At 47.4% G+C, this 144,179-nt stretch overlaps 2 protein-coding genes across 2 annotated transcripts in view; both read left to right on the top strand.

The window, feature by feature from the left end:
- The first annotated feature begins 40,924 nt into the window (after window positions 1–40,924).
- On the top strand, window positions 40,925–107,267 carry LOC122931919 (diacylglycerol O-acyltransferase 2-like). The gene is made up of 8 exons (XM_044286001.1): window positions 40,925–40,980; window positions 73,431–73,559; window positions 73,695–73,802; window positions 83,623–83,693; window positions 84,086–84,290; window positions 84,924–85,098; window positions 106,250–106,452; window positions 106,969–107,267. Exons 1-8 carry the CDS (start codon window positions 40,941–40,943, stop codon window positions 107,121–107,123), a joined length of 1,086 nt encoding a protein of 361 aa, XP_044141936.1. The 5' UTR covers window positions 40,925–40,940; the 3' UTR covers window positions 107,124–107,267.
- Window positions 107,268–133,729: 26,462 nt separating this feature from the next.
- Window positions 133,730–144,179, top strand: part of UVRAG (UV radiation resistance associated) — a 52,004-nt gene continuing 41,554 nt past the window's right edge. Inside the window, exons 1-2 of the mRNA XM_044285888.1 lie at window positions 133,730–133,973; window positions 143,608–143,725. Of these exons, the coding sequence (XP_044141823.1) occupies window positions 133,854–133,973; window positions 143,608–143,725 (238 nt within the window). The 5' untranslated portion in view covers window positions 133,730–133,853. The remainder of the gene's footprint in view (window positions 133,974–143,607; window positions 143,726–144,179) is intronic.

The raw sequence follows: 144,179 nt of genomic DNA, 5'->3' as shown, positions 1-144,179 counted from the left end.
ACCCCCACTGATGTACCCGCTGGGCCCGGACCAACACATTCACCCCCAGTCTTGCCAAAATCTCACCCTTTACTTTTTGGTAGTCGGCAGCTTGATCGTACGGCAAGTCGAAATATACTCGCTGTGAATCGGATGCCTGGAATGGAGCGACGACCTCAGCCCACTGGTCTCGGGGTAGCTTCTCCCTGATGGCCACTTTCTCATACATCGCCAAGTAGGTTTTCGATGTCGTCTGCGGGGCTCATTTTAGGAATTGCGGCACGGACTGCTTTCTGGGCATCGTGGATGCTCGGGGTTGCTCCTGCTGTCTGCAAAGCCATCACATGTAGCAGCAACTGGTTAGTCTCCTGCTGCTGCTTATTAGCCTCCCGTTGCTGCAGGTTTGTCTCTCGCTGCTGCAGATTAGCCTCCATGAAGGCCTTCACAACAGCCTCCATTTTGTCGTGGGGCACTGGTTGTAATATAGCTGGTTTAATATACGACATACAACCGTGCCTGGAAAAATGCAGAACCCAAAAATATTGGCGTACAAGCCAGCCTCACTGCTCTTCACGGCATCCTACACCAATTGTGGGGATTCGCTCTGGTAGACAGGGTGTGCGGACGCAGTACAGAGGCAAATTACTAGTTCTTAAATCAAACTTCTGTGTTTATTCACACACAAAGCAAAAAGAAAAATTAAATTTGCAGTCTTGGTGTTAGTTCACACACAATAGAAAGTCCACATAGCAAATTTCACCTTGTTGGCAATTCTGCCTCCAGCAGTCCATAGCAGGATTTTAGGGGGCTCGTTTCCCTTACAGACAGGTCTCAGCCCTCCAGCACGGCACAAGTCTCAGATCCCAGCACACACACCTCCTGAGCTCCACTGTCAGACTGTGGTAATCCTCCTCACCTGGCAGTGTTGGCTGTTTTTTAGGCCTGGCAAAACACTGCCTGGAACATGGGGAGTAGTCACCCAACCAGCACTTTGACTACCCCCAGGAAGAGCCGCCCCGAATCATCTATACAGCCATACTAAGTATTAAGGTGTCAAACAGCAACTGCTGCTGACACATAAAAACCGGCTCTTACTCCACCAAGGCCAGGAACCTCGTGACACGTACCTATCATCCACAATGATTCCTTGTACCTTCTTACAAACACATATTAGGTATCTCTGTGTCCGTAATGACCGGCTCTATAAATATATCACATAATAAACCCCGTTAGATAAACACGGTAAAATTAAAAAATAAAAACTGTGCCAAAAAAAGCAATTTTTGTCACCTTACATCACAAAAAGTGCAACACCAAGCTATCAAAAATACGTATTCCCCCCAAAATATACCAATCAAACTGCCACCTCATTCCGCAAAAACTGAGACACTACATAAGACAATTGGCCAAAAAAAATAATAATATATGGCTTTCAGAATATGGAGACACTAAAATATAATTTTTTTTGTTTCAAAAATATTTTTATTGTGTAAAACTTAAATAAGAAAAAGTATACATATTAGGTATTGTCACGTCTGTAACGGTCTGCTCTATAAAAATATCACATGACCTAACCCCCACAGGTGAACGCTGTAAAAAAATAAAAAAATAAAAACTGTGCCTAAACAACCAATTTTTTGGTCACCTTGCCCCATAAAGTGTAACAACGAATAATCAAAAAATCATATGTACCCAAAAATTATACCAATAAAAACATCAACTCTTTCTGCAAAAAAAGAGCTCCTGCACAAGACAATTGGCAGAAAAAAAAATGGCGTTCTGAAAATCGAGACACAAAAACATAATTTTTTTTTCTAAAATGCTTTATTATGTAAAACTTAAACAAGCAAACAAAGAAAGTAGACATACTTGATATCATCAATGCTTTATTCTGTAAAACAGAAACAAACAAACAAACAAAGTAGACATACTTGATATCATCAATGTTTTATTCTGTAAAACTGAAACAAACAAACAAAGAAAGTAGACATACCGTACTTGATATCGTCGCATCCGGAACAACCTGCTCTATTAAAATAGCACATGATCTAATCTGTCAGATGAACATAGTAAAAAAACAAATCATGCAAAATGTGCCAGAACATCCATTTTTTTTGTTACCTTGCCTCATAAAAAAGGTAATATAGAGCGATCAAAAATCATATGCACCCCAAAATAGTACCAATAAAACTGTCACCTTATCCCATAGTTTCCAAAATGGGGTCACCTTTTGGGAGTTTCTACTGTAGGGGTGCATCAGGGGGGCTTCAAATGGGACATAGTGTCTAAAAACCAGTCCAGCAAAATCTGCCTTCCAAAAACCATGCGGAGCTCCTTTTCTTCTGCGCTGCCCTGCCGTGTGTCCATACAGATGTTTACGACCACATATGTGGTATTTCTGTAAACCGCAGAATCAGGGTAATATATATTGAGCTTTGTTTGGTTGCTAACCCTTCATGTGTTACAGAAAAAATTGAATAAAATGGAAAATCTGCCAAAAAAAGTGAAATTTTTAAATTTCATCTCCATTTTCTTTAATTCTTGTGGAACACCTAAAAGGTTAACAAAGTTTGTAAAATCAGTTTTGAATAACTTGAGGGGTGTAGTTTCTAAAATGCGGTCATTTATGGGGGGATTTCTACTATGTAAGCCCCACAAAGTGACTTCAGAGCTGAACTGGTCCTTAAAAAGTGGGTTTTGGACATTTTTTGGAATTGCTTCTAAAATTCTAAGCCTTTTATAGTCCTAAAAAAATAAAATGACATTTACAAAATGATGGCAACATAAAGTAGACATATGGGGAATGTTAAGTAATACATATTTTAGGAGGTATCAATTTCTGTTTTAAAAGCAGAGAAATAGAAATTATGAAAATTGCTAATTTCTCTAAATTTTTGTTACATTTTTGATTTTTTTCATAAATAAAGGTTAAATATATTGACTTAAATGTATGACTGTCATGAAGTACAATGTGTCATAAGAAAACAATCTCAGAATGGCTTGGATAAGTAAAAGTGTTCCAAAGTTATTACTACATAAAGTGACACTTGTCGGATTTGCAAAAAATGGCACGGGGTAGAACGGGTTAAGCAAAAAAATTCCATAAGGGCTTGTTCACACGACCGTATGTATTTTGCGGTCCACAAAAAAATACGGATACGCAAAAAATACGGATGACATCCGGGTGCATTCCGTATTTTGCGGAACGGAACAGTTGGCCCCTTCATAGAACGGCACTATCCTTGTCCGTAATGCGGACAATAATAGAACAAGACTCAAAATGTTGCGGAACGGAAATACGGACATACGGAATGCTCACAGAGTACATTCTGTTTTTTTTGCGGACCCATTGAAAAGAATGGTTCAGCATATGGTCCGCAAAAAAAAAACGGAACGGAAACTGAAAAAATATACGCTCGTGAATAAGCCCTAAATATACAAAATAAACAGAAGAGAATTTCATGATTTTCCTATTCCATGACGTAAAGTCATGATTTTATAAAGGACACGGAGGCGAGTATTGCATTTCTCTCTCTTTACTGTTTTCATAGCAGCAAAGACAAAACACTTAAAATTATGGTAACAAGCCAACCCTCTCCCTCCCAGTGTCCATATAAGCCACGGTCACACTGGGACAGTCCTCTTTCTTTGTGGTCAGTAAACTTCAACCCGGAACTCCTCCCCAACAATGAAGGAAGATCAACGACTGAAAAGGTCTTCAGAATCCAAGAACCGAGAACAGGAACATAGGTCCGGATCCAACTTGACAGCAAACATTGCATATTCCGCACATCTGGTCAGGAAAATCAGCCTAGGGAAAAACAAACAAATAAAGGCGGTAGCATTCAAACAAGAATTGAAGGCACATCATATTCGATACATCAAGGAAAAATAAATTAAATAACAAGAGTCATATCTAAAATAATTACACAACGAGAGGGAAAAGAAACCAAAATCTGGGTGGGCAATACTCGCCTGCGTGTCCTTTAGAAAATCATGACTTTACGTCATGGAATAGGAAAATCATGAAATTTTATTCCAGGACACGGAGGCTCATATTGCAAGTTTAAAGCTGGTCCACCACAGCAGAGAAAGCGTGAGATGATGGCCTAAAGTAAAACTCACGGAAGGTAGAAACCCTGGACCAGTCCGCCAATTTCATAACGTCCTCTAAATGGGCTCCAGAAACCGTCATAGAAGTGGCCGAAGCGCTCCTAACCGAATGAGCTGAGAAAATTGAGGTATCAACACCGCGAGGGACAAAATCCATTTAACCCAACGCGAAAGGGTAACACTGGTTACTGGACGAAAGGGTCTGTGAAAGGAAATGAAGAGATGAGGAAAATCAGGGGAACGCAAACCATTGGTGCGCCTTTCGTATTCCTGCAGGCATAGACCGGGACAAAGCTGTGGAGACGTCGGAAAATACGGATATGACACCGAGCGGATGTTCATCTTCGTGCGCCGGGAAATATTGAATGTCACTCCGACTGGCAAAAAGGAGCGGGCGTCATGATCCAACGCCCGGACGTCAGAAACTCTCTTGCAGGAGATCAGGCATAAAAGGGGGACCAACTTAGCCGAGAGTTGCCGTAATGACAAAGTGTCATTAGAAGGCCAATTCTGAAGGAAAACCAACACGATAGAAACATCCCAGTTAGCGGAGAAACGCGGCCTCGGGGGACGGGATAGGTGAGAGCCACGCAACAATCTGCAGACCAGAGGGTGTTGCCCAGCGGGGCAGCCGTCAAAGCCCGAATGCCTAGAAGAGATAGCAGATCTATAAAGGTTAATTGTACGATATGCCTTGCCCTCCTCGAACAACGCAGACAAAAAGGACAAGACTGCCGTTACAGGTGCATCAGTGGGATCCAGGTTCCCTGCGAGACACCAACGAGCCCAGGAATCCCAAGCTGAGGAATAAGCCTTTCTGGTTCCGGGTGCCCAAGCGCTCTCCAGCAAAAATCGAGTAGTCTCCGAAAATCCTGAGATCTCCCAGGGGCTCCCGAGACTCTGCACGCGAGAAGTTGTAACGTTCCTGCGACGAGCAACGGATGAAGTTGACCCGCCGCCCCCCTGAGAAGGTGGGATAGAGTAGGGAGCAAGACTGGCTCGGCAATGAGTAGGTCCAGAAGGTGGGGGAACCACGACTGGGATCTCCAAAGGGGCAAGATGAGGACCAGTTCCGCCGCCTGGAGGCGAACCTGGAGAAGCACTCTCGGGATTAGAGCGAAAGGGGGGAACGCGTACATGACTGGAGTCGACCATTCCTGGAGAAAAGCGTCTACCGCTTCCGCCTCCGGGTCCGGACGCCAGCTGAAAAACCTGGGTAATTAAGTGTTGAGCCGTGAAGCGAAAAGATCGATAGAGAAAGGACCCCATCGAGATGACACGGTATCGAAGACTCTGGAATCTAATTTCCAGTCGCTGGCATCCGACAGATCCGCCCGCACATTGTGGAGACCCGGAAGGTATTCCGCTACCACCATGATTCCCCTGGAAAAACATTGGTCCCAAAAATCTTTTGCCAAGTGGGTGAGCACAGAGGAGCGCGTGCCGCCCATATGATTGATGTATCTGACCGCGGACACATTGTCCATGCGGAGTCTGATACAGGTCCTGACCGTGTTGTTGACAAAGCTGCGGATCGCTGCGGAGAGTTGATGTTGACAAAGCTGCGGAGAGTTGATGTGGAGTAGGGACTCGTTCTGGGACCAAGGACCCCCGGCGGAGACGCAATTGCAATGAGCGCCCCACCCATGGAGGCTGGCATCCGACTCGATGATAAGATCGGGCTGAGGACCAAAAATGGCTCTGCCGTTCCACGACGAGAGGTTGTGGATCCACCAACTCAACTCATGCCTGGTCTCCGTATCCAGAGTGATGGAATCGGCGTAAGATGCTCCCTCCCGAAGGTGAGCGATCTTGAGGCGCTGAAGTGCCCTGTAATGAAGCGGCGCCGGAAAAATCGCCTGTATGGAGGAAGCAAGTAGTCCTATTATCCGGTCTAGATGTCTGAGGGATAAATGAGGTAACGGAAGAGCGTGCCTCAGCTCTTTCCGAATACTCCGAACCTTCAATTGCGGTAAACTGAGAGATTGTGAAACCCAAAAACTCCATCGTGGTGGAAGGAGTCAAGCAGGATTTTTCCTGATTGATGACAAACCCCAGATCGGAAATGAGGGAGGTGGCCAACTGAAGATGGGACTGAAGAGAATCCGGACTGGACGCCATGAAGAGAATGTTGTCCAGATATATCACCAAATGCACCCCCCGACTGCGCAACCAGGCCACCACCGGGCACATAAGTTTGGTGAAACACCACGGGGCGGACGAGAGGCCGAATGGAAGGCACGTAAAGCGCCACACCTGACCTCTCCAGACAAAACGTAACAGGTCCCTTGAGACGGGAGCCACTGGAACAGTGAGGTAAGCGTCCCTCAAATCTATTTTCGCCATCCAATCTCCTGGAAGGAGCATGTCTTTCAGAAGGTGGATCCCCTCCATTTTGAAATGGCGGTACCTGATGAAATTGTTCAATGCCTTTAAATTGATAACTGGGCGCATCTGACCCCCTTTTTTCTGAACCAGAAAGATGCTGCTCAAGACCCCGTAAGAGTCTGTGGGAGCCATCTCTATCGCCCCCTTGCCCCACAGGTCTGTGAGCTCTGAGTCGATGAGAGCGCGAGCGGGACCGGTTGGAAACTGGGATTTTGGTGCTGGAAGCCCCACGGGGTTGGACACCAGTTCTATGACGAAACCCCTGATCGTGGACAGAACCCAAGGATCGGAAGACACATTTTCCACGCATGGCAAAAGAATTGGAGTCTTCTCCCCACCGGAAAGTCGGACAGAGGAAGAGCAAATGGATGACTCACCGTAAGGTTTCCTGGAGTTAGGATGTCCATGGAATCCTCTGCCGCGGTTGAAACCACCACGGGTGGGGAAGAAGGTGGGCTGATGTTGCTGATCCTGCAACGAGGGTCTGTGGATGAAGGAGCCTCTGCCCGAACCATGGGCATAAGAGGAGGAACGGCCGGGCAGACGGCCCCTGAGACTGCCTGCCCTGGCAGAAAAACGGTTGGGGAAAACCTTGCGCATTGACGGCTGTGCCTTATCAAGGGCGGTGAAAGCCCCAACATATCTTCCCAGCTCCTTTATAAAGGGCTCACCGAAGAGGAGCCCCTGGGCATCCTTACCTGCTTCGGAAATAGCTAAATTCGCCAATTTTGGCTCAATCTTCATCAGTAGCGCCTTGCGCCGTTCTATGGCCAATGATGTATTAGCTTTGCCAGTCAGGCAGATAGCTCTCTGAGCCCAGCCACTCAACTCCTCTGGGTCGACCTGATTACCGGCCGCCCTGGCCGATTCGGCCATATCCAAAATCTTAGCCAGTGGACCCATGACGTCTAAGACCTTATCCTGGCATGCCCGAAGGGCAGAGTCCAGGCCTTTGCGGGGATTGATGGAGATACAAAGGATAACAGGATTCCGGATCGGGTTTTCATGATGTCCCAATTAGATCAGTCCCACCCATGGCTGGTCTCTTGGGAAGGTATAAAATGTTGTGAAGTGCTCACTGTCTTTACCACTGAGGAAGGGGTGTATACCCTGAAACGCGTCTGGGTCAGCTGGGACAGTGAGCTGTTCCCCAACAAACCAGGAGTCACCTATAAGAAAAGACTATGGTCGGGGTGATTTTCGCATTTGGACTATTACCTTTGTCTGGAATCAGAGGCTGTATTGTCAAGAAGGATCGACAATTCCACTACTGCCTTAGCCGAGGAGTCACGTGAGACGTCACGTTTGAGACTCCATACCACGTGGGACGCCGCGTTTGGGTAAGATCGGCTGTATCTTCGATTCAGTACATCGAGCTGGTGACGGAACAGGGTAAGAGATCTCCTTCACGATCATTGATATATCAGATCATCCGAATAAACCGGAGCATTTAATTCGGACAATACGCAGTACGATATTATCTGACAGAGTTAGATTGTGCATACGAATGTTTTGGAGCCTGATACAGGCCGGAGATAGGAACGAACTCTCCAAGTGTATTAATATCTCCTGCGATTACTCACATAGAGAAATATTGTGGGGACTGCCGATTATTCGCGAATACGAACATTGATAATCCTTGAATTATTACGATTGTCTGGTGAATTTTCAGGGCCCCTATCCATTGGGTATTTATTTTATTTATTTTATTGTATTGTATTGTATGGATGTTTTTACTGTTTGATGTGGCTTTTTATGATATATCCGATTAAATAATATTTAGCCATTATCGTTTGCTGTCTCCATTCCCATACACGGAGTGCCCCTCACTTGTCTAAATTTCTCCTTGGTCTATTCGTGCGGTCTGGGTGGACCGAGAGGTGAGCACCCTTATCCATTCGGTTTATAGCTTGAGTCGCTGTTTTCCATGATTTTAATTAAAGTAAGTATAAAGATGTAGCCTGCTCTCATTGTATTTATTGGAAGCCATTTGCCACCAGAAGTATAGAGTGGGCTTAGCATCCACATTAGTACTTGCATCCCTGGATTTAATGGAGGCCGTTATGGCACCAAAAATGGTACAAGGCAGAGTGGACCCAGCATGCATGTGGAACCTGCACTCCCTGAATTTTATGGTGGCTATTATGGCACATAACAGGTAGTATTTAGTTTTAGGCTCCCGTCTTATAGAGATCGCCTTGATGCCGGCAGACGGGTCCAAATAAATTTGTACAAAATGTATTTGCCAAGAATCTCAAATTTGCTAAATAAGCATAGCATTATCACCAGAATGTTTTCTATAATTATGGCATTATTGAACTTTATTTGTGTTTGCAGAGTGCTGTTGCATTGTCTTTTTTTCTTTATGTTTCTAGCCATGCACCTGTGCATTGGGATGTGCTGACTGACCCCCTTTTTGCGGTTGTAGGCAGGCCAAATTTGCAGTAAGCTCCTGATCTTCCTCTAGTGTTGGCTTTAGGCAGGCAGAATTTGAAATGAGCAGCTAAGCTTCATCAAGGATTGTGTCTAAACTCCATGCGCTGTGAGAACTTTGTGATGTCACAAGCTCACGCGACATGCTAAAGTCATGTGGGATGTTGTCACCACCAGACATCTGAGAAGCTCTGACAGACGTCTAGAACCTCCTCCTTGAGGTTCCTTTGTTTTGCTTTCATTTTTTCATCTCGTTAGCCTCTCTCAGCTGTCATGTAGTTGCACTGATTGCATCCCTTTAAATCCTTTTCCCATAGTGCATCACTTTGCAGTTTATACAACTTCCTGGAGTGTGTGCATGTTGTTCCTACTTCTGAGTCTTCTACAAGATAAGTTTTGTTCATTTATTTGCGTCTTTCTGTTTGCTGGATCCCAGGTGACCCTGACTCCCTCCGTATCTAGAGTAGGGAGCCGGTGGTCGTGTCCCCTCACTATTATAGGGTGTTCAGGTGTTATACAGTTGAGGTACGAGGATATGCGATCATCTACCATTGGGATTTTCGCATAGGCTGAGCAGTCAGAGACAGAGCCAGGTCTGATGCAGGGCTCTCCCTTTTTGTTCCTTAGTTTTGGATCCAGTCAGTCGTATATTCATTTTGTGTTTTCTAGTTTCCTGCACACCTTCCGTGACATTATAAACCGCCAAAACCGTCTCAAGCATGGATCCGGTTTCACTTTTGACTGAACGCATGCAGGGTCTTTCATTGGAGGTAGCAGATCTCCGTAAGACTCTTTCTCAGTTTCAAGTGACCGGTTCAGCTTGCGTTCATGGAGCTTGTTCTGAGCCTAAGATCTCGCTCCCGGATACGTTCTCCGGGGGTAGTGAGAATTTTGTGCGTTTTAGAGAGGCTTGCAAACTCCATTTTCGCCTACTTCCCCATTCCTCTAGTGATGAGGAACGGAGGGTGGGGATCATCATATCGCTGCTCAGGGATAACGCTCAGTTCTGGGCCTTTTCGTTGCCGGTGGGGGCACGGCCCCTCTGTTCAGTGGATGAATTCTTTTTAGCCCTGGGTCAGATATATGATGATCCGGATCGTGTTGCTCTGGCTGAGTCTAGACTACGTCTTTTATGTCAGGGTAAACAGTCCGCAGAGATATACTGTTCAGAATTTCGGAGATGGGCAGCTGATACTGGTTGGAATGATGCTGCACTCCAAAGTCAATTTTGCCATGGTCTTTCAGAGGGATTGAAAGATGCATTTGCCTTTCATGAGAGGCCTACCTCCTTGGACTCTGCCATGTCTCGGGCCGTTCGCATTGACAGGCGTCTTAGAGAGAGAGGAGAGATCACTCCTTCCTGTCAAACTCAATCCCAGGACAGTGCAGCGGTCTCATTCTGTGCACAGGGGTCTCAGTCGCTGTCAACCCCTTCTGAGTAGGAGCCCATGCAGCTGGATTCGATTGCCTCTAACAATAGAAGATTCAGCCCTCATGGGAAGGTTTGTTTCTGTTGTGGAGGTATAAATCATTTGGCAAATGTTTGTCCCTCTAGGAGATTCAGGCAGTTTTTTGAGAGTAATAAAGAAACAAAAAGGAAAAAATCCTTTAAAAATGTTCCATCTGTTACCATTGGCAAGGTTGATGCGGAAATTGAAGATTTTACGTTTGCTTGTAGTTCCCGTTTTGTCCTACCTGCCAGGGTGGTGCTAGAGAGCAAGAACATTTTTTGTGAGATTTTTGTAGATAGTGGAGCAGCTGTCAATCTCATTGATAATAAATTTGCTATAACTCATGGTTTCCAGGTATGCACTTTGGGAAAGGATATACCTGTTTTTGCTATTGATTCCGCTCCACTTTCTCAGAAATCGTTAAAGGGCATAGTTCACAATATCCGTTTGATTGTGAGTGATGCTCATGTTGAGGATGTGTCATGTTTCGTCCTAAGCGGGTTGCCTACTCCTCTAGTGTTGGGGCTACCCTGGCTCACTAAACATAACCCCACCATTGATTGGCAAGCGAGGCAAATAAATGGTTGGAGTGACTTTTGCAGAGAGAATTGCCTCACGACATCTGTTAATGAGGTTTCTACTAAGACTGTACCATCTTTTCTCTCAGAATTTTCGGATGTCTTCTCTGAGAGTGGTGTTCAGGACTTGCCCCCGCACAGGGAGTACGATTGCCCTATTAATCTCATCCCAGGCGCCAAGCTGCCTAAATCTCGTTTATACAATCTCTCCCAACCTGAAAGGGTCGCTATGCGTGCTTATATCTCTGAGAGTCTGAGAAAGGGACACATACGACCCTCGAAGTCACCTGTTGCCGCTGGTTTTTTCTTTGTTAAGAAAAAAGATGGTTCTTTAAGACCTTGTCTGGATTTCAGGGAGCTGAACAGTATCACAATTCGTGACCCTTATCCGCTTCCTTTGATCCCGGACCTGTTTAACCAGATTGTTGGGGCTAAAGTTTTTTCCAAGTTGGATCTAAGAGGGGCATACAACCTGGTCAGGGTCAGAGAAGGAGACGAATGGAAAACGGCCTTCAATACCCCTGAGGGCCGTTTTGAGAATTTGGTTATGCCTTTTGGTTTGATGAATGCTCCAGCCGTCTTTCAGCATTTTGTGAACAACATTTTTTATCATTTAATGGGGAAATTTGTATTAGTGTATCTGGATGACATTTTGATTTTTTATCCTGATTTCAAAACTCATAGGGAACACTTACGTCAGGTCTTGCTCATCCTGCGGGAGAATAAATTGTACACTAAACTGGAGAAATGTGTGTTTACGGTTCCAGAAATTCAATTTCTGGGGTTTCTTCTCTCCGCTTCTGGTTTTCGCATGGACCCCGAGAAGGTCTGCGCTGTACTTGAGTGGGAGCTTCCTGAGAATCAGAAGGCGCTGATGCGTTTTTTGGGCTTTGCCAATTATTACAGGAAGTTTATTTTGAATTATTCCTCTGTTGTTAAACCACTCACTGATATGACTAGAAAGGGGGTAGATTTTTCCTCCTGGTCGGTAGAGGCGCGTAAGGCCTTTTCTAATATCAAGGAGAGTTTTGCTTCCGCTCCCATCTTGGTACAACCTGATATTTCTCTACCCTTCATAGTTGAGGTTGATGCTTCTGAGGTGGGTGTGGGTGCGGTCTTGTCTCAGGGTCCCTCTCCTGACAAATGGCGACCGTGTGCCTTTTTCTCGAAGAAACTCTCCTCCGCAGAGAGAAATTACAATGTGGGAGATAGGGAGTTGTTGGCCATCAAATTGGCTTTTGAGGAATGGCGCCATTGGCTAGAGGGAGCCAGACACCCTATTACCGTGTTTACTGACCATAAGAATCTGGCCTACTTGGAGTCAGCCAAGCGTCTGAACCCGAGACAGGCCAGATGGTCTTTGTTCTTTTCCAGGTTTAATTTTGTTGTCACGTTCCGCCCTGGGGTTAAGAATGTGAAGGCGTATGCCCTGTCACGTTGTTTTCCGGGAGGTGGGAATTTTGAAGACCCGGGTCCCATTTTGGCTGAAGGTGTGGTGGTCTCTGCTCTTTATCCTGAATTGGAGGCAGAGGTGCAGGCAGCCCAGTCAGAGGCTCCTGATCTTTGTCCTCCTGGGAGGTTGTTTGTGCCTCTCGCTTTAAGACACAAGATTTTTAAGGAACACCACGATACTGTCCTTGCTGGGCACCCGGGGGCAAGAGCCACAGTAGATCTCATCGCTCGGAGATTCTGGTGGCTGGCGCTTTGTAAGTCGGTTGAGGGTTTTGTGGCAGCCTGCGAGACCTGCGCTCGTGCCAAAGTCCCTCATTCACGGCCATCAGGTCCTCTCCTTCCCTTACCCATTCCTTCCCGTCCTTGGACACATCTGTCCATGGACTTCATTACAGACCTGCCTTGTTCCTCGGGGAAGACTGTGATTCTGGTGGTGGTGGACCGTTTTAGCAAAATGGTGCATTTCATCCCTTTTCCATGGCCAGACGGAGCGCGTCAATCAGAATCTGGAGACATATCTGCGCTGTTTTGTGGCGGAGAATCAGGAGGATTGGTGTTCTTTTTTGTCTCTTGCTGAGTTTGCTTTAAATAACCGTCGTCAGGAGTCCTCTGATAAGTCACCATTTATGGGTTTCATCCGCAGTTTGGGACATTCTCGGGAGAGGGGTCTTCTGGTTTACCTGATGAGGACAGATTCTCCTCGTCATTGTCATCTATTTGGCAAAAGATTCAGGATAATCTAAAGAGCATGAGTGAGAGATATAAGCGTGTGGCGGATAAGAGACGTGTGCCTGGTCCGGACCTGAATGTTGGTTATCTGGTGTGGTTGTCTACTAAGAATTTTAAAATTGAAGGTTCCCTCCTGGAAGTTGGGTCCTAAGTTTATTGGGCCTTACAAAATCTTGTCCGTCATCAATCCTGTTGCCTACCGTCTTGATCTTCCTCAGACTTGGAAGATCCATAATATTTTTAATAAGTCCTTATTAAAACCTTATGTCCAACCCATTGTACCCTCGTCTTTGCCTCCTCCTCCGATTGTGGTTGATGGTAATCTTGAATTTCAGGTCTCTAGGATTGTGGATTCTCGTGTTGTCCGCGGTTCTCTCCAGTACCTCGTTCATTGGGAGGGTTATGGTCCTGAGGAGAGGATGTGGGTCCCAGTGACGGACATTAAGGCCACTCGTCTCATCAGGGCTTTCCATAGGTCCCATCCTGAGAAGGTGGGCTCTGAGTGTCCGGAGTCCACTCGTAGAAGGAGGGGTACTGTCACCACCAGACATCTGAGAAGCTCTGACAGACGTCTAGAACCTCCTCCTTGAGGTTCCTTTGTTTTGCTTTCATTTTCTCATCTCGTTAGCCTCTCTCAGCTGTCATGTAGTTGCACTGATTGCATCCCTTTAAATCCTTTTCCCATAGTGCATCACTTTGCGGTTTATACAACTTCCTGGAGTGTGTGCATGTTGTTCCTACTTCTGAGTCTTCTACAAGATAAGTTTTGTTCATTTATTTGTGTCTTTCTGTTTGCTGGATCCCAGGTGACCCTGACTCCCTCCATATCTAGAGTAGGGAGCCGGTGGTCGTGTCCCCTCACTATTATAGGGTGTTTAGGTGTTATACAGTCGAGGTACGAGGATATGCGATCATCTACCATTGGGATTTTCGCATAGGCTGAGCAGTCAGGGAGAGAGCCAGGTCTGATGCAGGGCTCTCCCTTTTTGTTCCTTAGTTTTGGATCCAGTCAGTCGTATATTTTATTTTGTGTTTTCTAGTTTCCTGCACACCTTCCGTGACAGATGTACCCACAGGAAAATATCTACATCCCTTGTGCTCTGGTAATAAAAGTTAGCATTATACTAATAACTAACCCTAATGATGACGTTAACAGTGAGGCACATGGTCATTTTGGGATTGCGGCTTCCAATGTCACATGACCCAATGACGTGAAAATAAAAAGGGGGGGCGGGGACAGTTCTATAAACTAATGGGGGTCTTGTGTTTCTACAGACTAGTTCTCCACCATGTAGGATTTGCCCTCCATCCCCCGGCCATCCAGGTCTCGAGTGGAAAGACCTCTTCAGATCATCTCCGCGTTACATTGGGTCATCACCGTCCTTGTAGTAGGTAAGATGTTACATGTTGTAACCTGCGGCACAAGTGACTCCATTTATGGCAGATGCTGCAAAGGGGAAGCGTGGGATAAAAATCTCCAGAATAGTCTGAGCACTGCCCCCTTATAACGTTATTTCTTTATAACAGGGGTGGCCTGCACCGTGATCCTCCTCTACCTCTTCTGCACGGACTGGTGGCTCACCGCTGCGTTATATCTGGCCTGGCTCGTGTTTGACTGGAATACACCCAGTAAAGGTGAGATTTATGTCTCATTACAAACAGCAGCAAAATGGTGCATAAAGATATTCACTGTCTATATATGTGGAAGATGAGATCATAGAATACTGGCAGGCACCACCAGGGGAGCTCAATGCAGATGGCTTTATACAGCTGACATTGAACTCAATCGGAGCTAGATAGTGGTGTGGTGGGCAGTGGTAGTCACTGTGATAGTATCATAGAAAATTAGGAAGGACTTTAAGGTGTTGTCCCATCTTGCCATTACTAAAGAAATATAGGACTAAGTGTCAACCATTGGGGGGGGGGGGGGGGGGGGGCTTAGCCCTAATCTTGCCTTAGTAATGGCAAGATGGGACAACACCTTAAAATCCTTCCTAATTTTCTGTGACACTATCACAGTGACTACCACTGCCCACCATACTGTCACAGTTCATTTCCAGGCTTCCTTTCACCAAGGGCCCAATAGTAGTCCTGAACTCACTGATAGGTACAACATTCAGATCATGTATGATACCCCAGAGCTGCACTCACTATTCTGCTGGTGCATTCACTGCGTACATACATTACATTACTTATCCTGTACTGATCCTGAGTTACATCCTGTATTATAATCCAGAGCTGCACTCACTATTCTGCTGGTGCAGTCACTGTGTACATACATTACATTACTTATCCTGTACTGATCCTGACTTACATCCTGTATTATACTCCAGAGCTGCACTCACTATTCTGCTGGTGCAGTCACTGTGTACATACATTACATTACTTATCCTGTACTGATCCTGAGTTACATCCTGTATTATACTCCAGAGCTGCACTCACTATTCTGCTGGTGCAGTCAATGTGTACATACATTACATTACTTATCCTGTACTGATCCTGAGTTACATCCTGTATTATACTCCAGAGCTGCACTCACTATTCTGCTGGTGGAGTCACTGTGTACATACATTACTTATCCTGTACTGATCCTGAGTTACATTCTGTATTATACTCCAGAGCTGTACTCACTATTCTGCTGGTGCAGTCACTGTGTACATACATTACATTACTTATCCTGTACTGATCCTGAGTTACATCCTGTATTATACTCCAGAGCTGCACTCACTATTCTGCTGGTGCAGTCACTGTGTACATACATTACATTACTTATCCTGTACTGATCCTGAGTTACATCCTGTATTATACTCCAGAGCTGCACTCACTATTCTGCTGGTGCAGTCACTGTGTACATATATTACATTACTTATCCTGTACTGATCCTGAGTTACATCCTGTATTATACTCCAGAGCTGCACTCACTATTCTGCTGGTGGAGTCACTGTGTACATACATTATATTACTTATCCTGTACTGATCCTGATTTACATCCTGTATTATACTCCAGAGCTGCACTTCATGGTCTCAACTGAGCGGGTAAAAATCATGTCAAACTGCCACAGGGGTTAATTTCATTATGAAATATCTGCTACATTGTTCTCAGTGGACACAATGTATGTTTCCAATCACTGACCACAAGCGGGGATGTTGAAAATGTTGAGGACATGCATTCCCTTATGGGTTTTTTGCACCATACACTCCTTTTAGGTTTGGCAGTTGAGTCTGGCCTGCAGCCAGTGTCCATCTTATTTAATTTGTATTAACCCTTTCAGGTGGCAGGCGATCCACGTGGTTTAGGAACCGGGTCGCGTGGCGCTACTTCAAGGATTACTTTCTGATACGGATGAGTTCCTGTATATAGGCACAGATGTGACACCATTAATTGTCCTGTGTCTGTGACTCTCTGTGGACTTTGTATGTTGTTGTCACTGCAGCGTCTCTCTTGAGCTGAACCCTCCTGTCGTAAAGCTACTTGTTGTGCAGATGTAGCAGAGCTGAGATGGGGTAAGGTGGGTCATGGGGTTATCCCATTACACCGTGCAACAATGGTTTTGCTACTGAGAGAAAAACATGTTTTATACTAAAATGAGCGCGCTGATTCCAAATATGAACTCGGAATTTGCCTGACACTTCTAGATTTTAAGTTATACATGCAAAGCCTGTTCAGTTATAATATGAATGCATTATATTGGAGATATTCCAATGGACATGTCCAGACCTGTCCGGACGCACTCAGGCTGATGTCAACAGTAAGGGTACTTTCACACTAGTGGCAGGAGACTCCGGCAGGCTGTTCTGCCGGGTGAACAGCCTGTCGGATCCGTCCTGCCGCTAGTTCACATGTGCCCCCGGACTGCCACTCCGTCCCCATTGACTATAATGGGGGCGGGGGCGGAGTTCCTGTGGCAGCACGGCAGCGCACACTGAGAGGCAACCGGATTAAAAGTACTGCATGCAGGACTTTGTTTCCGTCTAAAAAAACGGATCTCAGATGGAAATGGCTCAAATGAATGACAACTGATGTAACAGGATCCGTTTTTTTTCTCTCTTTCCTCTGACGGAAGTGCATTCACATCACCGTTTAGGCTTCATTCACATCACCGTTCAGCCTTTCCGTTCACCTGCCCCGTTTAGGGGCAGGAAAACGGAAAAGACGGATTCGGCATATAACTGAGCCGAACGGAGCCCACGGGCCCCATAGACTATAATGGGGTCCGTTAGGTTTCTGCTCAGAAGATTTTTGAAGCGGATACAAAAGTCCTGCATGCACAACTTTTGTCTCCGCTTCAAAATCTTCTTCTGAGCGAAAACCTAATGGAAAGGCTGAACGGTGACGTGAATGAAGCCTTACCTTTCCGTTCTTCTGATCCGTCAGAAGAAGAGAAAGAAAACCAGGATCCAGTAATCCCCCACAGCATTATCATGGCATGGATAGAGAAATTAACCAATTAGATATATAGGAAATTCTATCACCCTCTGGTATTCTATATTCCCACGCGATTATATGGGTGAATTCTATACAACACCACCTGTATCTAATGTAAAAAAAAAGGCCATCTTTTGGACTTATAGAGTCCTCCATTATAAAGCATATATGACCATGGAAAATAAACCTTGATGAAATATACAGAAGATGGACACCAATAATAAAACGCAACGTTACCGCACCTGACCGCATTGCCATAAATAAAGCAAAATCTGGTTAATTTATAGAGAGACCCATTAGACTTATGTCTATATCAAACCCACTTTGAGAAGAAGCCAAATAAGATAATATTACACATCCAGAGAATGCACTAAAGCAAATGGATCAACATCCACCCCAGACTTTCAGTCCAACCCTATTGTGGCAGGCGCAGCACTATGAAATGCCTTTTGCGCTGTGGCATTAGAAGAATTTTGGTATCTCTGACTTTTTAGTCTAACCAGACTGTCTATTACTCTGTAATTCCTCTAGTGCCGTTCTATGGAAACAGTAGGTTTAAAGAACACACCAAAGGCTTGAAATAACTTCTTTATTAACTTCAACTTTTCTTCATATATAACACTGCCGCCTCCGCAGCAGATAGTCCATGTACAAAACACATGTTGAAAAGATATCACAAAATGGCGGTTTGCATAAGATGGTGGTTCAACTGTTTAATCTTGTCATTCAACATAAAATGGTGGATATATTTCTCTCTTGAGTATCTGTACTCTCACTTTAAGTTATTTAAGCACTTTATGATCTCTCTGAGAGGTATATCTGAGGTCTAATAGTTCACTTGCAGTATGCAGTTAGCAGTGACTATTTGCAGATTGGTTGCAATTGATTTGTGACCTTTGTGGTTTGCAATTGATGGAACTGTAAGTAAACAAATATATCTAGTTCAGTATACAGTTCTAAACACAATACTAACAATATAAACATTATATAACGGTTTTAACTACCTATTTTGCCTCTTGTTCCCATAAAACTCAGATCTCAGTGAAGCGAATGTCTCTTCAGCTCCTCTCTCTGGTGAATAATAATTCTAGCAACTCCTGCTAGGGGAATTCCCAGACAGACTGTGTGTGAGGCTGACTGTGATTGGTGAAAACTCTTGCTGTTTGAGAAGCTGGCTGTGATTGGTCTAGACTTCTTCCCAGTAACAACAGATTAACACTATGCTTTCTGTTGTTTATGCTGTGTCATATTATCTTTTTCTGCTTCTGTGAACACAATATATAACAGTTATATGACATCCAAAACATGATTGCACAGTAAATAGCTCTGCTTTTGTCTTTAACACATAAACATAGGAACTGTATTAAGGCTATTGGCAGGTCTAGCTGTATACTCATAAAAGCTATACTAGCAATCTAGGACAGATCCTAGCTGGCCAGCTACACTCCCACCAAAATTACCTATAATTCTATGTTCTTAGTGGTAGGACTTGAACATGAATTTGAGGAATGTTCCATCAGATTCTCAACTTCCAAGTGTCTTTTATCACTCTCAAGTAGAACAACTAACTTCTGTATAGGATGTTCCAATTTGAGTGGAGTAGTGAGACGTTTTCCTTTTTTGTCAAGTTTTGAGTCTCCTATTTGTAACAACACTCTTCTTACTAGTTTGTCTTCATCCTTTTGAACTTCTAGAACTTTGGCCAATGTCCATTGACTTCTAGGTAAATCTTCTTCTTTTACTAACACTATGTCACCAACTTGGACATTTCTTCTGGGTGTTTGCCATTTACTTCTTAGCATAAGATTGGCTAAGTACTCTTTCCTCCATCTATTCCAAAACTGTTCTGATAGATATTGAACTCTTCGCCATCTCCTTTTAGCATATAAATCCTCTTTGGTGAACTTGCCAGGCGGCGGCTGTATGTAATCAGACTTAAGGTGAAGTAGATGGTTGGGAGTTAAAAGGTTCAAACTTGTTGGATCGTTGATGTTATTAACTGTAAGTGGACGACTGTTAACAATAGACATTACTTCATAGAATAGGGTCCTAAGTGAAGCATCATCTATTCTTCCGGCGTTCTTTTTCAACACTGAACTTAACACATTTCTCACAGTTCTGATTTGTCTTTCCCAAATTCCTCCTGTATGGCTTGCATGTGGAGCATTCATATGAAAATCACACTGTTTCTCTAACAAATAGTTACTTTTTCTTTATCAATCTTTTTTAGAGCTTTCTTCAATTCATTCTTTGCTCCGACAAAATTAGATCCTTGGTCACATCTAAGCTCTCTGACGTTAACAATACGTACTGATCCCGTGGGACAGAGGGATAAAACTTAGCATTTATTTTCGGTCAATCTAAAATTATGGACAACAGAGGAGGAGCCTCTATACACAACAAATATAACAAGACAGCCCAGCGGGCAAAGTAATACATACAAAAACAGTGTGACCAGAGGTTTGAATAAAAGCAGGAACGTTCTCACCCGGTTGTTGATCAGGATGTCTCATGGAGAAGACTGGGGGTGAAGAACGGTCCTTGGATGCTTCTCGTTCACACACAAAAAGATAGATGAACCCCTTCAAGATGGTTGGAGGCGAGGTGGTTAGCCCTAGGCAACCCTAAGAAGGGGGGGCAGGGGCTAGTAAGCCCTACCTATCTACACGGGGACTTACCCCGCAAGGAGCGTCCCCGTCCGGATACCTGTCCCTGTGGGGACAGAAACCCTAGTAGTCCCTAAGAGATGCTCCCTACGTGTCACGTTTCAGTTCGTTCACAGAATATCATCAGGGGAGATAGATGGTACACACAGGGCTATGGATTGGGCCTGTGCGACCAAAGAGACAAAATAATACTAAAAAGGGTATTTTTAGGACATGGGTCAGAGGCCTAAAAAAGTGTGGGGCCAGTCAGGGCTAAGACACACGGGGCATGACCGCATTGGACGTGTTAATCGATATAGATGCACCAATGGGTGCCAGCTATGCAGTAACACTTGGGCCACAGGGACGATCAATCCAGGGGCAGGCTGTCGCCTGCCCCTGGATTGATCGTCCCTGTGGCCCAAGTGTTACTGCATAGCTGGCACCCACTGGTGCATCTATATCGATTAACACGTCCAATGCGGTCATGCCCCGTGTGTCTTAGCCTGACTGGCCCCACACTTTTTTAGGCCTCTGACCCATGTCCTAAAAATACCCTTTTTAGTATTATTTTGTCTCTTTGGTCGCACAGGCCCAATCCATAGCCCTGTGTGTACCATCTATCTCCCCTGATGATATTCTGTGAACGAACTGAAACGTGACACGTAGGGAGCATCTCTTAGGGACTACTAGGGTTTCTGTCCCCACAGGGACAGGTATCCGGACGGGGACGCTCCTTGCGGGGTAAGTCCCCGTGTAGATAGGTAGGGCATTACTAGCCCCTGCCCCCCTTCTTAGGGTTGCCTAGGGCTAACCATCTCGCCTCCAACCATCTTGAAGGGGCTCATCTATCTTTCTGTGTGTGAACGAGAAGCATCCAAGGACCGTTCTTCACCCCCAGTCTTCTCCATGAGACATCCTGATCAACAACCGGGTGAGAACGTTCCTGCTTTTATTCAAACCTCTGGTCACACTGTTTTTGTATGTATTACTTTGCCCGCTGGGCTGTCTTGTTATATTTGTTGTGTATAGAGGCTCCTCCTCTGTTGTCCATAATTTTAGATTGACCGAAAATAAATGCTAAGTTTTATCCCTCTGTCCCACGGGATCAGTACGTATTGCTACCTAATTTTGGGATTTAGTGGGCCTGTTTGACACACCTGGCCCTTTAGTTGATTCTCTCTGACGTTACCTCTAATGGCTATGAAACATCTCAAGGCGTTGATGAATGCGTCAGTTGACATATCTTCTAACATTTCCAGGTAAATTCCTCTAGAGCTCAGACATGTAAATATTAGTCCATATCTCTGTACTACTTGCGGTTCTGATTGATGATAAATGGGCCAAAACAATCCATTCCGCTATAAAGAAATGGTGGTGATGGGTTTACACGATCTGCCGATAAATCTGCCATTATTTGTTCTTCTGTAGGTCTACGTGCCTTTCTGCAGACTATACATTTATTTACTGTATATACTTTGCTATAACTTTACTTCCTTTAACAATTTAGTAACCACCTTCTCTCAAACAGCTTTGGGTAAAGCTTTTTCCTTGATGCAAGGATATGTTGTGGTAGTGATCAATAATCAATCTTGTGAAGGTAGAGTTTTTGGGTAGAATTGCTGGATACTTCACTCTGCTAGGTAACAATGCATTTTCCAGTCTCCCTCCCACCTTCAGTATACCATCCTGCAGAACAAGATTAAGCTTGTATAATGGGTTCTTTTAGGTTCTTGTCCAAGTCTCTTCAACTCTTCCCTGTGGAATCTCTGTTGAATGAGTCTTATGACTGTTTATTCAGCTTTCATTCTTTCTTCTACATTCAACAATTCTTTCTTTCTGATTCCCTTTGCCAAACGTTGAATTCGAGCTACTACGTTTATGACTGTATTCCATTTTGAACATCTAGCTAGTCTTTCAAGTATGTCATCTTGACACTTGGCAGCAGTGCTCAATGTTTGTACAACTTTTACTTCTGGATCACCCATAGACAATTCCGTGTAACCTTTACTGGGCGTGATTTCCTTTTCCCAAAGAAACTCTGGGCCTATGAACCAATTAGAATTTTTCAATTCTGTTACATTCAGACTTCTTGAAGCATGATCTGCTAGGTTATGCTTTGTGTCAATGTGATGCCAATGTTCTGCATTTATTTCCTGAATTTTCTCAACTCTGTTGGTGACAAAGATATGGAATCTGCTTTGTTGTTTATGTATCCTAGGACAACTTGTGAGTCTGTCCAAAAATATTCTTCATCTATTTTCAATTCCAACCCTTCTCTCAGAAACTTGCTTACTGATGCTGAAACAACAGCTGCTGTCAGTTTAAGTCTTGGTATTGTCTGAATACTGGTAGGTGCAACTCTGGCCTTCCCCATAACCAGGGCACAGTGTATCTTTTCTTCTCCTATTACTCTGATGTAGGAGCACTGACCATAACCATAACTACTGGCATCTGAAAAGTGATGAAGTTCTATTTTCTTGTACTTTCCGAAATCATGAGGTACAAAACATCTAGGTATCCGAACTTATTTCAAGTTTTGCAAATCTCTTATCCAACTCTCCCACCTTGGCCTCAAATTTTTCAGGTATGGGCTCATCCCATCCCAACTTTTGTCTGCATAATTCTTGCAGTATTTCTTTTGCTCTGAGGATTACTGGGGCCAAGAATCCCAATGGATCAAATATAGAAGCCACTGCGGAAAGAATGGTTCGTCCAGTTGCAACTTCCTCTTCAATAGATGCTTCAAAGAAGAACTTGTCGTTCTCTACATTCCATCCCAATCCAACTACGTTCTGAACTGGAAGATTATCATAATTTAGATCTACATTCTTCATTGTTGCTGCACATTCAGAGTCACTGATGGATTCCAGTACCTCTCTGTTGTTTCAGATGAATTTGTGAAGGCACAGGTTTCCGCTTGCGCATAACTCTTGGCTTTCTTTCACTAGTTTGATTGCAGATTCTGTAGACTCTAGACTTATGAGACCATCATCTACATAAAAGTTTTTCTTCAGAAAATTTGCTGCTGATGGGCAATCCTTTTAATTATGATTGGCCAGGTACTTCATACCATAATTTGCGCAACTTGGAGATGATACTGCTCCAAACAAGTGTACTTTCATTCTGTGTTCTGCTAGCTCTGTATCTGTATCTCCATCCTCCCACGATAGAAACCTCAGGAAGTCTCTATATTCATTCTTCACATGAAACTGGTGGAACATCTTTTCAATGTCACGTATGCTACGGGATACTTTCTGAATCTACAGAGTACTCCAGGCAGAGTGTTTGTAAGATCTGGTCCTTTTAGTAGATCGTTCAATCCAACATCATTGTACTTTGAGCAATCAAATACTACTCTAATCTTATCTGTTTTCTTTGAGTGGTAAACACCTTGATGTTGGATGTAGCACACTTCTCCTTCTTTAGGTTTATTAACTTTCTCTGCATGTCCTTCTTGGAGGATGCCTTCCATGAATTTCAAATAATTATTCTTCAGTTTGAGATCTCTTCCCATCTTTTTCTTCAAACATTTCAATTTTGCTAGGGCAAGATTTCTGTTATTTGGCAGACGAGGTCGTTCTCTAAAAGGTAAGGGCATTTCAAGATGACCTTGTTGATTCTGCTGAATATTTTCTTCTAGAGTGTGTACAAACTTTATGTCTTCTTGGGATACACTCTTTTCTTTAGAACTTATGTCTGCAAAGTCGGATTCAATGATCTTGATTACTTTCACTGGACTTACAGTTGGTAACTCTTGGACAGATATTCGATGACACAATCCTGTCACCTGTCTTGAGTTTGCGATCTGCTGTTTTCCTCCAACAACACCCCATCTTAAATCAGCTTGAACAGCATAAGGTTCACCCTTTCCTCCTGTGATTACCTTTCGTGGTACCAAGGCTTTGGGACAATCGTAGCCTATCAACAGTCCAACACCAAACTCCTTCAGCGGGGACATTTCATGAGATATGACAGAGAGGTGCTCCCATTCATTGGTAGGTATGCGATCTCGATCTAGAGGTATATCGTCTTTTGTATAAGCTGGAGGTAGATCTAAAGTGCAGTTTGAATGAAGTCCTCTAACGCTCAGTCCTTTGACCCTTTGACTGTTCACTAATGTATCTCTCCCTGTCATTCTGGTAAGTTTGAGCTTCACTGGTTCTGTAGCCACTTGTAATTTCTTGCAGATTTCTTGATCAATAAAGGTGACGTCACTCTGGGCATCCAGTAGCGCATAGGCGTATACCTTCTTGTTCCTCCTTTTAGGATTTGAAATGCACACTGGTACAACCATTGATTTGCCATTGCTTTCTCCTTCCCTTACTCTGCAAGAGAATACTGATACTTTCTTTCCTTCCTCAGTATCTTTAGGTATTGAGGATTTATCTTTCTTTCGGACGTTCTTCGTGTAGTGGTGTAGGATGGCATCCTTTGCAAACGCTGCATGTTGCCTTTTTCTTACACTCCTTAGTAACATGGCCTTTTCTTAGGTATCCGAAACATAGTTGGTTTATCCAGCACAAGTTTTTTCTTTTCTTCTGGGGACTTTGCCTTCAATTGTTGGCACTTATGTATGGAGTGGTTCTCTCCACAGAACATACACTTGAAGGTAGTCTGAAGATTTGTCGGTTCTGTCTCTCTACTGATCCCAGTAGTGACTTTGGACTTGCTCTCGTAGGTATCTGGACCTTTAGCTGCTGCGTTGGTTGAAAAGCTAGTTGCTCTTGCACGTCTTATCTCTCTTGCAGGCCTTTCTTCTAAGGATTTTAAGACGCAAAATGATGTTACTGGGTTACATGCTATCCGTGTTTCCTTATTGACGAACTCAGAGAACTCTAAAACTTGGGAAGTTCTTACCTAGATCTAACTGTTTAGTCACATAGCGATTCCATCTAGAAGCCACATGTTCAGGTCGCTTAGTTAGCATCCTGTGGTTTTCTAGATGATTGTTTAATACTTCCAGTCCTTGAACATGTGGGATGGCATTGCTGCATGCTTGCAGGAAGTCACCATACTTTTGGAGTCTAAAGTGTTCTTTAGGACCTATTTTAGGCCAGTTATTCAGTTTCTCTCTAAAGGTTCTTTGTACTAAGAAAGGATGACCATATCTTGCATTCAATTTTTACCAAGCTTGTTTGTAGGCTTCTTCGTCTTTTCTATAGAAGTTACCTTCAAGAACTTCCTTGGCTTCCCCACCAACATATCTCTGAAGGTAGAATAACTTATCAACTGGACTGAAGCAATGATTCTCAATGATCATTTCAAAACTTGCCTTCCATTCTATGAACTTCAGTACGTCCCCTGAAAATACAGTAGGTTCCGGAACGGTAAGGCTAGCTAGGACTGTTCTCTGTGGTCTTGCTGGGACAATGGTTGTAACATTCTTCTGAGCATTGCCATGACATCTAGGAATAGAATCACCCGGTTCTATTTTCTCACTTAGTTCTGAATTAGGTGAGTCCTTTTCTTCATCTTTTCCGGTAGAGATAGAGGGTAAATTCACACACCTTTTTCCTAACACTGGACTAGGCCGCTCTTTGTTTTTATGAGCAGGGATGGAAGGATAATTACTTATTTCTTCACTACATGCTGGAGATTTCCTTCCATTCTCCTGGGCATATTTGTCCACTTAGCACAGATTTGAACCTATGACTACTCTGACTCATATCCTCCTCATGAGTCTGGCTTCTATGATCTTAACTTCTTTCTGCCTTTCCAGACTTTTCAATTCAGCTTCCATTTGTTGGCGCTGTGCCTCCATTTCAGCTTTCATTTGATGGCTCTGTTGCTCCATTTCAGCTTCCATCTCATGGTGTTGTGCATCCATTTTAGCTTCGATCTGATGGCGTTGTGCATCCTTTTCAGCTTGCTTTTCAGCCATCAGTTGACGCCGCGCCTCGATGGCAGCTTCCATCTCAATTTCAGCTTTCTTGACAGCAAGTTGTTCAGCTAATTCCTTTCTTTTGGCTTAAGTATTTGAGGACTCTGATATGTGGGTGGCACATCTGCTAGCGAAGGAAGTGGAAGTCACACTTGAGATTGTGGTTCCCCCTAAGGACCTAGCATAGTCTCTCATAAAAAGCTCATTAATTCTACTTCTTGCTTTAACTTCATCATAGTTTGCTCCAGATGATAGTTCTCTCACAAGCTTTACTAAATCTTTAGTGACCACAGTACATGTGTCCATGTTACTTACAATATCCTGGGAAGGTGTTGTAAGTGACCGCAGGTTGACATATGCTGCCATAAGTTCTGATTCAGATTCCTCTACCGTCTCTACCATATCACTCAAGTTCCTTTTTATACTTTCTTTCTTTAGCTTTCTACGAATGTCTTTAATGTATGATTTCCATTTCTCATACATTCTGGCAAACTTTTTTCCTTTTAATGCTGCTTCTTGCTCCACATTTTTGGGGTCTGTTTTCTGGCACGTGATGAACATCTTAGTTTATCTGCTTGGGCTATATTTGTTTGAGGCAAGACTAATGCTGCAAAAGAATCTTCTACCTCAGACAGGTTCTCTTGCTCTTCAACTTCTACTCTATCTATCTTTGTATCCTCTAACAGTGGCATGGTAATACTAGGCTCAGACATTTTACTTTAAATGCTATAACAATCAATGCAAATATTAAGTCCTTTCACTTTAAATGCAATATAGACAAATGCAGAAATAAATGACTTTCCCTTAAAATGTAACAACGATATGTGCAAGCAATAAATGACTTTCACTTTAAATGCAATAGAGTCCGTGTAATACAAACTGTCCTTTGTTTTACTTTAAAGTCTTTATCTGATCACAATAATGTCTCCTTATGCCAAAGCCTATCAGCAATGATAAGTAATAAAGGAAAGCTCTGACCTTATTCTGAAGAGCAGGATACTGCGATCTAAAGGTTGCTGGAACAAATGTCTGTCTTAAAGGAGACTTGTCTTTTCTTGATGTGATGCAGTGTTCTGCGCTGACTTGCGATGCTCTGTGTAGACTTGCAATGCTCTGCGCTGAGTTGCGATGCTCTGTGCAGACTTGCGATGTTTTGTGATGACTTGTGATGATCTGTGATGATTTCCGATGCACTGGCTGGGATACGATGCTGCAGGCTTTGTGGCTAGTGGCGGGAAACTAGCTGACTGCAGTATGTGGTCTCTCCATGGATAGCGGTGCAGACCCTCTAGCTCTGGACTTTGGTGTCACAGTCGTTACCTCTGGCTGTGATCTTTTTTCTATGCTCTCGCTGCAGCTCCGTTCCTGTGTTGTTTGTGGTTCTTTATGGGTTAACTCCCCTGTGTGCCTATTAGGAGTTAATCCTCTCTGTCTGCTCCATGGGTGTGGCCTCTCTGCTACACTCACGGAATCTGTATATTTGGCTGAGTTTCCCTTAGATCTGGGTCAGCTCTTCTAGTATGTGTTTGTCCTGTCCTTCTCTTAGTTTGTATTTTGTCTCCCATGCTGCCGACCCATGGCATCCGTGTTTGTCTGTGTTCTGTGAGTTTGCCTTCTTGTTCATTGTCGTCCTTTCTCCTGTGTTTCTGTTTTCGGGGTCGCCAGTTATGTTTGAGTTTCCCTGTGTTTATTATTATGTCTTTATGCCCCTGCCCTTATTTGTCTTGCCTATCTTGTATTGTGCCTGTCTTCCCCTATTTCATATTCGTTCCTCCGTATGGAGGGTTCTGTCTCTGCTTTAGGGGATATTCTGTTCAGCAAGCCCTTACTGCACCTTTCTTTGCAGCAGAGTGCCATGGGCAAGGCCATGCAGTTTACTACTCGTGGAGCTAGTCCTTCTCTGCTCATTGTCACTCCTGTTTCCTTGCTATGTACTTCTGCTTGTGTTATTAGTTGCCCTGTTTGTATTTGCCTGTCTATGTTATGTTTGCCTATGTACCGCCGGTACCTTCTGGTACCTGTTGTCCGTTCGTTCTTGCTGTCACTGTCTAGTTCACGCTCTGGAGTGGACCCTGGCAACTTCCTGCTGCAAAGTCTAATCCTACCATCTGGGGCTCTAGAGAATACCAGCAGTTGCTTAGTCATGCCCCTCTGGAGTATTACTAGACAGTGGCGCAGTGAGGGTTTTCTCCCACTGTGCTGACGGTACATAGAGCTCATGTTATGTCTGTGCTGCCTTTTGTTTGTGCAATAAACTCTTGTGTTGTCTGTACCTGATTTCCGTTTGTTTATTGCCTGACGACGCAGAGGTCTGTCGCTGGATCTCTAACTCGTGACATTTGGCCTCCCACCATGCGTCTCTTTCTCTCTCTAGGGATCGCAGGAGGGTTGGTGCTCTTTCTCTGACTATTTTGCCTTTGCCATTCTGCCACTTTAAGTGTCGGCTGCAGTTTGATTAATGCATGCGTTCTATGGCCTTTTTGGTAGCTCCACTGAGATGTCTTTGCTTGCTCACTCAGGGAACAGTTGCTGCGCAGTGGTATATGCTGACACTCCGATGCTCTAATGCGTTCTTTACTGTGCAAGTTGAGGAGCGCTATTACTTTGCCCTCTGATGGTAATAGTTCCACTGTGGCAGGCGCAGCACTATGAGGTGCCTTTTGCGCTGTGGCATTAGAAGAATTTTGATATCTCTGACTTTTAGTCTAACCAGACTGTCTGTTACTCTGTAATTCCTCTAGCGCCGTTCTATGGAAACAGTAGGTTTAAAGAGCACACCAAATGCTTCAAATAACTTCTTTATTAACTTCAACATTTCTTCATATATAACACTGCCGCCTCTGCAGCAGATAGTCCATGTACAAAACACGTGCTGAATAAAGTATCATAAAATGGCGGTATGCATAAGATGGTGGTTCAACTGTTCAATTTTGTCATTCAACATAAAATGGTGGATATATTTCTCTCTTCAGTATCTGTACTCTCACTTTAAGCACTTTATGATCTGTCTGAGAGGTATAGCTGATGTCTAACTAATAGTTCACTTGCAGTATGCAGTTAGCAGTGAATATTTGCAGATTGGTTGAGTATGATCTGGTATGGTTGTAATTGGTGGAACTGTAAGTAAACACATATACAGTGGCGGAAATAATTATTTGACCCCTCACTGATTTTGTAAGTTTGTCCAATGACAAAGAAATGAAAAGTCTCAGAACAGTATCATTTCAATGGTAGGTTTATTGTAACAGTGGCAGATAGCACATCAAAAGGAAAATCGAAAAAATAACTTTAAATAAAAGATAGCAACTGATTTGCATTTCATTGAGTGAAATAAGTATTTGAACCCCTACCAACCATTAAGAGTTCTGGCTCCCACAGAGTGGTTAGACACTTCTACTCAATTAGTCACCCTCATTAAGGACACCTGTCTTAACTAGTCACCTGTATAAAAGACACCTGTCCACAGAATCAATCAATCAAGCAGACTCCAAACTCTCCAACATGGGAAAGACCAAAGAGCTGTCCAAGGATGTCAGAGACAAAATTGTAGACCTGCACAAGGCTGGAATGGGCTACAAAACCATTAGCAAGAAGCTGGGAGAGAAGGTGACAACTGTTGGTGCGATTGTTCGAAAATGGAAGGAGCACAAAATGACCATCAATCGACCTCGCTCTGGGGCTCCACGCAAGATCTCACCTCGTGGGGTGTCAATGGTTCTGAGAAAGGTGAAAAAGCATCCTAGAACTACACGGGAGGAGTTAGTTAATGACCTCAAATTAGCAGGGACCACAGTCACCAAGAAAACCATTGGAAACACATTACACCGCAATGGATTAAAATCCTGCAGGGCTCGCAAGGTCCCCCTGCTCAGGAAGGCACATGTGCAGGCCCGTCTGAAGTTTGCCAATGAACACCTGAATGATTCAGAGAGTGACTGGGAGAAGGTGCTGTGGTCTGATGAGACCAAAATAGAGCTCTTTGGCATTAACTCAACTCGCTGTGTTTGGAGGAAGAAAAATGCTGCCTTTGACCCCCAAAACACCGTCCCCACCGTCAAGCATGGGGGTGGAAACATTTTGCTTTGGGGGTGTTTTTCTGCTAAGGGCACAGGACAACTTATTCGCATAAACGGGAAAATGGACGGAGCCATGTATCGTGAAATCCTGAGCGACAACCTCCTTCCCTCTGCCAGGAAACTGAAAATGGGTCGTGGATGGGTGTTCCAGCACGACAATGACCCAAAACATACAGCAAAGGCAACAAAGGAGTGGCTCAAGAAGAAGCACATTAAGGTCATGGAGTGGCCTAGTCAGTCTCCGGACCTTAATCCAATCGAAAACCTATGGAGGGAGCTCAAGCTCAGAGTTGCACAGAGACAGCCTCGAAACCTTAGGGATTTAGAGATGATCTGCAAAGAGGAGTGGACCAACATTCCTCCTAAAATGTGTGCAAACTTGGTCATCAATTACAAGAAACGTTTGACCTCTGTGCTTGCAAACAAGGGTTTTTCCACCAAGTATTAAGTCTTTTTTTGTTAGAGGGTTCAAATACTTATTTCACTCAATGAAATGCAAATCAGTTGCTATCTTTTATTTAAAGTTATTTTTTCGATTTTCCTTTTGATGTGCTATCTGCCACTGTTACAATAAACCTACCATTGAAATGATACTGTTCTGAGACTTTTCATTTCTTTGTCATTGGACAAACTTACAAAATCAGTGAGGGGTCAAATAATTATTTCCTCCACTGTATATCTAGTTCAGTATACAGTTCTAAACACAAAACTAACAATATGAACATTATATAACTGTTTTAAATACCTATATTGGCCTCTTGTTCCCATAAAACTCAGCTCTCAGTGGAGTGAATGTCTCTTTAGCTCCTGTCTCTGGTAAATAATGATTCTAGCAGCAGGAGCTGGGGGAATTCCCAGACAGGCCTTCTGTGAGTCTGGCTGTAATTGGTGAAAACTCTTGCTGTGTGAGAAGCTGGCTGTGATTGGTCTAGACTTCTGCCCAGTAACAACAGATTAACACTATGCTTTCTATTGTTTTTGCGGTGTCACTGAGCTTACCTTACACTATAAAATTAATCCTCAAGGAAAACCTGGCAGGTTGCAGCAGTTGCAAAATGGCAGAAGTGGCATGATGTAGGCAGCAGCAGCCTTACAGAACATGATGGTTGGCAGGTTGCAGCAGTTGCATAATGGCAGAAGTGGCATGATGTAGGCAGCAGAAGCCTTACAGAAAATGATGGTTGGCAGGCTGCAGCAGTGGCATCATAGAGGGAGGCAGGCAGACAGCAACAGTGGCAAGATGGGGCACCACAGCAAGACCAGATCTATTCATTGGCCTCATTCAGAGGATTGTGAAAATCCTCCTGAATCCAGGCTCAGTTCATTTTGTTCATGGTGATGGATCATGTGACGGACCATGTGATGAGCATAGTGACGTCCTCAAAGGTCCTATTCCTCACAGATAAAGACAGAAGAGATGCGGGCTGCGCGAACAAGTGGATTAAGAATGCTATTATTTTCCCTTATAACCATGTTATAAGGGAAAATAATACAATCTACACAACCTTGAACCCAAACCTGAACTTCTGTGAAGAAGTTCGGGTCTGGGTGCCACATTCAGTTTTTTATCACGCACGTGCAAAACCCATTGCACCCGCGCGATAAAAACTGAACAACGGAACGCAATCGCAGTCAAAACTGATTGCAATTGGGTACCTACTCGCGCGGGTTTGCCGCAACGCATCCGGACCTTATACAAACACGCTCCTGTGAAAGAGGCCTTAATCCTTAATTGTGTAATTGTGGTGAAATTACGGCTAATACTACAGATTTTGGGGTGTTCGCATTCTTTTATACATACCTGTAAGTAAATCCATTCATCCTTGCTTTTGGGGTGAATTTGCGGTCTGATACAACCAATTTTGGGTTGTTTATTTTATATATAAATTACTTCCAGTCATCCTTGCTTCTGGGGAAATTGCAGTATCTTTTAATGTACAGTATGTCGGACAGACAAGTGACAGACCCTTCTAAGGGAACGGGCAGTGGCCAACTGTTTCTGGAGCTGGCAGAAGTAGCAGCAGAAGAAGGATGGGGGGTGGCAGCAGCAGTCGCAGTGACAAGCGAGAGCTGCCAGTGTCATCTAGCGGTTGTGTTTTGACAAGCAATGCAGTGGGCCTTGAATGGTTGACTCAGTCTTCAACATCATCTCAAGTGACATCAGACACCCCCAGCCAGGAGTCGGTGGGTTCTTCTGACACGATGCTTAGTTGCCATGGCCCAGGAACAAGCTCTGTGCCCCCACCTGCCCTAAACCTGTCTCTTTCATTTTCTGTTCCTTCTGCTCGAGAAGTATTGTATGCCGAAGGCTCAGCTCCGCTTTTCAGCGAGGACGAGTCTATTGACAGTCAGGAGCTACTGCCCAGCCAAGATCTGGAGGAGAGATCCGCTGCTTCCTCCAGTAGGCTGGCAAGTAGTGATGAGTCGTGTGGAGCAGGCATGTGGCCCTGTGACTGGTAAGGGGGACATCAGTGATATGCAGACAATAGTGGATTATGATATAGCCAATCGCATGTGGAAGCCAGGTAAAGATGGGGCTTCATCATCATCAGGGGATGAAGGTGCCTACTTGCTCGTGAGGCAATGTATATTGACCAGAAGTTGGGCCAGTCTTTGAGCCTGTTGATGTCTGGTACAGTTGACAGAGCGCCAACATGTGAAGCTGTAACTATGGTAAAGGACAATATCTGTCCTTTATGGCCCACTGGGTAAATTGTGGTTCCTGCCCAGCCACCACAGCAACTTGGTTAGGTGACGGCACTGCCGCCTCCGCCTTCTCAAGCTGTGAGTCCAGTGCCAATGTCCTTCTCTGCCTCCTCATCCTCCACCTTGTCCTCAGTCTCCACTGCAGGCGCAATTTAGAGTGCTCCTCCAACATACCACACTGTTCTGCACGGGGTTTGCCTGGGCGAACTGAGTCACACCAGGGAGGAACTGCTCCATGTCCTTCAAGAGGAAATTGAATTCTGGCTGTCTTTTCGCTAACTGAAGATCGGAACCATGATCACCAACAACGAGTGTCGGCACTGCGTCAAGGAGGGCCAACCCATGCGCCCTGCATGGCGCACATCTTTAATCTGGTTTTAAAATAGTTCCTGAAGTCTTCCACCCAACGGCAAGACATCCTGAAAATGGCCAGGAAACTGTGCATGCACTTCAGCCACTCTTACCCTGCAAAACATGACCTCCTTGAGCTGCGAGGGCAGAATGGCGTTCCCCAACACCGCTTCATATGCGATGTATCCACATGTTGGAACTCCAGCCTCCATATGTTGGACTGACTATATGAGCAGAGGAAGGACATAAACGATTTCTTGATGATGCAGGCGGACAGGAGCACTCTATGTAACTTTGACGCTAGCCAGTGACAGCTCATGCATGACACCTGCCATTTGCTCAGGATCGTTGAGGAGGCCACTTTATTTGTCAGTCGCCAGGACTACGGGATAAACTACGTCATTCCACTCCATCATGTCCTGGAGTAGATGCTGCTAAATATGGCTGGCCAGGGGACAGGAAACATGGCGCCTACATCTCACGGCCGCCTGAGACCTGTGGGGGCTTAACTAGAGGAGGAGAAGATGAGGAAGAGGACATTCACGCACAAGCAATGTATAGAGAAATGGGTGGTTTTTATGCACAAATGACAGGAGAGGAGCAGGAGGAGCTGAAGGACGATGAGGAAGACCAGGCAGATGACCCCGACACACTGTGGCAGTATGCAGTGGAGTAGTGTTCCGCACGAATATTCGAATCGCGAATATTATTCAAGAATATCGTCACTTCGAGAATTCGCGAATATTTAGAACATAGTGTTATATTCGTAATTTCGAATATTGCATTTTTTTTTTATAAGTAACCTCCCTTCTTGCTTGTGGGCCACTGTTATGGGGGATCTGTGAATGACACTGTTATAGGGGATCTGTGGAGGAAACACTAATATAGGGATCTGTGGATGACACACTGTTATAGGGGATATGTAGTAGACACACTGTTATGGGGGATCTGTGGATGACACATTGTTATGGTGGATGTGTGAATGACACACTATTATGGGGGATCTGTGGATGAAACACTGTTATGGGGGATCTGTGGAGGACACACTATTATGGGGGATCTGTGGACGACACACTATTATGGGGGATCTGTGGAGGACACACTGTTATGGGGGATCTGTGGAGGACACAATGTTATGGGGGATCTGTGAAGGACACACTGTTATGGGGGATCTATGGATGACACACTGTTATGAGGGACCTGTGGAGGACACTGTTATGGGGATCTGTGAATGACACACTGTTATGAGGGACCTGTGGATGACACACTGTTATGGGGGATCTGTGGATGACACACTGTTATGGGGGATCTGTGGGTGACACTGTTAAGGGGGATCTGTGGATGACACACTGTTATGGGGGATCTGTGGATGACACTGTTATGGGGGATCTGTGGATGACACTGTTATGGGGGATCTGTGGATGACACACTGTTATGAGGGACCTGTGGATGACACACTGTTATGGGGGATCTGTGGGTGACACTGTTATGGGTGATCTGTGGATGACACACTGTTATGGGGGATATGTGGGTGACACTGTTATGGGGGATCTGTGAATGACACTGTTATGGGGGATCTGTGGAGGACACTGTTATGGGGATCTGTGGATGACACAATGTTATGGGGGATCTGTGAAGGACACACTGTTATGGGGGATCTGTGGATGACACACTGTTATGAGGGACCTGTGGAGGACACTGTTATGGGGATCTGTGAATGACACACTGTTATGAGGGACCTGTGGATGACACACTGTTATGGGGGATCTGTGGATGACACACTGTTATGGGGGATCTGTGGGTGACACTGTTATGGGGGATCTGTGGGTGACACTGTTATGGGGGATCTGTGGATGACACACTGTTATGGGGGATCTGTGGATGACACTGTTATGGGGGATCTGTGGATGACACTGTTATGGGGATCTGTGAATGACACACTGTTATGAGGGACCTGTGGATGACACACTGTTATGGGGGATCTGTGGATGACACACTGTTATGGGGGATCTGTGGGTGACACTGTTATGGGGGATCTGTGGGTGACACACTGTTATGGGGGATATGTGGGTGACACTGTTATGGGGGATCTGTGAATGACACTGTTATGGGGGATCTGTGGAGGACACTGGTATGGGGATCTGTGGAGGACACTGTTATAGAAGATCTGTGGATGACACACTGTTATAGGGGATCTGTGGAGGAAACTGGAATGGGGATTTGTGGATGACAATGTTATGGGGTACCTGTGGATGACACACTGTTAAGGGGATCTGTGGATGACACACAGTTATGGAGGATCTGTGGAGGACACACTGTTATGGGGTATCTGTGGATGACACTGTTATGGGGGATTTGTGGAAGACACACTGTTATTGGAGATCTGTAGATGACACACTGTTATGGAGGATCTGTGGATGACACACTGTTATGGGGGATCTGTGGAGGACACTGTTATGGAAGATCTGTGGATGACACTGTTATGGGGGATCTGTGGATGACACACTGTTATGGAGGATCTTGGATGACACACTGTTATGGGGGATCTGTGGATGACACACTGTTATGAAGGATCTGTGGATGACACACTGTTGTGGGGGATCTGTGGATGACACTGTTATGGGGGAATCTGTGGATGAAACACTGTTATGGGGGATCTGGGGATGACACTGTTATGGGGATCTGTGGAGGACACTATTATGGGGATCTGTGGGTGACACTGTTATGGGGGATCTGTGAATGACACTGTTATGGGGAATCTGTGGAGGACACTGTTATGGGGATCTGTGGAGGACACTGTTATAGAAGATCTGTGGATGACACACTGTCATAGGGGATCTGTGGAGGAAACTGGTATGGGGATTTGTGGATGACAATGTTATTGGGAACCTGTGGATGACACACTGTTAAGGGGATCTGTGGATGACACACAGTTATAGAGGATCTGTGGAGGACACGCTGTTATGGGGGATTTGTGGATGACACACTGTTATTGGGGATCTGTGGATGACACACTGTTATGGGGGATCTGTGGATGACACTGTTATGGGGGATCTGTGGATGACACTATTATAGGGATCTGCAGATGACACTGTTATGGGGGATCTGTGGATGACACACTGTTACGGGGGATCTGTGGATGACACACTGTTATGGAGGATATGTGGAGGACACACTGTTATGGGGGATCTGTGGATGACACTGTTATGGGGGATCTGTGGATGAAACACTGTTATGGGGATCTGTGGATGACACTGCAATGGGGGATCTGGGGATGACACTGTTATGGGGGATCTGTGGATGACACTGTTATGGGGATCTGTGGAGGACACACTTATGGAGGATCTGTAGATGACACACTGTTATGGGGGATCTGTGGATGACACACTAGTATGGGGGATCTGTGGAGACACAATGTTATGCAGGATCTGTGGATGACACACTGTTATGGGGGATCTGTGGATGACACGCTGGTATGGGGGATCTGTGGATGATACTGTTATGGAGGATCTGTGGATGACACTGTTATGGGGGATCTGTGGAGAACACACTGTTATGGGGATCTGTGGATGACACAGTGTTATGGGGATCTGTGGATGACACACTGTTGTGGCGATCTGTGGCAGACACACTGTTATGGGGGATCTGTGGATGACACTGTTATGGGGGATCTGTGGATGACACTGTTATGGGGATCTGTGAATGACACACTATTATGGGGGATCTGTGGATGACACACTGTTATGGGGAATCTGTGGATGACACACTATTATCGAAGATCTGTGGATGACACTGTTATGGGGATCTGTGGAGGACACACTGATATGGAGGATCTGTGGATGACACACTATTATGGGGATCTGTGGATGACACACTGTTATCGAGGATCTGTGGATGACACTGTTGTGGGGATCTGTGTATGACACATTGTTATGGGGGACCTGTGGATGACACACTGTTATGGGGGATCTGTGGATGACACACTGTTATGGGGGATCTGTGGATGACACTGTTATGGAGTGATCTGTGTATGACACATTGTTATGGGGGTCCTGTGGATGACACACTGTTATGGGGGATCTGTGGATGACACACTGTTATGAAAGATATGTGGAGGACACACTGTTATGGGGGATCTGTGTATGACACTGTTATGGGGTGATTTGTGGGTGACACACTGTTATGGGGGTTTTGTGGATGACACTGTCATGTGGGATCTGTGGCTGACACACTGTTATGGGGGATCTGTGGAGGACAATGTTATAGGGATATGTGGAGGACATTGTTATGGGGAACCTGTGGATGACACACTGTTATAGGGGATCTGTGGATGACACACTGTTATGGAGGATATGTGGATGACACAATGTTATGGGGATCTGTGGATGACACAGTGTTATGGAGGATCTATGGTTGACACACAGTTATGGGGATCTGTGGATGACACTGTTATGGAGGACCTGTGGGTGATACTGTTATGGGGATCTGTGGAGGACACACTGTTATGGGGGATCTGTGGATGACACACTGTTATGGGGGATCTGTGGATGACACACTGTTATGGGGGATCTGTGGATGACACACTGTTATGGGGTATCTGTTGATGACACACTGTTGTGGGGGATCTGTGGATGACACACTGTTGTGGGGGATCTGTGGATTACACTGTTATGGGGTGATCTGTGGATGACACATTGTTATGGGGGATCTGTGGATGACACACTGTTATGGCGGATTTGTGGATGAAACACTGTTAGGGGGGATCTGTGGATGACACACTGTTATGGAGGGATCTGTAGAAGACACTGTTATGGGGATCTGCGGAGGACACACTGTTATGGGGGATCTGTGGATGACACAATGTTATGTGGGATCTGTGGATGACACACTGTTATGGGGGATCTGTGGATAACACACTGTTATGGGGATCTGTGGATGACACTGTTATGGGGTGATTTGTGGATGACACACAGTTATGGGGGATCTGTGGATGACACACTGTTATGGGGGATCTGTGGATAACACACTGTTATCGGGGATCTGTGGATGACACTGTTATAGGGTAATTTGTGGATGACACATTGTTATGGGGGATGTGTGGATGACACACTGTTATGGGGGATCTATGGATGACACTGTTATAGGGGATCTGTGGATGATACTGTTATGGGGATCTGTGGAGGACACACTTATGGAGCATCTGTGGATGACACTGTTATGGGGTGATTTGTGGATGACACACTGTTATGGGGGTTTTGTGGATGACACTGTTATGTGGGATCTGTGGATGACGCACTGTTATGGAGGATCTGTGGATGAAGCACTGTTAGGCCTCATGCACACGACCGTTGTGTGCACCCGTGGCCGTTGTTCTGTTTTCCGTGATTTTCTGCGGATCCATTGACACCCCCAGTGTGCACCCCCGCCGGCCACCCCTCCCTCCCTCTATTGTATTTATAACATTGGTGGCCAGTGTGCGGCCCCCCCGGCCCCCCCTCCCTCTATTGTATTTATAACATTGGTGGCCAGTGTGCAGCCCCCCCGGCACCCCCTCCCTCCATTGTATTTATAACATTGGTGGCCAGTGTGCGCCCCCCCCCGGCCCCCCCTCCCTCTATTGTATTTATAACATTGGTGGCCAGTGTGCGGCCTCCCCCGGCCCCCCCCTCCCTCTATTGTATTTATAACATTGGTGGCCAGTGTGCGTCCTCCCCTCTCCCACCCCCACCCCCCCCCCGATCACTGGTGGCAGCGGAGTTCCGATCGGAGTCCCAGTTTAATTGCTGGTGTTCTGATCGGTAACCATGGCAACCAGGACGCTACTGCAGTCCTGGTTGCCATGGTTACTTAGCAATATTAGAAGCATCATACTTACCTGCTGGCTGCTGCGCTGTCTGTGACCGGCCGGGAGCTCCTCCTACTGGTAAGTGACAGGTCTGTGCGGCGCATTGCTTAATGATCTGTCACTTACCAGTAGGAGCTCCCGGCCGGTCACAGACAGCGCAGCAGCCAGCAGGTAAGTATGATGCTTCTAATATTGCTAATTAACCATGGCAACCAGGACTGCAGTAGCGTCCTGGTTGCCATGGTTACCGATCGGAGCCCCAGCAATTAAACTGGGACTCCGATCGGAACTCCGCTGCCACCAATGATCGGGGGGGGGGGGGGGAGAGGGGAGGCCGCACACTGGCCACCAATGTTATAAATACAATAGAGGGAGGGAGGGGGGGCGGACACTGGCCAACAATGTTATAAATACAATAGAGGGAGGGAGGGGGCCGCACACTGGCCAACAATGTTATAAATACAATAGAGGGAGGGAGGGGGGCTGCACACTGGCCACCAATGTTATAAATACAATAGAGGGAAGGAGGGGGGGCCGCACACTGGCCACCAATGTTATAAATACAATAGAGGGAGGGAGGGGGGTCGCACACTGGCCAACAATGTTATAAATACAATAGAGGGAGGCAGGGGGGGCCGCACACTGGCCACCAATGGTATAAATACAATAGAGGGAGGGAGGGGGGGCCGCACACTGGCCACCAATGTTATAAATACAATAGAGGGAAGGAGGGGGGCCGCACACTGGCCACCAATGTTATAAATACAATAGAGGGAGGGAGGGGGGGCCGCACACTGGCCACCAATGATATTCAAACTGGGGAAGGAGGGGTCTGCCCCCTGCTGCCTGGCAGCCCCTGATCTCTTACAGGGGGATATGATACACACAATTAACCCCTTTAGGTGCGGCACCTGAGGGGTTAATTGTGCTGATCACAGCCCCCTGTAAGAGATCGGGTGCTGCCAGGCAGCAGGGGGCAGCCATGTACACAGTTTGTAGTATATTCTAACTAGAAGCATCCCCACCACCATGGGAACGCCTCTGTGTTAGAATATACTGTCGGATATGAGTTTTCACGATGTAACTCAAATCCGATGGTATATTCTCAAATAGAGGCGTTCCCATGGTGATGGGGACGCTTCAAGTTAAAATATACCATCGGATTGGAGAAAACTCTGATCCGATGGTATAAAAGGGACTCCTGACATTTACATTGAAAGTCAATGGGGGACGGATCCGTTTGCAATTGCACCATATTGTGTCAACGTCAAACGGATCCGTCCCCATTGACTTGCATTGTAATTCAGGACGGATCCGTTTGGCTCCGCACGGCCAGACGGACACCCAAAACGAAATTTTTTTCATGTCCGTGGATCCTCCAAAAATCAAGGAAGACCCACGGACGAAAAAACGGTCACGGATCACGGACCAACGGAACCCCGTTTTGCGGACCGTGAAAAAATACTGTCGTGTGCATGAGGCCTTATGGGGGACCTGTGGATAACACTGTTATGGAGGATCAGTGTATGACACACTGTTATGGGGGATCTGTGGATGACACACTGTTATGGGGGATCTGTGGATCACACTGTTATGGGGGATCTGTGGATTACATACTGTTATGGGGGATCTGTGGATGACACACTTATGGGGGATCTGTGGATCACACTGTTATGGGGGATCTCTGGAGGACACACTGTTATGGGGGATCTCTCTGTGCATATGAATGCAGCTGGCACCTTTGCAGGAGGTGGAATACCATCTGTCAATCCTCCCCCTTGCGCTGTCACTTGATTGTGTCCGCCTCCCTCTTTATATATAAGGCTCAGCGATGAGCCGCCCGTACCATTCAGTGTGTGGGGGTGTGGTACTGCATGCTGCAACATGAAGACACTCAACACTCCGAACTCCGGGCTGCTGCAGGGTGAGCTCGGGCTGTGGGCACCTGGCACTGCTATGCTGATTGCGTCCTCTATTATCTGGCAGATTTTGATTCTATGGGGCACATTTACTATGATGTTTTTGCCTGTTTTGGGTGGAAATAATACTGTTCAAAACTTTTTGTTAGGTGCATTTAGTACTGAAAGTTTGCCTGTTTTGGAGGCTTTTGCACCTCGTTTGAGAATTTTGAAGATTTAGACTAATTTTGCAATTGCCTAATTTTTACTCCACTCCGAGGTGGCTTTTTTTTGCCGGTTTTGAGTAGTGACAACTGATAATTTTTTGCATTAAAACAGTTTCCGTTAGATGTTTGACTTTTCACGGGTCATTTGTTCCTTTTTTCATGCGCATAGTAATTAAACCTGGCTAATTGGAATGTTATCACCTGACTAATACAAAGACGCCTCATTCATCTGCTGCTGTGCGACTTTTCATAAATAGTCGGCAAAATACTGACAACAAATCCACTGCTCCCGTCTAATTGAGGTCTAAAAAACAGACGAGCTTGACGAGTGTGCCGCTATACGTTTATTTGCCTTTAGTACTGAGCTGGTAATTACTCATTGGGACAGGTACTGCTGATCTGTAATGCTGAAACCTGCAGTCCTGTGTAAAAGTACTTATTAGGCCCATAACTGATTCAGCTCTGCTACATTTGTGTAGCCTGCAACCTCTGACTGTTCAGTTGGGATGAAACTACAACTCTCAACATGTCCTGAAATGGTTATCAGTGCAGTTTCAATTTACAAATTTAGGTCACTAGTCTGTATAATAGTCAGAGATGTAGCAGAGCTGGTTTTGTTCTGTGGGAAATGCATTGCTGGTCCAGCCTGATAAGGCTTAGTGGCCAGTGACGTGGACTCCGGCAGTAAAGATGACGTGGACTCCGGCAGTTCTGTTTAAAATTACATGCAAGTCATGATTTTAGGCCATACATTATGGGCTCATGCACACGAACGCATTTTTTTTCCGAGTTTTTTTTTTTTCTTTTACAGGTTCGTATACGGAATAATTTATTTCAATGGGGCTTGAAAAACACGAAAATGAATCCGTGGGCATTCCATGTCCGCATGTCCTTTCTGCAAAAAAAAAATAGAACATTTCCTATTCTTGCCCGTTTTAGGGACAAGGACGGGCATTGCTACAATGGATCTGCAAAAAAAATAGGCGCCACACGGATGTCATCCTTTTTTTCTTTTTGCGGATCTGTGTTTTGTGGACCGCAAAAAATACATACGGTCGTGTGCATGAGCCCTAACTCAGCTCTTCCCTTTGGATCCAGAGGGGAAAAATATTTTTTTTCTATATTTTTTTTTTGGGGGGGGGGGGTGCCTTCAAAGTAGTTATTAACCCCTTTCAGCAGTCCCCCTTTAGTGAATGGGGGACTGCTGAAAGGGGTTAATAACTACAGTGAAGGGCCTAGTCGTCTGGGCAACCCCATAGATCATCCTAACCCATGGTCAGCCTAATTTAAAATTAAGCAAACCCCCAACTATAAACTAATCACAGAAGTTGTAACCCATCAACCCCCCTTGTACTTGTTCCACTACTTGCAGGCTGCGTGGACATGAGTTCAGAACTTCAGTCACTTTGGTCCACAATTCTGTTCTGTGACGTGTGATCCTGCGAGACCCGTGATCCCCCGCGGCGGGTCTTGTGGAATCACGCGCCGCAGAACAGAATTGCGGACCGAAGTGACTGAAGTTCTGAACTCATGCTTGCACAGCCTGCAAGTAGCAGAACAAGTACAAGGGGGGGGGTTGGAGGATGATCTGTGGGATTGCCCAGATGGCTAGGAATAGCCAAATAAAAAAAATAAAAAAAAAATATATATATATATACCAACAGCATAAATATTCGGGGCACTGGACAAAACATCCGTGGCTCCAGCCCCCAATGTTTTGTCCTAACTACGCCCCTAGAGAGCAGGGCAGATGGGTGCTGGTAGTGGGAGACTCAATTATTAGGGGTACAGATAGGACGATCTGTCACAAAGACCGGAATCGTTGAACAGTGTGCTGTCTTCCTGGCGCTAGAGTTCGACACATCGCGGATCGGGTTGACAGATTACTGGGAGGGGTTGGAGAAGATCCATATCGGAACCAATGACAAAGTTAGAGGCAGGTGGAGAGTCCTTAAAAATGATTTTAGAGATTTAGGTCACAAGCTTAGGGCAAGGACATCAAAGGTAGTGTTTTCCGAAATACTACCGGTACCACGAGCCACACAAGAAAGGCAGCGGGAGATTAGGGGGTTAACAAGTGGCTCAAGAACTGGTGTAGGAAGGAGGGGTTTGGGTTCCTGGAGAACTCGGCCAACTTCTCTATTGGTTACAGGCTCTATCGTAGGGACGGCCTGCAAAGTTTGATGCGAGCAGATTACAACTATTAATATTTCTACAACAATACTAATGGCAGAAGCCTAATAAAACTGGTGATGTGTGAGGAGGACTATGACAGTGGGAATAACTGAGACACGGCTGGATGATGGCTATGACAGTGGGAATAACTGAGACATGGCTGGAGGATAGCTATGACAGTGGGAATAACTGAGACATGGCTGGAGGATAGCTATGACAGTGGGAATAACTGAGACACGGCTGGATGATGGCTATGACAGTGGGAATAACTGAGACATGGCTGGATGATAGCTATGACTGGGCGCTTAATGTACAAGGTTACAGTCTGTTTAGAAAGGATCGCAAAACCGGAGAGGGGGAGGGGTCTGCCTTTATGTAAAGTCCTGTCTAAAGTCCACATTCCGGGAAGATATAAGTGAGGGATATGAACATGTGGAGTCACTGTGGGTAGAGATACATGGAGGAAAAAACTATAATAAATTACTAATAGGAGTTTACTATAAACCACCTAATATACCGGAGTCCACAGAAAATCTACTACTAAACGAGATAGACGAGGCGGAAAATCATAATGAGGTGGTTATTATGGGGGACTTCAACTACCCAGATATAGACTGGGAAACTGAGACCTGTACATCTCATAAAGGAAACAGGTTCTTGGCAATAACCAAAGACAATCACCTCTCCCAACTGCTTCAGGACCCGACTAGAGGGACGGCCATACTGGACTTAGTATTAGTACTAGTGTTGAGCACGAATATTCGAACCGCAAATTTTAATCGCGAATATCGCCACTTCGAGAATTCGCTAATATTTAGAATATAGTGCTATATATTTGTATTCGCGAATAGTGTTGATTGCGAATATTACAATCGCAAATTTATCACGAATATCTGCACTTAGCAACATCCCTAGCAACCAATGGGAAAGTTGCCTACCCCTTAGTCTCGATCGTGAATATTCTAATCTAATTTTTATCGCGAATATATTACATTACCGATTTTCGCAATCAAGTAAACAATGACTGGAGGTCACGAATTCTCTAATTTGCTAATTTATGGCGAATACTCTGCCAAACATTTGCGAAAAATCGCGAATTTGAATATTGCCTATGCTGCTCATCACTAGTATTAACCAATAGACCTGACACAACAACAGATGTGCAGGTCGGGGGACACCTAGGAAATAGTGACAATAAAGTAATAACCTTCCAATTGTTATTCAAAAGAGCGTTTCCACAGGGAGGAACAAAAATACCAAACTTCAAAAAAGCTAATGTCACGGCTGTAAGTGAGCAACAAGAGCCTACACAGTGAATAGCAACTGACTGGACCCAAACTAGGGAGGATAAAGGGTGACCCCTGTTAGATCCTAAAATCTCTCCCTAAGCTGCTAAGCACATGTCCGGATCCGAATGGTGGATCGAGACATGCCCGCGTACCTGAGGCTGATGACCACTGAAACCCCTACAATAGTGGAAGGGGCAAGGCCACCGGTGCCCTGCTCAGTATATGGACGGAACCGGGGTCGCCTCGGATCCAGTCAGCAAAGAAACAGAAACACACAATGTTTGAACACTTAACTGAAGGAGCTGCAGCTGCAGTGAAAACAGATCCAAAGTCAGAAGACAATATCCGAGGTACTTGCTTCAGCAGACGACAGATCCAGTGAAACGATAACACACAGGTGAAGATACTCAAGCGAGAGATACAGCTCAAATGAAAAGTATAATCCGCACCTCTACAAAGGAGGAGGGGTGATTTTAAAGGCAGCGAAATCAAACACAGGAGGGACAGCTGGGAGAAGGAAACCGAAAGTAAAGACCTCATCACAGGGGCGGAGAAACATGGCAGAGGGAACTCCAAGCTCTAGTAGTGACATCATCACAGGGGTGGAGAAACAGAGCTGTGAGAACGTTACAAAGCTCTGGTAGTGACAGTACCCCCTCCTCTACGGGTGGACTCCGGACATCCAGGACCCACCTTCTCAGGATGAGCCCTATGAAATGCCCTGATGAGGCGAGTGGCTTTAATGTCCGACACCGGAACCCACATCCTCTCCTCAGGACCATAACCCTTCCAATGAACGAGGTACTGAAGAGAACCGTGGACAATGCGAGAGTCCACAATTCTGGAAACCTCAAACTCCAGATTGCCATCAACCAAAATCGGAGGAGGAGGCAAAGAGGAGGGTACCGTGGGCTGGACATATGGTTTTAAAAGAGCCCTGTGAAATACAATTTGTATCTTCCAAACCTGAAGAAGATCAAGACGGAAGGCAACCGGATTGACGACTGACAAGATTTTATAAGGCCCAATAAACTTGGGACCCAATTTCCAGGAGGGAACTTTCAGTTTAATATTTCTTGTAGACAACCACACCAGATCACCCACATTCAGGTCCGTACCAGGCACGCGTCTCCTATCAGCCACACGCTTATATCTCTCACTCATCTTTCTAAGATTACTCTGAATCTTTTGCCAAATGGTAGACAAAGACGAGGAAAATCTCTCCTTCTCAGGCAAACCAGAGGGAGCCCCTCCCGAGAATGTCCCAAACTGCGGATGGAACCCATATGCACCAAAGAATGGTGACTTATCAGAAGATTCCTGGCGACGGTTGTTCAGAGCAAACTCGGCAAGAGGGAGAAAAGAACACAATCCTCCTGGTTCTCTGCCACAAAACAGCGCAAATATGTCTCCAGATTCTGGTTGACGCGTTCAGTCTGACCATTCGACTGCGGGTGAAAAGCAGAAGAGAAGGACAGCCGAACCCCCAGGCGAAAACAGAAAGCCTTCCAGAATCTGGACACAAACTGCGTGCCTCTATCGGAAACAATATCCGAGGGAATGCCATGCAATTTAACAATATGGTCGACAAACGCTTGCGCCAACGTTTTAGCACTGGGTAAACCAGGGAAGGGTACGAAATGAGCCATCTTGCTAAAACGGTCCACCACCACCAGGATCACCGACTTCCCTGAGGAATGAGGAAGATCCATGATAAAGTCCATGGAGAGGTGTGTCCAAAGACGGGAAGGTATTGGTAACGGGAGAAGGGGACCTGAAGGCCGTGAACGAGGAACCTTAGCGGGAGCGCACGTCTCACAAGCAGCCACAAAACCCTCCACCAACTTACGAAGAGCCGGCCACCAAAATCTCCGAGCAATGAGATCTACCGTGGCTCTACTCCCGGGGTGACCAGCAAGAACCGTATCATGATGCTCCTTGAAGAGTTTGTGACGTAACTCAGGAGGAACAAACAACTTCCCAGGAGGACAACGGGCAGGTACCTCAGTCTGGGCAGCCTGGACCTCTGCCTCCAAATCAGAATACAGAGCCGAAACAACCACCCCCTCCGCCAAAATGGGACCCGGGTCCTCGGAGTTTCCTCCTCCCGGAAAACAGCGAGAGAGAGCATCAGCCTTCACATTTTTGATCCCAGGGCGGAATGTAACGACAAAATTGAATCTGGAGAAGAACAGAGACCATCTGGCCTGTCTCGGATTCATACGCCTGGCCGACTCCAAGTACGCCAGATTCTTATGGTCGGTAAAAACGGTGATAGGGTGCCTGGCCCTCTCCAACCAATGGCGCCATTCCTCAAAAGCCAACTTGATGGCCAACAACTCCCTATCGCCCACATCATAGTTTCTCTCTGCCGGGGAGAGTTTTTTAGAGAAAAAGGCACAGGGTCACCACTTGGCAGGAGAAGGGCCCTGGGACAAAACCGCACCCACCTCGGAAGCATCCACCTCAACGATAAAAGGTAAGGAAACATCGGGATGCACCAAGACGGGAGCAGACGCAAAACTCTCTTTAATCTTAGAAAAAGCTGCAAGCACCTCCTCTGACCAAGAGGAAAAATCCGCCCCCTTTTTTGTCATGTCAGTAAGGGGTTTGACAACAGAGGAATAATTCAAAATGAACTTTCTGTAATATTTCGCAAAACCCAGAAAGCGCATCAATGCCTTCTGATTCTCAGGAAGCTCCCACTCCAGTACAGCACGGACCTTCTCCGGATCCATGCGAAAACCAAAAGCAGAGAGGAAAAAACCCAGAAATTGAATCTCCAATACCATAAAAACACATTTCTCCAGCTTGGCGTACAATTTATTCTCCCACAGAATCCGCAAAACCTGAAAAGATGATCTCGATAGGTCTGAATATCAGGGGAAAAAATCAAAATATCATCAAGATACACCAATACAAATTTCCCCATCAAATGGTAGAAAATACTGTTAACAAAATGCTGAAAGACGGCCGGAGCATTCATCAGGCCGAAAGGCATAACGAGATTCTCAAAATTAAAGGCCGTTTTCCATTCATTCCCCTCTCTGACCCTGACCAGGTTGTACGCTCCCCTCAAATCCAATTTGGAAAAAACCTTGGCCCCAACAATTTGGTTAAAGAGGTCCGGAATCAGAGGAAGGGGATAGGGATCGCGAATCGTGATACGGTTCAGCCCCCTAAAATCTAGGCAAGGTCTCAGAGAGCCATCTTTCTTTTTAACAAAAAAAAAAAACTGCGGCAACAGGTGATTTTGAGGGACGAATATGCCCCTTATCGAGACTCTCAGAAATATAAGTTCGCATTGCGATTCTTTCCGGTTGTGAGAGATTGTAGAGGCGTGCTTTTGGCAGCTTGGCGCCGGGAATGAGGTTAATGGGACAGTCAAACTCCCGGTGAGGAGGTAGCTCCTGAACACCGCTCTCGGAAAACACATCAGAGAGAAATGATGGCACCGTTTTAGTCGACACCTCTGCCAAAATCGCTGTGAGACAATTCTCTCTACAAAACTCACTCCACTCAATTATTTGCCTTCCTTGCCAATCAATAGTGGGGTTATGTCTAGTGAGCCAGGGTAGCCCCAAAACTAGAGGAGAAGGCAATCCGCTAAGGACAAAACAAGATATCTCCTCCACATGAGTGTCACCTACCGCTAACTGGATATTGTGAACAATGCCCTTCAGGGATCTCTGTGAGAGTGGAGCAGAGTCAATAGCAAAAACAGGTATATCCTTTTCTAATGTGCAAACCTGAAAACCATGCATGGCTACAAATTGAGTATCAATAAGATTGACGGCCGCTCCACTATCGACAAAAATTTCACAAGAAATGGCTTTGCTCCCTAGCGCTACCCTGGCAGAAAGGAGAAAACGGGAACTGCAGGTCAGAGGAAAAGCATCAATTCCTACATCAACTTTGCCCAAAGTAGCAGATGAAGCAGAGTTTGATTTACCTTTTTGAGGTTTTTCTCTTATTATAACTCTTAGTACAGTTCAAGAATCTCCTAGACGGACAAACATTAGCCAAATGACCTATGCCCCCACAACAGAAACACACCATTCACTGAGGACTAAATCCTCTTTTATCAGGGGCAAGTTGACCTAGCTGCATGGGCTCCTCCACAGAGGGAACCGAGAGCGGATGAGGCCCCTGCACACTGAATGAGTCCGCACCACTGCCCCTAGACTGCAAATGACTGGACAGAGAGGTCTCGTTTCTTTCTCTTAGATGCCTGTCAAGGCGTACGGCCAATGACATGGCAGACTCTAAGGACGTTGGTCTCTCATGGAAAGCAAACGCATCTTTCAATCTCTCTGAGAGACCATGAGAGAACTGACTCCGGAGTGCAGCATCATTCCAACCTGAATCAGCTGCCCATCTCCGAAATTCAGAGCAATAAAGCTCCGCAGACAGTTTGTTCTGGCATAAAAAACGTAAGTTAGATTCGGCCAGAGCAACACGATCCGGGTCATCATATATCTGCCCCAGGGCCACAAAAAATATTTTCACGGATCGAAGGGAGGGGTCCCCCGATGGCAATGAAAAAGCCCAAGTCTGAGCATTACCCCTGAGCAGGGAGATGACAATCCTCACCCTCTGTTCCTCATTACCAGAGGAGTGGGGACACAAGCAAAAATGGAGTTTGCATGCCTCTCTGAAACGAACAAAATTCTCACTGCCCCCGGAGAACGTCTCCGGAAGTGAGACCTTTGGCTCGCAACAGACTCCATGGGCCGGAGCAGAGCCCAATGCTTGAAGCTGAGTCATAGATTGACGGAGATCCGCTACCTCCAAAGAAAGACCCTGCATGCGGTCAACCAGGTCAGAAAGCGGATCCATGTCAAAAAAGGACGGTTTGGCAGATTATAATGTCACGGCTGTAAGTGAGCAACAAGAGCCTACACAGTGAATAGCAACTGACCGGACCCAAACTAGGGAGGATAAAGGGTGACCCCTGTCAGACCCTAAAAGCTCTCCCTAAGCTGCTAAGCACATGTCCGGATCCGAATGAGGCTGATGACCACTGAAACCCCTACAATAGTGGAAGGGGCACGGCCACCGGTGCCCTGCTCAGTATATGGACGGAACCGGGGTCGCCTCGGATCCAGTCAGCAAAGAAACAGAAACACACAATGTTTGAACACTTAACTGAAGGAGCTGCAGCTGCAGTGAAAACAGATCCAAAGTCAGCAGACAATATCCGAAGTACTTGCTTCAGCAGACGACAGATCCAGTGAAACGATATCACACAGGTGAAGATACTCAAGCGAGAGATACAGCTCAAATGAAAAGTATAATCCGCACCTCTACAAAGGAGGAGGGGTGATTTAAAGGCAGCGAAATCAAACACAGGAGGGACAGCTGGGAGGAAGGAAACCGAAAGTAAAGACCTCATCACAGGGGCGGAGAAACAGGGCAGAGGGAACTGCTCCAAGCTCTAGTAGTGACATCATCACAGGGGTGGAGAAACAGAGCTGTGAGAACGTCTCAAAGCTCCGGTAGTGACACCTGCCACTTTACTCATCACTAGTCAGACCACACATGGAGTACTGTGTACAGTTCTGGTCTCCTGTGAACAAGGCAGACATAGCAGAGCTGGAGAGGGTTCAGAGGAGGGCAACTAAAGTAATAACTGGAATGGGTGGACTACAGGTCCCAGAAAGACGATAAAAATTAGGGTTATTCATTTTAGAAAAAAGACGACTGAGAGGAAATCTAATTACTATGTATAAATATATCAGGGGTCAGTACAGAGATCACTCCCATCAGCTATTTATCCCCAGGACTGTGACTGTGACGAGGGGACATCCTCTGCGTCTGGAGGAAAGAAGGTTTGTACACAAACATAGAAGAGGATTCTTTACGGTAAGAGCAGTGAGACTATGGAACTCTCTGCCTGAGGAGGTGGTGATGGTTCACTAAGACCTCATGCACACGGCCGTGTGCTGTCCGCATCCGTTGCTCCGTTCCGTGGTCCGCCCCAAAAAATAACCTGTTCTATTCTTGTCCGCCCTTTGCGGACAAGAATAGGCAGTTATATTAAAGGCTGTCCGTGCCGTTCCGCCAGCCGTGTTTTGCGGATCCCTGATTTGCGGACCGCAACACACACAACGGTCCTGGGCATGTAGCCTAAAAGTGTCCAAGAGGGGCCTGGATGTATTTCTGGAGCGTAATAATATTACAGGTTATAGCTACTAGAGAGGGGTCGGTTTTTCCAGGGAGTTATTCTGATGCCTGATTGGAGTTGGGAAGGATTTTTTACCCCCTAAGATGAGGAAAATTGGCTTCTACCTCACTGGGAGTTTTTTTAATTTCCTCTGGATCAACTTTACAACTTTATAAGGCTTTTTTCAGCCTTATAAAATATGTTACTATGTTACATTGCCGTACATGATGCCAGGTTTGGGTGTCAGTGGTAGATGAGCAGAGGTTGGAGACTTTTTTTGAGAAGGGGAAAGGGAAGGAAGAGCGTAACATCTTGGGGCACATTTACTATGGTCGCCGTTTTTATTTTTATTTTTTAGTAAGAAAACCAGACCTATTGGTAAAGTCTGTCTTCAGTTTGCGCCTCATTTATTATCCCTTAGTAAATCTGGTTTGTCTTCTTTACTTGTCTGCCCTCTAGTGGTTGTTTTATTGTAAGATGCAAAGCACTTATACTGGTCTACATGGTATGCGCATGAAACTATGGTGCAAATTAGCTGAATTTTGGCGCATGTCTCCATGAAAGTAGATCTTAGGCTGGTATAACACCAGCAGATGAGGCAGACAATTGTCAGTAAGAAAGCGTTCCTTCCTGGCAATCGCCTTCTCGTCAGTGGAGGAGACCGAAGCATTTACATGCAGCGATCTCCTCCACAGTATGAGGAGGACCTAAAGTTAATGTCATTGCTCGTTCCTATACACAATTGTGACAGCACAATGTGCTGCCAAGAAACAATGGGGGTCATTTACTAAAGATATATGCCAGTTTTCTGGCGTGCATCTGTCGCAGATTGGAAGCACAAAGGTTATTTGCGTCACAATCTCCCCAATCACGCTAGGTCTAAACAAAGGGGCAGGCTGACAGGCCTGTCTCATTTGCCATCTTTTACACCAGTTTAAGACATAGAAAATGGTCTAAATGTAAGTTAGACCGGCGGTGGATGCGCCGGTGTTCCACTGCCAGAGAAAGGGGTTATTAAGATTGGCTACTAAAAAGGCGGTCATGATAAATGGCCGCCAATATTTTTTTTTCAACCTGCTTAAAAATTGTGATTGCATGATGAACACGTGTTTGCTCGTTCACCGGCGGCCGTCCCGCCGAAGTGATGCAGACGGTGTAAGACCGGCCATGCGACTAAATATTGTCTTTTAAAAAAAGTGGACTTGCGACTATTTTACATCTAAAATAGTCGCAAGTCCCTTTGTAAATGTGCCCCAGTGTTTTTGTGTTTTCTTGGACTTTTGCATTACAATATTACTGGGTTGAAGTGTCACTGCGGCTCAGTTATATTGCGGTTATACTACCATTGTCATACAAACGGATAAGCGCAGAGTGCGAATATATAAGTCTGGTTGGGACACATTGACATTGCGTCTACGTCGCCAGTTGGTATACAAGGATTAACAGTCGGCAGATATTTATGGTATATTAGTCTCCTGCCATAGAGATTTTGCTGATTGATTTTTTTCACTGACATAGTTACATCTATATGTTAGCGTTATTATTGTGGTAATCAGAGGCCATATATACATTTGCGCCTACTACGCATGTTTTTATATGGTTTTTTTTAGGGGTATGTTTTTAGAATAATAAAGTGTATATTATTGTATACTGGTGTTTAGAGTTGAGCGAACACCTGGATGTTCGGGTTCGAGAAGTTCGGCCGAACTTCCCGGAAATGTTCGGGTTCGGGATCCGAACCCGATCCGAATTTCGTCCCGAACCCGAACCCCATTGAAGTCAATGGGGACCCGAACTTTTCGGCACTAAAACGGCTGTAAAACAGCCCAGGAAAGGGCTAGAGGGCTGCAAAAGGCAGCAACATGTAGGTAAATCCCCTGCAAACAAATGTGGATAGGGAAATGAATTAAAATAAAAATTAAATAAAAAATAAATTAACCAAAATCAATTGGAGAGAGGTCCCATAGCAGAGAATCTGGCTTCCCGTCACCCACCACTGGAACAGTCCATTCTCAGATATTTAGGCCCCGGCACCCAGGCAGAGGAGAGAGGTCCCGTAACAGACAATCTGGCTTCATGTCAGCAGAGAATCAGTCTTCATGTCAGCAGAGAATCAGTCTGCATGTCATAGCAGAGAATCAGGCTTCACGTCAGCCACCACTGCAACAGTCCATTGGCATATATTTAGGCCCAGCACACAGGCAGAGGAGAGAGGTCCCGTAACAGAGGATCTGGCTTCATGTCAGCAGAGAATCAGTCTGCATGTCATAGCAGAGAATGAGGCTTCACGTCACCCACCACTGCAACAGTCCATTGTCAGATATTTAGGCCCAGCACCCAGGCAGAGGAGAGAGGTCCCGTAACAGAGAATCTGGCTTCATGTCAGCAGAGAATTAGTCTGCATGTCATAGCAGAGAATGAGGCTTCACGTCAGCCACCACTGCAACAGTCCATTGTCAGATATTTAGGCCCAGCACCCAGGCAGAGGAGAGAGGTCCCGTAACAGAGAATCTGGCTTCATGTCAGCAGAGAATTAGTCTGCATGTCATAGCAGAGAATGAGGCTTCACGTCAGCCACCACTGCAACAGTCCATTGTCAGATATTTAGGCCCAGCACCCAGGCAGAGGAGAGAGGTCCCGTAACAGAGAATCTGTCTTCATGTCAGCAGAGAATTAGTCTGCATGTCATAGCAGAGAATCAGGCTTCACGTCACCCAACATTGGAACAGTCCATTGGCATATATTTAGGCCCCGGCACCCAGACAGAGGAGAGGTTCATTCAACTTTGGGTAGCCTCGCAATATAATGGTAAAATGAAAATAAAAATAGGATTGAATGAGGAAGTGCCCTGGAGTCCAATAATATATGGTTAAGGGGAGGTAGTTAATGTCTAATCTGGACAAGGGACGGACAGGTCCTGTGGGATTCATGCCTGGTTCATTTTTATGAACGTCAGCTTGTCCACATTGGCTGTAGACAGGCGGCTGCGTTTGTCTGTAATGACGCCCCCTGCCGTGCTGAATACACGTTCAGACAAAACGCTGGCCGCCGGGCAGGCCAGCACCTCCAAGGCATAAAAGGCTAGCTCTGGCCACGTGGACAATTTAGAGACCCAGAAGTTGAATGGGGCTGAACCATCAGTCAGTACGTGGAGGGGTGTGCACACGTACTGTTCCACCATGTTAGTGAAATGTTGCCTCCTGCTAACACGTTGCGTATCAGGTGGTGGTGCAGTTAACTGTGGCGTGTTGACAAAAGTTTTCCACATCTCTGCCATGCTAACCCTGCCCTCAGAGGAGCTGGCCGTGACACAGCTGCCTTGGTGACCTCTTGCTCCTCCTCTGCCTTGGCCTTGGGCTTCCACTTGTTCCCCTGTGACATTTGGGAATGCTCTCAGTAGCGCGTCTACCAACGTGCGCTTGTACTCGCGCATCTTCCTATCACGCTCCAGTGCAGGAAGTAAGGTGGGCACATTGTCTTTGTAGCGTGGATCCAGCAGGGTGGCAACCCAGTAGTCCGCACAGGTTAAAATGTGGGCAGCTCTGCTGTCGTTGCGCAGGCACTGCAGCATGTAGTCGCTCATGTGTGCCAGGCTGCCATGGGGTAAGGACAAGCTGTCCTCTGTGGGAGGCGTATCGTCATTGTCCTGCCTTTCCCCCCAGCCACGCACCAGTGATGGACCCGAGCTGCATTGGGTGCCACCCCGCTGTGACCATGCTTCATCCTCATCCTCCTCCACCTCCTCCTCATCCTCGTCCTCCTCGTCCTCCAGTAGTGGGCCCTGTCTGGCCACATTTGTACCTGGCCTCTGCTGTTGCCAAAAACCTCCCTCTGAGTCACTTCGAAGAGACTGGCCTGAAAGTGCTAAAAATTACCCCTCTTCCTCCTCCTCCTCCTCCTCCTCCTGGGCCACCTCCTCTTCCATCATCGCCCTAAGTGTTTTCTCAAGGAGACATAGAAGTGGTATTGTAACGCTGATAACGGCGTCATCGCCACTGGCCATGTTGGTGGAGTACTCGAAACAGCGCAACAGGGCACACAGGTCTCGCATGGAGGCCCAGTCATTGGTGGTGAAGTGGTGCTGTTCTGTAGTGCGACTGACCCGTGCGTGCTGCAGCTGAAACTCCACTATGGCCTGCTGCTGCTCGCACAGTCTGTCCAGCATGTGCAAGGTGGAGTTCCACCTGGTGGGCACGTCGCATATGAGGCGGTGAGCGGGAAGGCCGAAGTTACGCTGTAGCGCAGACAGGCGAGCAGCAGCAGGATGTGAACGCCGGAAGCGCGAACAGACGGCCCGCACTTTATGCAGCAGCTCTGACATGTCGGGGTAGTTGTGTATGAACTTCTGCACCACCAAATTCAGCACATGCGCCAAGCAAGGGATGTGCGTCAAATTGGCTAGTCCCAGAGCTGCAACGAGATTTCGCCCATTATCACACACCACCAGGCCGGGCTTGAGGCTCACCGGCAGCAACCACTCGTCGGTCTGTTGTTCTATACCCCGCCACAACTCCTGTGCGGTGTGGGGCCTGTCCCCCAAACATATGAGTTTCAGAATGGCCTGCTGACGTTTACCCCGGGCTGTGCTGAAGTTGGTGGTGAAGGTGTGTGGCTGACTGGATGAGCAGGTGGAAGAAGAGGAGGAGGAAGCCGAGAAGGAGGAGGTGGCAACAGGAGGCAAAGAATGTTGCCCTGCGATCCTTGGCGGCGGAAGGACGTGCGCTAAACAGCTCTCCGCCTGGGGCCCAGCTGCCACTACATTTACCCAGTGTGCAGTTAGGGAGATATAGCGTCCCTGGCCGTGCTTACTGGTCCACGTATCTGTGGTTAGGTGGACCTTGCCACAGATGGCGTTGCGCAGTGCACACTTGATTTTATCGGATACTTGGTTGTGCAGGGAAGGCACGGCTCTCTTGGAGAAGTAGTGGCGGCTGGGAACAACATACTGTGGGACAGCAAGCGACATGAGCTGTTTGAAGCTGTCTGTGTCCACCAGCCTAAATGACAGCATTTCATAGGCCAGTAGTTTAGAAATGCTGGCATTCAGGGCCAGGGATCGAGGGTGGCTAGGTGGGAATTTACGCTTTCTCTCAAATGTTTGTGAGATGGAGAGCTGAACGCTGCCGTGTGACATGGTTGAGACGCTTGGTGACGGAGGTGGTGGTGTTGGTGGTACATCCCCTGTTTGCTGGGCGGCAGGTGCCAACGTTCCTCCAGAGGCGGAGGAAGAGGCCGAGGCGGCAGCAGCAGAAGAGGCCGAGGCGGCAGCAGCAGAAGAGGTAGCAGGGGGAGCCTGAGCGACTTCCTTGTTTTTAAGGTGTTTACTCCACTGCAGTTCATGCTTTGCATGCAGGTGCCTGGTCATGCAGGTTGTGCTCAGGTTCAGAACGTTAATGCCTCGCTTCAGGCTCTGATGGCACAGCGTGCAAACCACTCGGGTCTTGTCGTCAGCACATTGTTTGAAGAAGTGCCATGCCAGGGAACTCCTTGAAGCTGCCTTTGGGGTGCTCGGTCCCAGATGGCGGCGGTCAGTAGCAGGCGGAGTCTCTTGGCGGCGGGTGTTCTGCTTTTGCCCACTGCTCCCTCTTTTGCTACGCTGTTGGCTCGGTCTCACCACTGTCTCTTCCTCCGAACTGTGAAAGTCAGTGGCACGACCTTCATTCCACAATGTGGGGTCTAGGACCTCATCATCCCCTGCATCGTCTTCCACCCAGTCTTGATCCCTGACCTCCTGTTCAGTCTGCACACTGCAGAAAGACGCAGCAGTTGGCACCTGTGTTTCGTCATCATCAGAGACATGCTGAGGTGGTATTCCCATGTCCTCATCATCAGGAAACATAAGTGGTTGTGCGTCAGTGCATTCTATGTCTTTCACCGCTGGGGAAGGGCTAGGTGGATGCCCTTGGGAAACCCTGCCAGCGGAGTCTTCAAACAGCATAAGAGACTGCTGCATAACTTGAGGCTGAGACAGTTTCCCTGGTATGCATGGGGGTGATGTGACAGACTGATGGGGTTGGTTTTCAGGCGCCATCTGTGCGCTTTCTGCAGAAGACTGGGTGGGAGATAATGTGAACGTGTTGGATCCACTGTCGGCCACCCAATTGACTAATGCCTGTACCTGCTCAGGCCTTACCATCCTTAGAACGGCATTGGGCCCCACCAAATATCGCTGTAAATTCTGGCGGCTACTGGGACCTGAGGTAGTTGGTACACTAGGACGTGTGGATGTGGCAGAACGGCCACGTCCTCTCCCAGCACCAGAGGGTCCACTAACACCACCACGACCATGTCCACGTCCGCGTCCCTTACTAGATGTTTTTCTCATTGTTATGGTTCACCACAACAACAAAAATATTATTTGGCCCAATGTATTGTATTCAAATTCAGCGGGATATAAATTTGAGGCCTAGTATTTAGGCGCTGGGTGACCGGTATGGATTTAGTGACAGAATTAGACTTGGAAATGCACAGAAGCGTGTGTGTGTGAAGTTATTCTGAATGACCCTATGTGCACCTTGAATATTATATACCCTTTTAGGGATAGATTTCAAATAGCTCTGATATAGCAGAAACCACTAAATTATGAAATTGCTAAATTGGGAATTGTATTTCAACCCAGAACAAAAAATGTGCTTTGACTGACACTAAATAACTTGCCCAGCCACAACAGGACAGCGGTAACGACAGATTTAGCGGGATATAAATTTGAGGCCTAGTATTTAGGCGCTGGGTGACCGGTATGGATTTAGTGACAGAATTAGACTGGGATATGGCCAAAAAATAACCACACTATTGCTGGTTAAATGCACTTGGTGTGACAGCTTGACCAACCACACTACTGAGGGCTAAATGCACTTGGTGACGGGCGCAGCTTGCCCCTGATGTAGTATATGGCCAAAAAATGAACAGACTATTGCTGGTTAAATGCACTTGGTGACGGGCGCAGCTTGCCCCTGATGTAGTATATGGCCAAAAAATAAACAGACTATTGCTGGTTAAATGCACTTGGTGTGACAGCTTCACCCTGATGTAGGCTTTAGCCAAAAAACAACCACACCATTAAGGGTTAAATGCACTTGGTCGCAGCTTGGATGCACTTGGTCGCAGCACCGCACAAGACACGAAATGGCCGCCGATCACCCCAGAAAAAATAACAGCAACGGAGCGTGGCGCAGCCATAGCGCAGGGCGAACTGACTTAGGGGGAAGACTGCAGGCTAGGAGAGGGTTAAGATGACTGGTATGTTGAGGGGTGGGTATTAGATTGGTGGGGGAGGAGTAGTGTTTTCGGCGGGAAGATATAAGGAATGGAGGAGGAGCTCAGGGTCAGTTGCAGTTGACCAGCGTGGTTTTGAGGTGCAGTTGTCCAGCGTGTTTTTTGTCATGGCCTCCTTGGATGAGCTATTGGAGTCGGTGCGGGCTGCGGTGCAGGTTCATGGAGTGGACGCTTTGCAGCAGTCTATTCAGGCTGCCCTTCACCCTCCCGCCCCTCCGGTTTCTGTGGCTCGCGCTGCCAGGGCCCGGCGGTCCGTCCCCCCTGAGCGCTTGAGCCCTGATGCGACTCCCCGGGTCCGCCGACGCATCAGAAGCCCCACTCGGGACCCTCCGCTGCGCTCTGTGGTGTCCGTGGCCAGCCGGACCCTCAGGCGCAGTGGGAGGAATTCGGTATCGCGTGGCGGACCGGCGGGAGAGGGTCCGGCTTCCCCTGGACTCGTCTCCCTCGCCGCGAGGGGGAGGGATCGTGGGCGGGCGGCTATGTCCCCCAGAGACGGCCGGCGGCTGGGACGAGCCGGCAGGGCCTCGCCGGTGCGCGGCGGACGTGTGGCGGCCGGGTCGGCCAGGGGCCTGGGCCTACCTGTGGAGGAGGATGCGCTTGTGTCTGCGCTGCGGCGGAGTGATCCGGGCCGGCAGCTGCGGGGTGGTGAGGCAACGAGCGGCGCGTCGGGCGTTCTTGTGGAGGCGTCGCGACCCCTGGCGGCGGGTCGGCGACATTGCAGCAGGTCGGGAGGCGGAGCGGTGGCTGGGGCCCGGTGCACTGACAGGCAGCATGGTGGAGCGGCTTGCGGCCGGCCGGCTGCAGAGTCTGGGGCTGTGGAGGCAAGAGGAGTTAGGGAGATGCGGCCTATGGACGTGGCCTGCCCGGCTGGTGTTCAGACTGTTACCCTCCCCTCACGGCGGCGCCCTGAGGGGGAGGCATCGCGATTGGAGGACGGAGAGGTGGAGTCGGGTGATGACGTCGCGGCAGGCGGAGTGGACGACGCGGTTCCTGGGGACGCCGTGCCATGTGAGGAGAGCTCGCCGGTGAGGTCGTCTGTGAGTGGTGCTGCGGCTGCCGGAGGATCTGTCCGGGGACGGCCAGGTGAGATGACGTCGTGTCAGATTCCAGTGGGGGGGGCAGTTTCGCATGCTGTGGGGGGGTCTGATGGGTTGACAAGGGAGGTACTGTCTGGGGTGCTGTCATTGTTGTCGCGGTTAGGGTCGGGGGCTCCTGCGTCCCCGGCGGCGGTCTGGGCGCCTGCACAGGCAGGGGGGTCGTTGGGGCAGGGGCTGGTGCACGGTTCGGTTGGTGTGGGGGATGGTGTTGTCGCGGGTGGTGTGCAGGCTTCCGGGGTTCGTGGTGATGTGGGGGATGGCGTTCGGTTGGCGGACGCGGCGAAGGGGGAGATCTATGTCTGTTTTGAGGGGCCGTTGGGGGCTCATTTGAAGCCGGAGGTCAGGGAGAGGATTTGGAAGGATGAATATGTTGAGATATTTTCATTGCTGCCTTTGGAGAAATTTAATTTGGACCGGGGGAAACCGGATGAGAGTAAAAAGGAGGAGGAGGAGAGGCGGCGGTACCGGTTGATACCGCGTACGTTTCAGAATTGGCTTCAGGCTTTTGCGATTTTGGCCAGTGTGGTTGGGGAAAAGTCGCCGGAACATTGCTCCGCACTGTTCTGTTATATGGATGCGATAGGGGAGGCGCATCGCACCTATGGGGGCGTGGCATGGCTCAGGTATGACGAGCAGTTCCGGCAGCGGAAGGCGGTCAGGCCTAGCATACGGTGGGACCATAAGGATATTGGTCTATGGATGCGGTTGATGGCGGCGCCGAGGGGGAGCTCTCAGCCCTTTCGGGGTTCGGCCGGGGGTTCCTCGGCCTCTGAATCGCAGGGGGGAGGTCGGAAAGGCTGTTGTTGGCAGTTTAACGAAGGACATTGTCGGTTCTTGTCGGATTGTCGGTACAAGCACGAGTGTTCCGGTTGCGGTGGCTCCCACAGTTGGTCGCGTTGCTTCAAGCGGGGGAGGGGTAAGGGACCCGAGGCTGTGCAGAAGAGGGGTGACGCCGGTGAGGGTGGAAGAGATGGAACCCTATTTAAGGACGTATCCAAATAGGGAGGTTGGGTTGTTTTTGTTGGCGGGGTTTACTGATGGTTTTGTGATCCCGTGTAGTTCGGTTGTGCCGTGTGTGTCGGGGCGGAACTTGTCCTCTGCGCTGCGTCATCCTGACGTAGTTAGAGATAAGATTGGGAAGGAGGTCGCGGCTGGCAGGGTGGTGGGCCCCTTTGCGGAGCGTCCCTTGCCGGACTTGTGGGTGTCTCCGTTGGGGTTGGTGCCTAAGAAGGAGCCCAATAAGTTTAGGCTCATTCATCATTTGTCGTATCCGCATGGCGGGTCGGTGAATGATGGGATAGCGGATGAGTTGTGCTCTGTGTCGTACACCTCCTTTGATGCGGCAGTGCGGTGGGTCAGGCGTTTCGGGCGGGGCGCCTTGCTCGCTAAGACGGATATTGAGGCGGCTTTTCGGTTGCTGCCCATTCACCCGAATAGTCTGCACTTACTGGGTTTTCAATGGGAGGGGTGTTTTTATGTTGATTGTTGTTTGCCGATGGGCTGCGCGATTTCTTGTTCAATGTTTGAGGCGTTTAGTTCTTTTTTGGAGTGGGTGGTGAAAAGGGAGGCTGGTTGGCATTCGGTGCTGCATTATTTGGACGATTTTTTGTTTTTGGGCCCGGCCGGGTCCAGGGTGTGTCCGGTGTTGTTGCATACGATGGAGCGTGTGGCGGCGCGGTTTGGGATCCCTCTGGCTGGGGAGAAAACGGAAGGGCCTTCCACGGTTATGACGTTTTTGGGGATAGAAATCGATAGCATGGCTATGGAATGCCGTCTTCCGGACAACAAGGTGTCCGATTTGTTGGAGGAGGTGGTTTTTCTGCAGAGGGCCAGGAAGGTGCAGCTTAAGCGGGTTCAGTCTGTCTTGGGTAAGTTGAATTTCGCTTGCCGTATTTTGCCAATGGGGCGTGTTTTTTGCCGGCGTTTGGCGTTGGCTACGGCGGGGGTTGTCGCTCCTTTTCATTATTTACGGTTACCTGTTGCGGTAAAGGAGGATTTAGCTGTGTGGGAGGTTTTTCTGAGGGAGTACAATGGGCGGTCTGTGTGGATGGAGGAGGCGATTAGTAGCGTGGATTTGGAGTTGTGTTCTGATGCGGCGGGTTCGTGTGGTTACGGTGTTTTTTGTCAGGGTCAATGGAGTGCGGGGGCGTGGCCGGTGGAATGGGAACGGGCGGGTTTCCTTAGCAACTTGGTATTGTTGGAGCTTTTTCCCATTGTTTTGGCTACTGAGTTGTGGGGGGATATGCTCAGGAATCGGCGAGTGCGTTTCTGCTGTGACAACATGGGTGTGGTGCAGGCGATAAATAGCCAGACGGCTAATTCTCCGCCTGTGGTGAATTTACTCAGACACTTGGTGTTGCGGGGGCTGCGATTGAATGCATGTTTTGTTGCGGTGCATGTTCCGGGGGTGGATAACTCACTCGCTGATTCCCTTTCTCGTTTTCAGTGGGACCGTTTTCGCAGCTTGGCGCCGGGTGCCGCAGTTCGGGGGTTGCCCTGTCCCCAGTGGCTCTGGACCGTGGCCTTGGGGTGTCAGCGGGTCTGATTGGTCGGTCGCTCAGTAGAGGTACGTGGTCGGCTTACTCGTCGGTATGGTTGTTGTGGGAGGAGTTGATTGAGCGGGTTGGCGGGTGTAGTTCGGTTGAGGACTTTCGCACTTTGTTGGTTTTTTGGGTGGGGTCATGTTATGCTGAGGGCTTGTCGTTCTCTGTGGCATCTAAAAGGGTGGCGGCGGTCGCCTTCTGGCTGCGCTTGCAGGGAATTGCGGATGTGTCGCGGTGTTTTGTGGTGCGGCAGGCGCTAAAGGTTATCGGCGGGGAGGTATTCGTAAGGACGCTAGGCGCCCGGTTTCCTTTGAGGTGTTACAGGTGTTGTGGGAGACGGCGGGGTTGGTTTGTGTGTCTGACTTTGAGGTGTTTTTGTTTAGGGCGGCGTTTTCGTTGGCCTTTTTCGGGGCTTTTCGAATTTCGGAGTTGGTGTCCGCCAGTCGGTCGGGAGGCGGGGGTTTGTTGAGGGAGGATGTTTGGTTGGGAGGAGGTGGCTTGCGGTGTGTGATCCGCAAGTCAAAGACAGATCAGGTGGGGAGGGGGGCTGTTTTGTGGCTCAGGCCTTTGGTTGGGTCTGCGCTTTGTCCTGTGCGTTGTGTGGAGGACTATTTGGGGGTGCGTTCGGAAGGTGGGGGGCCGTTGTTGGTTCACCAGGACGGTTCGCGGTTATCGCGTTTTCAATTCATTGCTGTTTTTCATAAGTGTTTGGGTGCCGCGGGTCTTCCCCGTGCGTGAGTATGCCTCGCATTCTTTTCGGATAGGGGCTGCGACTGAGGCGGCTAGGTGGGGGCTCGGGGAAGAGGTGATAAAACGGATTGGGCGTTGGGAGTCGGATTGTTTTCACTCTTATGTTCGGCCTCATTTGTTGTGATTGTTATGGGTTGTGTGTGGGGCGGTTTGCGGTTTGTTGGCTTGTGTTGACGGGATTGTTTTCTTATTCTGTTTTAGGGGCAGCGCCTTGTCTTGCGTGGATCTTCGGGCATTCCTACGTCTATTGGGGGGCCTTACGCGCGGATGTTAGGAGGAATGGACGTCAGTTGGGTTTCCCGTCGGAGGAGTTACTGATCAGGTGGATTGGTTTGCGGGGGCTTCTTTGGGGGCGGGTTTTGCCCGAGATTCATGTTAATGCCTCTTTGGATCGGCCGCCGGATATATTGGTGCTGCATGTTGGAGGCAACGATTTGGGAGTGCGGCGCTCCCGGGATGTAATCCGGGATATCAAGTTGGATGTGCTGCGCTTATTGTCGGAGTTTCCGGATTTGTTGCTGGTTTGGTCGGAGGTGGTTGCTAGGCGTAGCTGGCGTTTTGCGAGGTCGGTGGAGCGGATTAATAGAGCCCGGGCGAAGTTAAATAAGGAGGTGGGGCGCTTTGTTCGCAGGCAGGGTGGTATTGTGGTGCGTCATCGGGAGTTGGAGGCGGCGTCGCCTCAATTCTTGAGAGAGGATGGGGTGCATCTGAATGATGTGGGCATGGACATGTGGGCGTTGGGTATACAGGAGGGTTTGGAGATGGCTGTTAGGGTTTGGCGGGACGCCCACAGGTGAGGTGTCACCAGTGGTCGTCTGTGGCTGCTGGAAATAGGATCCTGGGGAGCAATTCAATGGTTAAGAGGTGCAGGACATGTTGGAGCCTGCATCTCAGATGGTTTGTTAATGCCGAGGATGGGGCCCCTGTTTGGGCTACAAGGCCTACAGGGGGGGAGAATGGTATACTTCAAGGAGTTGGTGCCCTTGGGTCGGTGAGTGCGGCCAAGGGTAAGTCTTGAAGTGTGAGTTGAGGCGGTGAAGGAGGATACGGCTCGTTTGGGTTGCCCTCCAGGATCCTTGTTACGGTGCAGTAGGTGATAAGGTTGATGGATGTGTAAAATGCCTGCTGTTATTATTGTTATTGTTATTATTATTATTATTGTTATATGGTGTACGAGGTGGTTTTGTTATGCGTGGAATAATAAAGCTGGCCATCATGGTCATTTTCACCAAAGAAGTAAGTGTCAGTGTGGTTATTTGTTATTCAAGGGGGGGGGGTAACGGGATAGGTCTGGAAGCCGGAAGGAGATTCTTCCATCCTATTAAGTCATAACAGCAACGGAGCGTGGCGCAGCCATAGCGCAGGGCGAACTGACTTAGGGGGAAGACTGCAGGCTAGGAGAGGGTTAAGATGACTGGTATGTTGAGGGGTGGGTATTAGATTGGTGGGGGAGGAGTAGTGTTTTCGGCGGGAAGATATAAGGAATGGAGGAGGAGCTCAGGGTCAGTTGCAGTTGACCAGCGTGGTTTTCCCACCCTCCCTCCCTTTGTTTATTTGTTGGGGTTTGACGGTGGCGATACGGCTGCTGGAAATAGGATCCTGGGGAGCAATTCAATGGTTAAGAGGTGCAGGACATGTTGGAGCCTGCATCTCAGATGGTTTGTTAATGCCGAGGATGGGGCCCCTGTTTGGGCTACAAGGCCTACAGGGGGGGAGAATGGTATACTTCAAGGAGTTGGTGCCCTTGGGTCGGTGAGTGCGGCCAAGGGTAAGTCTTGAAGTGTGAGTTGAGGCGGTGAAGGAGGATACGGCTCGTTTGGGTTGCCCTCCAGGATCCTTGTTACGGTGCAGTAGGTGATAAGGTTGATGGATGTGTAAAATGCCTGCTGTTATTATTGTTATTGTTATTATTATTATTATTATTATATGGTGTACGAGGTGGTTTTGTTATGCGTGGAATAATAAAGCTGGCCATCATGGTCATTTTCACCAAAGAAGTAAGTGTCAGTGTGGTTATTTGTTATTCAAGGGGGGGGGTAACGGGATAGGTCTGGTAGCCGGAAGGAGATTCTTCCATCCTATTAAGTCAGTGACTGACAAACGGTCTGGGCAGCCTAAAAACAGTGAGCATTTGAATTTCAGCAGCTCAATGATCCACAGCTGCAGATCGATCAATAATCAAGTCCTTTGGAGGAGTTAATCTGCCTAATCTCGCCCTACTGTCGCAGCCGCAACCTCTCCCTACGCTAATCAGAGCAGAGTGACGGGCGGCGCTATGTGACTCCAGCTTAAATAGAGGCTGGGTCACATGGTGCTCTGGCCAATCACAGCCATGCCAATAGTAGGCATGGCTGTGATGGCCTCTTGGGGCAAGTAGTATGACGCTTGTTGATTGGCTGCTTTGCAGCCTTTCAAAAAGCGCCAAGAAAGCGTCACAAAAGCGCCAAGAAAGCGACGAACACCGAACCCGGACTTTTACGAAAATGTCCATGTTCGGGTCAGTGTCACGGACACCCCAAAATTCGGTACGAACCCGAACTATACAGTTCGAGTTCGCTCATCCCTACTGGTGTTCCCTTTTGACTGTGCCCCTTCATATTTGTTCATAAAGAGAGATGTGTTTAGGCAGCCATTCAGGCAGTAGAACGCATAGAAAGCTTAAAGGGGTATTCCGGTTAGAAAGTTAACCCCTATCAGCAGTAAAGAGCATCACTGTTAGATCTGTGGGGCCCTTACCAGCCTTGAGAATAGGGGTCCTGTTCCCTTGTCCACATGGCGTGTGCACTGTCACTCTATTCATTCTCTATGGGACGACCTGATCCAACAGAGAATAAATGGAGCAGCAGGGAGCATGCTCGACCATTACTCCATTCAAACAATGGACATAGGAACTCTATTCTTGGGATAGATTGTGGTCCCCGCGAATGGAGTCCTATCAATTGAGCAAGTATTCCCTTTCCCGGGCGGGTAAATGCCATATAATAATAAGCATTACTTGCTAGTGGAGGCTGTAGGCAGGCAGAATTTATAGTAAGCTCCCTCTAGTGGAGGCTGTAGGCAGGCAGAATTTATAGTAAGCTCCCTCTAGTAGAGTCTTTAGGCAGGCAGAATTTATAGTAAGCTCCCTCTAGTGGAGGCTGTAGGCAGGCAGAATTTATAGTAAGCTCCCTCTAGTGGAGGCTGTAGGCAGGCAGAATTTATAGTAAGCTCCCTCTAGTGGTGGCTGTAGGCAGGCAGAATTTATAGTAAGTTCCCTCTAGTGGAGGCTGTAGGCAGGCAGAATTTATAGTAAGCTCCCTCTAGTGGAGGCTGTAGGCAGGCAGCTTTTATATATCCCAGGCTGCCCATAATTATTCATAACCCTGGGAAATTTTGACTTAGTTACTTTTATTCAACCAGCAAGTAATTTTTTGACGGGACATGACATAGGTGTCTCCCAAAAGATAATAAGACTATGTACAAGAGGCATTATTGTGGGAAAAAAAATCATCTCAGCTTTTATTTACATTTGAGCAAAAAGTGTCCAGTCCAAAATTATTCATACCCTTCAAAAACTCAGTCTGTGGGAAAATCAAAAAGTTCTATACCATTTCAAATAGTCCAAGCTGTTCTAAAGCATCGCAATTACCCTGATTAATTGGGAAGAGCTGTTTTAATCAACTCATCAGGTGAAAAACAGCAGCTCTCTGCAGTTGGTTTGTGGACAGTCATGGCTAAGACAAAGGGGCTCAGTGAGGACCTGCGGCTGTGCATTGTGGCGGCTCACAAGTAAGGAAAGGGCTACAAAAGGCCATTTCTAAATGTTTTCAAGTTTCAATGGCTGTGGACAGTCTCAGAAGACTTAGTCGGAAGCCAAAAGTGACACCTATGCTGGCCAGGATAGTTAGAGAGGTGAAAAAGAATGCAAGAATCGCCACCAAGTCCATCCTCATGAATCTGGGCTCTGCTGGTGGCAATGTCTCAAGGTAGACAATCCAACGGACACTGCACACTGCTGGGTTCCATGGATGCAGACCAAGGAGGGCGCCACTTCTCCAGATAAGGAACACAAAAGCTCGCTTGGCCTTTGCAAGCGCTCATCTGGACAAAGAAGACTTCTGGTCTTCTGTGTTGTGGTCAGATGAAACAAAAATTTTATTGTTTGGTCACAATGAGGTTTCCTTCATTTGGCATAGAAAAGTAGAATCCTTCAACCCAAAGAACACCATCCCCACTGTCAAACATGGTGGTGGGAACCTAATGCTTTGGGGGTGTTTTTCAGCCAATGGAGCAGGGAACCTAATCACAGTAAACGGCACCATGAAAAAAGAGCAATACATGAGGATTCTCAACGACATCAGGCAGTCTGCAGAGAAACTTGGCCTTGGGCACCAGTGGACATTTCAGCATGACAATGACCCAAAACACACAGCAAAAGTGGTGAAGAAATGGTTAGCAGACAGCAACATTAACGTTTTGGAGAGGCCCAGCCAGAGTCCAGACTTGAGAACCTGTGGAGGAAGCTAAAGATCAGGGTGATGGCAAGAAGACCCTCCAACCTGAAAGATCTGGAGCTCATTGCTAAAGATGAATGGGCAAAAATACCTGTGGAGACATGCAAAAAGCTGGTCTGCAATTATAGGAAGCGTTTGATTGCTGTAATAGCCAATAAAGGCTTTTCTATTGATTATTGAGAAGGGTAAGAATAGTTTTAGACTGGACACTTTTTGCTCAAATGTAAATAAAAGCTGAGAAATATGGGATTACACTTACCGGTAATCGTTTTTCCTTGAGCCTATGACAGCACCCATGGATAGCATCCGCCCCCTTCCTCAGGACAGGAAACAGGAAGCACAGCCTCTTCAAAAGGGAGGTACAACCCCCATCATGCCAGTCCTATTCCAAGAACTAAGGAGACAAAACACTACACCACAAATCCACAACAGAACAAATGCTCATATCCGTGTGCAAACACACATATATATATATCTCTCTATATATTCTAAATTTCTCTTTTTTTTATTTATATATATATAAATATATATATTTTTATATATATTTTTTATTTTAATTTTAGGGGAGGGAATTAGGCGGGTGCTGTCATAGGCTCAAGGTAAAACGATTACCGGTAAGTGTAATCCCATATTTCCCCCCTCGCCTATGACAGCACCCATGGATATCTAGGCGAGATCAACCTAGGGTGGGACAACTGCTTGGAGGACTTTACGCCCAAACCCTAAACCTTCCTGCGAAGGAAGCTGCAGCCTATAGTGCTTAAAGAAGGTATGAGCAGAACTCCTCCATGTAGCTGCTCTGCAAATCTGGTCAATAGAAGCTGAAGCTCTTTCTGCCCAGGATGTAGACACCGCTCTCGGTGAGTGTGCTCCAAACCCGGCAGGAGGAGGAACCCCTTTAGAGGAATATGCCAGATAGATGGCCTGTTTTATATACCTGGCAATGGACTGAGAGGAAGCAGGGGAGCCCTTCTTCTGTCCCTGAAAGGAAACCACAAGCTTAGAGGACAACCTCCAGTCCTGAGTGGCCGAAAGGTATTGGATTAGACACCTTCTAACATCGAGGCAATGAAATTCCCTTTCCTTCTGATTCTTGGGTGAGGAACAGAAGGAAGGTAAAACTATATCCTGAGACCGATGAAAGGATGATGAAACCTTTGGAAGGAAGGCAGGGTCAGGAGATAAAATAACCCTATCTTCTAAGATATTGAGATACGGTTTTTCGATAGAGAGGGCTGAAATCTCACTCACTCTTCTAGCGGAAGTAATGGCTAGCAAGAAAACTAATTTATAGGTTAAGATTTTAATAGAGATGTCCTCGATGGGCTCAAAGGGATCTCCGGTTAAGGCAGACAGGACTAGGTTTAAATCCCAGGGGGGAACTCTGGATTTCTGGACGGGAGCGAGTCTAGAAATTGCAACTACAAATCTCTTAATCCAGGGGTGGTCTGCTAACTTATACTCAAAGAGAGCACTTAAGGCAGAGATATGGACCTGGGCCTCAGTTTCTTATTCCAGCCTTCCTGGAGGAAGCTCAGGACTAGAGGCAACTCCGGGGGTTCCAAGACATTAACTGGCTTGTCTGCAAGTCGAAGGAAGGCCCTCCAAACCCTCAAATAGATTTTAGAGGTAACAGCTTTTCTGCTGGACAAAAGGGTGTCTATCACCTCCCCAGAAAGACCCTTCATCTCTAGGATCTGCCGCTCAACAGCCAGGCTGTCAAGTGCAGGCTCTCCAACTGTGGATGAAGTAATGGCCCCTGAACTAGCAGCCCCGGGAAGACGGGAAGTACCCAGGGGTCTGCTACCGACATCCTCCTTAGCCAGGAAAACCAGACCCTCCTGGGCCAAAAGGGGGCTATAGTAATTACTAGGGCCTTCTCCTCCCGAATCTTCTTCAGGACTCTCGGAAGTAGCTTTATAGGAGGGAAGGCGTACAGGAGGCCTACTCTCCATGACTGGGCCAAAGCATCCACTGCCGTAGGCCGCTCTAGTGGGGATAGAGAGAAGAACCTTTTCACTTTTCTGTTTCCCCTTGTGGCAAAGAGATCCACCACCGGGAGACCCCAGAGAGCCACGATGTCGCTGAAGACCTGTTGATCTAGGGACCATTCCCCCTGCCGAACACAATGCCTGCTCAGAAAGTCTGCCGTCACATTCTCCCTTCCCTTTAAGTGTACTGCCCTGATTGATGGAAGGAAACCCTCTGCTATCTCGAAAATCTCCCTGGTGAGAGACCTCAGATCTGGAGATCTGGTCCCCCCTTGACGATTGATATAGGCTACTGCCGTCAAGTTGTCGGAGTAGATTAAAACATTTCTGCCTTTTAAAAGGTGGAGGCTCTTCTTCAAGGCCATGAGGATCGCTAGAAGTTCCTTGAAGTTGTGAGATCTGGGAACTATCTCCTGATCCCACTGTCCCTGCAAAAGTAGAGAATCTGTGTGAGCTCCCCAACCCCAAGGACTTGCGTCTGTAGTTAGAGAGAGGGGATCCTGCCTTGACCAAGGGACTCCTCTTTGAAGGTTGGAAGGTACCGTCCACCATTCTAAATCTTTTATCGTATGAGTTGAAAGGGAGAAGAGGGAATCCAAGTATAGGGGATCTATGTCCCAAACTCCCAGGATCTGCAGCTGAAGTGACCTCGAGTGGAAGTGGGCCCATTCTACCCCCGGGATTGCGGCCGTCATTAGGCCCAGAACTGACATAGCCTCTCTTAGAGAGATGGAACGGCGAGTCACAATGTCCTGAACCCTGGAGACTAGCAGAGAAACCTTCTGTGTTGGGAGAAAACACATTTGCTTCTGGGAGTCCAGGAGCAGCCCCAGAAAGGTGCATATCTGGCTTGGCACGAGATTGGATTTCTGGAGATTTAACTCCCAACCCAACTTTACCAGCACCTCCCTGACCCAGGCAATCCTTTCGACTAATTGCCCCGGTCCCTGAGAGAGAAGGAGGAAATCGTCTAGATAGGGAATGACAATCAGATCCTTCTCCCTCAGATGAGCCATCATCTCTGCTACAATCTTCGTGAAAAGCCTGGGTGCCTGAGACAACCCAAACGGCAGGGCCCGAAACTGTACGTGTAGGAGTCTGTCCGGGAACTGAACTGCTACTCTCAGGTACTTCTGGTGACTGGGATGGATTGGGATGTGGTAATAAGCGTCCCTGAGGTCGAGGGTCGCCATGTAGCAGCCCAGGAATAAATTCGGAATTATGGAACTGATAGTCTCCATACGAAATCTCTCGTACACCAGATATTTGTTGAGCAGCTTCAGATTTATTATGGTTCGGAAGGTGCCATTCGGCTTCTTTACAAGAAATAGTGTTGAATAATAGCCCCTCTCCCTCTCTTGAGCTGGAACCTCCTGCAGGACCCTTTTCTTTAGTAAATCTGAAATTTCCAGACGCAATGCTTCTAGCTTCTCTGGGCTGGAGCGATAGGTTCGTTTTGACGGACTTTCTGGAGGAGTTCTCAGGAAGTTCAGGCAATAGCCCTGTGAAATGATTGAGAGGATCCAGGGGCTGTTCGAGATCTTCCGCCATTGATCTGCGAAGAGGGAGAGACGACCTCCAACCGGGCATCTGGCGTCATTGCGGAGGCTTCTTAGAGGCCTCTCCACCTGAAAAAAGAAACCCTTTGCTCCTTCTGGGCGCATTACCAGACTGCCTGGGAGTTTCTCTTCTCTTGAAGTGGGCCCAAAAAGAAATTCACCCTGACGGGGAATAGCACACAATTTTGCCTTCGACCCTGCATCTCCCTTCCAATCTTTTAGCCAAATCGCCCGACGGGCGGAATTCGAAAGAGCTGCAGCTCTTACTGACAGCTTCAGGGAGTCCACTGAGGCATCCGCTAAGAAGTCAATGGCACTATACAGGGTTGGGAATGACGAGAGGAGTTGTTCCATGGGCGCTCCTTTTTTCATCTGCTCCTCCATCTCCTTCATCCAGACCTTTAAAGACCTGGCAACAGAAGTGGCGGCTATAGCGGGCCTAAAAGAACCAGCCGTCGCCTCCCAGTTCTTCTTTAAATAGACCTCTGCTCTTCTGTCCATAGCATCTTTAAGAGTTCCCGAATCTTCAAACGGGAGGGCTGCTCTCTTAGAGATCTTCGCTACCGGAGCATCCAACTTTGGGGCTCTATCCCAATCAGCAGAGGCTTTGTCCTCAAAGGGATACTTCCTCTTTAAGGCAGAAGGCACAAAAAATTTTCTGTCCGGCCTGCTCCATTCATTCATAATAACCGAAGTTATGTTTTCATGCACATCAAAACATTTTAATCTTCTGGGACCTAGGCCCTCGAACATAGAATCCCTCATAGACTGGGGTTCTGCTTGATCATCAAGCCCCATAGTAGCCCTGACAATCCCGACTAGAGAATTAATGTTCTCTGGGAGGAACAAGGGTCTCCCAGCCAGCTGCTCGTCCTGCGAATGATCCGAGGATGGAAGTTCTCCCTCCTCCTCTAATCCGGATAACAGCTCCTGATCGCTTGAAGCGGGAATAGAGACCGCAGCAGAAGTACTAGGGCGATCTTCAAGCAGATTACTCAAGGATTCTTTTACTGTTTCTTTAACTTCATCCTTGATAATCTTCTTTAGGCTTGATAAGAGAGAGGGGGGCCTCATCCTCCAATAATTTGCCTACGCAGGCCTGACATGCAGGTTTGCCCCAACCGGACGGTAGCTTTCTCTTGCAAATAGCACAGCCCCGCTCCTTGGACCTTGACCCCCTTCTCTCTTTGGAAGTCTAAACACACAAAACAAAGACAACCATCAGGCACTGAGATAAATGGAAAAGGCAGGGCATTCGCCCCTCTTACCCCCACCGGTACCAAGGATTCGTTGGTGGTTTCAGTGGGTTCTGCGCGCTGTGTGGGCTCCATTTTCTGCCACTGGCTCTCATCCATGGAGATCACTGCAGGCCAAAACGCCAGCCTGCAGTGAGAGCTGGCTGGTTTTTGAACTTGCCGGGCGCGCGCCGGCACCCTCCCCTTCCGGTCCAAGGCCACGCCTCCTCCCACTGCCAAAAGCCGGAGGCCAGGATCCGGCGCCGACTGACGTCAGCGCCGGCCTGACCTACCCGGAAGTAACCGCGCCGTGCCCCGCGCGAACGCCAGCGGCAGCCGAACGTACGGCACGGCCGCAGAGGTTCGCCAAGCCGGGGATACTGAAGCAGCCCCGACGGGGGAGTGACCGGATGAGAGGGAGTCCAAAGGGGCCAGACTTCAGCAGCGGCTTCCGAGGAAGACTTACGCCGCTCGGGTAGGCCCTCCTCCCACGGGTGTTAACCAAGGGGCTCCCGCAGCTCCGCTCTAACTGCTGTGCATCCACCCTGTCCCTTAGGACAGGAAACAGAACTGGCATGATGGGGGTTGTACCTCCCTTTTGAAGAGGCTGTGCTTCCTGTTTCCTGTCCTGAGGAAGGGGGCGGATGCTATCCATGAGTGCTGTCATAGGCGAGGGGGGAAATGTTGTTTTCCACAATAATGCCTCTTGTACATCGGTGTCTCCCAAAAGATAATAAGACGATGTCATTGCCCGACAAAAAATTACTTGCTGGTTGAATAAAAGTAACTAAGTCATGGGGTATGAATAATTATGGGCAGCACTGTAGTAGGCTCCCTCTAGTGGTGGCTGTAGGCATTTTGGACCTAATAATAACGCAATGTTTGAAGCAGATGACGGAGGGTTGTGGAGCACAGTCCAGAGCTCTAGTTAAAAGGGTTTTCTTTACTGATGACGTATCCTCTGGAGAGGTTGATCAGTATCTGATCGGTGGGGGTCCAACACCTGGGACCCCCACCAATCACCTTTTTGAGAAGGTACCAGTGCTCCTGTCAGCGCCGCTGCCTTCTCACAGCTCACCAAGAACAGCGCCGTATATTGTATAGTGGCCGTTCTTGGTATTGCACCTCAGCCACATTCACTTTAATGGGGCTGAGCTGCTCCTAGGCTGCATTATACCTGAACGTGTTGTCACTCGGCCTCGGATGAGCAGAGAAGGGTGCGATGCGCACAGGAGCACTGCTGCCTTCTCGAACAGCTGATCAGGGGGTCCCAGGTGTCGGCAGTAAAAAAAATCTGGGAAAAGTCCTTTAAATTAGCCATGTGCCCAGTTAACTCTTTCTGGCACTGCTGCCCCCCGCAGAGAGATGGGCAAAATATAGTAGGCATAGGTAATATTGGGCCTGTACCCCAAATCCTTTCCTTTCCACCTTGCATAGAGGACAGCAGTGCATTATAAGAAATTGGAAAATCTGCACACTGCAGACCGTCCCAGCAGAAGTTGTGGATGCAGCTCTGGGTGTGACTGGAGTATAAATTAAAATCATCAGAATTGGAGCTGTAACATGCAGTAGCATTGAAATCATGGAGGGGTGACTGAACGATTTTTAGTCACAGCTTGGGGGGAGGGGGAGGGGGGACACTTGTATAGAGTAATGAGGGTCTTGTGTCTCTACAGGGACTGGATCCAGCCTCCTCTCCACCGTGCAGGATCCGCCCTCCATCCCCTGGCGATCCAGGTCTCGAGTGGAAAGAAATCTTCAAATCATCTCCATATTACATTGGGTCATCACCGTCCTTGTAGTAGGTAAGATGTTACGTGTTGTAACGTGCGTCACAGGTGACTCGATTTATGGCAGATGCTGCAAAGGGGAAGCGTGGGATAAAAATCTCCAGAATAGTCTGAGCACTGCCCCCTTATAACGTTATTTCTGTATAACAGGGGTGGCCTGCACCGCGATCCTCCTCTACCTCTTCTGCACGGACTGCTGGCTCATCGCTGCGTTATATCTGGCCTGGCTCGTGTTTGACTGGAAAACCCCCAGTAAAGGTGAGATTTATGTCTCGTTCCCAACAGCAGCAAAATGGTGCATAAAGATATTCACTGTCTGTACTTATAAGACGGTGATGCCCAACCTACGGCCCGCGGGCCAAATGCGGCCTGCGAAGCCGTGTCATGTGGCCCGGCAGTGACCGGACTTTATCAGCACAGGGAGCGCTGCGAATGGCACAGGCACCAAAGCGATGCTGCCTGTGCCTGCAATCTCCCCACCCAGTGCCGCCTTCTAGCTAATTTATTCACTGCACTTGCCTCTGTGAAATTGAAGAGAAGCGCCGTAATCTCGCACAGGCGCACAGGCAGAGGCATTGAAGTGCGCATGCGCCGTCTTTCTGGCCTCTGCCTGTGCGAGATTACGGCGCTTCTCTTAAATTTCAGATGCAAGGCAAGTGCAGTGAATAAATTAGCTAGGAATCTGCTCTGGGTGGGGGCGGATATCTGTGGATGACACTGAGGGGGCGGATATCTGTGGATGACACTGAGGGGGCGAATATCTGTGGATGGCACTGAGGGGGCGGATATCTGTGGATGACACTGAGGGGGCGGATATCTGTGGATGACACTGAGGGGGCGGATATCTGTGGATGACACTGAGGTGGGGGGGATCTGTGGATGACACTGAGGTGGGGGGGGATCTGTGGATGACACTGAGGGGGGGGGATCTGTGGATGACACTGAGGGGGGGGATCTGTGGATGACACTGAGGGGGGGGGATCTGTGGATGACACTGAGGGGGGGGGATCTGTGGATGACACTGAGGGGGGCGGGGGATCTGTGGATGACACTGAGGGGGGGGGGATCTGTGGATGACACTGAGGGGGGCGGGGATCTGTGGATGACACTGAGGGGGGCGGGGGATCTGTGGATGACACTGAGGGGGGGCGGGGGATCTGTGGATGACACTGAGGGGGGGGGATCTGTGGATGACACTGAGGGGGGGGATCTGTGGATGACACTGAGGGGGGGGATCTGTGGATGACACTGAGGGGGGCGGGGGATCTGTGGATGACACTGAGGGGGGGATCTGTGGATGACACTGAGGGGGGGGGATCTGTGGATGACACTGAGGGGGGGGATCTGTGGATGACACTGAGGGGGCGGGGGATCTGTGGATGACACTGAGGGGGGATCTGTGGATGACACTGAGGGGGGGGGATCTGTGGATGACACTGAGGGGGGGGGATCTGTGGATGACACTGAGGGGGGGGATCTGTGGATGACACTGAGGGGGGCGGGGGATCTGTGGATGACACTGAGGGGGGGATCTGTGGATGACACTGAGGGGGGCGGGGGATCTGTGGATGACACTGAGGGGGGCGGGGGATCTGTGGATGACACTGAGGGGGGGCGGGGGATCTGTGGATGACACTGAGGGGGGGGGGGATCTGTGGATGACACTGAGGGGGGGGATCTGTGGATGACACTGAGGGGGGGGATCTGTGGATGACACTGAGGGGGCGGGGGATCTGTGGATGACACTGAGGGGGGGATCTGTGGATGACACTGAGGGGGGGGGATCTGTGGATGACACTGAGGGGGGGGGATCTGTGGATGACACTGAGGGGGGGATCTGTGGATGACACTGAGGGGGGGGATCTGAGGGGGGATCTGTGGATGACACTGAGGGGGGCGGGGGATCTGTGGATGACACTGAGGGGGGCGGGGGATCTGTGGATGACACTGAGGGGGGCGGGGGATCTGTGGATGACACTGAGGGGGGCGGGGGATCTGTGGATGACACTGAGGGGGCGGGGGATCTGTGGATGACACTGAGGGGGGCGGGGGATCTGTGGATGACACTGAGGGGGCGGGGGATCTGTGGATGACACTGAGGGGGGCGGGGGATCTGTGGATGACACTGAGGGGGGCGGGGGATCTGTGGATGACACTGAGGGGGCGGGGGATCTGTGGATGACACTGAGGGGGGCGGGGGATCTGTGGATGACAGTGAGGGGGGCGGGGGATCTGTGGATGACACTGAGGGGGGCGGGGGATCTGTGGATGACACTGAGGGGGGCGGGGGATCTGTGGATGACACTGAAGGGGTGGGAGGTCCGATAGGTATGTGCGGGTGAGAGATCCGGGAGGGGGGGCCCATAATTTATTTATTTTTTGCTATGGGGCCCAGTCATTTCAAGCTACGCTCCTGATTGGTAAGATTGGGCGGGCACTGGAGCGATAGAGCACCCTGCTGTAGGAGAAGCCGGCGGGAGATGAAAGGAGGGGCCAGCTCCTGGTGGTGTCGGACACACGGCACAAGCATGGCGGTGGAGGATCTGACTGAAGCCTATAGACCAGACATCAAGGTAGACCTGCAGAAGAAGGTGACAGCGCAGTATGTGATGTATACATGTGTGTAATGTATGTAGTGCAGTGTGTGATAATCACACACTGCACTACATACATTACACACATGTATACATCACATGCCCCCTCACAGTAATAATGTCAAGATATGTGCCCTCTTCACAGTAGAAATGCTCACACATGCCCCCTCACAGCAGTTATGCCCAGATATGTGCCCCCTCACAGTAATAATGCCAAGATATGTGCCCTCTTCACAGTAGTAATGCTCACTCGTGCCCCCTCACAGCAGTTATGCCCAGATATGTGCCCCCTCACAGTAATAATGCGAATATAGGTGCCCTCTTCAGACGTAATGCTCACACATGCCCCCTCACAGTAGTTATGCTCAGATATGTGCTCCCTCACAGTAATAATGCCAAGATATGTGCCCTCTTCACAATAGTAATGCTCACTCGTGCCTTCTCACAGTAGTTATGCCCTGATATGTGCCCTCCTCACAGTAGTTATGCCCCGATATGTGCCCTCCTCACAGTAGTTATGCCCTGATATGTGCCCTCCTCACAGTAGTTATGCCCTGATATGTGCCCTCCTCACAGTAGTTATGCCCTGATATGTGCCCCCTCACAGTAGTTATGCCTAATATGTGCCCTCTTCACAGTAGTAATGCTCACACGTGCCCCCTCACAGCGTTTGCATTTCTTTCTGGCAAAGCTACCTGCTTCCGACCCACAAAATTTATACAAAGTCTAGTGCGGCCCTCAGACGAAAAATGGTTGGGTACCACTGTTATAAGAGATGGGTCTTCATAAAATAGACAATTGGCTGCTGGCAGCCACCACTAGGGGGAGATCAATGCAAATTGATTTATATAGCTACCATTAAACTCAATGGGAGTTTTATTAATCTGCAAGCAGTGAGCTCCCCCTAGTGGTGTGGTGGCTAGTGGTAGTCACTGTGACAGTATCACACAAGATGGGGAAGACTTTAATGGTGGTGTTCCATCTTGCCATTACTAAAGCAAGATAGGACTGTGCCGACCACCTTTTAATTTCCAGGCTTCCTTTTCACCAAGGGCCCAATCGTAGTACTGAACGCAGCCTCATCTGATAACTACAGATCCTGTTTTATACTCCAGAGCTGCACTCACTATTCTGCTGGTGGAGTCACTGTGTACATACATTACTTATCCTGTATTCATCCTATATTCCGCAGCGCTTTGCAGACATTAGCATCACTCTGTCCCCATTGGGGACAATCGAAATTCCCTATCAGTATGTCTTTGGAGTGTGAGAGGAAAATGCCAACACTGTGAGAGCATACAATCTCCATGCAGATGTTGTTCTTGGTCGCATCCAAACCCAGGACCCCAGAGCTGCAAGGCAACATGCTGCCCAATATACTGTATGATACTCCAGAGCTGCATTCACTATTCTGAAAGTCTCATTTCTTGTTTTCCAGCACTCTATATTTTCTAATATTCTGTGTTTTAACTGATCACTAGTTTTGACATCTCTGCTTGCCATCAGTGAAGGAAAGCTTTCATGGCCTCCACTGAGAGGCTGAAAATTGCATGATTTTCCTATTCTATGACGTAAAGTCATGATTTTATTAAAGACACGGAGGCGAGTATTGCATAACTCTTTCTTTACTAGAATCCACAGCAGCAAAGAATTTACATAAAAAACTAGGGACAACCCCCAAGAGAACCCCTCCCAATGGACAGTCCATAAATAGGCTCTCCCCAGCCATCTCATCCTCTTTCTTTGATGTGACCAACCGAACGCTACACGAACACCGGAGCGAACTCCTACTTGCACGGACAAAACTCCAAACCGGAACCACGAACCGAGACTCTAGAACACGAGCTCAACCGGAACAGACGACAACCGGAACTAAGAACGTCTTGGAGGAAAACCTCCACCATTTAGCGAACCCAGGGACACCGGACCAGGAATCAACCTACGAGAAGAAAAACAGGAGAATACGGGTAATATATAGGACTTGACGATCATCAATCTAGCTGAAAATAGAAAAACAGCAATCATAAATATCATACAATGCGTAAGTAAGATATACACATAAAAATAAATACACAAGCACCATGAAACCGGTCAATAATAAAAGGGAGGGAAGAATGGGGGAGGGCAATACTCGCCTCCGTGTCTTTAATAAAATCATGACTTTACGTCATAGAATAGGAAAATCATGCAATTTTATAACAAGACACGGAGGCTTCGTATTGCAAGTTTAAAGTGACGACATAACAGAAGAAAAAGCATGCAGAGGAGGCCTGAAATAAAACTCCCTAAAAGTGGAGGCTCTAGACCAATCCGCTAACCGTAGCACATCCTCCAGGCGGGCCCCTGCAACGGACATGGAGGTAGCGGAAGCTCCCCTGACCGAATGCGCCGTGAAAACCGAAGTATCCACTCCGGCCAAGGACAGAATCCATTTCACCCAACGGGACAAGGTGACAGCCGCAACCGGAAGGAACGGCCTGCGGAACGAAATGAACAACTGAGGCGCAGAGCTGGAACGCAGAGTGGTCGTACGCCCCAAATATTCTTTCAAACATTCCACCGGACAAAGTGCCGGGTTATCCGGGAAAGCCGGATAGGACACCAACCGAATACTAGTCTTTGTACGGCGAGAGATGTTAAAGGACACCCCCCCCCGGGGTAAAGGATAGCGCGTCAAAATCCAAGGCCCGAACGTCTGACACCCTCTTGCAGGATATCAGACATAGCAAGGTGACCAGTTTCGCCGAAAGCTGGCGTAGAGACAAATCCGAATTGCGAGGCCAACCAGAGAAGAACTGCAGAACCAATAGCACGTCCCAAGTGCTAGAAAAACGGGGCCTCGGAGGTCGAGACAAACGCGATCCCTTGAGAAGCTGACATACCAAGGGATGCTGGCCCGCTGGACAGCCCGCAAAACCCAAGTGACGAGAAGATATAGCCGACCGATACAGATTAATAGACCGATAAGCCTTGCCCTCATCAAACAGAGAGGACAAAAAATCGAGCAGGTCGTTCACAGGAGCCGAAAGGGGATCCAAACCCTGCCCCACGCACCAGCCAGCCCAACGTCGCCAGGCTGAAAGGTATGCTCGCCTGGTACCGGGGGCCCATGCACTTTCCAAGAGGATACGAGTCGTTCCCGAAACGCCTGCGACATCCCAGCGCTCCCCGAAATCCTGCACGCCAACAGGCGGAGCGAACCGTCTGTTACCAGCGGATGACGCTGGCCCAGAGGTCCGCAAAGGAGATCCGGAAAAGTTGGGAGGAGACGGGGATCCTCTACAAGGAGTTCCAGAAGTTGGGGGAACCATGACTGGCCTTGCCAAAACGGAACCAGCAGAACCAACTCCGCCACCTGCAGGCGGACCTGAGACAGCACCCGAGGAATGAGCGCAAACGGAGGAAAAGCATAAGCCAGCTGACCCGACCAATCCTGAAGCAGAGGGTCCGGCATCCAACTGTAAAAACGCGGGAGCTGGGCGTTCCAACGAGAGGCGAAGAGATCCATAGAGAGGGAACCCCAGATCGATGCGATGGAAGAGAAAACCGCAGGATCTAATCTCCAATCGCTGAAGTCCGAAGAATGACGAGAACTCCAATCTGCGAACGTATTGCGGAGGCCTGGAATATATTCCGCAACCACTGTGAAACCCCTGTCCAGGCAAAAGGACCAAAACTCCTTCGCTAAGTGGGAAAGAATCGATGAGTGAGTGCCCCCCATGGCGTTGACATACCGCACGGCTGCCACGTTGTCCATCCTGAGCTTGATGCACGCCGATATCCTGTGGCTGGTGAAGCTGCAGATGGCGAAGGACCCCGCCATCAACTCCAGCGCGTTTATGTGGAGCTGCGATTCGCTGCCTGACCAGGGTCCTCCTGTGGAAACCCCGTCGCAGTACACGTCCCAACCGAGAAGGCTGGCATCCGACTCCACGATCAGATCCGGGCGGGGTCCCACGATGGCTTTGCCATTCCATGCGTCGAGGTTGGCGATCCACCACAAGATCTCGTCCCTCGTCTCGAGATCCAGAGACACCTCGTCCGCGTAGGATGCTCCCGCTTGAAGGTGTGCGATCTTCAATCGCTGCAACGCCCGATAATGAAGAGGCGCAGGGAAAATTGCCTGTATGGAGGAAGAGAGGAGACCGATAATGCGTGCAAGGTGACGCAACGAGATCCGAGGGAGCCTCAGAACCTGACGTAACTCCTTGCGGATGGCCTTGATCTTGGAAGCCGGAAGGTACAGGGTCTGTTCGTTGGCGTCCACCACAAACCCCAGAAACTCCAGTGACCTTGAAGGTTGAAGACACGATTTCTCGGCGTTGATGACAAACCCAAGCCCGGTGAGAAGGGCCAAGGCCGACCGCAGATGGAGTAGAAGGTCCGAGGGAGAACGAGCCATGAAGAGGATATCGTCCAGATAGATTACTAGACGAATACCCTGGCAGCGAAGCCACGCCACCACGGGCCTCATCAACTTGGTAAAACACCAAGGGGCTGATGAGAGGCCAAATGGCAGGCACGTGAATTGCCAAAGGTGGCCGTGCCACCGAAACTGGAGGAGACGTCGGGACTGGGGAGCCACAGGAACCGTCAGGTAGGCGTCCTTCAGGTCCAACTTCACCATCCAGTCCCCCGGGAGCAGAAGGTCCCTGAGTAAATGAATACCCTCCATTTTGAAATGGCGGTATCGCACGAACCTGTTTAGGTTCCTCAAATTTATTACCGGACGGAACAGGCCACCTTTCTTTTCCACCAGGAAAACATTGCTGACCACTCCCACCGAGTGTGGCGGAGCTGTCTCTATAGCCCCTTTGACCGCAAGGGACCGGAGCTCCTGGTTCATGCACGCCCGGGCTGACCCTGACAGCACTAAGGGCGGAGGTTCCGGAAGGGAAAGACGGGCGTCTATCAAATCTATCTGAAAGCCTTGAACTGTGGCAAGAACCCACGGATCGGAGGTGACCCGGCTCCAAGCAGGCAAAAAATGTCGGAGTCTGCCCCCTATACAAGGGTTGAAAGAAAACTGAGGGTTTATGAGACTTACCAAAGGGACGTCTAGATCCCGTGTTGCCTCTGAATCCTCTGGAGCGATACGCAGGGCCTCTGGACGGGAAAAAAGAGGACTGCTGCCTCTGGTCCTGGAACGAGGAATGTTGATGAAAGGGACCTCGACCGTTTCCACGAGTCTGGAACTGGACACGGCCGGACAGTCGGCCCCTGAAGCTGCTGGCCCTGGAAGAGACACGCCCACGGAACACTTTGCGCATCGATGATTGGGCTTTATCAAGCACCGTAAAGGCCCCTACAAATTTGCCTAAGTCCTTTATGAAACTGTCCCCAAAAAGGAGGCCCTGGGCCTCCTTACCCGTCTCAGTGAGCGCCATGTTTGACAGTTTGGGTTCTATTTTCATGAGAAGCGCTTTCCTCTGTTCGATAGAGAGGGAGGAGTTGACATTCCCAATTAGGCAAATAGCGCGTTGAGCCCAGCCACTGAGCTCCTCCGGGTCAATGGACGTGCCCTCCGTCCTGGCTGTCTCAGCCAATTCAAAAATCTTTGTAAGGGGGCCCAGACTGTCCAAGAGCTTGTCTTGACAAGCCCGCAGAGCAGAATCTAGGCCCTTGCGGGGATTAAATCCTGTCTTAGATAGAAATTGTACCATCTTGGGGTCTACATTCGGTGTATCGCACACCTTATTCTGCACCAAGGGGCGGGGACATTCCGCTTTTAATTTGTTCCGGGTCTCTTTAGACAGTGGCTTTCTGACCCTGTCCTCTAGGTAGCGGGCCACATGTGGGATGGGGAGCCACTCAGCCGACCTAGGATGGTGCAGGTTGTCTGGGTCAAACAGGGGGTCGCCCTGTGGGTCAACAAGGGAGCTAGGTCCCGGGGCAATGGTCTCCTGGGCCGCACTAGAAGCGGGCTGTGGTGACGGGGAGACCCCTTCCAACATGTCAGAAACTTGGATCCCATCCAGATCCACGTCTGAGGCATACTGACCCTCATCAAAAACCTCCTCATCAGACTCTATATCTGAGTCAGACCTGGGTTCGGGCTGAGCCCGAGCGGATTTCCAGGATCGCGTTTTTTCCGCCTGGCGCTGGCAGGCTCTTTTGCGTGACCTCAGCACGCTGTCTTTCGATAGAACTAGGCTATCAGTATTAAGCATTCTGGAGGTATCAGAGACCGGAGCTGAAACCGGGGTAGCAGCTGAGGTTTGCGCTCTGAGTGCCTGGGTGATAGATTGACTAATCATGGATGACATATTGCCCATGGCATTAGCAATGGCCGTAGAGATGGACAGCTGCAGATCCCCAACCTGAGGCTCATTCTGACATTGAGCTGCAGGAACTGGGGTAGAGCTAGTGGTGGGGCCAGAAGGGGCATCGCTAGGCAGGGACATATTCGCAGGAGTAGTTACTCCAGAGTGAGCAGGAATAGGTAGGGAGAAAACGCTACTTAGCTGAGCCCTGGCAGACAGGCACCGATGTCCGGCGAAAGGAAAAAGGCGCCGCCGCAAACCGGAAGGGGTGGGGATAGCGACCCGCCCCCTTCCAGAACCAGGGAGTACCAATATGGCGCCCGAGATTCCCTGTCTCAGGCGCCAATACACCCAAACCTAAAACAAGATGGCGCCCGGGATTCCCGAACTGGCGCCAAAATCACGTGTGACGCAAGCAAATCTCGCGATCACCGCGACTTCGGCCTGGAAGAAGCGCGTGAACGGGGCGAAGCAGATGAGGAAGATGGCGTCCGGAAGGTACGAAAACAAGGGGGGGGGGCGCTGGACGGGGAAGGGGAAAACGCAAGCTACAAGCAGGAAAATCAAAGGACAGTCTTACGGCAGACGAAACAAAAAGGGGGGGTGGGGGGGTGAGCTGAGAGTGACCCCCCGAATATCAAGAACACAAACTATTAATAATAATAGCCCTAGAAGGTCAAAACGGTAAAAACAACCTACATGAGAAAAGATCAAAACAAGAATAAACAATTCGAATAAAGACAGTAATAAGCCCCACAAGAAAAATGGGACAAGGACAAAATACTGCACAATGTAAAATAATGCACTTATCTGCTGTGGGCAGCAGCAAAGAAAGAGGACGAGATGGCTGGGGAGAGCCTATTAATGGACTGTCCATTGGGAGGGGTTCTCTTGGGGGTTGTCCCTAGTTTTTTATGTAAATTCTTTGCTGCTGTGGATTCTAGTAAAGAAAGAGTTATGCAATACGAAGCCTCCGTGTCTTGTTATAAAATCATGTCCAACTGCCACAGGGGTTCATTTCCTTATGAAATATCTGCTACCTTGTATCGTTGCCGTGTTGCAGTTGAACATAATTTAGTTCTCAGTGGACATGATGTATGTTTCCATTCACTGGCAACAAGTGGGGATCTTGAAAGTGTTGAGGACTTGCATTCCCCTATGGGTTTTTTGTGCCATACACTCTTTAGGTTTATCCTGAAGCCGGTGTCCATCTTATTTCAGGTGGCAGACGATCCACGTGGTTTAGGAACTGGACTGCGTGGCGCTACTTCAGGGACTACTTTCCGATACGGGTGAGTTCCTGCATATACGCACAGATGTGACACCATCGATTTTCCTGTGTCCGTGGACTTTGTATATTGTTGTCACTGCAGCGTCGCTCTTAAGCCGTCCTAAAGCTACTAGTTGTCCAAATGTAGCAGAGCTGAGATGGGCTGAGGTGGGTCATCCCATTGTCTTTGTCAATATAATTCCTCAGTTGACTTGGAAGAAATGTCCAGGTGGAGTAGTCATGCTATCTGAGACCATTACACCACTGTCCTTTGTCATGGCGCTGAATCTTGAGGTTGTTGGTCCTTGTGGCCTCATGTGCCCTTATTGTGGGTCAGTAGGCATTGGGCCTGAGGTGCCGAGAACCTGCAGACTTGTCGATCTGACAACTAAGCTTCTTAAATGTGTCTTCCAGCTGGTCAAAACCCACAACCTGCTTCCCAGTCACAACTACATCTTCGGCTACCACCCCCACGGTATCCTGGCTATCGGTGCCTTTTGCAACTTCGGTACCGAAGCCACCGGTGTCTCCAAGAAGTTCCCTGGTATTAAGCCCTACCTGGTCACATTGGCTGGGAACTTCAGATTGCCGGTTGTAAGAGAATATCTAATTTCTGCAGGTAAGTTCTTGGTTGAAGACCAATATCTTTAGGTGGGAATTATATTTTGCGTGAGTGTCTACCATTGGAAACAATGGATGATGAAGGGTATCTGGTGCCCCTCCATGGTCTGGAAGGTATTGGGAACTAGATATGACATTGGTCCATTTATTAGATGCCTATGTGGTTTTAAATCCAGGAATTCTGGATTCATTTTGTAGGACTGGCACAACTTTTGTCGGTGGCCGTGTCTGGCATTGCAGCTCAACACTATCTACCCGAGTACTGCAATACCAGACACAACCTAAGGACAAGTGTGGCGCTGTTTCTGGAAACATCTAAGAAAACCATTCTTTCTTAACCTCGATAACCTCTCTTTGCATTTTAACAATGAGATTTGGAGCTTCAGTAGGGATTCGAGCCAACCTTTTTACACCTTGTTGAATAGAGTCCCTTCCAGGAGACCTCAGAGCTTCCTGTGTCCTCTGGTCGCCCACTGGTCTGATCATGAAAATAATGTGTTTAACGCATTAGCCATTGGTATAATGGTACAGCGTCCGGTTGGCGTTATTTATTTCGCAGCACCACGTGCCCCTGTGTATCCCTTAATATACTGTTTGCACCTAATGGATGAATATTGCTTTATTTTTACAGGACTCTGCCCTGTGAGCCGTCAGTCCATAGACTACATCCTCTCCAAAAATGGAACTGGAAACGCTGTGGTGATAGTGATTGGAGGCGCCGCAGAGTGCCTGGACTGCCAATCGGGGAAAAACTCTGTGACTCTAAAGCAGAGGAAAGGGTTTGTGAAGATTGCACTACAGCATGGGTAAGAGAAGGAATAAGTGCAATTGCACTTGCCGGTAATTGGTTTTCCTGGAAGTCTCCATGGTGCAACCCTTGAGATTGCCTCTGTCAGGGACAGGAAACACTAGTGATTTACTAAAAACCAACACCGTATGTTCTAGTCATGCACTGTATATACTCCAAATAACCAAGAATTTTATATATTTTTAAACTCTAAACATAATACAAATTTTTGTGGGATAAGAAAATGGTGGGTGCCATCATGGAGACTTCCAGGAAAGCCAATTACCTGTAAGTTCAATTGTACTTTTCCCTAGTAGTCTCCATGATGCACCCTGGAGATAGATATTCGTATTCTTTGGTATAAGTGGGACCACTGCCTGTAAGACTTACATCCAAAGGCTACTTCTATGTTACTCATTACATCTACCGACCTAAATTTGGCTGAAACTCTCCTGCATCTGTCCGGTACAGGGACAGGAAAACACAGAGGAGCATGGGAAAATGTAACCTCTCCGAGTGTTTCCTGTACCTGGCAGAGGTAGAGCTAATCTCAAGGGAGCCGCCATGTAGACGACTGTGAAAATAGTAGTTATATTCTTGTCCATAGGAGCAGTATTATAGTGGTTATATCCTTGTACCTAGGAGGCGATATTATAGTAGTTATATTCTTGTACATAGGAGCAGTATTATAGCAGTTATATTCTTGTACATAGGAGGCAGTATTATAGTAGTTATATTCTTGTACATAGGAGGCAGTATTATAGTAGTTATATTCCTGTACATAGGAGGCAGTATTATAGTAGTTATATTCTTGTGCATAGGAGCAGTATTATAGTAGTTATATTCTTGTACATAGGAGGCAGTATTATAGTAGTTATATTCTTGTACATAGGAGGCAGTATTATAGTAATTATATTCTTGTGCATAGGAGCAGTATTATAGTAGTTATATTCTTGTACATAGGAGCAGTATTATAGTAGTTATAGTCTTGTACATAGGAGCAGTATTATAGTAGTTATATTCTTGTACTTAGGAGGCAGTATTATAGTAGTTATATTCTTGTACATAGGAGGCAGTATTATAGTAGTGGTATTCTTGTACATAGGGGCAGCATTATGGTAGTTATATTCTTGTACATAGGAGGCAGTATTATAGTAGTTATATTCTTGTACATAGGAGGCAATTTTTATTGTAAAAAACAAAACAAATACAATTAACCCCTTAAGGAGCCCTATTTCACCTTAAGGACTTGGCCATTTTTTGCAAATCTGACCACTTTGACTTATCCAGGCCATTCTGAGACAGTTTTTTCGTCACATATTGTACTTCATGACACTGGTAAAATGAAGTAAAAAAAAATCATTTTTATTAATAAAAAAATACAAAATTTACAAAAAAATTGTAAAAAATGCAAATTTCCAAGTTTCAATTTCCTTACTTCTATAATACATAGTAATACCTACAAAAATAGTTATTATTTACATTCCCCATATGTCTACTTCATGTTTGGATCATTTTGGAAATTATATTTTATTTTTTGGGGATGTTACAAGGCTTAGAAGTTTAGAAGCAAATCTTGAAATTTTTCAGAAATTTAAAAAAACCAAATTTTTAGGGACCAGTTCAGGTCTGAGGTCACTTTGCGAGGCTTACATAATAGAAACCACCCAAAAATGACCTCATTCTATGAACTACACCCCTCAAGGTATTCAAAACTGATTTTACAAACGTTGTTAACCCTTTAGGTGTTCCACAAGAATTAATGGAATATAGAGATACTATTTCAAAATTTCTCATTTTTTGCAGATTTTCCATTTTAATAATTTTTTTTCCAGTTATTAACAGCCAAACCAAACTGCAGGGCGCAGAAGGAAAGAAATGCCATATGGTTTTTGGAAGGCGGGTTTTACTCGGCTGTTTTTTTTTACACCATGTCCCATTTGAAGCCCCCCTGATGCACCCCTAGAGTAGAAACTCCAAAAAAGTGACCCCATTTTAGAAACTATGGGATAGGGTGGCAGTATTGTTGGTACTAGTTTAGGGTACATATAATTTTTGGTTGCTCTATATTACACTTTTTGTGAGGCAAGGTAACAAGAAATAGCTGTTTTGGCACAGTTTCTATTTTTTGTTATTTACAACATTCGTCTGACAGGTTATATCATGTGATATTTTTATAGACCAGGTTTTCACGGGCGCTGCGATGCCTAATTTATATACTTATTTTTTTTATTTATGCAAGTTTTACACAATGATTTCATTTTTGAAGCAAAAAAATCATTTTCAATTATTGGGCGATTAACTTGGGTAGGGTATGATTTTTGCGGGATGAGATGACAGTTTTATTGGCACTATTTTGGGGTGCGTGTGACTTTTTGATCGCTTGCTATTACACTTTTTGTGATGTAAGGTGACAAAAAATTGTTTATTTAGCACAGTTTTTATTTTTTACGGTGTTCATCTCAGGGGTTAGGTCATGTGATTTTTATTTTTATAGAGCCGGTCGATACGGACGCGGCGATACCTAATATGTATACTTTTTTATTTATTTATGTAAGTTTTACACAATAACAGCTTTTTTAAAACAAAAAAAAAAATGTTTGTCTCCATATTCTGAATCAGTTTTTTTTATTTTTTGGGCGATTGTCTCAGGTAGGGGCTCATTTTTTGCGGGATGACGTGACTGTTAGGTTGGTACTATTTTGGTGGGTAAACGCCTTTTTGATCGCTTGCTGTTGTACTTTTTGTGATGTAAGGTGACAAAAAAGGTTTATTTAGCACAGTTTTTATTTTTTACGGTGTTCATCTGAGGGGTTAGGTCATGTGATATGTTTTTATAGAGCCAGTCGATAAGGACACGGCGATACCTAATATGTATACTTCATCTCCCCCCCCATTTACCAATTTTTTTTACTTTATTTGGGGAAAATGACGTTTTTGTTTATTTTTGCTTGAAACTTTAGATTTTTTGGGGGGAAAACTTTATTTTTTCACTTTATTTTTTGCCCCACTTTGGGACTTGAACTTTTGGGATTTTAATCCCCTTTACAATGCATTCCAATACTTCTGTATTGGAATGCATTGGCTGTATGAGTAATACAGTGTGTATTAAGCCTCATGCACACAACGGTGTTTTTTCACTCTCAGTGATTTGGCTTCAGTGGTCCGTGTCTGATTTTGCTTCAGTTGTGTTTCCTTGTGTCTTCCTTTTTTTTTGTCTGACAGGGGGAAAAGGAAGGTTAAAGAAAAGTGTAATTTTATTGCACCAAGGTCTTGTAGAAAAAAGCGGAAACTGATGACATACTAGTTGTGCATCCTTTTTTTTTTACGGACCCATTGACTTGAATGGGTCAGTCCTCCGTTTTCCACTGACAAGAATAGGACAGGTTATATTTTTTTTGACGGACTGGAATCACGGACGCGGAGAAAAAACTGAGCACTATCAGTTTTTTTTCACAGCTCCATAGAAATGAATGGGACCTCCGCTAAACTGTGAAAAATGACGGAACGGATGCGGATGCACACAACGGTCGTGTGCATGAGGCCTTACTCATACAGCTTCCGGCCTGTGAGATCCAGGGGGCTGGATCTCACAGGCTTGTCACCGGAAGGCAGCGCTGATGCCTAAGGAAGGCATCGCACTGCCTTCCATGCCATCGGGTCCCCCCTACAGCCGCATGGGGACCCGATGGCACGCCCGATCAAGTCCATGTGTTAAGAAAAATATAATACAGACTGAAAAATGAGATAATCATTTGCACTCCAGAGATGCATAGCTCCATAACTTTCTGTTTTTATGGTTCCTACTTATCTCTAACGATCTTGCCCACCTGGCTGACTGCTGTCATGTATTGGAAGGTCTCTCTGTGAAGGGACACCCGGGTTCTTGCATACCAATAGTAGTATTTCATGGTGGTTATCAGATACAGTGTTCCCCTGTCAATTTTACTATTAGTAGATGGAACATAAGCTCAGGATATTTCTCCTCTTGTGGACATTCCAGGGGACACTTCCTATCTGACCAAGTCAGTTATTTTAAATTACCTCTGTCCAAGAGCCTCCCGTGTAGTGACAATAACAGGCAATGTCATACAGTTTAATTGGGAGTCGCTTCCTATTGACGAACCTAAGACTTTCATGGACAGTGGTGGTCGGACAATCCCATAGAGCAAGTGGAGAGCACTACCCTGATACATAGACACTACCCTGACAATTTAAAACTATCAGTGGTGCGGGCTGCTCTGTCTAATTATTCCCATTCGTGTTTCGCTGGGGGAACCAGCGTCTTCAGGGGATAATGCAGGTACCTGAATCCCCTGAAGACGCTGGTTCACCCAGCGAAACATGTCAGGATGCGGAGTGTATGAGCGTTAGATTTTTAGACCGTGGCAGTGAGGGAGCTCCTTATTAGCAGCGACTGCATGTGTACATATAGGCGATAAGGAACTTTAGCCATTAGTAATAACAAGTTAGAAACAACGGCTGGACGTATCTTTTAGACTGCTTATTCTCCCCAGTGGTAGATGCTGGAACAGAAGAAGAGACAGCCTCTGAGTATACATCCTGTGTGACCACCTCCATGTTCCCATCAATGACATCTGACTGGGGTTGGGTTTGTACTGGATCACTATGCAATAAGTCCTGAGGAGGCTCGGACCCTGTTGGCACTGACCCCGATAATAACGCATCCTCCTCCAGGTCATCTCACCCTGCTAGGAAGTCATTGTTGGGAAAGTCTTTGCAGATGTTATGCCAGGCGTCAGGACAGTCCCTGTAGGGATGGCCAATCTTACCACAAAAATTACATCTAATGACCTGGCAGTTGGCACTGACATGACCAACCTCTCCCCACAGGTAGCAGTTCACCATGGTGCACACACTCGCCAAGCACTTTCTAGGCTGACCCACAAAGAAACGCGCACCCTTCTCCCGCCACTGCAGAAAAAGTTGGGCAGATGTTGGGTTATATTTTGGTGCTGATGAAGCTTCACAAAGACCCTCCACCCACCAGTCCAGATACCGTCTTCATCCCTGGTCTTAGTGAGTTCTGACATAAGGTCACAATTTTTCCTCAGCCAAACTACAATGTCCTGGTGGGGAACCAACTTATTCCAGAAGATGATGGTGACATTAATGGTATCTGGCTTAGAGATGGGGATAAAATTAAACTTATTCCAACCCTCCTCTTCTCTGAACCTGGCGAAGCAAACCCAGAAGCGGTCCAAGTCAGACATGATCTTGAAGCTGATGTCATAGCCCTGTCTGTCCAGGAGGTTTATCATGGCCAGGATGTTGGATGGCAGGAAGCCCATTTGCTTACATAGCAGCTCTGATGAAGTACCTCCTATTGGGCAGTTCTTCCTTGTAGGGTTGTTGCGGGTATCGAAATTTCGATACCCAATCGATACTTTTGTCCCGGTATCGATATGATACCGGGATTTCCGTTTTTCCGATACTGGGCTGCGCTTCTGCGCAGTCTAGTATCTCTGAACATAAGCACGCTGCTATCGGCGCGCTCATGTTCTCTCAGCAGCACGGGGAGAAGGAAGCTGTCCTCCCTCCCCCCTGTGCTGCTGCCACTAATGAGAAGAGAGGGGCGAAAGAGGGGCGGGCACACTGCGCCACCAATGAAGAGAGGGGCGGGCGCACTGCACCACCAATGGTAGGACTATTCCCACACAGAGGCGCCCAGCGATGTCTCAGCACTCCCCATTATTCCTGGGCGCCGCTCCGTTCGCCTGCTGTGCCCCATTACTGTCTCCTCTCCTGCTCCACATGCTGATTACTATCGGAGCGATGTGGAGGAGACATCAGCTTCACTAGTGGGCGTTCCTTCTCCTTGAGCTGCGATTGGACAGCGCTACAGCCAGGGAGAAGGAACGCCCACTAGTGAAGCTGATGTCTCCTCCTAACCGTACCATGGTCCTGCTCATTGCATTTTTGGCGTCACGAACAGGATAGAGCTATGTGCCAACAGAACCGGATCCAATTGTGTGCTTAACTGGATCAAATTGCATGTTTCACAGTACTGCAAGATCTGAAGATTGTGTAAAAACCCTGAAAATTTACTTTATTGCTTTGTTGCTGTGCCAGAAAGCACCATGCGGTGACCATGAGTACTCAAAGGGTTAATTCGCCATATTCGCAAAATGGCGCCGCCTCTCAATGCTTGTCGGAAGCGGGAAAAGACAAAAACGCCCTCTCAAGAGCGCGGAAATGCCCCCTAGAAGCGGGAAAACTAAAGACTGCCCACCACAAACTTTACATTGTGAGCCAAGGGAGTGCAGACTCCTCCCTCTGGGCTCCACCCTTACCTCCTGCACTCTTCATGACAGAGGAAGCAGAGAAGATGGCGCTCCCTCTACCAAAATGGGACCAGATGGCAATACAAGGAGAACTCGTCTACAAGCCTGCTGTGCCTGAGATCCGGGTTTCCCAGCTCGTTAGGAGATGGCCCCTGTGCATTTAAAGAGTCTCCAGAGCCAGCACCTGCTACAGGCAAGGACGAGTCAGCCACCGCTAACTTGCCTGAGAAGGCCACTGCTACTGAATCAGTCCCCGCAGAAGAAGACGTGACTCCAGTCTAGTCCTCGGAGGCTGTGGATCCCTCCGCTTCCATTGCTGTCAGCGATGAAGGCGAGCCGTCACGCAAGATGGCTGCCGACGCTGAACCTGCTCCCGCAGAGGACGCCGCTGACGTAGCTGCTCAGGCTTTGGATCAGCCTGCACCACAGACGGCACCTGAAGCTCCAGATGACCACCAGGAGGCACCGGAACCGGCCGCGACAACAGGTAGGAGCAGACGCGCTCCCTGAGGCCCAGACCCGGTCCGTACCTGCCCCTGCACCGCTCCCTGTGGGTCCCGATACCCCAAGCAGGCCTAGGCCTGCTCCGCTAAGGACACCTACTGGTACGGCGGAGGCGGACGGATCTTCCACTCCGCCGCCCAGAACCAATACCGCCAGAGTGGGACGCTTGAACCTGGAGGTCCCCATGGTGATCCCTGAACTCCCTGCTGCCTCAACTCTATCGGTGGCGCAAATAAATAACTTAGTAATGACTTTCAGTCCCAGAGTACAGGGGCACGTCTTACCCAAAGAGGTCCGTAAGGTGTCCCTCATCATGCCGGTTGGCACGGCGGAGGCAGCCAAAGCTCCCACTAAGCTTCCCAGAGAGAGCACTCCTTCCCTGCTGTCGTCATGACTGGCAATACCTTTGTCAGAGCCACTATTTCCAGGAGTTCCCGATGTACAGCAGCACACCGCAGCTTTGACCAGCCTCACTACCCAGACAGTACCAGAAACTGCCACAAGAGGTCAGTGTAGCTCCATCACAGCAGCCAGCCTAAGCTACAAGATGCAGGAGCGCCCTCTTGTGTTCCTCAACAGTTCCTGCAGTGATGAAGAGATCACCTGGCAGGATAACCTTTAATGGAAAGCCCACAGGTGGAGTAAATGACAGGACTTTCTAAAAAGAGAGCAGAAGAACGGAAAAAGATAGAGTATGTTTAGTGATGAAGCCTCCAAGTCTTCTTCTCAGTAACCTGCTGAAGACAGCACACCTGATATGACCCTATCAGAACCCGCACCAAATCCAGAGATCTTTGCTATGAAAGACCAAGGGTCTATCCTTTATTGCTGTCCTGAGAACCTGTCGCCTACAGATTTTCCAGAGAAAGGTGATCCTGCAATTCCAAGTTCTGCCACAGAAAGCCACCAGGAGATTGAAGATGAAGTTTCTGCTGGAGTTACAGCTGCCAAGAGCACCCAGTTTAAAGAACAACTTTTGCCTCCTCAAATATGGGATCCAGGAGGATGTTTTCCAGACCTTCATGTGAGGAAAACTACCCACTGTAACAATTACCCACTACCTTGTATGGATTACAATTAACTTTACTATTCCTATGGATTACAATTAACTCTATTGTTGCCCATTGGATTACAAGTGACTTTTGTTTATTTCCTGTGGATTACAAGTGATTTATGGACTTTTTGCTCCTGTCCACAGTCAAGCATTTAAGTAAAAGGACTTAAAGGATAACTGTCAAACTTAGACCCTAATTTAAATTTTCATATATGTAGTTACTAATAACATGATATTCCAGAATCAGTTACTATTAGACTGACTTACCCCATATTTAATAAGATTCAGCCCTTAGCAACCAGTCTGCATAAGACTGCAATCTAACTATTCAGTTAAGATGGCCGCCACTGCCCTCACCCTGAGGCTAATCCCACCTGCCCTCACTAGCCAGTAACAATAGCCCCCCAAAAGTGTCAGTAACCAGAGCCCTCCCCCTAAAGGGTTAATCTCCTGCAGCACAAAGGGGTCCTCTTACCACATGTTGCTGTCATTTATACACTGAGCAGACGGCAGATCTCCCTTCCCTGGTCTGCGCTGCTTCAGCTCTGCATCCTCCAGCTCTGCTGAGTGAGGGAGCGTCTGCCAAGCGCAGGGACAGGGAGAAGTGCACACAGCCCAGGCACTGTTATCAGCTGCTGGGGAGGACCTGACTCTAATCATTTACCTACAGTCCCTGGCTGTCAGTAATGTGACCTTGCAGGCTGCCTGCTTCTGCGTCCTCCGTCCTTCAACACATAGACGGACCTGCCTAGCAACCTGATTTTAAGCAGAGGTAAAAGTAGGAAGTACGGGGAACTAAACTGTGGAATTAAGGGGTAATTGAATACACAGTGAAAAGTTGAAATATGACCACCAAGGAGATATTAATCACCACAATCCAATACTCAGAAAAAAAAAAATGACAGTTATACTTTAAGTCATATTTGAGCGTATTATTGCAGTGATATTTGCATAATGTTTTTGCACTAATTTCATTTCAAGTTTACAGGTTATGCAATGTTTAAGATAACATGCCCATTGTGTGTATTCTCTCCTAGGTGCCGAAATGTGAATTTATGCACTATTTGTGATGTTTGCACTTAACTTAAAATGTAGCAACTTACTAAGTATGCCTTAACTTGACAGCTCTTATTCTTTCTTTCCTTTATACGGACTGCCTTCATATGGACGCTTAAAACTAATGGCCTACACCCGGTGATATATACCCATAGGTACCCAGGGTAGGACCAAGTGGTAAGTCCTTGTAAGAGGCAGCCCTGATCATCCAGCAACATTTCCAACACATATATATATAGCAGACTGTCATGTTTCCCTCCAGCCACCAGAGGCCACTGTGGCTGAGTAGGACAGTGAGAGGAGTTGTTTCCAGAGGACAAGGAGTTAAGTGTTTTTCCCGGGCTGAGCAGAGAGCCTGGGCTGAAGGTGTCTGAGTACACAGGAAGAAGGACGCTGTGCACTGAGAGGGAGATCCACAGGGAAGATTAGAGTGATTGCTCCCTGCCTGCTGACACAGTATCTGGGACATTAGAGTGTGTTTGCTCTCTGACTGAGCTGATGTGTCCTGGTGTAGAAGAGAGACTGCTGTAGTGTGAGGCACTTACCAGAGGAACTGTGAGTGAATTCCAGGCCCTGCCTGATTACACGTCCAGAGCTGCTGATTATCTCTAACCAGAGTTACAGAGACTACAAAGAGAGGCCAGAGCTGAGCCACGCTGAAGCAAGCAAGCAACCAGATCGGGACCCAGACTGTACCTGCCTGCATGTGCCGGACACCGAACTGTGAGTGCACTGATGCTAACCTGAGCTAGGACATAGTGGAATAGGATTTAGTTTAGTGCACCGTAGAGGTGCACCCCGGGTAGCGGGGACAGATAGGACTACCTAGAAGAGAGTAGCCTGCTATTGTCTGTACTTGTGTTTGTGATTCATTTGTGTTCTTTATGCAAACTTCCATTATCTTTATTGTGAATTCCCAAGCTGTTCATATTGTAAATCTGCTTCTCTGGCAGTTAGAGTTCTCTTTTAATAAAGCCGGTTTCTACTTCAGCCTCCTTGTCTGCTGCACTGTACTTGAGTCCTGCTCTACGGTCTCTTCCTCTGCTGACCGTTACAAGTGGCGCTGCGAGCAGGGTACAGTCACAGAGATGGAGGCGGCTGAAGGCAATATGCATGATGTTAATGTGAGTACCTCAGGCAATGGTGGAACCCTTGCAAGGGCCCTTCCTATTGGCACGTTGTTCAACTTGCTACCCAAATTTGATGGCCAGAACATGACACTGTCAGACTGGGTGACAAGGTTACAGAGTGCCGTTAGGATTTACAATGTCAGCCCAGAACTACAAGTAGAAATTGCTTTGGCCGCTCTCGAGGGTGAGGCCCGAAGAAATGTTCTCCTACAACCAGAAGCCACGCGCAATACATTGCAAGAGATGGTGAGATTCCTGGAAGAAATATATGGGGAAACAGCCAGTGCAGGGCACCTCCGGGCAAAGTTTTTTTACCGGATTCAACGGGAAGACGAAGGTGTCTCTCAGTACGCTACAGCCCTACAGGAAGTGTTGGCCGAGGTACAAAAAAAAGAGGCAGATGGGGTTACTGGCATGGGACCCATAGACCGGATACTGCGGGAACAATTTATTCTGGGGCTCTACAGCAATCCCCTGAAACAGGCTCTGCGGGAACGAGTCAGAGTAGACCCTACCCTAACCTTTCGACAAATTTTGGCAGAGGCCGTGACGCGAAACAAAGAAGACGGCTATGCTTCTGGAGTGATACGGACCCAGACCGTTACACCCCCCGGGGTTACGAGAAATGAGGAAGCCCTGGTCAGAGTGGTACAAGACTTGCAGAGCTCCCTGAGTGCCATGCACGAAAAGTTGACACACCTGGAGAAACGGATAGAGTCGCGCCATACTACTGAGGCTGCCTATCCAGCCCGACAACAAACCTATCAGGCGACCCCGTGGGTTCCTACACCCGAATGCCCTTATGCTAGTTTACCATACCATCAAGCCCCTCATTACCCTTCAGTGGGGCCATCCAGCCAAGCTCTGAGGGCACCTCCCACTCGCAGGCAAAAAGTGGGCCGTCAAGGGGCACAGTGTTGGCGGTGTGGAGATCTAGGACATTTCGCCAGAGAGTGTCGGAATAATCCAGCTGGACGCCAAGAGCCGCCGTTAAACTACCGACCCCTGCAGTAGTGGGGCGTACTGCAGGGGAGGTGGAGAGCCAAGTTACCCAGCAAAGCTCCGAACACCTGGTCGCAGGGTGCCCCACTATACGAGCTGAGTTCGAAGGTGTTCCTGTCGACTGCTTAGTGGATACTGGGTCTCAGGTGACAACTATGCCCGAGTCATTCTTCTACCGTTACTTTCAAGCGCTGGCCAAGCCAGAACGAGAGACACTGGTCCGGGTTACAGCGGCTAACCAACAGCAGATTCCTGTCACAGGGGTCGTGTGGATGAATGTACGGCTATGTGGACAGGAAGTGGGGCGGAAAGGTATCTTGTTGGTCCCCGAAACGTTCAAAGAAGATGTGCCGGTGATAATGGGCATGAATATCCTGCGAGAATTGGATCAGATCATGTTCACCAAACGGGGGCCGGGTTACTGGAAACAAGCCACCCCGCATAAACCTACCCAGAAAGAATTTCAACGGCTAATCCGTTTTTGTGGAACACAGAAAAGTGTACCAGCACACCAGGCGGTGGGAACGATCCGAGCGCCAGGAAAGGCTACCTTCACCCTTCCCCCTGGTCGGGAGACCGTGCTGACGTTACCCGTGGGAACTTTCCGTAATCTTGAAGGCATGGAGGTGTTCGTTGAACCAACAGGCCTAGGAGAGCTGGGTCAGGACGTCCTGGTGGCCCGGACACTGGGAGTGGTCCAGAATGGACGAGTACCCATAAGAGCTGTGAATGTGGGATATCTAGAAGTTCCCTTGACGCCAGGGGTGGAACTGGCTCGTGTGTACCTACATCAGGGAGAAATCCTGAGTCAGAGAGAAGTGACTCTAGCTCCGGTAGGGGATGCTGGTTGGACCCTGGCAGTTACTGCCAGTGCAGAAGAGGCGCCGACCCCAGAAAGGAATGGGGGAACCATCTTGGGTCAAATGGAGATAGATGTTAAGGCTCTCAGTTTAGACCAACAGCGAGCAGTCGAAACCATGCTGTGGGAGAATCAGGCTGCGTTTGCCCGCCACGCCGATGACTTTGGCTGCACGAATGCTATCACACATGATATACCGACAGGGGACACTCCACCAATTCGGGAGAGATATCGACAGATTCCGCCCAAGTTGTACCAGGAAGTGAAGACGCTATTGAAACAGATGATAGATTCCGGAGTGGTGCGGGGAAGCCAGAGCCCTTGGGTAGCCCCAGTGGTGCTTGTCAAGAAGAAGGACGGCACTATTCGATTTTGTGTGGATTACCGGCGGTTGAATGCTTGCACTGCGCGAGACTCATATCCTCTGCCACGCATCGAGGAGTCTCTGACGGCTCTAGGACGAGCCAAATACTTCTCCACCCTGGATCTAGCAAGTGGGTACTGGCAAGTACCAGTGGCTGAGCAGGACAAGGCAAAGACAGCATTCATACTCCCCATGGGGTTATTTGAATTCAACAGGATGCCATTCGGACTGACTAATGCCCCTGGAACCTTCCAGCGGCTGATGGAGAGATGCCTGGGAGACCTGAATTTTGAAGCCACTCTGATATACCTAGACGATATCATCGTATACTCTGCTACTTTTCAAGAACACTTGAATCGGCTAGGGCAGGTACTCGAGCGACTGCGATCCCATGGCCTGAAGGTAAAGCCAAAGAAGTGTCATCTCTTCAAGAGGGAGATCGAGTACCTGGGCCATAGGGTGTCCCAAGACGGAGTGCTACCGTCCCAAGACAAAGTGGCTGCAATACGACAATGGCTAGTGCCGAGAACACTGCGTGAGTTGAAGGCCTTCCTGGGACTGACTGGGTACTACCGGCGGTTCATCAAAGACTACGCAAAAATAGCGGGCCCTCTGAATGAGTTGTTGAGAGGAACGGCTGGGCAACCCAAGGGCCAAAGTATCCCCTGGGGACAGAAACAGGAAGAGGCCTTCCAGGCCCTGAAAGAAGCCCTGACATCGGCCCCCATCTTGGCTTATGCCGATTTTGATAAACCATTCATCTTAGCTACTGATGGCAGCCTCTACGGACTTGGGGCAGTCCTGTCGCAGGTACAGGATGGACATGAGAGAGTGATCGCTTATGCCAGTAGATCCTTGCGAGATACGGAGCGAAACCCCCATAACTACAGTTCCTTCCGGCTGGAACTCCTTGCCCTGGTGTGGGCTATGACGGAGAAATTTGCAGGATATCTGACAGGAGCTAAGATCTTCGTACGGACGGATAACAATCCCCTGGCCCATCTGGGTACGGCCAAGTTGGGAGCCCTGGAGCAACGCTGGGCGGCTCGCCTCGCAAAGTATGACTTCTCAATTCGCTACCGCTCCGCTACAGAGAACACTAATGCTGATGGTCTCTCGAGGGTTACTTTTGAAACTCCAGTAGGGGATATGGATGAACAAAAGGAAGAAGATGAAACTCCTGACTTCCGCAAGTTCGCTCCCCCAACAGTCGCGGCCCAGACAAGTGGGGAGGCCCGTAAGCTACCCAAAGCATTGGGGAGAACTAATGAAGAATGGGGCAGATTGCAAGATGAAGACATTGGACTGCAGCAAATGAAAAGCTGGGTAACCCAGTGCAGGAAACCCAACAAAAAAGAAAGGACTGATCTGGATGCCGAGATGAAGTCCGTTCTACATCAATGGGACAGACTGGAAGTGGATGGAGCTGTTTTGTTCCGCAAGTGGCAACAGCCTGCCGACCTAGAGGCGAGGTGGCAGGTAGTGATACCCAGAAGAATGGCACGGGAGATAGCCAAAGAGGCTCATGAGTTTGGAGCTCACTTCGGGCCAGTCAAGACATACCAGTGGCTGCAGCGTTATGTGTATTGTCCGCGACTGGAGGCCACAGTTGAAGAAGTTTGCCGACAGTGTCGAGTGTGTGAACTCACGAAGAGTACAGAACAGAGAGCACCTCTACAGTCCATCCAGACCACAGAACCGCTGGAAGTGTTGATGATAGACTATCTTCTTGTGGGACAATCGTCAAGAGGTCTACAGTATTGCCTGGTCATGATCGACCACTTCTCCAAGTTTGCAGTAGTCACCCCAACTCGGGACCAGGCGGCCGAGTCCGCTGCACGAGCCATTTGTCAAGACTTCATTCGGGTCTATGGGTGTCCAAAGCGGATCCATTCAGATCAAGGGGCGTGCTTTCAAGGAAAAGTGATGGAAGAGCTACATTGACTGTACGGCATTGAAAAATCCAGGACAACTCCTTATCATCCCCAAGGAAACGGAGCCTGTGAGCGCTTTAACCGCACATTGCTGCAAATGCTGAGGACACTAGAGGAAGACAAGAGCGCACACTGGCCTGACTACCTGCCAGAATTAGTCTGGGCTTACAATAATCATGTCCACACCACCACCGGTTACACCCCATACATGTTACTGTTCGGTAGGGCTGGTCGAGAGATCGTGGAATTAAACCTAGAACAGCCAGAAGACCTAATAGAGCGATCAACCACCTCATGGGTGAAAGAACACGTCGGCGTCTCCAGACCATTCGCCGGTTGGCAGGTCAGCGGTTACAGGAGAGAGCTCATACAGACCGTCCTCTAGTTCAGGAGGTTCCATTGGTACGAGAGAAACGTCCCAGAGGCAAGTTGAGTGAGCGTTGGGAAGTACAGCTGTATAAAGTGATCAAGAGAGTGTACCCTAATGGTCCGGTCTACGAAGTGCAGGTTGAGAATGAGGAATTTGCTTCACGGACTCTACATAGGAATATGTTACGGCCATGCCGGTCCAAAGATCCCGCACCTGTTCAGAGGACACCTCCTCCTGCCCCATACTCAGAACTTGTTATCTCTGATGGAGATTATGGTGAAGACTGGTGGACTGCTCCCAACACTGAAGAAGCCTCCCAGGTTACAGGTGATGAAGGCACTGTCACAGAACCATTGCCAGCCCGTAATGGAGAGGGGCCCTCGGACACACCCGAACCTCCTATTGTGGTGGGTGAATCCAGACTGGCAGTTCCTAGTGGAGAGAGTCAGGTCGTAACAGATAGCCAGGACCTCCGGAGATCCAGTAGGCTTACTGCAGGGGTTCCACCAAACAGGTACGCTGCTGATGAGTTCATTTGGTCCACCTGTATGTATTGTGGACAATGTTGTACTGCTGTATAAAAAGTTACATTAACCATTATTTCTATGGACTATATAACAAGGCCGAGGACGGCCACCTTTAAGTGGGGAGGCATGTAAGAGGCAGCCCTGATCATCCAGCAACATTTCCAACACATATATATATAGCAGACTGTCATGTTTCCCTCCAGCCACCAGAGGCCACTGTGGCTGAGTAGGACAGTGAGAGGAGTTGTTTCCAGAGGACAAGGAGTTAAGTGTTTTTCCCGGGCTGAGCAGAGAGCCTGGGCTGAAGGTGTCTGAGTACACAGGAAGAAGGACGCTGTGCACTGAGAGGGAGATCCACAGGGAAGATTAGAGTGATTGCTCCCTGCCTGCTGACACAGTATCTGGGACATTAGAGTGTGTTTGCTCTCTGACTGAGCTGATGTGTCCTGGTGTAGAAGAGAGACTGCTGTAGTGTGAGGCACTTACCAGAGGAACTGTGAGTGAATTCCAGGCCCTGCCTGATTACACGTCCAGAGCTGCTGATTATCTCTAACCAGAGTTACAGAGACTACAAAGAGAGGCCAGAGCTGAGCCACGCTGAAGCAAGCAAGCAACCAGATCGGGACCCAGACTGTACCTGCCTGCATGTGCGGACACCGAACTGTGAGTGCACTGATGCTAACCTGAGCTAGGACATAGTGGAATAGGATTTAGTTTAGTGCACCGTAGAGGTGCACCCCGGGTAGCGGGGACAGATAGGACTACCTAGAAGAGAGTAGCCTGCTATTGTCTGTACTTGTGTTTGTGATTCATTTGTGTTCTTTATGCAAATTTCCATTATCTTTATTGTGAATTCCCAAGCTGTTCATATTGTAAATCTGCTTCTCCGGCAGTTAGAGTTCTCTTTTAATAAAGCCGGTTTCTACTTCAGCCTCCTTGTCTGCTGCACTGTACTTGAGTCCTGCTCTACGGTCTCTTCCTCTGCTGACCGTTACATCCTGGCAGGTCGATTAACTACACGGGTAACCCCGCTGCTTCGGGAATCGTTAGAAGTCCTTCTCGCTTGTTTAATGTTCAGAATTGCTCCCATCCTGAGGTGTCTTATTTCCAGGAGAGCGATGGGATTGTAATACCCTCCTCCTGTGACATTGCCAGAAGTGTCTGGAAACGCTAAATATCTCCCTTTTGAGCCTTTGCCTAAGAAGCCTCAAACCTTAGAGCCATATTTTAGCTACCCCATAGTGATCGTGCTTTAAGCCAAATTTCTCAGGCTTTGGTGCAGGAAAGAGAATACAGGAAAAAGCCACCCTTTCATTTGCGGGCATTCCATTATACAATGGCGGGACTACAGAGTAAAGACACCCCCATGCTTTCTTTGGTGTTTGATGGCCAAAATAACACTTCAAAGTCAGTCAGTAATGTTTGCTTAGTGCAGTATTAGGTTCACTGGTTATACCAAGAGAAGGAAACTTTGTGTTGGACACCTTACTCTAGCGGGCAGGAACCTGGGGATAGCCGTTCTATGTTTGTCTCTGTATGTCTTTATATGTAATTCATGCAGCACTTAGTATTTTATTTGGGTACCGCAGAGCTGGTTCCTCTTCCCTCCTAAACATAAGCTGAGGGCGGCTTAAAGGGAACCTGTCACCTGGATTTGGGGTATAGAGCTGAGGGCATGGGTTGCTATATGTCCGCTAGCACATCCGCAATACCCAGTCCCCATAGCTCTGCGTGCTTTCATTGTGTTAAAAAACAGATTTGATACATATGCAAATTAACCTGAGATGATTCCTGTCCCTGACTCATCTTAGGGACAGGACTCTTCTCAGATTAATTTGCATATGTATCAAATCGTTTTTTTTACACAATAAAAGCACACAGAGCTATGGGGACTGGGTATTGCGGATGTGCTAGCGGCCATCTAGCAATCCATGTCCTCAGCTCTTTGCACAAAATCCCAGTGACAGGTTCCCTTTAACTTAAAGTAAGGGGGAATGTAACATCCCAGAGTTATGTTACTAAACTCTTTTACCCCGCTACAACCTGTTAAGTGTATTTGTACTGTCATCTTGTGTACTTTAACATCACATCCTCAATAATGTGCATTTTCTAAGCCTGTAACATGTAATTGCTGTAATTTCCATGTACACCAGCAGGTGGCAGCAATGTTAGCAGGGCCTTAGTGACAGTTTAGTGCTTCTAAACTGGAATAGTTTATTCCAGTTTAGCTCCCCCCTCTTTGAGGAGGTGTGGAATGTTAGGGGAAGGCTGTGCTGGTAGGAGCTCCCAGAAATAGGGATCCCAAAACCAGGATCTTGTCTCGGTTGAGACCAAAAGTCACCATTCCCAGTCTGAGCCTTACAGCCTTAGCTGGTGACAAGCAAGCAGCCATCTCCAGAACTCCAGGACGAACCATTCCCTGTGAGCATAACTGTGAGTACCATCCAGAGACCAGGAGAAGCCAAATTCTTCCTCAGCTAGTCAGTCCCATACACAGCAGAAGATAGACAGAGCAGAAGACAGATTCCTGCTATATTCTCCAGGCACATGATAGATGCAAAAGAGATATTGATCCCTGCCATACATTGCCAATACCTGCTAGGACCCAAGACTATCGCTGTAACGCATATGGATTAATGCTGCCTCCAGTAAAGACAAGTTGACTTATATTTCAAGTCTGGATCTCATTCATTACTACCAAGTTCCTCAATTACGCCTACTAGCAACACACTCATTTATTGCAAGTGAGCCAGGATCCAGGAGTCCAGCCGTACCCAGGTAGGAGACACCATTGACACCATTACTACTACCACACAGAGACATTACACCACTCTGGCATTCCTAACCTGGTACGTGAGTTGCAACACCTTAAATGGCCCTGAGACTGTACCCTGCGCACGCTGCAATTGGCGTCACAAACAAAAACGATTACCTATACCCATATCCGGACCCACTGCACCACGGTCCTGCTCATTGCACATCTCCTGCTCATTGCACATCTCCACCATATCCGGACCGTACCACGGTCCTGCTCATTGCACATCTCCTTTACGGTGTCAGCGAGCTGTATGGCCAGGGAGCTCAGCTTGTGATCATGCAGCTCCTGGTGGTCAGGGTTTGCTGCCTTCAGCTTATACATGCAGGTTCTCTTCCTTCAGAGTCTCCATTCTCTTTACCAGTGCAGGGATCTCATCAGCCAGGCAGAGCTCAGGTGCGCGCTCTCCCCCTCTAGCAGACTGTCTATGGCTGGGTATTACAGGCTGCGGACTCACAGGATGGCTTCCTACAGGTAAAGGTTTTGCTCCGCTTGTTTCTAGCCCAAGAAGACCAAACTTGTGGCTTTGGACATGCGGCTGCCGTCATTTTGGTGGGTTCACAGTCTCCAGATTGGGGACCGGCTCCTAGGTTTTTTCCAGTGGCTGCACCTTGTAACCTTCCTGCTTTTACACCTTTGGTCTCCTCCACATTTTTTGCTGCTGCTGCTCCCAGATCTTGTACGGTCAGATGGCATAAGGATATTTGGTTTGAGGTTTTGCTGTATGGTCTGTCTCTCCAAAGAAGTTCTTCTCTGTCTGCATGGGGAAGGTGAGGGCTGCACACCTGCAGGCTGCAATGGAGTCTGCTTCACCTCCTGCAAACTCTGTTGGCCTCTTGCTTATGAATATTCCTGCATTGTGGTTTTGCAGTCACCTTTTCCTTTTAGGACGCTGCACATTCACACTGGTAGGTGGATTCATCACACTCTTACTTACTGCTGCTTCTTTCTTCTCTATTACTTTCTTCTCATCCTGGCTTCTTGCTGCACTGGGACTGCTGACACCATGACTGCTGAGACTCTGCTCATTCATCTTCTTCAGAATCAGAAGGACTTTGGGATTTTCATACACAGACTGAGATGTCTGGGAATTTTTTTTCCAGAATAGGCCTTGGAGCCTGGGCCTTGCCTGAGAAGCCTCCCTGTCCAGGGAGGCCCTGCTCTGGGCTTGCTCCAGACATGAGGAGAGCTACTGACACACAACCTCTCAGCTAGGAGGCAGTATTATAGTAGTTATATTCTTGTACATAGGAGCAGTATTATAGCAGTTATATTCTTATACATAGGAGTAGTATTATAGTAGTTATATTCTTGTACATAGGAGGCAATATTATAGTAGTTATATTCCTGTACATAGGAGCAGTATTATAGTAGTTATATTCTTGTACATAGGAGGCAGTATTATAGTAGTTATATTCTTGTACATAGGAGGCAGTATTATAGTAGTTATATTCTTGTACATAGGAGTAGTATTATAGTAGTTATATTCTTGTACATAGGAGCGGTATTATAGTAGTCATATTCTTGTACATAGGAGGCAGTATTATAGTAGTTATAGTCTTGTACATAGGAGGCAGTATTATAGTAGTTATATTCTTTTACATAGGAGCAGTATTATAGTAGTTATATTCTTTTACATAGGAGTAGTATTATAGTAGTTATATTCTTGTATATAGGAGCAGTATTATAGTAGTTATATTCTTGTACATAGGAGGCAGTATTATAGTAGTTATATTCTTGTACATAGGAGGCAGTATTATAGTAGTTATATTCTTGTACATAGGAGGCAGTATTATAGTAGTTATATTCTTTTACATAGGAGCAGTATTATAGTAGTTATATTCTTGTACATAGGAGTAGTATTATAGTAGTTATATTCTTGTACATAGGAGGCAGTATTATAGTAGTTATATTCTTGTACACAGGAGGCAGTATTATAGTAGTTATATTCTTGTACATAGGAGGCAGTATTATAGTAGTTATATTCTTGTACACAGGAGGCAGTATTATAGTAGTTATATTCTTGTACATAGGAGTAGTATTATAGCAGTTATATTCTTGTACATAGGAGCGGTATTATAGTAGTTATATTCTTGTACATAGGAGGCAGTATTATAGCAGTTATATTCTTGTACATAGGAGCAGTATTATAGTAGTTACATTCTTGTACATAGGAGCAGTATTATAGTAGTTATATTCTTGTACATAGGAGGCAGTATTATAGTAGTTATATTCTTGTACATAGGAGCAGTATTATAGTAGTTATATTCTTCTACATAGGATTATTATAGTAGTTAAATTCTTGTACATAGGAAGATTATTATAGTACATAGTTATATTCTTGTACATAGAAGGCGGTATTATAGTAGTTATATTCTTGTACATAGGAGGCAGTATTATAGTAGTTGTATTCTTGTACATAGGAGGCAGTATTATAGTAGTTGTATTCTTGTACATAGGAGGCAGTATTATAGTAGTTATATTCTTGTACATAGGAGCAGTATTATAGTAGTTACATTCTTGTACATAGGAGGCAGTATTATAGTAGTTATATTCTTGTACATAGGAGGCAGTATTATAGTAGTTATATTCTTGTACATAGGAGAAGTATTATAGTAGTTATATTCTTGTACATAGGAGGCAGTATTATAGTAGTTATATTCTTGCACATAGGAGGCAGTATTATAGTAGTTATATTCTTGTACATAAGAGCAGTATTATAGTAGTTATATTCTTGTACATAGGAGGCAGTATTATAGTAGTTATATTCTTGTACATAGCAGCAGTATTATAGCAATTATATTCTTGTACATAGCAGCAGTATTATAGTAGTTATATTCTTGTACATAGGAAGCATTATTATAGGTAGGGGGCCATTTTAGGGTCTTACAGAGACAGTAATTGGATTGCGAAGATTGTGCCTTTCTTTTCAAAAAAAAAAAAACTATTGGAAAGCTTCTACAATTACTAAGTGTATAATAAGCTTATTATCCAGTGTCGCTGTCAGCGTATATAAGGTTCTACTACTGTCATTGGAGCACTTCTGATTTGGGTCAAAAGTATTCATACCAGAAGCCATTCTTTAGACGGATTCCTTAGAATTGGACCTTTAAACTAATTTTCAAGAAATTTGCTGATCTCTAGTTATTACAATTGTGCCATTAACCATTCTACAACTAGAGGGCCAGATGGAGACCAGTCCTTGATGGCAGCCCCATAAATAACTATATTGTGTGTATTTTTCATATAGGGCTAATCTGGTCCCAGTTTATTCCTTTGGAGAGAACAAGGCTTATAAGCAAATTTTGTTTGAAGAAGGTTCTTGGAGCCTATGGCTACAGAGAAAATTCCAGAAACACGTTGGAATTGCTCCATGTTTGTTCTATGGTTGTGGGTTCTTCTCCACAGACAGCTGGGGCTTTGTGCCCTATCCCATTCCCATCACTACTGTGGGTGAGTCATACGTATCTATATGCAACATCTAATATATTGTGTTAAGCTGTCAGATATGGATGTCGCTGGCCTCAGTTTGGGACCGTTTGATTGCTTAGAGTGGATAAATATGGAAGCCTATTGATTTCAATGTAGCAAAGGGTCAACAATTCTACAGTATCGGAGGCCAATTGGTGTAAGAATGGGCCATGCTACATATTTACATGCTGTGCCCTGGGACAACATTTGGGATGGTTCACAATCACACTTTATATCTAGCTGGTGTAAAGCTATCTACTGACCACCAACAAGGCTTGTTCCCCACTCATAGGCTTCCACCTAGCCCAGCTGCTGACATTTATGGAATCATTTTTAAGTTGGAATGTCCTCTGGCTGTCTACTGTCCACCAATTGGCACTCAAGAAGTAGATCATGAAGACTGTTTGGGGCCGTCTCCAATGTCGACCCTCGAGTCAGTCTGCAATTCTCCAACCTTGATGAAGGGTATAATTTTTTTTTTTATTATTTCCCCTCCAGTTGGAGAACCCATTGCAGTCCCTAAAATTGAGCAGCCGACTCAGAAGGACGTGGACCTCTACCACGGCATGTACCTGACCTCTCTTCAGAAGCTCTTTGACAAGTACAAGACAGAGTTTGGATTGTCTGAGTCTGATGTGTTGGAAATCATATGAAGCTGCTTCTGACTACGACCAAACCATGTTCTCTTTTCATTTATTGAATTTTTTTGTAGAAGTTGATGTAACTATATGATTGTCGCTTCTAGAAGGTACTGGACACTTTAAATTGCTAAAAGGTGAACTTTGAGGTCAGGCAATCAGCCGGTGTCCGTGAAGCAGACGACTGAATGTGAAAATAAATAACCCCCCCCCCCCCCCCCAATATATTAAACTCCTGATTATATGTTGAATGTAGGTCAAAAACACATTGTGGATACAGCCTTAGTGACATTTCGTTGTGTTTTTCTTGGCTACATCATTGTGTACCAGAGTTTTAAAATGAATTCTAATAAAACTGAATTTTAACACATTACTTCTAGAAGCTTCCTCTTCCTGAGCATTGAATTCATTACATTTTCCGGGGTTAAGCATACGTCCTCATGCAGAATCAATGAAGTCACACCTTTAATGACCTAAAGGCTACGGCTACCTTTGGGGAAATTTTTGTTTTTTATTGTATTCTACATATGGGCTAAAAAATATTCTTCTTTTTTGGTCTTTATTATACTTTTTCAAAAAATTTTCTTCTCCAGCTTTTAGTTTTGCTGCGTCTGCGGACTGTTGCCTCTGACTTGTTCTGTAGCCCTTCTCTACAGTAAAATTATGATCAAGATGATAAGAATATGGTTTAAAGGGCTTCTGTCACCCCACTAAACAGTTTTTTTTTTTTTGTTTTGTTTACTTATAATCCCTATATTGCGATTTATGCATACATAATCTAATTAATCATTTTGGTTCAGTAGATTGTGTTAAAAACATGCTTTTAAAATATGCAAATTACCTGTCTACCAGCAAGTAGGGCGGCTACTTGCTGGTAGCAAGGTAATTTGCATATTTTAAAAGCACGTTTTTAACACAATCTACTGAACCAAAATAATTAATTAGATTATGTATGCATAAATCGCAGTATAAGGATTATAATAAAACAAATAAACAGTTTAGTGGGGTGACAGAAGCCCTTTAAAGAGTGTTTATGAGCTGTTGGGGAAGTAGAGACAAGGGCCACAGGTCGGCTCTCTGATGGATTCACTGGAAAGAAGATAAAAAAGAAATTACATTTCTCAGGGGTTGATACCTGAAATTATGAAGACACAATTGCAAGCGTTCAAGGCTACTTGTGCCTCTTCATCACACATCAGAGAGAAGAAGTCCAGATACCAGCATAAAATGTCAATCAGCTGCTTCTAAGGCCACCAGGATATTGTCATGCATGGACTCACGGGGCAGGGATGTAATACTACCACTTTACAAAGCGCTGGTGCAGCCTCATCTGGAATATGCAGTTCAGTTCTGGGCACCAGTCCATGGAAAGGACGCACTGCAGCTGGAAAAAGTACAGAGGAGAGCGACTAAACTGATAAGGGGCATGGAGTTATGAAGAAAAATTCTAATAATTAAAATTATTTAGTCTTGAGAAGAGACGTCTAAGGGGGACATGATTAACCTATCTCTTTTTTATCTAATATATATACAGTGGGGGAAATAATTATTTGACCCCTCACTGATTTTGTAAGTTTGTCCAATGACAAAGAAATGAAAAGTCTCAGAACAGTATCATTTCAATGGTAGGTTTATTGTAACAGTGGCAGATAGCACATCAAAAGGAAAATCGAAAAAATAACTTTAAATAAAAGATAGCAACTGATTTGCATTTCATTGAGTGAAATAAGTATTTGAACCCCTACCAACCATTAAGAGTTCTGGCTCCCACAGAGTGGTTAGACACTTCTACTCAATTAGTCACCCTCATTAAGGACACCTGTCTTAACTAGTCACCTGTATAAAAGACACCTGTCCACAGAATCAATCAATCAAGCAGACTCCAAACTCTCCAACATGCGAAAGACCAAAGAGCTGTCCAAGGATGTCAGAGACAAAATTGTAGACCTGCACAAGGCTGGAATGGGCTACAAAACCATTAGCAAGAAGCTGGGAGAGAAGGTGACAACTGTTGGTGCGATTGTTCGAAAATGGAAGGAGCACAAAATGACCATCAATCGACCTCGCTCTGGGGCTCCACGCAAGATCTCACCTCGTGGGGTGTCAATGGTTCTGAGAAAGGTGAAAAAGCATCCTAGAACTACACGGGAGGAGTTAGTTAATGACCTCAAATTAGCAGGGACCACAGTCACCAAGAAAACCATTGGAAACACATTACACCGCAATGGATTAAAATCCTGCAGGGCTCGCAAGGTCCCCCTGCTCAGGAAGGCACATGTGCAGGCCCGTCTGAAGTTTGCCAATGAACACCTGAATGATTCAGAGAGTGACTGGGAGAAGGTGCTGTGGTCTGATGAGACCAAAATAGAGCTCTTTGGCATTAACTCAACTCGCTGTGTTTGGAGGAAGAAAAATGCTGCCTATGACCCCCCAAACACCGTCCCCACCGTCAAGCATGGGGGTGGAAACATTTTGCTTTGCGGGTGTTTTTCTGCTAAGGGCACAGGACAACTTATTCGCATAAACGGGAAAATGGACGGAGCCATGTATCGTGAAATCCTGAGCGACAACCTCCTTCCCTCTGCCAGGAAACTGAAAATGGGTCGTGGATGGGTGTTCCAGCACGACAATGACCCAAAACATACAGCAAAGGCAACAAAGGAGTGGCTCAAGAAGAAGCACATTAAGGTCATGGAGTGGCCTAGTCAGTCTCCGGACCTTAATCCAATCGAAAACCTATGGAGGGAGCTCAAGCTCAGAGTTGCACAGAGACAGCCTCGAAACCTTAGGGATTTAGAGATGATCTGCAAAGAGGAGTGGACCAACATTCCTCCTAAAATGTGCGCAAACTTGGTCATCAATTACAAGAAACGTTTGACCTCTGTGCTTGCAAACAAGGGTTTTTCCACCAAGTATTAAGTCTTTTTTTGTTAGAGGGTTCAAATACTTATTTCACTCAATGAAATGCAAATCAGTTGCTATCTTTTATTTAAAGTTATTTTTTCGATTTTCCTTTTGATGTGCTATCTGCCACTGTTACAATAAACCTACCATTGAAATGATACTGTTCTGAGACTTTTCATTTCTTTGTCATTGGACAAACTTACAAAATCAGTGAGGGGTCAAATAATTATTTCCCCCACTGTATATATATATATATAAGTTTCTGTCTAGACATTTGTTCTTTATGCGCGACCAAATGACTGGACAGATCTTCACCAAATTTGGCACACAGGTACATCAGGTGTCCGGGAAGGTTTTAGACCGGGTCTCGGCTCTCTAGGACTTACCGTTCCTGAAATATTCCCCAAAAATTTCCAGCATTAGCCAATAGAAGCCAGCAAGCCTTTCACTTAAATCCGAACTGCCATTTACATGGTCACATGTCTCTTATTAGCCAGCAGGTCCTACTCCAGGTTTCCATAATAACTGATCACAGGTGTTAGCAGTTCGCAGGTCCTTAAATATTCAGTCATATGACGGCACAACTACACTGCTACATGCATGGGGGGCAGGGACCACTATTAAACGGACGGGCAATGTGGAGTTCACCGTAAAAGGGACGGGCACTGTGGAGATCATTGTTAAAGGTCAGGCACTGCGGAGGTCACTGTTAAAGGGGCGGCCACTATGAAGGTCACTGTTAAAGGGGTGGGCACTGTGAAGGTCACTGTTAAAGGGGAGGGCACTGTGAAGGTTGATGTTAAAGGGGCAGGCACTGTGGAGGTCACTGTTAAAGGCGCGGTAACTGTTAAAGGGGCGGGCACTGTGGATGTCATTGTTAAAGGGGCGGGTACTGTAGAGGTCGCTGTTATGGGGGAAACTGTTTATCTTTTTACAACACACGGAAACATAAAATGAAATATACCCTTGCGAAGTCGGGTTGTTCTGCTAGTACAAATATATAAATGGGCCATACAAAAAATACGGTGAAAAACTGTTCCATTTAAAATCCCGTATTTTTACGCATGGTCTTTTTCTAGTCAGGAGCACTATATCAGAAGCTGCCAGGTCCGGCCCCGCCCCTCTCCCGAGAAGCCCCGCCCCTCACGGACATCTCTCCTACCAGGAGCAGCTCCAGAGCCTAAACTAAACACTGCATTGTGGTTACAGGACCTGTGGTGATGTCACAGTCATGTGATCAGCCATGTGTGTGGGAGGAGTTAGGGGAACACAGGCTCCTTGTAAGACGGTGCTAGTGGAGAACGCAGAGGTACTTTATGTATGGATGGTGTGTATAAACAGGGCTATGTCAGTGTAACCAGTCTATTGTACAGCTTTCTGTGTGTAATGTGCACATAGAAGTTCTATCTGTGTAATGGACATGTAGCAGAGCTGTGTGTGCAATGTGTATATAGTAAATTATCTGTGTAATGGGCATGTGGTAGAGCTGTGTATGTAATATGCATATAGTAGCATCATGTGGGTGCTGTGTATGAGAGCGTCAGGCGGGCCCTGTGTATGGCAGCGTCAGGCGGGCGCAGTGTATGGCAGCATCAGGCGGGCGCAGTGTATGGCAGCGTCAGGCGGGCACAGTGTATGGCAGCATCAGGCGGGCGCAGTGTATGGCAGCGTCAGGCAGGCGCAGTGTATGGCAGCGTCAGGCGGGCGCAGTGTATGGCAGCGTCAGATGGGCGCAGTGTATGGCCGCAGTGGTCTTATCTTTAGTGTATGATATTGGATAAATGTGAAATTGTCTACAGTTATTTCTGCAGGGAGACTAGCAATGGTTCCCTGCAGTAATATCAGCCTCATAACGTTATGTGGGCCTATGCATTAGATGTATGAATTACCGCACAATTCGTACTCCTCCTCGTGCGACCTCTGCCTGGAGGTAGACAATAGCAAAGGGTCATCAGTATGTGGCATGGAGAAGGTAAAAACTGGAAGGAGGTGATTTAAAGAGTAACTGACGTTTTAAAAAAAAAAATTTGCTAATGTGTAGGGAAAGTGACAGGGATAATTTTTTATAATTTAGTTTATTAAACGTTTATTTTTAGTAGAAAACTGGGGCTGAAATGTCCCTTAGCAGCGCTCTCTTAGATGAGCGTTCCTGAGGGATATCCGTCTTCTATCGACATGGGAGCTGCGGCCTCTGCATGCCCTGCCCCCTCACAGCCTGGTGGGGGCAGGAGTCTTGTGTGTTTAAATTAAACATACATTTATTTTTGTTTTATGATTGTATTTTACTTATTTTTTGCTAAAAAAAATCATATTGGCCTTTATCAAAAATATTGAGCCGTTCAGTCTCAAAAGGTTAACTGTTTATCTAGGTGTGTGACTGGTACTTTGTGCTCATCTAATGAACCTGATCTCTAAACTACTAAGAGGTCATAAACCCTTATTTAAGCCACATTTGTATCAGTAAGATAGGGATTGAGCTATAATGAGTGTTTATAATGTCAGAGAGCAGAAATAAGGAGTCTGTCAGCTCCCCAGATGACGGAAAAGAGAGAAAATCCACAGGCTGCTACTAGAGCATCTCAGCTCTGTACAGAAAAAAGGATTCCATATTTAATAAAGACTGATTAAAAAATGAGTTCTAGCTCAAAATAAGTACAGTGCAAAAATAATAAAGAAAATTGTCCCCAAAGGTGTACATAGCTTTTAAGGAGAAGCACCGGCAAGAGGACCGTATCACCATATTCCTGAAGAAGAAAGATGATTCTTTCGAAATGCATCAGATTTGGAGCGCAAGCTTTTTTTTAATAGAAGTGCTGCCGGCCGGGGCATGTTCTCCAACAGGACTGGAGGATTGAGACAACTATAAAGTATTCACCACTTCACATCAACATCACTGACTCTCCTCTAGAAGTACATGTAGGCGTGACGGCGTCACATATACAGGTCCTTCTAAAAAAATTAGCATATTGTGATAAAGTTCATTATTTTCTGTAATGTACTGATAAACATTAGACTTTCATATATTTTAGATTCATTACACACAACTGAAGTAGTTCAAGCCTTTTATTGTTTTAATATTGATGATTTTGGCATACAGCTCATGAAAACCCCAAATTCCTATCTAAAAAAATTTGCATATTTCATCCGACCAATAAAAGAAAAGTGTTTTTAATACAAAAAAAGTCAACCTTCAAATAATGATGTTCAGTTATGCACTCAATACTTGGTCGGGAATCCTTTTGCAGAAATGACTGCTTCACTGCGGCGTGGCATGGAGGCAATCAGCCTGTGGCACTGCTGAGGTGTTATGGAGGCCCAGGATGCTTCGATAGAGGCCTTAAGCTCATCCAGAGTGTTGGGTCTTGCGTCTCTCAACTTTCTCTTCCCAATATCCCACAGATTCTCTATGGGGTTCAGGTCAGGACAGTTGGCAGGCCAATTGAGCACAGTAATACCATGGTCAGTAAACCATTTACCAGTGGTTTTGGCACTGTGAGCAGGTGCCAGGTCGTGCTGAAAAATGACATCTTCATCTCCATAAAGCTTTTCAGCAGATGGAAGCATGAAGTGCTCCAAAATCTCCTGATAGCGGCTGCATTGACCCTGCCCTTGATAAAACACAGTGGACCAACACCAGCAGCTGACATGGCGCCCCAGACCATCACTGACTGTGGGGACTTGACACTGGACTTCAAGCATTTTGGCATTTCCCTCTCCCCAGTCTTCCTCCAGACTCTGGCACCTTGATTTCCGAATGACATGCAACAGTCCAGTGCTGCTTCTCTGTAGCCCAGGTCAGGTGCTTCTGCCGCTGTTTCTGGTTCAAAAGTGGCTTGATCTGGGGAATGCGGCACCTGTAGCCCATTTCCTGCACACGCCTGTACACGGGGGCTCTGGATGTTTCTACTCCAGACTCAGTCCACTGCTTCCGCAGGTCCCCCAAGGTCTGGAATCGGTCCTTCTCCACAATCTTCCTCAGGGTCCGGTCACCTCTTCTCGTTGTGCAGCGTTTTCTGCCACACTTTTTCCTTCCCACAGACTTCCCACTGAGGTGCCTTGATACAGCACTCTGGGAACAGCCTATTCGTTCAGAAATTTCTTTCTGTGTCTTACCCTCTTGCTTGAGGGTGTCAATGATGGCCTTCTGGACAGCAGTCAGGTCGGCAGTCTTACCCATGATTGCGGTTTTGAGTAATGAACCAGGCTGGGAGTTTTTAAAAGCCTCAGGAATCTTTTGCAGGTGTTTAGAGTTAATTAGTTGATTCAGATGATTAGGTTAATAGCTCGTTTAGAGAACCTTTTCATGATATGCTAATTTTTGGAGATAGGAATTTGGGGTTTTCATGAGCTGTATGCCAAAATCATCAATATTAAAACAATAAAAGGCTTGAACTACTTCAGTTGGTGTGTAATGAATCTAAAATATATGAAAGTTTAATGTTTATCAGCACATTACAGAAAATAATGACCTTTATCACAATATGCTAATTTTTTGAGAAGGACCTGTAGATACTACTTATAACTTAGAGGACAGCAGGCGTGGTAGAACCCAGCTTCTCATCATTGGTACTAAGGTGCAGTCAGACAGTAAGAGCCTGAATTCTTCCTTTACCTCCTCACTTTTGTAATTGCGGCACTGACCTTCCTTGCAGGATTTTCAATGGAGAGAACATATTTTTTTTCTATTTACTAGACTTCTAGTTCTGCAGAAACCAGGGTAGCCAGCAACTTTAGAACAATGTCTCCAGGCCTATACCTGCTTCGTCCTAACCACAGGGACAAACGTCTTGCCAGGTGGTATGTCTCTGGGCTGAACAGGAGTAACTGGAATGATGCGGGCAGCATTTATGATGTTCTGGGGTTCCTCTTTCCCATCAGTACGGTTAGTAAGGCTCCACTGGATAAAAAAGCAGGATGACCTCAAACCGGCCAAAGAACAGCATCCATCAAGCTTGATGAGGACTGAGCCACTGGGCAGACTATATGAGTCTGGTCCTTGTGGTCAGTATGGATTACGACTGGATGGCTAGCTCCCTCCAGAAGGTAACACTGCTCCTCCAGGGCAGTCTTAATTTCAAGTAGCTCTCCTTCACCGATGGTGTAGTTGCATTCAGCAAAGGGGAAGGTTTTAAAAAGAAGCCACAGGTGACCATTTTACTGGGAGAACTCTTCTGGGTGAGAAAAGGTCCGACCCCCACCGAGAGCGCATCCTACCTCCAGTAAGAACTGTTTTAAGATATCGGGACGAGGCAGAAGAGAAGGCCTGTTTGAAGTCTGAAATGCTGATTCCGCTTTGGGCGTTCATTGTCTGGCGCTCACTTCTAAAAGTGGTCAAGGTGGAAGTGCAGGATAAATTGTCGATAGTAACTGGCAAATCCCAGAATATTTCACAGACCAGTGGGTGGGGTCCATTGCATAACTGATGACAAATTCTCGGGATCCATAGATATGTTCTAATCAGAAATTATACAACTAAGGAACGGTAAGGACACCTTCTGGAACAGTCGCTTTTTGAATTTGGCATATATTCGGTTCTCACCCAGACTCTGGAGGGCTGTGTGGACAAGCCTGCGATACGTGGACAGATGAGAAGTGCAGACTATGATTCTGTCCAGGTAAACTTCTGCACAACCACAGAGGAGGCCACGGAAGATGAAGAAGAGACAGCTGGGCATCATGAGGTATTCGTAGGGACAGTCATGGGGGATAAATGCTGTTTTCCACTTGTCTACCTCGTGTTGTAGGCTCCTCGGAGATCTAGCTTGATGAAGACTCTGGCTCCACGAAGACTATCGAAGAGCTCGGGGATCAGCAAGGGGTATCTGTTCCTAATGTTTCTTTTTTTCTGAGTTTTTCCTGGCAACAGATCAATGGTGCAATTATAAGGGCAAAGTTATTGTGCCTCCTTCTGATAATTCGTGTAGGAAGTATAGGCAGGAGGTAGGCCTTGTAGACCCTGAGGAACTTATGGGAGCCGGCGGTGGTCATGGTCAAGCAGTAAGAGTGGCAATCAGGCCTCCAATGTGGAATCTGTCCCGAGATCCAATCAACGACGATACCATGTAGACCAGGGATGCCCAACCCATGGCCCTCCAGCTGTTGCAAAACTACAACTCCCAGCATGCCCTAATAACTGTAGGATGTCCAGACATCCAGGGAGTTGTAGTTTTGAAACAGCTGGAGGGCCACAGGTTGGGCATCCCTGATGTAGACGGGGCCATGGGCGTCCCCAGAGGAGAGAACTGTTAGATACCACCAGGACATAGAAGGAGATCTTTACTGAGTTATTCAATAAAATGTATCTGTACAGCGCCACCTGCCAGGGCCGTTTCTTGGATCGGGGGTGGGCCGGGTGGCCGCCCGAGGCGCTGTCAGAAGGGGGGTGCCGGCAGGGCACAGCAGGAGATGAGCGCTGCGCTTCCATTGTGGAAGCGCTCACTCATCTCCATAGTCATCTGTATCGCCGTCCTCAGGACGGCGATACAAATGTCTGTGCTGCGGCGGGGGAGGGAGAGCTGTGTCCCCTCCCTGTTCCTCTGATAGGCTGCCAGCACTAGGTCGTCATCGCGCCGCCTGAGCCAGCGAGGGACACAGGCCGGAAGAGGCCTGCATCGCATAGCTGGAGGAGGTAAGTATAATATATTTTTTATATATATATATATATATATACACACAAATTACAATACTGGCACATAAGGGGGACTACTGGCACATGATACGGGGGCTACTGGCACATAAGGGGGGCTACTGGCACATAAGGGGTACTACTGGCACATAAGGGAGGCTACTGGCACATAAGGGGGCTACTGGCACATGATGGTGGGGGGGCTCTTATTACTGACACATGATTGGGGGACATCTATGGGGGCTCTTATTACTGGCACATGATAAGGGGCATATCTTACTGGCACATGATTGGGGGGAATCTATCGGGGCACTTATTACTGGCACATTATTGGGTGGCACTATAGGGCCATCTACTGAGGCTAAAAAGAAGGGGTATTTTATATGGGGGGCTCTGTATAGGGACATTTTATACTGGGACACATTATGGTGGGTACTATGGGGAAGGGGGGAGAGGAGCACTATGGGGTCATCTACGGGGGCACTGAGAAGGGATATTTTATACTGGCACATTATGGGAACATTAGCTCAACTGGGGGCATTACAAGGGGGTATATTTTGCACATTATAAGGAGAATTATTTCGACTGGGGGTTGCATTATGGTGGGCTTTATTACTCCCCCATGGTATGACCCCCTAGTAGCAGCATCGGCCTCTCCCTGCTCTGCTATCCCTCTGCCCCTTCTCCAAATCCTTATTATGAAATCTTTCTCATTAGGATAAAGCACATCAGCTCCGCCGAGCCCCCGGCCAAGTGTGGAAGTGGCGTCCGAGATCCCCAAGGGCCAAGTAACTGTAAGTGTTCATGTGGAGTATGTTTATGTTATACACATATAGCATACACTGTGCCCCACAATATACAGTATACCGCTACACTGTGCCACACAATATACAGTATACCGCTACACTGTGCCCCACAATATACAGTATACCTCTACACTGTGCCCCACAATATACAGTATACCTCTACACCGTGCCCCACAATGTACAGTATACCTCTACACTGTGCCACACAATGTACAGTATACCGCTACACTGTGCCCCACAATATACAGTATACCTCTACACTGTGCCCCACAATATACAGTATACCTCTACACTGTGCCCCACAATGTACAGTATACCTCTACACTGTGCCCCACAATATACAGTATACCGCTACACTGTGCCACACAATATACAGTATACCGCTACACTGTGCCACACAATATACAGTATACCTCTACACTGTGCCACACAATATACAGTATACCTCTACACTGTGCCACACAATATACAGTATACCTCTACACTGTGCCACACAATATACAGTATACCGCTACACTGTGCCCCACAATATACCGCTACACTGTGCCCCACAATATACAGTATACCTCTACACTGTGCCACACAATATACAGTATACCTCTACACTGTGCCACACAATATACAGTATACCTCTACACTGTGCCACACAATATACAGTATACCTCTACACTGTGCCCCACAATATACAGTATACCTCTACACTGTGCCACACAATATACAGTATACAGCTACACTGTGCCCCACAATATACAGTATACCTCTACACTGTGCCCCACAATATACAGTATACCTCTACACTGTGCCCCACAATATACAGTATACCGCTACACTGTGCCACACAATATACAGTATACCTCTACACTGTGCCCCACAATATACAGTATACCGCTACACTGTGCCACACAATATACAGTATACCTCTACACTGTGCCACACAATATACAGTATACCTCTACACTGTGCCCCACAATATACAGTATACTGCTACACTGTGCCCCACAATGTACAGTATACCTCTACACTGTGCCACACAATATACAGTATACTGCTACACTGTGCACCACAATATACAGTATACCTCTACACTGTGCCCCACAATATACAGTATACCGCTACACTGTGCCCCACAATATACAGTATACCGCTACACTGTGCCCCACAATATACAGTATACCGCTACACTGTGCCCCACAATATACAGTATACCGCTACACTGTGCCACACAATGTACAGTATACCTCTACACTGTGCCCCACAATATACAGTATACCTCTACACTGTGCCCCACAATATACCGCTACACTGTGCCACACAATATACAGTATACCGCTACACTGTGCCCCACAATATACAGTATACCTCTACACTGTGCCACACAATATACAGTATTAGGGTTGTTGCGGGTATCGAAATTTCGATACCCAATCGATACTTTTGTCCCGGTATCGATACGATACCGGGATTTCCGTTTTTTCGATACTGGGCTGCGCTTCTGCGCAGTCTAGTATCTCTGAACATGAGCGCGCTGCTATCGGCGCGCTCATGTTCTCTCTCAGCAGCACGGGGAGAAGGAAGCTGTCCTCCCTCCCCCCTGTGCTGCTGCCACCAATGAGAAGAGAGGGGCGGAGGAGGGGCGGCAATGAGAAGAGAGGGGCGGCAATGAGAAGAGAGGGGCGGAGGAGGGGCGGCAATGAGAAGAGAGGGGCGGAGGAGGGGCGGGCGCACTGCGCCACCAATGATAGGATTATTTCCACACAGAGCGGCGCCCAGCGATGTCCCAGCACTCACCATTAGTCCTGGGCGCCGCTCCGTTCGCCTGCAGTGCTCCATTACTGTCTCCTCTCCTGCTCCACATGCTGCTGATTACTATCGGAGCGATGGGAGGAGACATCAGCTTCACTAGTGGGCGTTCCTTCTCCCTGCGCTGCGATTGGACAGCGCTACAGCCAGGAAGAAGGAACGCCCACTAGTGAAGCTGATGTCTCCTCCCATCGCTCCGATAGTAATCAGCAGCATGTGGAGCAGGAGAGGAGACAGTAATGGAGCACTGCAGGCGAACGGAGCGGCGCCCAGGACTAATGGTGAGTGCTGAGACATCGCTGGGCGCCGCTCTGTGTGGAAATAATCCTATCATTGGTGGCGCAGTGCGCCCGCCCCTCCTCCGCCCCTCTCTTCTCATTGCAGCCCCTCTCTTCTCATTGCCGCCCCTCCTCCGCCCCTCTCTTCTCATTGCCGCCCCTCTCCCCCTGCTGTGAATTTCACACTTTGCAGCGCAAATGGTAAAATCAGCGGTGGGTTTTGCTGCCGGTTTCCATGGGTTTCGCTGCAGAAATGCAGTAAGATTCACAGCAGACTTACCCTTGAGTGTGCCCAAAGCAGCGGAAATTGAGCAGATTTGCTTTTGGGTTTCGGCTCCAGCTCCTGGTGAACATGAAGCAGTATACCCCTCCTCTGTTACTACCTGACATACTGTACCAGGTCCTGTGCCAGTCTTTGTATAACCAGGCTGTCTGCAATGTCCTCTCAGGAAATCAGGTTGTACATAGACTGGCATGGGATGAAGGGAGGGCAGTATAGCTATTTTTATTTATTTAGGACTTTTGCTGTGGCTGCATGGGTCATTCAGCAAAATGTGAAACATTTTAGGATTGCTGAGGATATGCCACCTACTTCTAAAACGGGGCTCACAAAATGAACGAAAGCGAAGCGGACAGGTGCAGCCACCCTCGATTCACTTCTGTGGAAGTTCCGAAAATATTTCCGGCAGTCCTATAGAGGTGAACGGAGGAGATGGGCATGCTTGGAGCACTCTGCTGTTCTTGGATCTCCCACAGAAGAGAGCGGAGAGCACGCCGCGCAGTGCGCTCTAGTTCTCTTTGGGGGTCCCGTTCCAGAGGACATTGGTTGTATATCCTAGTGACGTGCCACCCCTTCTAATGGAGAAAAATCTGCAACAATCCTGTCAGAAATGGACAGGCTGTGGATTTAAAAATGTATGCAGATGGCTTTGCATAAATCTTACTCACTTTCTCCTACTATAATCAGCTGCATATTTTTGTATGCAAATCAAAATGGAAAATCCGCAGCGCTTCAGTAAAAGGGGGTCCACAGCATATCCACCAGATCCTCAGCCATGTTTGTGGTTTTTAGCCATTGGTGGTGCAGTGGTGCAGTGGCAGCTTCTGATCGGAGCCCCAGCTGTGTAAGCCTGGGGCTCCAATCGGTTACCATGGCAGCCAGGACGCTACAGAAGCCCTGGTTGCCATGGTAACATCCCTGATGCTGTGTGCACAAGGCACAGAGCAGCAGGGACAGTGTGAAGTCCTATTCACCCTGATAGAGATCTATCAGGCTGAATAGGAAAAGGGATGAAAGATCCCAGGTTCTAGCCCCTAAGGGGGAAATAGTTATTAAATAAAAAGTGTAAAAAAAAACAAAAAAAACCCCCACTAAAATATGAAGTATAAATCACCCCCTTTTCCCAATTTCACATATAAAATATATAAATAATAAACATATTACATCGCCACGTCAGAAAAGTCCAAACTATTAAAATATATTTAAAAAAAATCTAGGTGGCGAATGCCGGAACAGAAAAAATAAAATAAAAACTGCGCGATTCGCCATTTTTAAAAATGAGGAATGCACGTGGCTTTTTTTGTTTATTTTTTTCGCGTGGTATCGAATGGTATCGAGTATCGCAATACTTTTTCATGGTATCGAAACCGAATCAAAAAAATGGTATCGCAACAACTCTATACAGTATACCTCTACACTGTGTCCCACAATATACAGTATACCTCTACACTGTGCCCCACAATATACAGTATACTGCTACACTGTGCCCCACAATACACAGTATACCGCTACACTGTGCCCCACAATATACAGTATACCTCTACACTGTGCCACACAATATACAGTATACCGCTACACTGTGCCCCACAATATACAGTATACCTCTACACTGTGCCCCACAATATACAGTATACCTCTACACTGTGCCCCACAATATACAGTATACCTCTACACTGTGCCACACAATATACAGTATACCGCTACACTGTGCCACACAATATACAGTATACCTCTACACTGTGCCCCACAATATACAGTATACCTCTACACTGTGCCGCACAATATACAGTATACCTCTACACTGTGCCACACAATATACAGTATACCTCTACACTGTGCCACACAATATACAGTATACCTACACTGTGCCGCACAATATACAGTATACCTCTACACTGTGCCGCACAATATACAGTATACCGCTACACTGTGCCACACAATATACAGTATACCGCTACTGTGCCACACAATATACAGTATACCGCTACACTGTGCCCCACAATATACAGTATACCGCTACACTGTGCCCCACAATGTACAGTATACCGCTACACTGTGCCCCACAATGTACAGTATACCGCTACACTGTGCCCCACAATGTACAGTATACCTCTACACTGTGCCCCACAATATACAGTATACCTCTACACTGTGCCCCACAATATACAGTATACCGCTACACTGTGCCCCACAATGTACAGTATACCGCTACACTGTGCCCCACAATGTACAGTATACCGCTACACTGTGCCCCACAATATACAGTATACCGCTACACTGTGCCCCACAATATACAGTATACCGCTACATTGTGCCACACAATATACAGTATACCTCTACACTGTGCCCCACAATATACAGTATACTGCTACACTGTGCCCCACTATATACAGTATACTGCTACACTGTGCCCCACAATATACAGTATACCGCTACACTGTGCCACACAGTATACAGTATACCTCTACACTGTGCCACACAATATACAGTATACCTCTACACTGTGCCACACAATATACAGTATACCTCTACACTGTGCCCCACAATATACAGTATACCTCTACACTGTGCCCCACAATATACAGTATACCGCTACACTGTGCCCCACAATATACAGTATACCTCTACACTGTGCCCCACAATATACAGTATACCTCTACACTGTGCCCCACAATATACAGTATACCTCTACACTGTGCCACACAATATACAGTATACCTCTACACTGTGTAGGGGTTATACTGTTTATTGTACAGCATGGCACAGAGGTTATATTGTCCGGCATGGTGTAACCTCCATACATTTATTTACAGTATACAGTAATCTGCCATCTATGCTTTGAATCTGGTTTTATATGTTAGTTGGTTTTTGTACATTTACTTGCGTGTATTAGTTGAGACCTGCTGTCAGGGGCGTAGCTATAGGGGGTGCAGAGGTAGCAGTCGCTACCAGGCCCGGGAGCCTGAGGGGCCCAAAGACCCTGGTACCACATAAGACACTGGCATTATAGAAAGTGCATGCTGGTCAATTTACACATCTGGCTAGAGGGAAGGGGTTAGGTCAAGAATTTGGCATGGAAGGGTGCCCTTTCAATGTTTGCCTCTGGCAGCAGCAAGGCTATGTGCTACCCTGCCCCTTGCCAACAAGCGCTAAGGTGAGGGGGGCCCAAGCTGAACTCTTGCACCAGGGCCCGTGAGCCTTTAGCTACACCCCTGCCTGCTGTGATTGGGTTTTAGTTAGTTATTAAATGCTAACATGACAGTTTTTTTGGTTTTGCACATTATTGATGATTGTATTTCATGACTACTCTTCTAAGGGTATTGCCTTCCTTTATACTGCAGTTCTCCTCTACACCTCTGCCTGCCACTTTTAGCAGTTTAAGCAGTAATTTATAGAAACATAGAATGTGTCGGCAGATCAGAACCATGTGGCCCATCTAGTCTGCCCAATATACTGAATACTATGGATAGCCCCTGGCCCTATCTTATATGAAGGATGGCCTTATGCCTATCCCATGCATGCTTAAACTCACTGTACTTCACTGTATTTGCAGCTACCACTTCTGCAGGAAGGCTATTCCATGCATCCACTACTCTCTCAGTAAAGTAATACTTCCTGATATTACTTTTAAACCTTTGCCCCTCTAATTTAAAACTATGTCCTCTTGTAGCAGTTTTTCTTCTTTTAACCACCTCCGGACCGCCTAACGCGCCGATGCGTCCGGAAGGTGGTTGCTTTTCTCCTCCTGGACGCATCGGCGCGTCATCTCGCGAGACGCGAGATTTCGCCGCAGCCGGCCCGCACATGCGCATCGCGGGCCGGCATTTCTTCGAGAAGCATTTCGTCAGGACCTGCCAGCCAGCGATCATTGGCTGGCAGGTTGCTGATTTTCAAAAAAGCCAATCACAGAGCAGTATAGCAGATCATATTAGTAAATATGATCTGTTATATGGCTGCCTGCTCCTCTGCTGGTTCTTTTCGTCGGTTGGATCCAGCAGAGGAGCAGGCTTCACAGTGAGTACACCAACAGTACATACTTAGCCCCAGATCACCCCCCTGAACCCCTATTAACCCTTTGATCACCCCTTCTAGCCCCTGTCAATCACTAGTGAAAGGAAAAAAAGTGATCAGTGCAAACTGTCACTTTTTTTTTTCACTGGTATTGACCGTTAGGTTTTAGGTATAGTTTAGGTCCCTTGGTTAGGTAGTTAGGGATCAGTTAGCGCCCAGCCCACCGCACCGCAGTCCGTTATTCGCTGATTAGCGTATCGCTAATCAGCATTTGTACTTTTATAGTATCTGGAAGTGATCAAAACTGATCACGGTCAGATCTATAACTGTATTAGTGTCACTTTAGGTTCGCCCTCCACCCAAAACGCAGTGTTTGCCCGATCAGGCCTGATCGGTCGCCCACACGTGCGTTCGCCCACACCCGCCCCACCGCAGTGACAAAAAAAATTTTTTTTTTGATCGCTGCACATCCACTTTACACGCACTGCGGCGATAAAAAAATCACTTTTGATATTTTTTATCAACCGCAGCGGCCTCCGGTACTTCGCTAGCCTCCCCTTTGTAAGACAGGCTTGCTTTTTTTACCTGGGTAGTCTCAGGGAATACCCCTAAATTTAGTTGCCCACATGTCAAACAGGGGGTATTCCTCTGAAGAGGCCTACAGGCTTCTGACCCAGTCGGATGAGGAGTGGGAACCCTCATCTGATGAATCCAGCGGGTCAGAATACGAACCTGTAGAAAGCAGCGGCTCTCTGACCCAAAGTTCGGACGAGGAGGCTGAGGTCCCTGATAGAACCAGGCGTACCCGGCCCCGTGTTGCTAGACCGCAGGTTGCGCAGGATCCGCTTCAAGAGCATCAGAGTGGGGCTGGTGCTGCCGGATTACGTGGTGAGGCATACACCAGCAGCCCAGCCCATCCTGGACCTAGTACCAGCACTGCCGTACAACCTGGTGAAGTAGCGAGCACCAGAAGGGCAGTTGAAGCTGGTACGGTGGCACGAGCAGTAGTGACCCCGTCGCAGCCACCGCAAAGACGTGCCCGTAGAGCCCCTAGAATCCCAGAGGTGCTGGCAAACCCTGATTGGCAGCCCCCAACTTCAGCCGCACCTGTAGTTCCCCCTTTCACCGCCCAGTCTGGAGTTCGGGTTGAGACGGCTCAGATCGGTTCGGCCCTGGGATTTTTTGAGCTGTTCTTGACTGCGGAGCTTTTAGACTTAGTCGTGGCAGAGACAAACCGGTATGCCACACAATTTATAACCGCTAACCCGGGAAGCTTTTATGCCCAGCCTTTCCGGTGGAAACCAGTCCAAGTTTCCGAATTTAAAACTTTTCTGGGCCTCCTCCTCAACATGGGCCTGACAAAAAAACATGAATTGCGGTCATATTGGTCCACGAACCCAATTCATCACATGCCCATGTTCTCTGGTGCAATGTCCAGGACACGATTTGAGACCATCCTGCGTTTCTTGCACTTTAGTGACAACACCGCCTCCCGTCCCAGAGGCCACCCTGCTTTTGACCGGCTCCACAAAATTCGGCCCCTCATAGACCATTTCAACCAGAAATTTGCAGATTTGTATACCCCTGAGCAAAACATCTGCGTAGACGAGTCCCTAATACATTTTACCGGGCGCCTTGGCTTCAAGCAATACATCCCAAGCAAGCGCGCCCGGTATGGGGTCAAATTGTATAAGCTCTGTGAAAGGGCCACAGGCTATACCCACAAATTTCGTGTCTATGAGGGAAAAGATCAGACCCTGGAGCCGGTCGGTTGCCCTGACTACCTGGGGAGCAGTGGGAAGATAGTTTGGGACTTGGTGTCACCCTTATTCGGCAAGGGGTACCATCTTTATGTGGACAATTTTTACACAAGTGTGGCCCTCTTTAGGCATTTGTTTCTAGAACGGATTGGCGCCTGTGGTACCGCGCGAACTAGTCGCGCGGGCTTCCCCCAACGGCTCGTTAGCACCCGTCTTGCAAGGGGGCAGAGGGCCGCACTGTGTAACGAAGAACTGCTCGCGGTGAAATGGAGAGACAAGCGTGACGTTTACATGCTCTCCTCCATTCACGCAGACACGACAATACAAATTGAGCGAGCAACCCGTGTCATTGAAAAGCCCCTCTCAGTCCACGACTATAACCTCCACATGGGAGGGGTCGACTTCAATGACCAGATGTTGTCTCCGTATTTAGTTTCCCGCAGAACCAGACGCTGGTATAAGAAGGTGTCTGTATATTTGATTCAATTGGCGCTGTATAATAGTTTTGTTCTCTACAGTAAGGCTGGGAGAACTGGATCCTTCCTCAAATTTCAGGAAGAGATCATTGAGAACCTCCTGTATCCAGAAGGTTCCGTGCCCCCATCCACCAGTGTAGTTAGCCGTCTACACGAGCGACATTTCCCCAATGTCGTTGCTGGTACCTCAACCCAACCGTCACCCCGAAAAAGATGTCGTGTCTGTAGCAGGAGTCGAATAAGGCGTGACACCCGGTATTTCTGTCCTGACTGTCCCGACCACCCTGCCCTATGCTTAGGGGATTGTTTCCGAAAGTACCACACACAGGTACACCTAGCATAGGGATCATCTCACCAGGATAGGCACACAGGGCTATTAGGGCCCATTCACTCACACAGCTGCTGCAAACGTCTCCTTTCACATGGGACAAAGTGCATAACGCACTTCGCCACATCTTTGGGCGATTTGCGCTTTGCACATTGACCCATGGGGAAGGAGAGGTTTGTTCTATAAAGGTAAAAAAACAAAAAAAACAAAAAAAAAAAAAACAGGTAAGCAAACAGGTTAATGTTTAGTTCCAAAAGTTAAAGTTAAATGTTCTGTTCCAAAGTTAATAAAATTATTGCGTTGTGGCCTGGTTTTTTCTTTTTTTTTTTTTTTGTCTTTTTACCTTCCAGGTGGACCAACCGATGAACTAGCTGCAGCACCGATGTGCATTCTGACAGAAGCATTGCGCTGCTGTCAGATTACACGCAAGTCGGTGTATGCGGCGCTGCAAGACGGGATTTTCTCCTCTGCAGTGACAGATACGTTTGCCGAAGCATACGAGCTGAGGAGGAGGCGGCGTTCCTATGCTTTGGCAAGCACTTTGTATGTATATATATATATATATAAAAAAAAAAATCCCGGCAATGATTTATTCATCCACATCGATTGATGCGAATGGAGAAATCTGGTTTGCCAGGGCATACGAGCTAAGTGGGTATGGATGTAGGGCGGAGCTCCTATGTCCTGGCAGACGCCTTTCCCCTCCATTTTTTTTTTTTGGCAGAGATTTTTTCATCCACATTGATCAATGCGAATGAAGAAATCTGTGCCGTTCATTTTTTTCTTTCAGCCCAGAGGCTGAACGGAAAAAAAAATCTCATTACCTGTATGCTCAATATAAGGAGAATAGCAGAAACTCCTAATGCTGGCCATACATGTAATGATTGCGGAGACCCTCAAATGCCAGGGCAGTACAAACACCCCACAACTGACCCCATTTTGGAAAGAAGACACCCCAAGGTATTTGCTGAGGGGCATATTGAGTCCATGAAAGATTGAAATTTTTGTCCTAAGTTAGCGGAAAGTGAGACTTTGTGAGAAAAAACAAAAAAAAAATCAATTTCCGCTAACTTATGCGAAAAAAAAAAATTCTATGAACTTGCCAGGCCCCTCATTGGATACCTTGGGGTGTCTTCTTTCCAAAGTGGGGTCACATGTGGGGTATTTATACTGCCCTGGCTTTTTAGGGGCCCTAAAGCGTGAGAAGAAGTCTGGGATCCAAATGTCTAAAAATGCCCTCCTAAAAGGAATTTGGGCCCCTTTGCGCATCTAGGCAGCAAAAAAGTGTGACACATCTGGTATCGCCGTACTCAGGAGAAGTTGGGGAATGTGTTTTGGGGTGTCATTTTACATATACCCATGCTGGGTGAGAAAAATATCTTGGTCAAATGCCAACTTTGTATAAAAAAATGGGAAAAGTTGTCGTTTGCCAAGATATTTTTCTCACCCAGCATGGGTATATGTAAAATGACACCCCAAAACACATTCCCCAACTTCTCCTGAGTACGGCGATACCAGATGTGTCACACTTTTTTGCTGCCAAGGTGGGCAAAGGGGCACATATTCCAAAGTGCACCTTTCGGATTTTGCAGGGCATTTTTTACACATTTTGATTGCAAGGTACTTCTCACACATTTGGGCCCCTAAATTGCCAGGGCAGTATAACTACGCCACAAGTGACCCCATTTTGGAAAGAAGACACCCCAAGGTATTCCGTGAGGGGCACGGCGAGTTCCTAGAATTTTTTATTTTTTGTCACAAGTTAGCGGAAAATGATGATTTTTTTTTTTTCTCTTTTTTCATTACAAAGTCTCATATTCCACTAACTTGCGGCAAAAAATAAAAAATTCTAGGAACTCGCCATGCCCCTCACGGAATACCTTGGGGTGTCTTCTTTCCAAAATGGGGTCACTTGTGGCGTAGTTATACTGCCCTGGCAATTTAGGGGCCCAAATGTATGAGAAGTACCTTGCAATCAAAATGTGTAAAAAATGCCCTGCAAAATCCGAAAGGTGCACTTTGGAATATGTGCCCCTTTGCCCACCTTGGCAGCAAAAAAGTGTGACACATCTGGTATCGCCGTACTCAGGAGAAGTTGGGGAATGTGTTTTGGGGTGTCATTTTACATATACCCATGCTGGGTGAGAAAAATATCTTGGCAAACGACAACTTTTCCCATTTTTTTATACAAAGTTGGCATTTGACCAAGATATTTTTCTCACCCAGCATGGGTATATGTAAAATGACCCCCCAAAACACATTCCCCAGCTTCTCCTGAGTACGGCGATACCAGATGTGTCACACTTTTTTGCTGCCAAGGTGGGCAAAGGGGCACATATTCCAAAGTGCACCTTTCGGATTTTGCAGGGCATTTTTTACACATTTTGATTGCAAGGTACTTCTCACACATTTGGGCCCCTAAATTGCCAGGGCAGTATAACTACGCCACAAGTGACCCCATTTTGGAAAGAAGACACCCCAAGGTATTCCGTGAGGGGCATGGCGAGTTCCTAGAATTTTTTATTTTTTGTCGCAAGTTAGTGGAATATGAGACTTTGTAAGGAAAAAAGAGAAAAAAAAAAAATCAGCATTTTCCGCTAACTTGTGACAAAAAATAAAAAATTCTAGGAACTCGCCGTGCCCCTCACAGAATACCTTGGGGTGTCTTCTTTCCAAAATGGGGTCACTTGTGGCGTAGTTATACTGCCCTGGCAATTTAGGGGCCCAAATGTATGAGAAGTACCTTGCAATCAAAATGTGTAAAAAATGCCCTGCAAAATCCGAAAGGTGCACTTTGGAATATGTGCCCCTTTGCCCACCTTGGCAGCAAAAAAGTGTGACACATCTGGTATCGCCGTACTCAGGAGAAGCTGGGGAATGTGTTTTGGGGGGTCATTTTACATATACCCATGCTGGGTGAGAAAAATATCTTGGTCAAATGCCAACTTTGTATAAAAAAATGGGAAAAGTTGTCTTTTGCCAAGATATTTCTCTCACCCAGCATGGGTATATGTAAAATGACACCCCAAAACACATTCCCCAACTTCTCCTGAGTACGGCGATACCACATGTGTGACACTTTTTTGCTGCCAAGGTGGGCAAAGGGGCGCATATTCCAAAGTGCACCTTTCGGATTTCACCGGTCATTTTTTACACATTTTGATTGCAAAGTTCTTCTCACACATTTGGGCCCCTAAATTGCCAGGGCAGTATAACTACCCCACAAGTGACCCCATTTTGGAAAGAAGACACCCCAAGGTATTCTGTGAGGGGCATGGCGAGTTCCTAGAATTTTTTATTTTTTGTCGCAAGTTAGTGGAAAATGAGACTTTGTAAGAAAAAAAAAAAAAAAAAAACATCATCATATTCCGCTAACTTGTGACAAAAAATAAAAAGTTCTATGAACTCACTATGCCCATCAGCGAATACCTTAGGGTGTCTACTTTCCGAAATGGGGTCATTTGTGGGGGTTTTCTACTGTTTGGGCATTGTAGAACCTCAGGAAACATGACAGGTGCTCAGAAAATCAGAGCCGTTTCAAAAAGCGGAAATTCACATTTTTGTACCATAGTTTGTAAATGCTATAACTTTTACCCAAACCATTTTTTTTTTTGCCCAAACATTTTTTTTTTATCAAAGACATGTAGAACTATAAATTTAGCGAAAAATTTATATATGGATGTCGTTTTTTTTGCAAAATTTCACAGCTGAAAGTGAAAAATGTCATTTTTTTGCAAAAAAAATCGTTATATTTTGATTAATAACAAAAAAAGTAAAAATGTCAGCAGCAATAAAATACCACCAAATGAAAGCTCCATTAGTGAGAAGAAAAGGAGGTAAAATTCATTTGGGTGGTAAGTTGCATGACCGAGCGATAAACGGTGAAAGGAGTGTAGTGCCGAAGTGTAAAAAGTGGCCTGGTCATGAAGGGGGTTTCACCTAGCGGGGCTGAAGTGGTTAAATATTCTCTCCTCTTTTACCTTGTTGATCCCCTTTATGTATTTAGCAGTCTCTATCATCTCCCCTCTGTCTCGTCTTTCTTCCAAGCTATACAGGTTAAGGTCCTTTAATCTTTCCTGGTAAGTTTTATCCTGCAATCCATGTACTAGTTTAGTAGCTCTTCTCTGTACTCTCTCCAAAGTATCAATATCCTTCTGGAGATATGGTCTCCAGTACTGAGCACAATACTCCAGATGAGGTCTCACTAGTGCTCTGTACAGCGGCATGAGCGCCCCCCTCTGTCTACTGGTAATGCCTCTCCCTATACACCCAAGCATTCTGCTAGCATTTCCCGCTGCTCTATGACATTGTCTGCCTACCTTTAAGTCTTCTGAAATAATGACCCCTAAATCCCTTTCCTCAGATACTGAGGTTAGGACTGTATCACTGATTGTATATTCTGCTCTTGGGTTTTTACTAGGGATCGACCGATTATCGGTTTTACCGATATTATCGGCCGATATTGAGGATTTTAACTGTTATCGGTATCAGCATTTATTTTGCCGATATTCCGATAACAAATCGGGAACACAGATCGCGCTGCTGACAGCGCTCTCCGTGTTCCCTCAGCAGCAGCACAGGGGAGAAGGAAGCAGTGTCTCCCTCCCCCTGTGCTGCTGCTGCAGCCAATGGGAGAACAGGGAACAAGAGGAGGGGAGGAGCTATGGCCACTGCGCCACCAATGATGTTAACTTACTCATTTATTCAAATTGAACAGGAGGCGGGAGCTGCAGAATCACATAGCCGTCTCCCGACCTCTGAGCTGTAGCTGCGATCTACAGTAGTTAACCCATCAGGTGCCGCGGATCGCAGCTACAGCTCATAGAGGTCGGGAGCCGGCTATGTGATTCTGCAGCCAGCTCCCGCCTCCTGTATATGAATGAATGAGATTTATTTTCATTGGTGGCGCAGTGCGCCCGCGGCCCCCACCCCAGTATTAACAACATTGGTGGCGCAGTGCGCCCGCGGCCCCCACCCCAGTATTAACAACATTGGTGGCGCAGTGCGCCCGCGGCCCCCCAACCCCAGTATTAACTAACATTGGTGGTGCAGTGCGCCCGCGGCCCCCACCCCCACATTAACCACATTGGTGGCGCAGTGCGCCCGCGTCCCCCCCCACCCCCCACCCCATTATTAACTAACATTGGTGGTGCAGTGCGCCCCCCCTATTGATCGTTGGTGGCAGTGGCCACAGGATCCCCTCCTCCTCCAATCGGAGTCCCAACAGTGTAAGGCTGGGGCTCCGATCGGTTACCATGGCAGCCAGGACGCTACTGAAGCCCTGGCTGCCATAGTAAGCTCCATGCTGCTGTGTGCACAAAGCACAGAGCAGCAGGGACAGTGTGAGCTCCTATTCACCCTGATAGAGATCTATCAGGGTGAATAGGACAAGGATTCTAGTCCCTAAGGGGGCTAAAAGTTAGTAAAAAAAACAAAAAAAACACCAAAATATTAAGTATAAATGAAAAAGAAAGATTTACAAAAAAAAATAAAAATACACATTAACAATAAACATTCATTTTCAGCAGGATTTTTTATTTTTTTTCTAAAATGAAAATTCACATAATATCGGTATAAATTATCGGCTATCGGCCTAAAAGTTCACAAATTATCGGTATCGGACCTAAAAAATCAATATCGGTCGATCCCTAGTTTTTACGCCCCAGGTGCATTATCTTGCACTTATCAACATTACATTTTAGTTGCCAGATTTTTGACCATTCCTCTAGTTTTCCTAAGTCCTTTTCCATTTGGCGTTTCCCTCCAGGAACATCAACCCTGTTACAAATCTTTGTGTCATCAGCAAAAAGACACACCTTACCATCGAGGCCTTCTGCAATATCGCTGATAAAGATACTAAACAATATGGGTCCCAGAACAGATCCCTGAGGTACCCCACTGGTAACAAGACTTTGGTCTGAATACACTCCATTGACTACAACCCTCTGTTGTCTGTCCCTCAGCCACTGCCTAATCCATTCAACAATATGGGAGTCCATGCTCAATGACTGCACTTTATTGATAAGCCTTCTATGTGGGACAGTATCAAAAGCCTTACTAAAGTCTAGATAAGCGAAGTCTACTGCACCTCCTCCATCTATTATTTTAGTCACCTAGTCAAAAAAATCTATAATATTAGTTTGACATGATCTCCCTGAAGTAAACCCATGCTGGTTTTCATCTTTCAATCCATGGGATTTTAGATGTTCCACAATCCTCTCCTTAAGTATGGTTTCCATGAATTTCCCCACTATTGATGTCAGGCTTACTGGCCTATAGTTGCCCGATTCCTCCCTACTACCTTTCTTGTGAATGGGCACAGCATTTGCTAATTTCCAATCTTCTGGGACGACTCCTGTTATGATATTTTTTTGCTCTCAATAAATCTTGTGTTAAGCATAAAAAGAAAAAAAAAATATATATATATATATATATATATATGGTGAGAAATCATGCAAGTACTCTTCTGATATGATTTCATCGAGCAGTTTTGATGGGGGGGGGTTACACTCGCCCTGAGAGAAATTTTACCTAGACACATCAGTTACAACAGTTACATCCTTGAACTGCCTCCTGAGCTGTGATAGGGAGAGCTCCAGGCAGATAATACACCTCCCTGAGCAGCAGCAGAAAGGACACTCCCGTTCACTTGGATTAACTTCTTCTGGATGAAAAGACTAATTGGTAAAAGGTGAGGATTCCTGCCATGGGGGTTGATACAAGAGCTGTGTACATGAAGAAGTCTGAGGGCTTTACCTGGGTGGGGTCGCTGACTTGTACTGCATGTCTCACAGCTCCATTCTGTTATGTATTGGAGCCTATGACATTGGAAGCCTCCATCCCAGACTCGCCCTGAGAGGTTTACCATGGAGGGGAATTATCAAAACTGCTGTAAAGGGAGACTGTGTTAGGTGCCCAAAACAACCAATCAGATTCCACCTTTCATTTTCCAAAAGAGCGCTGAAAAATGAAAGGTGGAATCTGATTGGTTGCTACAAACAACTGAGACAGTTTCCCTTTACCATGATGTCCTTCTACCGCTTAAAACCCACGTGACTTTAGCATGTCACGTGACCTGTGCCATACCAGGTTCCTACGGGTAATTCCGGTACAGAGGCAGCTCCATGTGACAGAGCCGGTAAAGCCGTTATAAGCCGCACCTCGCTCCGAGGAACAGAAACATCCACTCATACGAGCAGCGGGACTCGGCTCCATCATGGACACGCCCTCCAATGCTGATTGGCGGTAGGCATAACCAATGAAACCTTTTTTTCTATAGCAATCCGCCTTAGCCAATCAAAGGCGCCTTGTCGTTTTTAGGGGCGGGGCGATGCGCAGTGTTTGTGTCGGGGCGCGTGGCCGTGCCGAGGGTCGGGAGAGCGCATGTGCAGAGCCCAGGATGGTGGCGCGCCCGAGACCCGGAAGGAAGCGGCGTCATCCAGTCAGTCAGTGAGCGGAGGAGCGGAGCGCCGCCGTCATGAGCCTGCCCGGGCCGGTGAGGGGCAGCGTCAGGGAGGGCATGCCGGTGTCCATCCCTCCTGGGGTGGGAATGGTGGCCGGGCCGCGGTCTCTGCATGTAGAGCTGCACACCCAGCAGGTGAGTCCGTCATTATCCCCGTCACCGGACACTGTGGGTGATGCCCTCCTGTCACCGGACACTGTGGGTGATGCCCTCCTGTCACCGGACACTGTGGGTGATGCCCTCCTGTCATTGGGCATTGTGGGCGATGCCCCTCTTGTCAGGGGGCAGTTGTGGGCGATGCCCTCCTGTCACCGGACACTGTGGGTGATGCCCTCCTGTCATTGGGCAGTTGTGGGAGATGCCCCTCCTGTCAGGGGGCAGTTGTGGGCGATGCCCCTCCTGTCAGGGGGCAGTTGTGGGCGATGCCCCTCCTGTCAGGGGGCAGTTGTGGGCGATGCCCCTCCTGTCAGGGGGGCAGTTGTGGGCGATGCCCCTCCTGTCAGGGGGGCAGTTGTGGGCGATGCCCCTCCTGTCAGGGGGGCAGTTGTGGGCGATGCCCCTCCTGTCAGGGGGGCAGTTGTGGGCGATGCCCCTCCTGTCAGGGGGGCAGTTGTGGGCGATGCCCCTCCTGTCAATTTGCAACTTTTTAATACATTTTCTGTTTAAATTTCTCCCCGCTTTCAAGATCTCTGCTTGCTGTAAGTGAAGCATCCGTTTACGCCATGCAGTTTCCACGTCCAGCAGACGCAGGGTTGTTGTCGTAAGGCCTCATGCACACGGCCATGTTTTTCCACCCTGTGCTCCCATCCGGATGTTTCTGGATCCATGTGTGTTCCGCAAATTGAAGGAGTAACAAAAATGCAGACTGCACGTGGCGGGTTCAGTATTGTGCGGTCTGAAATACGGCCGTGTGCATGAGGCTACATGCATGCACACGACCGTATGTGTTTTGTGGTTCGTATGTCATCCGTTTTTTTTTTTTTTGTTGCGGATCCATTGTAATAATGCCTATCCTTGTCCGCAAACTAGAAAAAAAATAGGACATGCACCATTTTTTTTTTTTTGTGGAGCAACGGAACGGACATACTGATGCGGAGAGCAGACGGTGTGCTGTCCGTGTTTTTTGCAGACCCATTGAAATGAATGGGTCCGCATCCTATCCGCAAAAAAAAATGATCGGACACGGAAACAAAATGCGGTCGTGTGCATGAGGCCTGAATGTATGGATTTCAAAGACTGGCCTCGTTATTTTCCGCACACGGCTGAAGAATAGTTACAATGTATCGGTGCAGACAGTCCCTCTCTTCCCCGGCCTGATTGGTCTTCACTGATACATTGTGACAAACTCCAGACCTGATGTGTAAGTACCGACTATGGCAGTTTTTGCTTTTTAACATATCCAGATTAACAGAATTTTCTCATTCACTTCCAGCAAGCAGAGATCTTGAAAATGGTCAGGAACTGAAATAAACTGTCTGTTACATAATGAAAGCAACAATGGAGAGAAGCTAGTGTACGACCACCATCTTGGGCACCGGCCGTGGTCTGGGGGCCCCTGTTCTCCCTGTTCCTTTAAGGGGGCGTCCTTATCTGTGCTTCCCTCTGGTGATGTCTGAGAGTCGTCTGTATCCAGCACATGATGCCAGTCCCTTGCTGTATGCATTGCCCGCGTGGCGCTGCTATGTGCCTGGCACGGCCTGTGACATCACGGTGCAGCTGCTGGCGTGTGGGGGCCTGTTGTGGTGATTCTAGCACGTGGGCACCTTGTTGCGGTGCAGCCGCCGGCGTGTGGGGGGTCTTGTTGTGGTGCTGCTGACCACTCTCCTCCTTGTTCCTATCAGCCGAGATACTAACATTACAAGGTAGCAGATGAATAATGGATGAGCCCCCGGTGCGGCGCTGCCAGTACTCCTCTGGAGGGGAGGGGGGGGGGTTTTATCTCTGTTCGGGTAAATGTCTCTGTCACATTAAAGAGGTCCCCCGCTGGTTTGTACACTAGTGACTTTCTAATGCGCATAATTATTTTTCATTTTCAAGGTCTCTGCTTGCTGTCATTGAATGCAGAAACTCTAGTTCATAGGCTGAGAATCCTATCCTGTCCCTGTCTTCCCTGCTGTTTGTTACAATGTATCAGTGCAGGGGTGTGTGCTGCTGCTGTGAGGACAGTCCACGCCTGATACGTTGAGGCGACCTTGTCTTCCCTACGGGTGCGTTTTCTATAGCAGTCCAATAATCCGGGGATGTCAGATCGGGGGAATTTTCTTGTAAAAATCACCTCTTTGTTTTGCTTTTCACTTGGACGCCATTCACATCTAGAGCTGCATTTAAAACCTTGCAGCTTTCTGCTGGCTTAGCATTTCTATAGAGCTGAGGATGCATTGTGAGGGATTTACAGCCAGAACTGTGGATGCAGCTCTGGATGTGGCTGGAGCAGAAGACCCCTTCACTGTCTGTGGTTGGCACTTATGTAACCTCCTGCTGTTTATGTGACCGGCGTTTTCTCCTTCTGGTTTTATTTCGCTTTTGTATTGGTTAGTTTGTAGAGATGATGCTGAGAGTTGTGTGCCGACTGCATGTCTGTGTCCAGAACAATGATGAGGGTAGTAGTAGAAGCAGGAAGCAGCACGGGCCCTGGAAGTGAGGGGTCGGCAACCTTCGGCACTCCAGCTGTTGGGAAACTACAAATCCCATTAATTTCTATGAGAGTTCTTAGAGCAGGGCAAATACGCATGCTGGGAGTTGTAGTTTTACACCAGCTGGAGTGCCGGAGGTTGCCTACCCCTGAAGTAGATTTCTAGGCGACGCTTTCTTCTTGCAGCTTCTCCTCCCTTCCAAATGAGTTTTTTTTATTTTTTTTATTGCCGCCTAGTAATCCACCGCTAATGTTACTAGTGCGTCCAGTCCTGGCCAAAAGTTTGGGTTTTCCCGCAGGTTGGGGTTTGTGTTTTTGAATCTTTTTGTGGGATGTTTCTATGGTAACTGAAGGACAATTATAAGCAATTTATAAGTTTATTAACTTTTACTGCTAAATCTATGACGTTTATGTAAAGTCTCATTATATCCAGCGACGACCCCTTTTCCTTCTGCCGGATGTCAGCTTCTGGGCCAAATCCTGACCGATGACCATTCTTGTCTGATCAGTGCTCGGAATTTCACCATTTCTGTGGTTTTGTTTTTCCACCTGCTTTTTGAGGACTGACCACAGGATCTCTATAGGATTGACCCCCCCCCCCCCCCCCCCAGATGTCAGTGTTTTCTTTAGAGAGTCACTTAAAGGGAACCTGTCGCCATGAGAATGTGAAGGGATCTGCAGGCAGCGGGTTATAGCGCAGGAGGAGCTGAGCAGCCGGATGGAGAGCTTATAGGAAAGGATTCAGTAAAACTGGTATTTCAGTAATAAGTTCCTGCTCATTCTGGGCTGTGACGTCCAGGAGGCGGAGCTATCGGTGATTGACAGCCTTCCCTTAGGGCTGTGTATTCAGAGAGAGCTGTCAATCACTGATGGGACCGCCTCCTGGAATGAGCAGGAATTTATATCAATGAAAAACAAGTTTTACTGAATCTTTTCCCATAAACTGTATATCAGTCTGCTCAGCTCCTCCTGCTATATAACCTGCTGCCTGCAGCTCAGACACCGTATTCAAGGTGACAGCTTCCCTTTAAGGTCCCTTTACACGGGACAATATAGATCGCAATTGTCGAGAAGGAAGCTTTCCTTCCTGGCAATCGCCTGCCTGTCAGTGGAGGTGAGGGCTGCTATTACATGCATCGATCTCCTCCACAGTATGGGGAGCAGTGATCACTAATGCCATCATCTGTCCCCATACACAATCATTATCCGCCGGCACGATCTCCTGCCTGCATACGGCGATTTATGTGAACGCATCAACCATCTATTACTCAATGAATGAGCGTTTATCAGCGCCTCCAGATAATCATTCCTATGAACTAGGGTTGTTTCAGGTATCGAACTTTCGATACCCAATCGATACTTTTGTCCCGATATCGATACTGGGCTGCCCTACTGCACAGCCCAGTATCGGAGAACATGGGTCGAGCTGCTGTCAGGGTGGCCATGTTCCCTCGGCAGCACGGGGAGAAGGAAGCAGTCTCTCCCTCCCCCTGTGCTGCTGCTGCCACTGCCACCGATGGGAACGAAGAGGAGGGGAGGGCACAGTGCGCCACCAATGATAACTAACGTTTAATACATTACAAATATATGCGGCAGAAACACGTTGCCGGCACCCGACCTCTTAAAGGGCGCTGGGTCCGCGGCAATTAACCCCTCAGGTGCGGGAGGAGTCTGGGTCCCCGGGGAAGGGGGGGGGGGGGTTCGGGAGCAGTCTGGGTCCCCGGGGAAGGGGGGGGTTCGGGAGCAGTCTGGGTCCCCGGGGAAGGGGGGGGGGTTCGGGAGGAGTCTGGGTCCCCGTGGAAGGGGGGGGGGGGTTCAGGAGGAGTCTGGGTCCCCGTGGAAGGGGGGGGTTCGGAAGGAGTCTGGGTCCCCGTGGAAGGGGGGGGTTCGGAAGGAGTCTGGGTCCCCGTGGAAGGGGGGGGGGTTCAGGAGGAGTCTGGGTCCCCGGGGAAGGGGGGGGGTTCGGGAGGAGTCTGGGTCCCCGGGGAAGGGGGGGGGGTTCGGGAGGAGTCTGGGTCCCCGGGGAAGGGGGGGGGGGGGTTCGGGAGGAGTCTGGGTCCCCGGGGAAGGGGGGGGGGGGGTTCGGGAGGAGTCTGGGTCCCCGGGGAAGGGGGGGGGGGGTTCGAGAGGAGTCTGGGTCCCCGGGGAAGGGGGGGGGTTCGGGAGGAGTCTGGGTCCCCGGGGAAGGGGGGGGGGGTTCGGGAGGAGTCTGGGTCCCCGGGGAAGGGGGGGGGGTTCGAGAGGAGTCTGGGTCCCAGGGGAAGGGGGGGGGGGGTTCGGGAGGAGTCTGGGTCCCCGGGGAAGGGGGGGGGGGTTCGGGAGGAGTCTGGGTCCCTGGGGAAGGGGGGGGGGGTTCGGGAGGAGTCTGGGTCCCCGGGGAAGGGGGGGGGGGGGTTCGGGAGGAGTCTGGGTCCCCGGGGAAGGGGGGGGGGTTCGAGAGGAGTCTGGGTCCCAGGGGAAGGGGGGGGGGGTTCGGGAGGAGTCTGGGTCCCAGGGGAAGGGGGGGGGGGGGTTCGGGAGGAGTCTGGGTCCCCGGGGAAGGGGGGGGGGGTTCGGGAGGAGTCTGGGTCCCCGGGGAAGGGGGGGGGTTCGGGAGGAGTCTGGGTCCCCGGGGAGGGGGGGGGGGGGTTCGGGAGGAGTCTGGGTCCCCGGGAAGGCGGGGTTCGGGAGGAGTCTGTCAGTCTCTGGACTTTTGGCCACGAATGTCTTCCCAGGTTATTCCCTGTGCACTTGTTGACTTTCATATCATTCCTCCAGCGCTGGTATTTCCTAACATTTTCAGGTTCTGCGTCATTAGGGCATTGTCTGTGCTCTGAAAAGCTGAGCTCAGCCAATAGTAAGTGCCAGGAATAATGAACTGCTGCATACCGGACACCGGGGTGTGCTCCACAGTGCAGGATAACAGTGAGTGCACCAGCAGAATAGTGAGTGCAGCTCTGGAGTATAATACAGGATAATGTAAAGTGTGTGTGTACAAGGACTTAACTGTTAATGAAGGATAATTCTATATGTGTGAAATGATGTTCTAAATACCGTCTTCACAGCTTTTCTACACACTGCTAAAAGATTTACAATGTATTAGTCTAGACAAACCTCTACGAGGTGAACGGTAACAAAAATGTATTTCCTTTCTGGAATCCCAGTCTGCCTGTTCTTACCTATACTGTCACATTGTAACAAACTGCTGCTGTGTGATCAGGACGTTTTCTGCTGTTCATTATAAGCTAGAATATTTCCATTTAGTAACGGCAAGCAGAGATCTTAAAATTATGTGCATTCGTAGCACAAAATGTTTTAGGAGGTTGCAGGTGAGTTTCGGAATATTCCTCTTCTGAGCTGTGGGGTGCACTGCCGAGGCCATTGATTGGCTGCAGCAGTCACCTGTCGTCCTGGTGCCATTGCTGCAGCCGTGTAAAGAAAGCATTGTGGTGCTTTTGGGGATTTTTACCAGATCAGTTCTGCATCTTTTTATTATTTTAATCCTCTTTCCCACTTTTGGGGAAAAAAAACTTAAACTGGTTTTGGGGAAACCCCCTTTAATTGAAAATTTCTGCCCCCCTTCCCTTCCATGTGCTGCTTCCCCCGTCCTCGGGTAGACCTCCTTCTAGAAGGTCCCTGTGTTTGATCACACTTATGTTTGCTGAGTTGTCAGGAAAGTTCTGCCATCAGAAAACACTAACGGGGGACATTTGACGGGCGACGCAGTCCTGTGCTGAGCATGCACATTCCCCGGTTGTCTGAAGGCCGGATATAAAGGTCACTGGACCTGCATGCCTGGCTTTCTGCATTTGCTATGTAATAACATACTATCTGTTGCTCCCTGTTATCTGCCACTTCAGGATGGGGATCAGCCGACTGCTGAACTGGGACCCGGGGGATACAGATAGCCGAGACATTAACATGACCTATAATAATGAAGGCGAGAAGCCCCCGCGTCCTTCTGGTCACGGCTGTTTGAGCCGCCATGGACCGTCAAAGCAAGGAAATGGGGTTTGGAGTGGGGCTTATTCCCTGTCCTTCATAAATTGTTCCCAGACTGTGGTACTTGTATCCCAAGGGTTAAACACCATGGGGGTCATTTATTAACAACTCGTGCCAGTTTTTGGCATAAGTCACAAGATCCCTTTACTGACTTTTTAAACAAAAATTATTAGGGAGTGGTGGGGCCGGTCCCGAAGCATAGCCCCTGCCAAATTTACTAACAGGCATGAAAGAGGCATGACAACTACTCCCATCAGAAGCTGTAGCGGTTTTCACTCCAGGCGCACGGACTACTGGAGGAAGCACCTAATTTGTCGAAGAGCGGCATAAAAAGCTGCCCTTTGATTAACGGCTCCCAATGTCGACATTTTCCAGGGTACTGACGCAGTTCACAGGCAGCCCAGTTATGGTCACAACCTTGGGAGATTTATTTGAGTCGGGGGACACCACTGACGAACAGGAGATGGTTGACTCAGCGACACTGTGGTTGTAATTCATAAAAAGGGAAAAAGTGGCGCACAAGTTACGTGACAAGTCCATGTCACCCAGCTTTAAAAGGGTTTTCCATGATCGATATTAGATTGGCGGGTGTCCAACACCCGGCACCAGTTGTGCCCCTAGCCTAAGGCTCCCCCTCTTCCCGCTTCTTGGTGCTGCCTAAGGCGGTCGCCTCACCTGGCCTCATTGCTGGTGCACCCCTGCCCAGGACCCCCGCCGATCGCTCCATGCGAGCGCAGCCTTCTCTTCATTGTTTACTTGCTCGCCATTCACACCTCAACGTGAGTAGGTGTAACTACAAGAAGCCGTCACTTCTATAGGAGGGCTCATTCCTATACCCATCAATACTACAGAGCCGTCCCATAGAAGTGAATGGGAGGCTTCTTGTATTACACTGCTCACCGCTGCAATGTCGACGGGCAGCAGGTAAACGATGAAGAGAAGGCGGCGCTTGCTGAGGATAGGTCATCAATATTAAATTCCCGGAAAACCCCTTTAAGTTTAGCCGACATTTGACGCCCCACCCCCCGGATACAAACGCACACTTATCTCAGCAGAGGTTACACGTGTTCTCTGGCAGACTCCTTTCCCTTGAACAGCGGATCTGGCCTGTTGAAAACTTACAACCCTAATTTATCCCCTGTTATTGGAGGAGAATTGGGACATATACATATATATAAATAGGGGCTCTATACCGGAAAAGAACTGATCAGTTTTATCCCCATGCATTCTGAATGCAACATGGAAGGAGTTTGGCTTATCAGACTGTACCACTGACTACAGGGGGTGTAGAGCCGCTACAATGTAGAGACCGGACTGTACCACTGACTACAGGGGGTGTAGAGCCGCTACAATGTAGAGACCGGACTGTTCCACTGACTACAGGGGGTGTAGAGCCGCTACAATGTAGAGACTGGACTGTACCACTGACTACAGGGGGTGTAGAGCTCCTACAATGTAGAGACTGGACTGTTCCACTGACTACAGGGGGTGTAGAGCCGCTACAATGTAGAGACCGGACTGTACCACTGACTACAGGGGGTGTAGAGCCGCTACAATGTAGAGACCGGACTGTACCACTGACTACAGGGGGTGTAGAGCCGCTACAATGTAGAGACCGGACTGTACCACTGACTACAGGGGGTGTAGAGCCGCTACAATGTAGAGACCGGACTGTACCACTGACTACAGGGGGTGTAGAGCTGAGATGACTTGTCTTGGCCGTTGTTCCCTGTGGATTGTGCTCCTGTAATCTCTGTAACAGACATCACACGGTAGGAACGTTCCCCGAGTCACATGTTGCCGATTATTACACTCATTGATTCAGAGAAGCCTCTGGGAATGTGGGCGATACTGATGGCACATGATCCGTACATGTGACGGGCCCCGGGGCCCTGTATCCTGTACATGTTCAGCCTATGTCACCACAGCTCACATTGTGAGGGGATGAAGCAGAATCGCTGCTCTGTTGTAGGGACACTGCAGGAGCCGCACAGATTAGTCACTCGCTGATTTCGGCCTGGAGATCAGGTGATGCTGCCGCGCGTAATAGTTACATAATGGGGAGTAGGGGATAACTTGCTTAAAGGGCATCTGTCAGCAGTTTTGTATCCATGACACTGGCTGACCTGTTACATGTGCACTTGGCAGCTGAAGGCATCTGTGTTTGTCCCATGTTCATATGTGGCCGCGTTGCTGAGATTTTTTTATATATGCAAATTAGCCTCTAGGAGCAACGGGGACCTTGCTGTTACACCTGGAGACTCTGCTCTTTCTGCTGCCCCTGTGCTTTGATTGGCAGGATCAGGTGTGATGATGATTTCTCTGCCTGGCCCTGTTAAAGTGCAGAGGATGCAGCAGTTGCAGAGAGAGAGCAGAGCCTGTAGGTGTAATGGTAACGCCCCTGTTGCCCCTAGAGTCTCATTTGCATATAATAAATTATCATTTCTCATAGCAATGCGGGCACATATGACAGATGCCCTTTAAACCAGAAAATACCCCTTTAAGGTTCCCCTGCTCATTGGCTGCAGTTCCTTGTGTGGCGGGTGGTCAGGCCTCCACTTTACAAGTGGGATACAGCACTAAATTGGCGCTGTGGCCCCCTCATTCTCATGAGCAGTGGGCATCCCAGACGTTAGACTCCCAGGGTTCCATCGATACTTTGTAAGACCAGAAAACCCCTTTAATGAGGGAAAGGATTTTTGTGGTTGATCACCTGGGGCATGATGGGATATGTGCCATTTGTCTGCTCGCTGTCCTGAACAGGCTTGTTTGTTTTTTTCCTCCATTCATGAATAGAATGCTAGTTGTAAAGTGATAACTGACACTTGTACAGGGAGAACCATGAAGCAGTGGTATTACTTTAGTTGAATCCTCGTCTGTGGGAAGCAGGGTGACCCGTGGCTGTCAGTCACCATCTGCTCCTGTGCCCCCACGACAACACTCCCTGGCCTGTGGTTTTGATTTGCTTTGTTATAGGGAAGTTGTCAGGGTCCACATTCTCCTCCACATCGGTGACTGCATACCTACCTGTGACCGTCATGCTGAGGTTTGTAGGTCGGTGACCACTGCCAGGGGGGTTCTCGTCCCTGTCCTGTCACATGACGTTTTGTTCTCTTGCCATCTACTCACTGCCTTTTTGTTTTAATCGTCTTTTAGCGGCGCCTTCGCCACCTGCGCAGCATCGCAGCGCGGAACATCGTCAGTAAGAACGGATACCGCCTGCTGGACACCTACTTCACACTTCACCTGCTCGGGGGGGAGAAAGTTTACAAAGGTGGGTTAGTGAACGTAAGTCCGTAAGTCTCCGAAAATGCACCGAATGGGTCACGTTTTAGACCTAGGAAGGCTCCAAAAACGATAATCCAGTGATGGTCTAAAATGCAACAGTTTACACTAAAAAAAGTTTGCACAAAGTTCAGAGGTTCTGGGTTCACATCACGTTTTTCCCATCCTTTTTATTTACACAAAAAACATATACGTTAAATGGACGCCTCAGACTGATGTCGTACAGCAGCATCCGGTCACCATAGAGCCTCATTGTAAAAGAAAGGTCTACATAGTTTTTTTTTTTTTTTTTTAACCGGACTCTGCAGGATACAAGAACGTGGTGGGCTGTGTTTTAGTATCCTTTTTTTTTTTTTCTTCTAATGTGTACGTCAATTGGAGGAATAAAATGTGATGTAAACCCACCCTAAGCCGACCAGTTGGCGGTATGGAGTTAGACCAAA

This window comes from Bufo gargarizans, chromosome 3 (assembly GCF_014858855.1).
Source record: "Bufo gargarizans isolate SCDJY-AF-19 chromosome 3, ASM1485885v1, whole genome shotgun sequence".
NCBI lineage: Eukaryota > Metazoa > Chordata > Amphibia > Anura > Bufonidae > Bufo > Bufo gargarizans.
The sequence above is the reverse complement of the archived record's forward strand: the minus strand, read 5'-3'. Positions and strand labels throughout refer to the sequence as shown.

What these genes read in the sequence shown, in the direction of transcription:
- LOC122931919 (XM_044286001.1), top strand. Translation starts at nt 40,941, where the DNA reads ATGAAGACACTCAACACTCCGAACTCCGGGCTGCTGCAGG. An exon ending in CATCACCGTCCTTGTAGTAG is followed by an intron (nt 73,560 to 73,694) that starts GTAAGATGTTAC and finishes TCTGTATAACAG; the next exon opens with GGGTGGCCTGCACCGCGATC. An exon ending in AGAATATCTAATTTCTGCAG is followed by an intron (nt 84,291 to 84,923) that starts GTAAGTTCTTGG and finishes TTATTTTTACAG; the next exon opens with GACTCTGCCCTGTGAGCCGT.